Below are 144,179 nucleotides of genomic sequence, written 5' to 3'. Positions count from 1 at the left end.
ATGTCAAACTTTTCCAATAAACACATTTTGATTCTTATACAAGAATCACTGGACTACTAATGGTCAAAAAGGGAAGTGCGGGGAAGCTTTAAGAAATTTCAATGTGCCTAGTTCAGTCATTCTTTTTTCATGTCGGCAAAGTGAGCAATATAAATAAAGACAAACGAGACGGTGGTAGGGTAGATTGCAGGTTTACCGTAATATGATAACAAAGAAGGTCCTTGAATTAAAATGGTAAAAACTGAGACAACCAACTTCTTGTGCAGCCATGGTGGGCTCACCTACAAGTTGGGTATTTAAGGAAAAATGGCTAACAAAGCTCACCTGCTTGATAGCCAGGTTTAAGAGGACTCTGATTACCGTGTCTGGTTATATTCGTGTCTGGCTAATGTATTTGATACCGGTAATCTGTAACTCACGCACTCTTACATTCTTTCTTGCCCTAGCGTGATAATAAGCGCGAACAGTACAGGGGAGCATTAACTTTGTGCTGGGCTTTTAATCATAAAATGCTTTTAGATCGCGTTGTCGGCGACCTTCAAGTGACCTTGATCCAAAAGCCAAAGCCGTTATCCGGGCACTCACACCAGGGCATCGTTGCGAGAACAAAACGAGATCATCCGGGCAACCAGTCAAATGTTCAGGAAATGCGGTCTCTGGCACCCAACCTTTGTACAGGACCGCACAACATACGCTAGGTACTGTCCAAACAAGTTACAAAAGATATTTCTTCCGAGTTTTTCCTAATGTTTGTTCACAATGTCACTCAAGCTGTAACTTCTAGTACGCTGAACATTTATTTGTCATTTCCTATAGCGATGTTCAAAAGGCAGATACAGGGCACCATACACTTGATCCTCTTCTTTTGGCGCTGAGGCAGGGTTGCCTGTGCTCTTTTAAACGCCAACGGTCCGGGAGTTCTTCGGCTCGAATTCTGCGCCACCTCCTTCGAGAGATAGCACCACACTGCGTGACCAGGCGGGCAGCGTCTGATGCACCGCGGATGATTCTGTGGTGTTGTGTGGTGCGGTGTTGTGAGGTGTGCCCTTGCGAACATGCACTATACCCATTTTAAGATTGTGGCTTGTATCATCTCCAACCAATCTGCTTTGCCGGTAGCCATTCCATGCTTGCATCTACTCTCGATTACGGGAGAGCCTGCATTTTTTCCTCCCAGAAGGAGGCATTCAAAAAGCGTCTTTTAGATAGAAGGACAAAAAGAGAGAAGGCGGGGATGTTAACGAGAAAAAAAACGTGTGGTTCGCTAGCCTACATAGGGGGACGGGAAAAGGGGAAACTGTATGCTTCTGGCAGACGATATGCAAGACCTGCAAGTGCGCTTCTCCACACACCTTTTTTGACGCAACCAAGGTGGGGAATCTCGGGCTAGAATCGTAATTTATTTATTTATTCAGTTACCTCACAGGCTCCCGAAGGAGTATTTCGTGAGGGGAGGATACACGAAATTAGCAAAAAGAAAAAAGTACAAAGAAATTATACATTATTAGCGGGTAAAGATGAAAGAACAAATATCTAACAATATAAATAACGCGATAAATGAAACAAAACGACTGTGTGAAGTAGCAAAAAAGGAGTGCCAAGAAATTATACAAATGTTAGCTGGTGAAGATGAAAGAACAATGTTAACGCAATGCAAAAAATAAACTAACAAAAACAATAACACTTCGCTATAGGCAATTACTTAGGTGCGCAATAAGGTTACTTGTGATGAATTATGGAAATAATATGCATAAGCGTGCTTTGAAGGAATCAGGGTCAAGAATGTCAACTATGTCGTTTGGTAGGTTATTCCAATGCTGAATGGCACGTGGTAGCGCGGATGAATTGAAAGCATTAGTTCGGCCAAAGATATGCTGGAAACTGAGATGATTATGTAGACGCCGAGATGGACGAGATGGACGAGTGAGCGGCAGGGTGGACGGGCGCGTGCTATGGATTATTCGGTGAAACAAACAAAGCAATGCTATGGTTCTTCGCGATTCAAAAGATGAGAGAGATAAAGATGACTTAATGCTAGTCACCCTAGAGTCGCAGTGATAACCTCTGACAATGAAGCGGGCGGCGCGATTTTGGACTGACTCGAGAGTCGCGATTAGGTAAGCTTGATGAGGTGACCAGATACGGGCTGCGAATTCCAGTTGTGGCCTTACGAATGTCTGATAGGCGAGTTGTCTGGTGATGGCAGGAGCATCGCGCAGATTACGTTTAAGATAACCGAGCGTACGTGACGCTGTAGCAGTTATTTTTTCTATGTGCGCAGACCATGACAGGTTAGGTGTAAGGAGAATGCCGAGGTACTTGTATGAGTTGGTGCGAGTAACGGGGTTCTTATCCAGTAACTAATCGAAAGCGGAAAATGTCTTTTTGCGGGTGAATGTTATTAGTTTGCATTTATCAGTATTTAGGGTAATTTGCCAAGAAGAGCACCAGTTAGTAATACGGCCAAGATCTCGTTGAAGAGCGACGTGATCGGAAGGTGAGCAGATTTGACGATAGATAACACAATCATCTGCGAACAAGCGAATGGATGACGTTATTTCAGATGGCAGGTCGTTAATATAGATGAGAAAAAGTAATGGTCCGAGTACGCTTCCTTGTGGTACGCCAGATGTTACATCACTGATACTGGAAATATAGTTATCGACGACGATGAATTGCTCACGGAATGACAAGAAATTTCTTATCCAAGATACTGTTAGGGAATTGATGTTTAAGCATCAAAGTTTAGCTATGAGACGACAATGAGCAACGCGATCAAAAGCCTTAGCGAAATCTATGAAAATGGAATCTGTCTGTGGGCCGGAATCCATGTTAAGGAAAATATCTGTAGTCAATTCGATTAGTTGTGTTTCACATGATAATCCCTTTCTAAAACCATGTTGATGTTTAAAAAAGAACTTGTTAGTTTCCAAGTGATTTGCTACGTTTGAAAAGATTCTGCGTTCTAATAGCTTACCGGGAACGCTTGTTAGTGATATTGGCCGGTAATTGTTAACAGCGCTCTTATCGCCAGACTTAAAAAAAGGTATAACTTTGCCGACCTTCCAGTCACACGGAACTTCCCCTGTTGACAGGGACTGTTGAAACAAGTGAGAAAAGACGGTTCTTGAGGGTACTACTGTATATTTTAAGATTTTTTAGTTTATACCGTCCATGCCGGAAGAAGTTGAAATCTTAAGGTTGTTGATCAGCTCAGCAACGCCAGTAGTTGTTATATTGATAGGGGTCATGTATGGATATTCGAGTTCGATGGGTGTTGGTATTTTCGAATGGTCTTCCTTTGTAAATACGGCCGTGAAGTGATTGTTAAAGATAGATGCTGAAAGCTCTCGTGCAATCGGCAAGCCAGAACTATCAAGCAGTTGTGAAATGTCGGAATCTTTAGCGGGAGAGATCGTTTTCCAATTTTTTTTTTTTGGGGGGGGGGTTGTTTTGAAGCAGTGATTGCAGATCGCAAGAGAAATACTTTTGCTTAGCTTGACGTACGCAGGGCATTGCAGTAGGCTGCATCACGAGACTTATGTTCGCTCCAAGATTCAGGTGTGTCCACACGTTTGGCAGTCCTGTAGAGACGCTTCTTTTTATTTTTTAGAGTACGAAGAGCTTTACTGAACCATGGTTTCGATGAGTTCACGCGAAATGAAACCTTTGGTATATGCGCATGTGCTAATTCTATTAATTATTCTTTGTGCAGGCACCAATTCTCGTTCACTGTACGCTCCGAAAAAGTTGCCAAGAATGACGATGTGAAGCTTTCCAGACCATTGTTAATAGCGCTGACGTTTGCTCTTTTGTAATCAAATACTTGTTTAGTTTTCAGGTGACGTGAGCATGAAGGTGTATGAACTCTGGATTGTAATAACCGATGGTCACTGAACCCATCTGCAAAAGTGATAGTGTTTACCCTCTCGGGCGCGGACGATAGAACAAGATCTAAAATGTTATTGATACGAGTTGGTTGGTCGCCTAATTGCACAAGTGAAAAATGGAGTGTTAGTTGAACGAACTCACAAGATGCACGTGAATGGCCTCGCAAGTTCTGCTAGTCAATGTCTGGAAAGTTAAAGTCACCAAGAAGAAACATGTCAGCTTTGTTATATTTGGATCGAATAGAGGTAATGCTATCGTGAATTTGTAAATGAAATTGTAGGAGCTATCGGGTGGTCTGTAGCATATACCATAAATTGCATTCTATTGGGGAAATGATACGCAGACCCACAGAATTTCTAGACTCGAAGACATCGGCACAAGAAATGACGTGATATGTTTTCTTATGGCGAGCAATACCCCACCACCTCTTCTGTCTGCCCTATCTCTGCGATAGATAATGTAATCGTTAGAATCGGGTAGAACTTCACCATCCGTAATTTCAGAGCTGAGCCAAGTTTCCGTAAGTGCCAATATATCGCATTCACAATCATCTAAATACGATGAAATTTCGTTGCGTTCAGGAAGAATGTTACGAATGTTAGTTAATGATATGGATAGGTGCGAGGGCACGCTAGGCTCATGTGGTGAATTGGGTTTTTTCTTAGATGCACGTGTTCCCAGGCTAGGTCTTTGCTGTCGGGGTAGGGGAACTACAGTGGTGGATGCTGCATCGTATGTGTACACATTGTTATCGATTCTTAGTTTATCGAGGGTTAGCTTAAATTGTGCGTTTTTGGTTCTTGCGAATTCAATTAGTTTGCATCGAGCGATACGGGTATGCAAAGAAACGTCCTCACGAACATCACAATTAGTGTTCTTGAACTTGTAGCCTTTTTCTATTACGCGCTGCTTATCCTTGAAAAATGCGAACTTGACAATGACCGGTCTATTCTTCTCACCGTTGTATTGGCCAAGGCAGATGCGCGCGGGCTATTTGAGCTGGATCGATAGTGATACCAAGGTGTTGGTTGCATATGTCAATGACTTTTGATTTTGATGATGACCATGATTCGCTTTTGTCATCTGTGATTCCAAAGAATAGCAAGTTGCAGCGGCGAAGTCTATTTTCTGTGTCTTCACAGCGCGATTCTATTGTCTTTAGCTGTGTGGAAATGCCGTCAGCTATTGTCAGTGATTCAGGCGATGTATTGGTCACGGAACTTTTCATTGACACAATATCGACTTCTACAGCACGGAGCCTACTCGACAACTGCTTAAGCTCGACATCAACTGACGCCTGCCAATTCTTTAGTGCTCGCAGGTCATTTCGAATCTCGTCCTGGCCGGATTCAATACGTTTCAATGTTGCGAGAACGTTATCCAGCACATCCGGCCCGGGGTTTGATTCGATATCATCGGATAGAAGTAGGCGCAACCGACATATGCATAAAGAAGACAAGTTTTTCCAACGCTTCAGTAACGGCAGTAGCTCACTGGGGCACGACACCGCAACAAGACAGCGGTTGCTTTTAAACCGCAAAGCTGGCTGTAATTGAAGTGTCAAAATGCGGGTGTGGGACATCGTTACTGCCACCGTCATTCCCTGCACTGTCCATAGTTTCAGAATACGAGTATCAGCTTTAACAGCGTTATTGGAACAAAGGCATCTCGGTTAGGGAAAGTCATCTCTACATGTCGGAGAGCCTGCTTACGGATTTTTGCTCCGAAGGCGTAAACGCACCGCCATTGTCCTTATCATTGCTATCGCAACAAAAGCACAAATATGGCTCCAGAGCCTTCTGGGCCGATGACTGGTGTGGACGGTGTCCCAGCAGCACCTGCACAGACAGTAAAAGATCGTCTACTCGCCTGCTTTTAAAGCGCAAAGCTGGCTGTAATGCTTACGTGGTAGGCAATTGCGAAATGTGCTGCTGAAAAAGAAAAGAAAAACATAGCCCAATCACATTATGTCAGTCATTTGATTTAAATAAAATGCCATAAATTTTATTAAAGCAACGCGCAGGTCAGATTCAAAAAGCTTTGCGTGTTCATAAGAAAGTCAAGAAATGGGAGCTTTGCGTAAAGCGAAACACATGTGTAATGTAACACATTCGTCCGGAACTAAGAAAAGAAGGTCAACATTCGTGGTCGTGTTTTCTTACGCGTGTTCCAGTGTGCCAAGGCTTAGAGTGCTCGCATCATAAACACCCCGAACTGCTCAAACCTACGAGCTTTCGCAAGGGCTTGCACACGGCCACCGGGGCCGGCGCGAACCCTTGCGAAAGCACTTACTTTCTGAGCTGTTCTGAGTACTTCTGTTTGCAGGAAAGCACCGTTACATTCATCGTGGTAATAACGCCTTAATTTTCTTCGCGTACAGCTTCGTCGCTTCATAAACCAAGACCCCGAACACACCGAGGTATTAAAGAAAAACGTTTGAGTTAAAGGTAACTGCTCAAAACAAAACAACATTGAGGTGAAATGGCAAATAAGAAAGCGCTACAACTACGCCATAGCACGTCCTTAAAAGGAAGGCACTTATGACGCCGTCCTCAGAGAAAGTGGGCAAGAGTGAAGCTTCCAGCAGTTTCCCAGTAACGACCCCATTCGGGCGGCGTTATTGCACCTCGCTTGGGACTGCGAGGCGAGATCGGAGATCAAGAACATTTTCTGTCACCAAATCGGCGCACCTCCGCAGGAAAATATTCGGTATCGCAGAAAAGAGTCCCGTACAGCGTAGAAAACCTCTTTACTTCCTACATAGCTGGCGCCTATACCGGCTGGTGATTACCTTGAGCCCTTTGGCGAACCGTCAGCTGCTGGCGTTTTTGATCTCACCATTGCCAGTGGGCCGCGGGCGAAAGGAATGCTCCGTGTTGGGGGCCGCCGGGACATTACAGAGAATGGACCAACGGGGGCAAAACAGGTCCTTTAACTAATGGTCACTTGAAGGAAGCGAGCGTGTGCGCCAGCGCCGGCAGCGGGACACTTTCTAAATGCCGCTGGAGCAGCCTTTCGGTCTGGTTTATGGCGCCCGTAGAACTACAGCCACTCGGCACGCACCGATGGTCGTGATGATGCCGGCGCGAAGCCTACGTATACACATAGTGGAGATTTTCTTAGCGCCCCTTCGAATTCTGCACTAGCTGCCAACACTGTAGATTTATATGCGGCGCACGCAGTCTCGGAAACACCATGAACGCCGCAGTTTCGAAGCTTCGAATAGTGCATGCCGGCCGCGCAGTGCCGATGATAGCGGTAGAGTACTTAAAGTGCCGCATATTGTCTTCTGTAGGAGCACCAACCTGTTTTTTTTTTCTTTTTTTTTATCGTTGCTGGTTATACTCCACTTAACAGCTACACAATAGATGGAACGAAGGCATGTGTGTTATCTATGCGCACTTCTAGCTCTTAATGACGAGTTACTACATCCATAGAAAGAAACATCTAGCCCCTAAATTTTAATGAAATTACATACACGCTGGCTGCAACCTGTTTGCAAGCTCTTGTCGATCGTCGCACGAAGACTACTGCACTTTCATTCCATTTCCTATGGCAGACGCTGCAAGGCAGCTTATGAGAGTAGGCGTGCCCCTGGCACGCCTACTCTCATTAGAAGCATGGAACACATAACTGTATATACATATAAGGCGCACCAGACTATACCGACTAAACCTTTCGTTGCAACTCTCCGACCTCCACTCAAACTTCACCGACGTAAGGGATCGCGTCCGTGTCAATTGTGGTTATGCGTTCCCTTCACGTAGGCTTACATAGCACTAATTAGAATGACTAACAGTGCTTCCAGCGATGTCTGTGGCGGCGAAGAGAACATCTGCCACTCATTGTGCCCCAATTGCGATTTGCTTTACAGCACTCATTTTCCAAGACGTTGCGACAATTGGACGATCGACTTCTGGCTGTGAAAGCGCTCCTCGAACACCGTTACGATCATTCGTCGACTCACAAGGCAGTGAAGGCTCATATATGCTTTTATCGCGATAGCAATTATATGCGGACTCCAGGCGCATTTTTGGCGTCGGCGTCGTCGTGATGTTCCGTATGAAGTCCAAGGTCGATAACAGCGTCGCCGCGCGCCATACGCGGTATGTGTGGATGAAAGTATGTGAGGGGAGTCGACGATCGCGGCTCAATCTCGCAAACGCAAGGGAGTAAAGCAGGAAGGAAGCGCGCAGTCTTCCGTCGCGCGCTAGGTGCCGGGGGGAGGGGAGGGAAGGGGAGCGGCGTTGTACTCTCGCAGCAACTGCGTATTCCGCGGCCGCCCGTGCCACATCTTGAGAGCGATCTGCGTTGAGGGCATGGTCTAGGCACTTCGACGATTCATACTTTTGTGCTTGCTGCTGCGTTTTCGCCGCTCAGTTTGCGTTCAAGCGATAGACAACCCGATGGTCACCTCACTCGCTGCTGCGCGGCAGTCTAGGTGCGCCGGCCGCTCATACCTTTGTACATGCTGCGTTCTCGCCGCACAATTTGCGTCGAAGCGATAGGCAACACGATCACTTCGCTCACTGCAGTCACGCTTCCTCACGCCAGCGTTTTGACAATATGAATCCGCACTCATCAAGTGTGATGTGTTCATGTTTCCTCTGTGCGCTGATACCACGCTTGTTAATTTAGTAAGCGAACGGTAGCAAGTTTATACGGCCGATAAAACTACTCTCTTTACATTGTATAGCTCTCTACTGATTTAGTATCGCAATCGCTATCGATGCTTCGCTTTTCGGGCGAAAGTACGACTTTTTAGGTATACTTAAGTTATATATGCAAATGCCCTGCTATATGACATGCGGTATATGCGAGTTACATTTCCACATCATTCTATCTCTAAAGCATACCAAGTCTTACATACCTAAAAAAAATTTTATTATATGGTTTTTAGGAGATGTTGGCGCTTTAAGATCAAATGTAGTACCTAAAAAATTATTCCTCAGAATGACAGCCCACAAACAAATGTCATGAAACGAAACACCGACAGCGTACGTACTCTATTCGTGAGAAAATGTTCCATAACTCCGCCTCTACGGCTTGGCTGCATCAGCGATAGCTTAATGGGGATCTTTAGGTAACTAATCGGTGGCTCGAAACAAAAAAAAATTGCTAAATATGCTGATAAGGGCGTTTATGAAACTTCCTGTAGTCTTTCCGCTTGTGCAAAATATCTAGCTGCATCATTTTGATTCCTTTTTGTTCTCGCGAAATAAACTAAGCTTTGCTGTAGACGTGAAAAAGAAAGAATGGTAATACACAAGTATAAGGTACTACCAAAACTGCGAAAGCCGCACGATGAATATTTTGTTGTCGCGCTCTACTGTGCGTGAAATGAACTGCAAGTGGCACAAGTTAGAGAAATGCAAATCTTATGGTACGATATTGAATATTCAGATGAGTGCCACGTTTATTTTTGCCTGCACGTACCTCTTCCCACCATGCGCCACTTTTCTGATGCGCACGTCGCTTTGGTTTAGCGCTTTATGGCGATGTATTCACTTTAATCCGCCTCTTCCTACGTTGCTATTGGTCGCAGTGAATGAATTTTATTTCCCGTTTTCGTAACTTGCAGCCTCACTTTATCAATACGGAGATTACCTAGAAAGGCAGATTGAATTACTGGCTTTGCGAACATAGTAATTTACTGTTACCTTAACGTTCACGTTAAGGTAACAGTAAGCTACGTTAGGTAAAGTGAAGCAACATGCGTGAAACTGGTGCAGCCTTCTAGATCACGGTACTCAATTTCGGAGGTTGTATATAGAAGCAATAAAGGCCAACTCCAGTAAAAGTTACCTTGACGTAAAAAAAAATATTGCTGCAGTGGTAAAGAGGAGTTTGAGTATGGCATCTGTGTGCGAAACGTGAACAGGCGCGTCCAGAACAACCGGCAAACATTCATGTTTTTAATATGTAAGCTAAAGAAACGTTGCCGATACAGCTCGCTGGAAGTAATACAGAGCACAGCTTGACGCTTAACAAGCCCTCTCGACGGCTTACTCGGCGCTTAATAAACCCGCGATATCTTGCTCGGCACGTACGGAGTGCATCGGCTGTCACCTGGCTATGACTCGCCTTGAATGTGGAGACAGCGCCCCTTTGGGGGCGCACAAATTCAAGTTCGCACGATGAAAACTGTGCCGCTATTGTTTGCGTGCGGTTCGAGTTTTAAAACGCTTGCATACGTCTTAATGAAGAAAAAGCAAGCCGTTAAAACCACTAGAATGCCGAATTTTCAACAATGGCTGATGTTACGGATCGAGTGTGTACAGGTATGAACGGCGTGGTCGGTGCGGGCATGACGACAGCGACTGTGTGGGACGCTAATTGGACGTGTGTCCCTTCAGTGCTATCGATCTTGCCGATCTTGACTCCTTTCTTCCAAGCTATTGTCCGGCAGGAACTCGCCAACATAGGCACTGAGTCTGTATGCGCCGTCAAATTATTGTCACCAAACATTTACCAAACGCCAAACGAAACATTTAAAGACATTTACCCGTGGAACCCGAATAATATGACCCCACATTGCATTTGCGCAACCCAGCCGGAGATAGCTTCCAAAAACTTCAACAGAACGCCGTATTTAGTGGTGGATTATATGTTTAGCGTTATGTAAGGATGTCTCAAACACGCTCGCATAGACAGGATTTTACGCTTTCGGTTTGTTTGTTTTCTTTGTCTGCCTATATAAACGGATGGCCTTTCTATGCCTCATAAGCACATCGCTAACTAATGTTTTAACATCGGAGAAGTTTAAGCAGGAGGTTAGCCCGTATAGCGTAGACCAGAAACTGCGCCTGGCGATGACGTCACTGCGCGTTGCCTAGCAACCCCTTGGCACAGCTGCGCCTGGCTTCACCGCCGCTCCGCACCGCCGCGCCGAGCGGCTACGACCCCGCACCTGCTCCGTCTAGCCATGACGTCACGTCACGTCTCCTAGCAACCACACGTACCTCGCTTCGCCTAAACATGTCAACGCTTCGCCAGACCGCGTCGTTGCTTCGCCAAGCTTTGCTACCACCTAGTTGCATGCTTTGCAAAGCCGCGTTGACAGTTGGTGGATCGTGTGGAGGCGGAGCTTAGTCGTGACGTCACCGCGGAGATAAAGCTCGGAGCCGCCACGACGGCGGCCGAACTCTCGTCGACTCTGTGCCGAGTACATATATCCTTGACAATGGGACGACCAAAGAAGATCCAGACACCCGAAGAAGAAGCAGTTCATATTGAAGCGCATCGTGCGGCCAAGCGAGAATCTGCCCGCCTAAGGCTTGACTGCGTCCGACTAACGCCTGAATGAGCTATGTCGATCACGAGCTCCGCTGTTTGCTCCAGCCTTGCACCACTAGTGCAAGCTGTGCTCATTTTTTTATTACTTTAAGTCGTGCAGGAAAGTATAATGTTCAGTTTAATGAGTCGTATTAATTTGAATTCAGTCAATCACGCCATCCCTGACTCATGTTTCTACACTATACAAACGACGACGACTATACATGGAGGCAGCACGAAAAGACAGGACATGATTAAGCATCACGTGTGCAACACAAGATTAGACAACCTGCACTCATGTTGTGCAAACATGTCTGATTAATATGTACCCAACAAGCTCAGTTTTCAATCGTTCTGCATCGGTGACCAACACAACGTATATAGGCTGTAAATACTGCTGCGAAGACTAAGCAGGCCCTTGATATGATCCAAACCACAGAGGAGTCCTGAATATAACAAGTTTATCTGACATTCACGCTCGTATTCGCAATACACTCCAAAACATTTTGCGAGATCACCGTGCGCGCCTAAATTTCCACCTTGCGTCGTCACTTTCCTCCGTCTACTTCGCATTAATGCACCCGAGTCCACTCAAACACTTGGTCGATAACTCGCCCAGAAAACAACATAAAATTTTTTTAAATCCTCCAAATCGCTAACGCAGCGCTGCCCATCCTAATAATCTAGAATTTACGGGCATGACCTTAATAAAAGTTCAGAAAAAATGGGGAATTATTCCCTCATATTAAAAAAACATATAGAAACGTCTGAAAGCCAGTCTTCGTAGAAGTGTCCGGTTTCATCTGAGTTATCGCTCGAGGACTCAAATCATGTCCGTGGAGAACTCATTTATCGACGGCGATAATATTCATGAAGCTTACGGCACCAAGTTGGTAAGGTCACTTCGTTTTGCCGTCAAGAGTGGCTCTTCATTTCTCTATAGCATTACCGATGCGAGCCGAAGCGATCCCCATCCTTGAGGCGATGGCTTTCATTTTTTATTCTTTTTGCGTTTGTCTCTGTTGATTGTTGTATTATTAAGGTAGTTACCTGCGTTTGATGAGACGTTAAATACGCTTTCCTAAAGTTCTTCCTTTGCATTATTTACCTACAGGTAGACTAGTTTGTGCTCTCCCTTCATACTTTCCCGTCGCTTGTCCAAGTCGACTGATGGACCTTCCAAACTCACAGGAAAGCAAAAAAAATTACTCTCAGAATTGCTTCCTCCGGGCTAATGCAGAATGTCTGGCATTTTAGGTTAGCCCAAATACTCCCTGACGGTTGTCATCGCGTGCACGCGAAGTCACGTTAATGGGGACCTCTCTAGATGAGCATGACGTGACTTATGGTCGGGTACCCTGGTGAAGTGTTTTCGCAGAAGGGCGCTCCGCCGACACTGCTGATGCAAATAAAAGAAATACTGACCCTAACAAAACTCTGCAGTCATGTGCGACGTTTTTACTTAACGCTGACAGCATTAGTTTTCTGGTTTGCTTTGTCCCTGGGTGATTTCGAAATGCTTCGTATTGCAGTCACTCAACGAATTGGAACCTTTAAGTGCGTAAGCAGTGTTTTGAATATATGTATATTCCGATGGATTCAGCATTCGCAGTGATAGAGTCTTCACTTTTTCTTCACATGTGCAGCTATTTACAGTGAGGTAACATCACGCCTACATGACCGACACACATGGCCACATGTGTAATTCACCTTAAAAGTTTACCGACAGCGCTATCAGAGAGAAAAGCTTACTATTTCCGCAGCCTGAGCACACAGACTGATATCCGGATTTACAACCGCTAATACAGATGAGCCCGTATACAATGAACTCCTTCATTGCACCCCTCAAGGCTATCGATATTAAGCCGAACAAGAGGCAGAAGTGACTGCTTTACTTCACAAATGACACGCACTAGTCTGACTGGCAGAAACCGTGACTGGTGTCTGGTTTAGCCGTGTCGTAGAAATAGTGGTACTCTCAAAGTTTATCAAGCTGTCTGCAAGATGCTACAAGATATACAAGATGCCCTACAAGAGATATACAAGGTACCTTATGCTGCGCTGTGTCAATGCTACTGAAGGCGTAATTGGAGGCTGTCTAGTTTCTTCGCCTTCCTCGTCGTCACTGGAGGCCCCGACATACTGAAGCTGTCGCACCTGTCGAACAAGCGCATCATCAGAGATGCTCTTCGAGACATCGTTAGCAGCGACAATATCTTCCCATGTTCGCCCGCAGCTGGCATGTCTGCGTCATGCATGCGCGTTTCTGCAAGGCTCAGCCAGCCGTCAAATTTTGCCTACTTAAATGTGAGCTTGACTGTATAGGCGAGCAACGTACTGTTGTACCACTTGGTTGACTATACGAGTACGGTCATAAACTGCTCGGAAATTCCACGTTTTCTCATGTGCCACGGTTCGTAAACATTTGCAGTACGCTGTCCGTCCAAACGGCACGTTCACGTCATTCTTCGCTTAACGAAAACTGATTGGTTTACTGGCGGGTGTGGTATAGTCATCAGTGTTTCGTCACAGTTTCCGTTTGAAGTGTACTGACGGTGTTATGGGTGCGAGAAAAGTAGGCGGAATGACTACGGCGACATAGCCCTGTTAGTTGTCTATACGAGGCTTCGTTCGAGTGCCCTCAATTTACCCTATCTGCGGCAGCAAGGCGGCTATTAAATTCTGTGTTCTTTGTGCTTCAACGCATTTCTGTGTCGTTCAAGCACCGACGCAAGCATCGGGCTGTGACTCGCAGCGTTGCTTGAAGAGCCCAGTCAAACGCTCACCTCGTTTATCGGAGGTCAACTTTGTTTGTTTTGAAAACTAATAGTATTACCTGCCTGAACAGGTTTTAATGCGTCAGCATTCTTAGGGTGCATCACTTACTCTTCCGATATATCGAAGTATCTAAGCGTTTTCTCGCCAACCAGGGTTACTGGGATGTCCATGGTCGATAGGTAGCGCATGGAGCTGCTGTGCTATGGGGAACAGGGTTGAAAACCAACCGCTGGACCAACTTGGGTCAATGAGTATGTTTCAATGTGTACATATGTGCCCCTCTTCATCGAACCTCTCTGACGTCGACATGGGTAACTGTAGATGTGGTACTGCGTAGGTATCTCGGTTCGAAGAGACTCTTTGACGTCGACTTGGAGCACTGTGTAAGTGCCAGCTGCTCATGTGCTGGTCTGCGATGTATCTCTTTGATACCTAGTTGGGTCACTGGGTGTGTGCCAGTAGGTGTGTGCCGGTCGTCAGTGAACGTCTTCGACGCCAGCTTGGATATCTAGGTATGTGCCACTGGGAATGTGCCATTCTACAATGCCGAAAAAGATCATTTTTCCGATGCTGGATGTCATCGAACCCCACGTCACAAGCGTTCCTCAAAGACAACAACCCGGTGCTTTTGCAGGCTGTGCCACGAATGTTCTGGGTCGAAAATCGAGACGCCGTCCCCCGGAAGGTTAAAAGCGCCGCTAAAACGAATTCACAGCGAAGAAGGGCTGGCAGAGGGATGTCGTATGCTTGCCGAAAGGGCTCTCTCGACAACGTTATACTGCCACGCAAATATGTTTATCAAATGCAGAGAAATTCATTCTCTCCTGCAACTCCGAGTAGGCAGTTCGAGAACGATTGGCTGCCAGCCATCGTCTATTCCTTTCGGAACGGGGCCGTCCCCGGCTATTCTGAAAAAAAATTGTTTTGTTCGGCCTATTAGTGGTATCTGTAGCACGTACACGTCACCTTGACGTGGTCAGTTTTCGTGTTTTCGTGACGTCACGTGGTAGAATGGCGAAGTAGCCACAAGACGAAAAATTTTCCGCCATTGCGGAGAGCTGTTTGGGTTGATGATACATTTTATTAAATAAAATATAAAAAGTAGCAGTTGTGGAGATGGTCCCTTAGTCCAGAGTCCCAACGGGCACGCCTTTCATGGCTTCAACGATGAATTCCGCCAAGTACTGCTGAGCCTGCAGTGATGAATCGGAAATAATTACTTTACTTTGTTCGGTCTGATAGAGAGAGAGAAATAGAAGAGAGAAAAGGCAGGGAGGTTAACCCGACGCAATTGCGTTCGGTCTGATGATGCATAATAAGTGTGTACACGTCATACGAGATGGAGGTTCTCGCGGTTTTGTGACGTAGCGTAACAGGCGAACTGGCGATGGCCTGAAAGTTTTTTTTACAGTGAACAAAAGGAATAGAAACAGATTAGAATAGGTTCCCACTATAGCGCCTTGTCTACAGTCTTCAGCTGCTTACTGCTATGTGTGTATACTTATGACCGAAATAAATAAGGGGGACTCAGCTAACCAAATTTAATCATGGGGTTTTACGTGCCAAAACCAATACCTCATTATGAGGCACACCGTAGTAGGGGACTCCGGTTTGATTTAAATCCCATATAGAGTTCTTTAACGTGCACCAAATTCACGGTACACGGGCGTATGGTATGGTATGGAGAACTTTATTGAGTCCTGAAGGTCAACCCTGGGTTGACGCGGGCCGCTCCCACGTTGGGACTGTAAGGCCGAGCCCTTCAGCCACAACGCGGGCGTTCTGGACTGCCCGTAATTGGTCAGAGAGTGATTCACTTTGTAGCATTTGCCGCCACCATTCTTGTTCCTTGTCACAGTCTGTGAAGACCGCGGGGCACTGCCAAAGCATGTGGTCAAGAGTAATGATGCCATTGCACTTATCACAATTGGTTTGAATTTCCCTCTCCGGATAGATCCTGTTAATAAAATCTGGACTTGGGTATGTCCTTGTCTGTGGGGCGTTCTTCTCTTTTTCTTCTCTTTTTTTTCTGCAATCTCGTGCTTAGCAGCGCAACGCTACAGCCACTAAGCAACCACGGCGGGTACGGGGAATTCCATTTTAATTGATTTGGCATTCCTCGGGAACTAACCGCGATTTCTTGCGACTGTATGCGACCGTGAGCCGACCTTAAAGATAGTGCGTCTAACACACAACGGTAAACACCACGCCGTGATACCACCGGTGACTGCCCGCATGGTGGCAAGGTGGTAAGGAGAGCGTTCTCACATTCTTTCCTCTTAACAGCTTTGTTAAGGCTTGTTGGTGGGCTCGTTGGTTTGGATGATGATGATGATGATGATGATGATGATGATGAGTTGGTTAGATGCTCTGTGTGTCGCCTTCTTGTCCTCGTCATTTCGCACTGTTACTAGTTCACTTGCAACAGCTTCCGTTTTGAGACGCTGTCGTTTGAAACGCTGCGTGTCGCCGACCAGAGACGGTCGCTGACGTCGCAAGGGGTTCCGAACTGTTCTTTGAAGAAGTGACGTTTGAAGTGCTGATTGGCTCCCACGTACGGATAACGCACGGTGGTAAGGGAAGCGCCTCCCATAAGACATAGTGCAATATAATGCCCCAAATTTTAATCTCCCAAAGCATGATAAGTGCATTCTTGCATAGCAACTGGGGTTGGTTCTTCAACGACCACTCGATCAACACGCCGTGGTTCCACATAAAATTTTCGTACCACGGTTTAGATAGACGCGCCGACTGCACACAGAGTACGAAAGACACGCAGAGTACGGGCTTTACAGACAAGAATTTAGCCCCGTAGATGACAATAATTCCTGTAAAACTTGATATTTTCTAGCAATCTATACACTTAATCATGCGCATCATTCTCATCATCTTCATCATCACCTTAATCAGCCTATTTTGATGCCCACTGCAGGACGACGGCCTCTCCCAGTGATCTCCAAATTACCCCTGTTTTGCCCTCGCTGATTGCAACTTGCACCTGCAGATTTCCTCATTTTTCGACCCACATAGTTTTCTGTTTTCTACCGTCCTCGACGGCGCTTCCCTCCCTTGGCACGCATTCTGTAACTCTAATGGTCTACCGGTTATCTAATCTGCCCAGTGCCATTTTTTTCTCTTAAGGTCAACTAGAATATCGGTTATCCCCGTTTGCTCTCTGATCCACACCGCTTTCGTCTTGTCTCTTAAAGTTACGCCTAACTTTTTTCGTTCCATTGCTCTTTGCGTGGTCCTGAACTTGTTCTCTAGCTTCTTTGTTCGCGTCCAAGTTTCTGCTCCATATGTTAGCACGTTTCACATTTCGACGACAGCGGTAATAAGCTCCCAGTCACGTTTTGGTAATGCCTGCCGTATGCACTCCACCCCAAGTTTGTCCTTCTGTAAATTTCCTTCTCATGATAAGGGTCCCCTGTGAGTAATTGACCTAGATAAACGTACTCCTTTACAGACTCTAGACGCTGGCTGGCGATCATGAATGCTTGTTTCTTTGCAACGCTATATTGAAGATTACCTTTGTCTTCTGCATAATAATCTTCTGCCCTACTTTTACATTTTCTCGGTTAAGGTCCTCTATCATTTGTTGCAATTCGTCCCCCAGTGTAGCTAAACAGGACAATGCCATCTGCAAGGCGAAGGTTGATATATTCACTGTTCATCCTCACTCCTAAGCCTTCCAAGTATAATAGCTTGAATACTTATACTAAGCATGCAGTGAACAGGATGGGAGATATTGTGTCTCCTTGCCTGATACTTGATAGACAATTTTTTACTTTTCCTATGTAGCATTAAGGTAGCTGTGGAATCTTTGTAGGTATTTCGCAAGATATCCACGTATGCTTCTTGTACTCCTTGATTCCACAATACCTCCATCACGGCCAGTATCTCTACTGACCATGATGGAGGCCAGCATCTCATAATCATGCATATGTGTATTGCCTACATTTTTGAGCGCTTCAGTATTCCTAATAAAAAAGAAAATGTCAGAATGGACCACATTACCACCGGTGCGAACCGAGCCCACAACTTTCACATGACATGTGCGGTGCTCCAACTACTGATTTACGGCAAAAGGTGTTATTTGGGCATAAGGACACCTTAAGCTGAGTCATCCTTGTGAAATAAGGAATCGTGCTGCGCTCGTTGCATCAATTTTATATCTAGTACAAACAGGGCAGCAGGTTCGCTTTCTTTGGCGCAGTTTGGAAATCCTGTTGATGTGTTAACTAAATGTTTCTTTAGCTATCAATTTGCAATCTGACAGCGTGTTTGTAAACAGCAAATTTTTCATAAAACTCCTGCAGCAGCCAACAGAAAAAAAAACTCAGGAGCCATTCCGCTCTGTGAAGGCGGTTGACCAGCGACGCTGTAGCACATCACAGAGTGTTAGACAAGGCTAAATCTATTATTTTCACTATTTGGCAATGGTAGTGATGATATCTTTGTGATTACTGTGCTATACACCGATTGGTTCGGTTATAACCTTAGACAGAATGTTGTCCAAAGAAAGATCACTACACGACCGTTGTTGAGTAGTTGAGTGACTTGGATTGGTGAGGCACTTCAAACCAAACTCTTTTAGCACACACTCAGTGTACCGTTTCCGGTCTGGTTTTGAAATGTCCACATTGCAGTCTCCAACGACGATCGCAGGAGTAGTGTCATCACGGCTAACCCATGCAGTGTGCGTGGTGATGAAATTCTCGATATCACACTTGGGCGTGCCTGGAGATAAATTACACAGTGGGTATCACAATTTCGTCTTTCGTTTGTACGGTACAGACATCCCCACAGTCGGGGGAAATTGTCCTCTTGCCAGTCGAGGATGTATGGTTGTACATACATTCTGTACTTTACGTATATGGCAGTGCCTGCTGCTCGTGAGTGCACGTGCTGTTCACAAACAATTGCAGTATACCCATCGACTTGAAGCAATGCATTTTGATTGACTTATTTCGTTGATTATTGTTATTATGGGCGGAGTGCTTGAAGCCAGCTTCATCTCCGCCGTGGGTCCGCCCAGTATTGCACCACCTCCGGAATCGGCCCACATTTTTGCCCACGGACACGATAAATTCAGTAGTGGGTGGTAAAGGTGTACAGCTTAATTCGCTGTAAAAAATGTCAGTTTCGCAAGAAGAGTGAAGCATAGACAGCTATAGCAAGTTCTAGCATTGCGCTTGGATGCTTTCGGTTCGGGTTTCTACTCTGGGATTCAGCCACAGGGATGTTCTGTTAGTTCTGTACCTGTTCCTTTTGCGTGTGCGTGCATGTGTGTGTATGTTCTTTTCAATTCTTGATTATTAATTGTTCCTACTATTCTTTCTTTAATTTTAACATGTAATTTCAGCTTTCAACCGCACTTAATGTACAGCAGTCCTGAAAGTTTATTTGTGGCTATAACTTGGAATAATCCACCCATTTCTTGGCCATTCCTCATAGTGCGTATGAACCGCTAGTTGTATGGGCAACGCCAACAACGACTACTCGAACGGTGTTCAAATTTACGCGGCTGTGACATATGGACATGGCGCAGCACGCAAAGCAACTCCTTCAGGGCAGAAGGAACAGCGCACTGGCGGTTACGAAATGGCTCTTGCACGCGGGAAATCCTTGAGGATGCTTTATTCAACTGGCTGAGCCAACTGTCCAAGGCCTAAAGGTTAGTCTATTCGGCTTCTGGATTAGACGTCATTTGTCCGAATGCGGCCGTTAGACAATTTTATTTAGTTAGTTATACATCCGGAGCATCACGGCGACGGCGAATGGTGAAAATACGCATGGAGTGTCGAAATGATTGCTATCGCCATACAAAAGTTCTTAGAGGTTAACCTCGAAAAATGTTGGCTCACAGATGGCAAAAGTTAACATACTCGCGGTTTGTAATGACGACATAGTGTTCACGTTAAGTCACGACACAGACCATAAAGCAAGGTAGTCGCATGGTAACCCTGAAGTGACCTCATACTTGCCGGCTTCTGTCACCGATTCCTGCACGCGTTCCATGCCAGCGAGACATGTTTAATTACATATCTACATTCGTTTCTTATATTTGTAGGTGGCCACATCGAGAAATTTCCTTCATTGCACATTTCATGCAAAACCTCTCCGTCATGCTCATTCCGTGACAGGTGTTGACTGTCTTCAAGTAGTTGCCCTTATATGATGCTGCCAGAATTTTCTTTCGGGATTTACATTTTACCGTTAGTACTAAATGCTGGAACCCGAAATATCTAAAAATCCGACAAAGCAGCAGGCACTCAAGAGTACAAGATTTCGATAACGTAACCGTTCTATTGCAATTCCATTCCAATTCTTTTCCTTTTGGCACTTCGTTAGGTAGGCGAGCTACGTTTCGCCTGCGTTATCACCACGATCGGCCTATAGTGTAGGCGGCATATAGCATAGCAGGCGTGAAGCTCTTCTAACATATTTCACGTTTCTATAGGTTTTACAACGCTTAATGAACACCCGTTTGAGTTTGACAAATTGCGCCTACTGTGACAAAGTGAGCTCCCTCAAACGCCATAATTCCTGTTTGGATGGACAAACGCACTTCCGAGCTGTGCCTCTCTGAACACCAAGGCTGAGGCTAAATTTATCTCCGATTGCGTCATGCGCGGCGCAACAACGACGCCATCTGCGCACGCGACACATGTATACTCGAGTAATGACACTTTTCCTCGAGACAACCGTGGATTCTAAAGTAGAGTGCGTGGGTAGTACGGCTGCATATATATAAGCCATAATGCTACAATATGTTTTTGTTACTTTAGTTCCGGCAAACGACCCGCTTGACCCTTTTTGATCACGAAGAATATCTAGCGGTAGAAATACTTAATTATACCAGCCTAAGACATACGATTGCCACTTATTAGACTATGAAACCACAATCGTTCAGCTGCAAGCCTTTGTCACTTCGCTAAAGCGAAAGTAAAGTAAGCGGAAGCACACAATGTCACTGAACCAAGGGCTTCGACCGGTCCGAAACGAGCGAGGGCTGAGTAGAAAGGCCACTTGCCAAACAACAAACGAAAAACGCACAATTATATCCGCTCTAACATTCTAGCCGTAGCCACCTCGCGACATAAGAAGTGCAACGTGGTTGGGTGAGCTGAGATGAATCCCCTACTTTTTCTTTATTATATATTCAAAACCTCCACTCAATCATGCGGACGCATTGCCGAGACGCACTAGCGGAGAGCAAGAAGCCCGTTCAAATTGCGCGTTATGGGCTCGCACAACTCGAGGAAATGTCATCTCTAAGCAGCATGAGAAATGCCGTTCGCCTGGTGGATATTAGCGTGTATATACAAGAGACCACGGACCCGGCCATCAGTCGGCAGCGCGCAGCGCGCGCAGCGGTCGCATAAAAGTTTCATGCGAGAGCGTACGAAAGGCGACTGTACTACGTCTCCTCACCACGGATATATGGCAGGACCGAGTGGCTGTAAGCAAGCCCTGACGACTGATAAAGTATTCCGGCCCAGCTCCTTGCATTATTTCGGAAGTCGTGCCTCCGTTATCCGACATTTTCTTGCCTATATTCAAGGGAGACACCACCGTGGACTAGGTGACACCGACGGACTTTTCTCAGCGCCGTTGGACTTGGCATCCGCGAAATATGGAGGGCTACACGAGCAGCGTGGCTTTGGTTGCTTAAGGAAAAGATCACTTCGCGGCCTGTCCCACTATCCGCTCTCCAAAAGCTGTTAAGTTGTTTTGGTGTAGGGAATTTACCCTCTCATATGTATGTATGTATGTATGTATGTATGTATGTATGTATGTATGTATGTATGTATGTATGTATGTATGTATGTATGCATGCATGTATGTATGTATGTATGTATGTATGCATGCATGCATGCATGTATGTATGTATGTATGTATGTATGTATGTATGTATGTATGTATGTATGTATGTATGTATGTATGTATGTATCGTCAAGTCATGTGGCGTCTCTATACAAACCATGTGGTTAGTTGGCAATCGATGTTTTCCGACATAATTTGCAAGGACAATTGTCTGGCCTAAAAATTGAGTTACATTCCAAAATTCCAGAATTAACTTTGTGTGTGTGTGTGTGTGGAAAGTTATAACCCCAATGTTGAAGCAGTCCTTCTGAAGCAATTCGAAGTCTAGTGGAGAAGATGACCACATTCCTTGAGTTATCCATAACTATAAATATAGGTCATAAATATAGAACATTATTATAGATCATGTTGGAATCAATTCATTGATCAATGACTGAAAGCCATTTATTTATAAATGGACGAGACACTAGTGTGGGTCAGCGAAGGGTGTTTCTAGATTTCACTAAGTACATGGAATCCCACGATGTCCTCTTGGTCAGGGATTCTAGTCAGTTAACGTGGGGTTAGTTGTGCTGAGGCTCTACATGGTCCCGCTCTCTTGACCGAGACGATACTAGAATACTTGAAAGGAAGTGTACATAATACGTTGTCAAATACCAGATTACGCCTTCTGTGAGAAGCTAGACTCCTACCACCACTTTTTGCGTGTCCGAATAACTGCATAGAAATTAAATAAAGAATCCCTCTCTTATTCCATGTGAGGACGTCCAGTAGTCGTGCTGGACGTGCGGGACGCAGGAATTTTTATCTCCAGAGATGTGAATAGAAGTTAGTTAGTACGTCACAAAATCAATGCCCGGCATTTCGAATCCGCTCTACATTAAATAACAACTAATCATTCCAGATCCTTTATATGTCATGACAGGCATCAAAACACACGACTAAACGAAGGACCCGCCTCCACCGACACGTACTGTGCCGGAGTCATTAACCGATTTCCTAGCCCCCAAGATTCCCTCAGACGCGACACACGTGCTCTCGTCCTCCGATGTTCCCGTTCCGTTCCCTGCTACTTCACAAGGATGGAGCTATAGAGCAGGAAATGTAAAGGCGAAGGATCTTCCCTGGGGAGAATATGGGCTGGGGTAGCCCTCACTCCATGCGGTCACCTTCTAGAGGAAGAACTTCGCAAAGGACGCGTCGCCACCTGCGCCAGCTGTACGACCGTAGCACAAGACACTGATGGGTACCACCAATGTGTACCACCTGTTATGGAGTTGCCCAGCCACATGAGACATCCAGGAGCCCTTGCTCAGACTGTCTGGCCTAAGCAGTGACCGACATGATGACTTCAGCAAATGGAGTCAAGGTGACTGTTATTACAGAGCCTTAGTAGACCAGTGTTGCCATATGTAGTTTTGCGCGTGTCGCTAAACTGGGATAAACAAGTCATAAAATTCCGCAAAATTTTGCATCAAGGTTGTTAAAATGGTCGGTAACACTGTCGAGAAAATATTAAATATACCAGGCGTTTTGTAACGCTGTAACATTATTTAACGACGCGTGAATCATCCGCCAAAGCGTTTCCCCGTTTGTCTAGTGTTCGCGCTGGTGAGAAATAAACAGTAAATTTAGCGGCAAGATGTACAGGACTTTCAATTTACTAATATATCGGCACAACAACCGATGAACAACGCTGACATTTTACGTTTACCTTCAAATTTTCAGGTTACAAATCCAAGACAAAAGAACACTGGTAACATAGTTTATTTTTAGCACAGAAATTATAGCACTTCGACCACATTATCCCTGAAAACATTGTGGTTCTGTGCGCTCGTGAAACGAGCACAAAATTCGTCGACACGCGCTTAGCGCCTTATGATGTTAGCATGGCGATGACGATTGAGCGATCATAATTATGTACGTCAAATACTACGCCACTGCCCCTTCAACCACCTAAAAGCTTCGAGAAGTATTGATCTGTCCAAACGCTATGAGAAACAGAAGAGTGCTTTCAGATTCGAGGGAACAAGCTCAGCCACTTCCACATGTACGCCTACCTACAGTCGATTTGCCTTATTAAGCACCTGCTTCGTTCTAAATCTCCCTATACATTTTTTGCAATAAGTTTTCGTAAATGTTTTACTTCTACGGTTGCGAATGTCTACCAATCGAACGTATTTAGTGAAAATGCAGAAACTTCAGGGATAAACTTCATTCAAATAGGTCTTGTTTTAAAAAAAATCACATCTCACCCTACAGGCAATCATGGTGGGATGCGAAAGCATCGCAGGGAGTGCGCATCGAGTTTCCGTTTCGTTTCACTTGGCAACACAACCCAACGAAAGTTAGAGTGAGATAATGTATTGAGAAGAGAGGAGACGTTTGTACGGAGTTGTTGCGTCTTTATTTAGAGAATGTACGTGATTCCTAGCGTCGGTGCGCGCGGTATCTTGAAGACGATTCCGAAGTTCGGGGTCCGCTTGCCGACGCTGACGTTTACGTTCGCCTTACCGAGCCTTCCTCTGCTAGCTCCGCGGTGGTGGCGCTGCCGCTACAACTAGCGCCGACGTTGACGTTGTTCATGGCGTTTCGCACATCGTTGCACAAAGAGAGAATGACGGAAGCACAGCGAATGCGCGCTTTATACTGCGCCGCGACACTTGCGCCGCCTACCGGCGTACCCTTAGAGAGAGAGAGGGAGAGAGAGTGAGTTATATGAACGGTGTAAGCGCTGAGCCGTGCTCCCTCAAGGGCTGCAGAAGATAGCGTCAACATTTCCCCTTTCCACATGAACCACTTACTACTAAGAAGAGAGGTGCTCCGACGGCGCGCCCGCGCTGGGGCGAGAGAGCGGCCACTTCGTGTGACCGGAAGTGAGCGCCGCCGCTAGGGGCAGCACGTGTTCAGAAGGCCTTGGAGAAGCGGCACAACGGTGCATAAGTTACGACCTCCGTCAGCATTTAAACACCCATACCCAAAGATATGCAATTTTTCGTTATTTAGACGCCAAATCCTGAGCAGGTAGAAGGTTTCATGCCATTACAGTCAAAATACCATCATTTCGAACACAAAAGAGGCGCGTCGTCTGCTCGAGCAGACGGCGCGCTGCGCTTACCGTTGCTCGCCGCGTCGGAGTCAATCGGAATGTCGGCAGAAATATAAAAGGACGTTCCTCCAACCAAGTAGAATCGTTTTAAGCAGGCGAACGACATATATTCATCGAAATAAAGCACTTCTGCCGCGCGTGCCCATAAAAGCGCCAGCAAAGCGAGCGATAAAGTGGCCCCCAGAACAGGTGCTGCCCCTTGCGGCAGCGGGGTGCGTAGAGTCACACTAAGTGGCCGCGCCTCGCGCCGCCGTCGGATCACCTTCCTTTTTACACCGTGGTTATAAGCAATGATTTGCTGCGCCGCACCTGTGGCGGAGAGGGGGAGAGGGGAGGAGGAGAGGGCACACCTGCGTAGGAGAGGAGAATGAGGGAGAGTTGCGCATGCGCAGTCTGGGTGCGGACGCCGCAGAACGGACACTGCCCCGAGCATAAGATGATCTCGCATCTAAAAGGAAACGCATTTTGCGAGCACAATGTGAAGCCTGTTAGGACAAACCTGCTCTGAAGACAAGCACAATGTGAATAATGTGAGGTGGTGTTCACAGATAACCGTTGCTTCCTCGTGGTCACAGAGCCCACGCACCATACACTTACTTGTTTATTAATAACAAACTGCATCCATAAAACCTTCTTCGAAGCAACGTTTCTAACATCGAAGTCGCTAAATCGGCCTCAACTGTATTGTCATGTCGCTAAAGAAAAAGTCGTCGGTCGCTAAATACAAAATGTTTCACTAATGAGAGCAAAAAGTCCATAATTCTAGCGACAAAATCGCTAAAATGGCAACACTGTATTAGACATCCTGCATGATGGGGGCTTACCTTCTTATTTATAAGTTCTTTTCTATCATTTTTCGTTTACTATGACATTTGGTAGCCCTCTTTGAAATTAACCAAAAAATATTCCTGTAGCTACTTGCGTCAAACTGCACATTTACGCGATGTCTTGAAGTCAGCAAAAACACTCTGAATAATAATGTTGAGTAGCTCGCTGTGTTAAAAATGGTAAGTGTATTGTGTGTGTCTTATACTAGCATTACTATCAACAGTAATTACTATATACTTCTACCAAACCCAATTATTCTGATTGCTGACATGCAAGTTCTAGCAAGTTTAGCGACTCGATGAAAATCGTCTTTCGGGTCAGACTTCCTCATGCGCAGTTAGCCAGTATAAATATTATTCTCTCTTTTGTTTTTGCTAACACTGTGCCCCGGGTATTTTTCCTGTGGCACACCGCGAGATCTGGGGACGTGTCCCCAAAATGGGGACGCACACCGTTCTGAATTGCCCGTTCATATTAAAGCACAGAAAATCAATTTTACAACACTCAAACGATTACGCACGATAAATGAAGGCATAAAGCAAAATAAGAAATAGGATTGAATGTTCCAGACAACCAATTTGTTTTTAATAACCTCCTTAGTACCGAAGCCCGCTTAGGGGCATAATAACTTTTGAAGCCACTTCTTATTACCAACTGGTATATTATGAACGTGAAAACACAATTTCTCATTTGAATATCCCGGTTAGATGCTGGAGCCAGCATCTCCATGTAAATGAAGAAAGTAACCGTCTCCTGATGTCACGAAAACCATTATTATTGTGACACAGATGAAAATCTAACATCGCGTGGAACGTTGGCTCATAGATGCCGCCTCCTGTTTTTTTTTTTTTTTTTGTTTTTTTTTGCCACTCGCAGTAATCGAGAGGTACTTGATGGTGGCATTTTTCCGTCTGTGACGACACAACGGCCTAGGCCGAAATGGTAGGAATTCTCACAAAAGCTTACAGCAGTAATGTGCTGAAACCCCTTTCACTGTTCCACAGGCGTCAGACTTTAAATCGGAGTTGGATATTGTACTTAATGGCAGCTGAGCTAATCATGAAAAGGAATAAATGCAACGTACCCTATTGGTACTATGGGACCGAGGAGGAAAAGGGTGCCTTTTTTTAATCGCTCATTTCTAACTCGGGGAGACGCTTCGTATCCTAGCAGATTTTATCGCTACTTGCTTATTATCAGAATGTTCCCTGCCTCGCAGCGTTAGATTACGTTTGTTTCAAGCCTGATGACGCCATGAAGAAATACAAATCACTTGTTTTAGCAACAAACACTTCGCGAAAGCCTCTGTTTCAGTAAGTAGCCAGAATCATTCGGGGGCCTCCCACAGAACACCACAAAGATACGTAGGAAATTCGCGGAAGCTAACCAAAATGGTCCAGGTTAGTTTACCGCCGCGCCTGAAAAGGAAAGGCCCATCAAAAGAAATGCCATTATGTAGAGCTCATTTCTGCCACTCAAATCAAAACGCATCACGCAAATCTAAGCGGTACCCAGAAGCAGCCAGAGCTGCCGGCCGTTAATGACCATGTCCAGGTAATGAGGGAGCTTGCACTTTTTCTTGGCAGCCAGAGGAGGCAATCAGACGCTGAGTACACAATAAAAACTGATCATCAGTGAGAAACATCGCAGCCACTGGCGTGCTTCGAATCTTGAAGGCAAAGGCATTTTATCATTTGAAGCTGCTACCCGCCTCAAAGTGCAGAGAAAAAAAAAGCATGCCACGCGAATAAGATATGAACTTCACGTCAATAATGACCCAGGGACAAACAGGATGGTCTGTACAAGGTGTCGCCAAAATCTTGGTACTTAGCGTTAAGCGATGCAGGGGCGTAACAGACAGCTGGGGAGGCAGTAACGAACGACGCAGGGGCCGTCGTCGATTCGGAGCCCCCAAAGTAGTTTGGGGAGAGGCTAAAAGATAAATAAAATCAGAAGTTCGGGGATTGTTTCAAATAAGGGTGAGGGCAAAACGCATTTAGCATATAAGTTGGCCTGTAGAATAAAAATAAATATATTAGCAACACCGGCTGCCTTGTTTCTGACACCTGTGGCGAACTAGAAGAGATCCGCCGAAGGCGTTGACGCCGAAATGCGACAGGCGTTTGCAGAAGCAAACATTTCAGTCTGGTGGCTACTTAGCGGAGCAAATTAGCACCGGACCTCATGGCGTAATGTCGTTTCCTCTTTTTTTTTTTCGGGGGGGGGGGGGGGGGAGAGGGGGGAGCGTTTTTGTGCCCCACGTATTATTGCTGTTGGTTGAGCACCATAGAGATTAGACAAAAGTGAAGGGTACAACCGTCCCTGGAAAGAAGCACACACACACACCACCTACAAAAAAAAAGAGCTGTCCGCTCGTTCCACGTCGGCCTGGCTCGTTAGCAATTAGACAAGATCGTTACCAAACTGTCCTGCAGAGTTTTTCTCGCGTCTATGACCTGCATGTGTAGGCCTCGCGATTGTTATCAGAGGTCTCTAACCTTTCTATCGACGAAAAGCATATTATTTTTTGTATGTAATGTATTATATGTATATACATTATTCGATGTATATGGTTGGGATCTCACAGGCACCTTATCAGAATATTGCAAATGAGCATATCTGCCAATCGTTTCCTTGCCCTTCGTCCCGTCTATACAATACACCCAAGCGTCCTAAGTATGCACCATTTTAACTAATCATAATGTTAGTTGAAATTACAAGGATAGATGCTACAATACAACTGCTGTTCCGGAAAAGCGATTGATGCCGGTCATTACCGTTCACCGACACTTTTTGCAAATTCTCTTTATTTGCCCCAGTTGCAAAGGGGCATAATGTCCGAAATGAATCATGTGTCCTGTTTGACGCAAATACTGCAAGAGTGGCTTGCGAAACGCATTTTCTATGAGCTATCACTTATGGTCGTCTGGATAGTCTGTTATTAACGTTCCTCGGTGCAATTTCGTGGACCATCTTTCCCCTAGGGAAATGTCTAAAGCATAAGACAGACATCCCTTGCAGACGTAGAAGAAAACTTCGGATATTAAACATTTCCTTCATGTGGTTGACCTCAGGTACAAGTACGTTAAGGGTCGCGCTGACCAGAAACTTTTGATTGGAGGCTTCCTTCACCGAAAGAAAAGAAAGACTGGGGCGTGCAAGCAAGCATGCGCGGGCATGAGATCACGTGTATATCACCGTAGGAGTAATGAGTAATTTCTTGGTAAACGGTATGGAACGGGGACAGGGAAATAGGGAGGGGGGATTCGGTGGCGAGAGAAGATGAGCAATGCGGTTCACAAAGTTACCCAGTGGACTGTGTAGTTACCGCGTGAATGCTTCTTAACCTTATCAATCTGCTTACAAGCGTGCAACATTTTGTTTACTTGTTTAAGCTCTCTAACGGTACTGACGCCGTCGGTATATGGACGCATTTTAGGAACGTTGTACTCTTCCAAGGCGCTCAAGGTGCAAAGTAGTGGGCATCTATTTTTAACAGGCGTGACTTTCATGCAGCCAAAATGTATTGCACTAATCTGACGAGTATAGCGTCATAACGTATACCGACGTGCGATCAAGGCGTAACAAATGATGTAATGAAATTAATGACAGGAGAAACAAGTCCGAGGTAGCGCAAAAATATTGACGGTAGGCCGTTGTCTTGTTTCTTTCTTATTTCTGCCTCCAGGATTAGGCGCGAAACGTTGATGAAGAGCAAACACACGTAGGCTGGGCAAACTTTTCGCTTCACAAGGTGATTCGCAAAGCTAGGCAACTGGAACATTTGCAGCTTCTTTTCGCCCCACCCCTTCGCGATCAATATTGAATATCGATCGCCTTAACGCAAGCAGTTTGTACTCACTCTCACTCCGCCTCCACCCCCCCCCCCCCCCAACCAAACTTTATACCTTTGCTCGCTCTATGCATCTGCCTTTATTTTCATGATGTTCGATCCACGTTGAGAGAAAGCAGGTGCAGAGTCCCGAGAGCAACGACTGCAGTACGCGCTGGGAGTGCAGTTTGCACCGAGCTGAGGCCAGCCATGCGGGACTTGCCGATGTGGCTCGAAGCAACCGGGAAAGAGAAAAGCAGGCTACAGAATATCGCACAGAGAAGAAAAATGATCTAATGATGAAGGTTTTTACGGCGCCACTCCGTCAGAAATTGAATTAGCGCGTGCCGAATGTTTGACGCTGTGCTCTTCTACGCAGATATTGGCTGGGTAATCTCCTAACGTTTAGCTTGACTAAGGAATACCGTGCCTGTTCACCCCATAACTAGTCTATCGAAATAATTGCGTTCAGTGATGCCCTCTAAAGCCTGACATATGTACATTCATTTACATTCTTTAATGTTGAAGAGACTTCGCAACAGTTCAATGGAGTCCTCGCCAAGAAGATACAGCAGCAGTTAACAACAAAAATGTTAATAGACAAGCTTAATAAAGAACTTCCCGCACAAGGGATGAACTTAACACGCTTAAAAACTTGTCCAGGCTTCCTTGCCACTTCCCGCTAGCCGATTAACCATGGCGTCGGCGGAGCGCTAGCCTCACGCATGTGCGCTTGCCGCGATCCTTCTGGATCCTTTTTCCGCGTTGGCTCATGAAGGAGCGGCCACGCTTGCTCCGAGAAGGAGGAGGAAATAACGCGAGAAGGCAGGGGTGTTAATCAGAAATGTGTCTGGTTGGCAAGCCTACACTGAAAGAGGGAAAAATTGGAGGAAGCGGATACTCTGAAAGGTATCCCAGTGCGGACTGCCCTGCCTGTGGACTAACGGTAACATTTAACCATGTGTTGCGGGAGTGTGAAGCCATCGGTTCCGCCTTCAGCGAGGATAGGTGGGCTACGCTTTTGGGCAGCCCCGAACTCAACGACCAAACCCTGGCCGTCCAGAGTGCCCGCGATCGGGCCGTCAAGCTCGGCTCGGCCGTCCCTACGTGGGACTAGCCGGGTGGCGCGGGGTCTCCCCTGCGTCTTCTCTGGACCTCAATAAAGTTATTTCACTCACTGACGCTTACGCTGCGCCTTTAAGAGTGGAACGCGATAGGATTATTGGGCCCCTTTCGCATTGCCTTTTTCTTTATGAATAGGCTTCACTGCAACACACAACGTGGGAAAGCAGCATAAAAAGACCAAGCTTAAACTGATCCTTTAAAGTCGGCTTCACTTTTAAGCGCAAATGCCTTGCTGGGAAGACATTTTTCCGGCGGCAATATAAGTAGTTTTATATGAAAATATAAAGACCCTAGGACCTTTTAACAGCGAAGCTGGTTAAGCTCGAGGATGGTCCGCGAGGGTACGCCGCAAAACCTCCGCCTGGCAATGACGTCACCATGCGTTGCCTAGCAACGCTTTGCCCCAGCTGCTTGAGCCGTGACGTCATCGCGCGCGCCGCATCTCTTCGCTTTAGCTTTGCCAAGCATTGACGTCACCGCGCCGTGCGGAGTGGTTGCCGTGGCTGCGCAGAGGCGGAGCTAAGCCGTGATGTAACTGCGCCGACCCACGGTATATATAGCTCTGCGTCGCCACCGCGGCGACAGAAAAATCCCGCCGTCTCCGCACCGAGCACATCGCCACGAAGATGGCGCGGCCGAAGAAGAGCGTCACTCGCGAAGAAGAGGAACCGCGGCGATAAAGCCGCCACGCCGCCTACTCAAGAGCAAGTGAGACGACTTCGGGGTGAAGACGCGCTGGACGAAGATTTGCCCTGCTGCGACGAAAAGAATGACTACGACACTGGCACTGAATAAACATTGTACATACTTTAATGACCGAGTGTTTGGTGCTCCTCGGGCTCTCGATGATTACGGGGTGATCTTGCGCAAAACTTGACCGAGTCTCGAAGCATAACGTCGCAAACACTTCGCCGAACCGAGATAAAGCTAGGTGGGGACGCCAGCTTCGCTGTTCTAGGGAGCCTACATGCAACGGCGTTGCATGTAGGCTCTACGCTGTTCGCCCAGTCTTCGCACCACTAGTGTAAAACTTCCGCTAATTTTTTATTACTTTATTAATTGTTTGCTGTTGCCCCGAGGCGTTCCAGAGGAAATGTTGCGTTAGAGTTGCTTGCTTGAGCCGCGCACCATCATAATTGAAGGGCGCTTAAGCTTCGTCTTTAAGAGTGGAACGCGATAGCATTCAAAGATCCCTCGTTGCTTATCAGGCTTTTTCCTCGTGTATTCAAATTACAATCCGACGCTATCATGTCTGTAGGTTGTATTTAAGTCTTACTTTAAGATTTTTCTTACGGATTCAGGACCTTCATTAAAGTTCTTTGTCTGTCTGTGACGAATTTTACTTTGAGAAATTAAATTTTTGTTCACTAATTCATTGCGCCATATGGAGGGCCTGTGTGGTCGGGATGGTTCGGGATGAATTTCTCCCCCACGGATCACCCGGATGCCGATGCTTACGCCGACTCCGACGCCCGATTTTCTGCGACACGGGAGACTTAACGCTCTCGCGTTAAAAGGGAATCAGAAAGATGAGATAGAGAGAGGAGTGGGCGGAGTACCATCGACGCTGCATCGAGACGCGGTTGATAGTTCATAATTCCGTTAAGCAATCGGTGACATCTCGGCTACCCCGACAACGCAAATCCACGTATCATGCGATGCGGGCCGGTTAGCTTCAGATTCGGCAGTCATTACTTGCACTGTATGTCAACACTCTGTGGGGTCCTTTCGATGCGCCATGTCTAACCTTATTTCACAGGTTGGTCTATTCACTGCCCTAGGCACGTTGCTTCGGAGGTGCAGTCAGAGCAGACAAATATTTTAAATAACGTACAGGAGTATTAAGAGCGAAGGCGTCCCCATGTTTATTAGACAGTTTTAGTTTCACGTACGCAGCAACTTTGCGCACGCAAAGATGTGGAACTCTCACGTTCGTAGAACTCTTATGTTTGCGTGCGCAATGCTTCTGCGTACGTGAAGTTAAAACTGTCTATTGTCTTCGCTTCATGAGACGAACGTGGGCAGCGTGCAGTGGAAAGAATTTATCGACTGCCGCCAGAGATCAGTGCTGGGAAGAGACCAAGGTTTACCAGCACAAAAAATTGAGTCCATGAAAGTAGGGACGATAAAACACAGCTTATCGGCGACCATCAGCGCAGATGAGGAGGCGGAGGCGGTAAGACACCTTTTATTGACAAACCGACTCTGAGGCCAGGGAACACGTTTCGCAGAGTCATGCGCAACCTTAAGAAGGCAACAAACAATGAATACAAGAAAAATTTGTGTGGATATATATTAGCAGTTTTTATTCATTCATTCATCCATTCATTCATTCATTCATTCATTCATTCATTCATTCATTCATTCATTCATTCATTTATACAGCAGCCCTAATTTATAGGGCTGCAGTATACGTAACTCTTTACTATCAGTACACTATCCGTATATTCTTTACTATCTAAAGTGAGGGCCAAATTTGCCCTTACCTTCAAATTCCTTATTAACTAAGGCGGAATGCAAACACGCTCGTGTACCGTGTACCGCGTTATAGCACCCCAGGTGGTCAAAATTAAAACGAAGCTCTGTACTACGGCGTCCTTCATAACCAAATCTGCAGCTTAGTAACGTTAAAGCCCACATTTTTCAAGTGCAGCAGTAATGTTAAAATGCCACCATTTGCTCTTTGCTGTCTCCTGCTGACACCGTTGTGCCGACAAAGCTGCCCGTGAGGCGCATGAAGAATGTGGAAGAACCTCGATACCGTTGTCGATAACGGATGCAGCGCGGCACCTCTGCGGTATTGCGCGTATTATAACTCTAAGAAAAAATTGGAGGACGCTTAAGCTTCGCCTTTAAGAGTAGAACGCGATAGCGTTATCGGGACCCGTTCGCATCGCATCGTTCGCATACGGCAAGTAGGCTTCATTCACTGCAACATTTAACATGGGAACAAAGACCAAGCTTAAACCTATCCCCTTAAAGTTGGCTTCATTTTTAGACTCAAGTGCATTGCTGGAAAGACGTTTTCCAGGGACAATATAAGTGGTCCTATATTAAAATGTGGAGGCCCTAGCACCTTTTTTTATTATTTAATAATTGTTTGCTATTGCCTAGACGCGCATAGGTCTGGTAGAAATGCTGGAAAAGGGGTTTGTGTTTGAGTTTCCTCGTAGCAGAATGACGTTTTCTCGTACATTCAAATTGCAATCCGACGCCGATTGGTAAACAATCCGACGGCGAATCCGACGCCCAATGATAAAGCCGTACTTTACCATTTTTCTGACGGATTTCACTGTGAGAAATTAATTTTTGTTCACCAAAACCTTGCACCACGTGGAGGGCCTGCGCGATCGATATGGTTGGATTATTTTCTCCGCCACCATCGATCACACATCGGTTGCCGACGCTGGATTTTCTGCGACACGGGGCCCTAAACGCTATCGCGTTAAAATGGATACACCCGAGTTTACCGACCGGCGCCTATATGCCACGGACCCACATATGCAATTACAGCTTTTCCCGGTTTTTAACCGACGGGAAGAAACATTACTGCGCCACCTGCGAATATGAGTTTCTTTTACGAACGCCTATTCATTCCTAGTTGGAATGGCGGACAGTGGCAATTGCAGCACATGTGGTCTTGAGGAAACCACCAAACATCTCTTATGTGAATGCCCGAGATGTGAAGATGAGAGGAGTGCCCTTCGGGCAGCTTTGGGGCACATAGATGACAGGCCCTTCACAGAGGAGAATATCTTGAGCCCGTGGTCTTGTGCGTCTGCTGTGTGCAAGGCTTCAAAGGCGCTGCTGCGTTTTTGACATTCGCCAGCCTGTATGACCGTCTGTGATTAACTCAGCGATGAACGCCTGTGTGTGTAACAGTGCAAAGTGTAAACTTTTCTCCTCCTTCTCCTTTCAATCCTTGTTTTCCCTTCCCCAGTGCAGGGTAGCCTACCGGGCTCAGCCTGGTTAACCTGTTTGCCGCTCCCTTATAAATTATCTCTCTCCAACCCCCTCTGCAGAGACCACGTGATTCCGTTCTAATTGGCAAAAAAAAGAAAGAGAAAACAAAGGAAAAGCGAGCTGGTACAAAGCACGGCTCGGGAAGCGTTGCGCGTGTTGGAAGAGTTACAGCAGACCGGTATTCCAGCGATCCAGCTCAGATTTGATGATATAAAGTCTCAGCAGGATCTATCGAACAACCTTTCAACGTATCTTTCCAGACATCTGCACTTTCATCTGGCAATCATGAAAGTGAGTTTCGAAACAGATGGAATAAAAGATGACCGGTGGAGTAAACTGTATAAGTTTGTTTGTGCAGGCAAACAAAATAAAGTGCGCCAGTGGAAAAAAACATAGGGCCACAGTGCAGTGGCGGAAAAAACAACGCTTTAAAAAAAGTCGAAGGGAAACTCTTCGGTCAGCCCAGGGGGTGTACGTGAAGACAAATGATCCCACGGCGGACTCGACTAAATCTTGAGAGCTGTCTCCGTAGAAGCCACGAATGCTTTTCAGCGTCTGTTTCAATGATAGTGAAGACATTCCCATAAGAATGCAAGAATTTCCTGTAGATAAGCCAGGCAAATATTCTATGTTAAAAAGCTAATAGAAGTGTCTGTATATTTTTGTAAATGCTTCGGTGTTTGTAACGCGCAAGCCAAGAGAACTGAAGTTATGAGGTATCTTTCTCTGCGGCTTGCAGCATTCGAATGCCGCTTATGCTCTGTTAATTAAATTTGTACTTATCGTCACTGAAATATGTGCTTCTCCGCTGCGCAATAACAGCCTGTGGAATCAACAAATTGAGCCTCGTAGGCGATGGAAACGGCATTGCTTGATTTAAGATAACGGCACCTAAATACATTGCAGAGAACATATTCGGGGCATGATATATGCTATACATCGGCATATATAATGTTTTTTTTAATAATTGCACCAAATTTTTAAACATTCCCTGTGACAAATAGCCCAATTCTTACCCTTGATATAAATTACTCGATGAAGTGGTCATTACCTCTAGAAAAAATCAAAACGTACATTGAAAAATTAACCTAATTACGCGAATTGCCTTTTTAATTCATTAATTTATGGCACATAATTCAATCTACGAATTATAAGCCGGTGAGTTCGCAAGGTGTATCTACTTGGAAGGGATTCTCAGGACTGCACCAGTTTCGAGATATTAATTTTCAAAGTGTCTGATGAAATGCATTGCCGTTCCAGTTACCTTCTTAAGAAAACGCTGTTTTATGCATTCAAGCACAAATACAGGGTGTTTTTTTTTAGCTGCACCAAATTTTTTAAAATTAGTAAAATATAAATCTTGGCACGTTATGTCTTACCATTCAAGTGCACGGATAGGCGGCCTCTAGATACAGAGCAATTTCCGCACTTACGTGCCTAATTAGCGATGTTACGGTAATTAACTTTCTAATTATCAACAATGAGTGGCTACAGCAAATGAGTACGTTGGGGCCCGTCCTCGACACTGTCTGTCCCAACGATGAAATTTTGTATAGCGGAGTTCATGTGAGAGCTACGCGAACAATTAGTTCCCCTTGGCAGGCTGCTTGCAACCGAAACTGGATACAAAAAGAGCGTCTGTGTCGTTGATGTCGCCCCCCCCCCCCCCCCCCCCCCCCCCCCCCCCCCCCCCCCCCCCCCCCCCCCCCCCCCCCCCCCCCCCCCCGCCTTTCGTCACGTCTCTGAGGTCATCGCTGGTGCTGCCGTGCGAGCAGCTTGCGTTATCTCCTTGTATTTATCGAACACGCCTGCAACATGACACGCCTGCACCGCCTTTCATTACCCTATGACGTCGACGCGAATAACACGTTCTGCAGGCATGGAGAAAATAACTGTACAACTATATATTTTCCATAGTTATTATTACCGAGAACGTTTCTGCTGTCTCAATGCATGAGCATTCGAGAGGAAAATTACTAATTGTGCTGAAGAAAAGCGGTATTTACCCCAGCCAGATGACACCGAAGCAACGTAGAGGAAACGCTGAGCAGCAAAACACAGCGTTTCAAGAGCAATGTATAGAAACCAGAACTCTCAGGATAAACAATCAAGGGTGACGCAGGCAATAAGCTTTTTCAGGAGCAGGTTCCTTGATGTTTCGAGCTTATACTGCATATAAGAGGAAAGTAATGAAAGGCAAAGTGGCCGGCCTTACCTAATCAACTCGCGCATTGCCCGCAGAAGAAGACCCTTTGGTGGCTTTGCAGTGCCAGGGGAAATGAAAGTACCTAACAGCCGGACTACGGAAAAACACTGCACCGAAGCCGGCGCGGGAAAACGCTAAGGGCCAGCGTCTAAGGAGGTACACCGAAAGCAGAGCTGGCAGAGAAACGAAAACAGAGCCGCAGGAAAAGAAACGCGGAAATAAACACTGTCATGCAGGAACCCCGCGCCACACACTCGTCGAACACCAACGCACCAATGTATAGACGGGCCTGAATAAATAAAAGTGTAACAGGGACAAGATCAAGAATGAGGAAGAGGTTGGCGTCTGGCTTTGCCTCTTTACTGTCAACGACTACGATTCACTTCATCTCCTAAGACGGCGCCTTGCGAAGCCCATGTGTCCCAGCTCACGTGTTCTTCTCTCCCCCGCAGGAACATGCCGGGTGGTGTATTTAGAGCTATACTTTCTTTGTGCGCATGGTATTTAACGGTGATGTCGCAGTCAGAACACTACGTTACCCAGACGCCGATAGTGTTCGATATTGTTGTTGTTCTTTTATTATTATTATTATTATTATTATTATTATTATTATTATTATTATTATTATTATTATTATTATTATTATTATTATTATTATTATTATTATTATTATTTTTTTGAAACAAATATACTCTAGATAGGAAAGGGAAACCGAGGAGCAGGCTGGAAACTGTCACCGGAAGAGGCACAACGCCTGCCTACTCTTCAGAAAGGAGGAGACAGGAACATAGCAATGGAAGATAGTAATGGCAGATAGGAAGGGGAGAGAAGAGGAAAGAAAGAGAAAGTTGACAAATATCAAGGAATTAAGCAGAACACACTCAGTACAGGTCACACGCAGAGGTAGACTGAGCCTTTATTCACCAGAGGCAGAGCCGCAATGTCCGGATTGTGGCGAGTCGTACTGCTCGCTAGCGCACATGTTCTGGCAATGCTCCGCGTTAAGTGGCACTGTGTTCAGTAAAGAAGAAGACTGGGAGGACGCCCTGCGAATCGACGACCACCAGACCCAGCTCCGGGCCGTCCAGAGGGCTCACGAAAGGGCGGAGGCTCACGGGCTTCCCGTCCCAACGTGGTTGCGTCCCGCGACCTCTGCCGACCCCTAAACCGAGAGCGGGTGGGGAGGGGTTTCCTCAGGACTCAATAAAGTTATTTCCTCCTCCCAAGAATAACCTCTTGACCCCCACCCAAGCATCGAAAAAACTTTCACCGACAACATGCATCCCTACTAGTCTAACGTTCAGCGCCGCATGTTCACCTTTATTGCCGTTTTACTGCGTCTGGGTCGAAATAACTTGAGCTATAGGGAACAGCGCGAAAGATGAGGACGCAGAAGAGGCACACGACAACCACCCGTACCGCTGTGTGGTTGTTTCGTGCTGCTACAGTGGAAATCATTGGTTGAGAATGAACCTTCGAAGCAGACTCAAAGCGCCAATTTTTCACGTTTTTCATGTACTTTTTCTTTCGTAACATAGTCTAGAGGAAACTCATTAGCCGCTGCCATCAAACAATGTCGCGCGTGATCTTGATCTTCTTAACACTAATCCTACTAGATTTGCGTCAGATGGAAATTTTTTTACTACCTGTAATACGGACTATTTATGGTTGACATACCGCATATATTTCTGCCTTACCTATTTGGAACGCTCTACCAACTTATCTCAAAGACTGTTCATCATTTGGTACTTTTAAAAAAAGAATTGTTTTCTTACTTCCTGAATTATTAGGTTTACGTTCATCTCTTCAGAATAATGTTGATTGTTTAGAGTTTTCGTTTCGTATTTTTTATATTTATCTGCTTTTATTTTTCTGTTATGATTCAACTACATTTACTACTGTTATAATGCTCTTTTACTTTAGCCACTGCATTTGCAACCTTGGACAGGAAGGTCCCCTGTAGCCCAGTGCTCTCGGACCTCCTTCTGTATATTTATCTGTAGGTCGTTCTTTTTTTTTTCTCTATGAACTTAATAAACTTGATTCTTGATTCTTGAAGTCATTTTCATATCAACGTGGATTGTCGGATAGTTTATAACGTACGAATATGTTCTGCCAGAAAATGTTGAACGTAATGTCAAGCCTTGGTATTTTTACCATCTCGAGTTCTTAATGGCCTCGCTATTGTGTACAAATAACTGCGCATAGCTAGTGCTTATCACTCGACAATTACACCGGGAAAACCGCAAACTGGTTCATTTTTCGTTTCTTTGTATGGTTGGTCAGAATGCGTCAGTTTGCGACAATTTGACTGCTCGCGCACCAGAATGCTGGCGCATGATTTAGTTGTGGCCCACTTGTCCTTCAACTTCAGCGAAAAAAATCAAGAATCATGCTGTTCCCCGAAAGAAATAGGTCAAAGCAAAGGCACGTTTAAAGTTCGATTCTTTTATGCATTTCAGTGTGGAAGAGTGCAGTAACCAACTAGCGCACGCACACACGCCAATCGAATTTTATTGTTGCCCTCGCTTTTATTTTTCTCTTAGGCAGAAACCAGACCGCTGTTCATCGTTGGAACACGCTTCCTCATACAAGCTAGTTGTCGTTCTGCATTATTTTTCTTTTCTCTAATCTGTTTGATACCATACCGCCCAAAACCATATCATGGAACACGTTCTTTCCCGGATGCCTACACAGCAAGGTATTGAGTTTCCTGTCCGGTGTTTCCGATTGCCCGGCGGCCTTGCTCTTGTCGGACCTCTGCAGTGAAATTCAAATATTTTGTTTGCTTATTTTTACTTTTCTTTTACACTTACACGTATAATATTGCAGATAGAAGCCCGTTACCCATTATTTACGTTGTTACTTCTTTTTCTGAGACGTATTGGACGGATATTTTTCAATATTGGTACAGCTTTGTGTGCCAACCTATACTGCATCACTTTGTTATACCGCAATTCTTGCATTTGGAATCTCAATCTCAGCGCAGTTGAAAGGGCAGCTTGCCAAAAAACTTTCTGAAAGAAAAAGGAATGTAGTGACTTTCTCTTACTTAATAAAAGAAAAGGAAAGCCGAACAATTTAGGAAAAAGGTTCCAGAATGATGTTTCGCAGGGTGCCTTACGAAGATAAGAATTCAGATACAAAATCACGAAGTAAAGTCTCTTCGGGTAGTCCAGGTCGTATCTCTCTAGCCGAAATTGTTGGAGGCCTCAAACTCGCAAACGAAGAAAGCTATACGGAAGACACGGCGATGGCTTTAGTCTACACGATAGAGATGTATCTGTTTTGAACAGAACATACAAACGCGCCTACAAATCAAAGAAGTGGTAATAGTGCAGTCCGTCAGTGAGGTATCTCAATGGGCTGGCCAGTGATGTATCGGGAGGTCTATAGCCCTATGCCACAATTTGCTGACAGAATGCCTACACGTGAATTAAAGGAAATGCCGAACTTTGGTGGTCACTGAGACTTACTTCGTTGGTACGTGGAGCTCATTTGCACGCAGAAGTTGTTCTTTATTCTTGTTTTTAACAGATATATTGGGCAGGCGGGGTATTTCTTATCTCACTCTCTCTGCACAGCAACTCAAGTACAGCAGAACAGAACAAAAAGAAAGAAATTAAACTCCCATGCTAGATTCGTGGTGTGGGAGGTAATGACTATTCATATATGCACTCAATATGTGTGCTTAAAATTGTTGCAGGAAGAATGCCGTAGCAGTATTGTCGCGTTGTAGTGACGCTGAAGAATGGCACAGTGTCAAAACTGTGAGTAACAAATTTTACTCGTTATTGGGCGAACTTGTGCCGAGCAAAACAAGTAGCACTCAAGCACAATAATAGCGGCAAGTAAAGTCAGCGATCCTCGAAAATCTGATCAGCGGGTAGAGCGCGTAGGCTTTTATACACGACTCGACGAAGGTCCCTGCGTAATCACTGTGACTTCCACAAAGCACTCCACAATGCGCGTAACGCATATAATCACATGGTACATGGTTCGGTGACAACAGACAACGGATAGAACTATCGATAACAATCGAGAAGTTTCCGATACATGCAGGCGTGTCCAGCGCCGAGCGATTGTGTTTAACACTTCTTATCCGATGAAAAGTGGTCACCGGAGAAAGATAAACAAGTACACATGTCGATATAGTAAAAACCTTCGATTGAAGCTCCTTATAATTTTTCTGCATTTCACTTTGTCGATGCTGGTGTGGTACATATAGCGGTATTTTTTATTAGATTTAGCTAGCCTAGTCAAAACAAATTTAACAAGTCTAGTCGAAGTATAGTCAAAAAGAATTAAAATCTCAACTGCGTGATAAGTACTTGAGAACTTTACAGCTGTCTACTCCTTCGTCGCAGAAGTTTGCAGCTTCTACGCAGAAAAAAAAAGCCAGCACCCGAACACTAGTCACGCGTCCATGCTTGTGATACTGTCATCCGTGACATATTTACTGCTGCATCTTGAAAGTTATAAAAAGTTCAAGAAGTGAAGTCGAAGGAGGTTATGCCACCTTTAGTCATAAAGACTAATTATAATAGCTGTAGCGCTACTTGAGTATTCATGGCAGGAAGCGCAAACCAGAGGAGAACGTCAAATAACCAGACAATATAAAAACTATTGATGGAATTTGCAAAAAAGGAGGATGTTTCCTTAGCAGTTGGGATACTACAATAGCTTAGGAGAAGTAGATATTAAAATGCCCTGCTTCTTCTTTTTTTTTTTTCTTGTAGCAAGCGACACGAGAGGAATCATTTCAGGTAATGGTTCTTCTCACACAGCATATATATTTTGTTATCGACGACCAGTAAATGTTACAAAGCACTTACAATGCCCTTTTAATCTCTCTACCGGAAGACATTTTGAAAGATCCGTGTTTGAGGAATGCTTGAGGGATACCTCAGAAGTCATGAGGATATATTCGTCGGCATTGTGCAGTATGGCTTCCAGTAAAGGCACTCAGAAGTTTTCAAACGTTTACGCGTCCTTTCTGACGGAGTCACACATATGCTTACAGCATGTGCTTGACTCCGTCAAATTACGATCAGAAACAACTACGTTTTGGCACTGATGACCAAGAAAGTTGTGAGATAGAAAGAGGCGAGAGGATGACAACAAGAGGGGCAATGTTAGGTTAAGGTTTTTGGAACCCAAATTAAGCACAAGCTGTGCTATAGCCTGATTCACAGCTTAAGTTTCTAAATATGAGAGCGCAAAACACACAGGTAATAAACACACAACTGAACACTGCAGCGCTCGCTCTACTCTCGACGCCAATTTGTAGTTGCGCCAACCAGAAATGAAACTTTGGTTGTGCTCTATTTTAGTACAGAAAGGAAGTCAGATTGATAAAAAGAAATTGCATAATTTTCCCATACCATCATTTTTCTAGTGACACGCCTAAGGTGTACAGAGTAAGTGGCCTGAGTGTAGGTGCTCCTATGACACGTGTTTCATCAAGCCATGGACGTAATGCCGCAAGAAAAAAAAACTAAAACAAAAATAGAGCCACTCACAAATGGTCGCCAAAAAATGAGCATCACTTCTTTTTCATTTTGATGCAGGAGAAGCAGAAGCACCATCGTAAATGTAAGCGCCATGTCTACAGTTCTGAAAACTCTCGTATCGTCCTCACAACGTCGAACACAGCCTTCCGCCTTCCAACTCGATACGTCTTATAAAGTATATCGCGCCCTTTATGCGTTTGCAACGACCAAAAGTGAAGAAAAGTGGCAAACGGAAGCTTTTAAAGAAATTGAAGTTTTTTCCACAGAGATTGAGTGGAGTACACGCCTCATCCAACCCCCCCTCCTTTTTTTTTTCCTTTCTTTCTTTCTTTTTCTTTTTTTTCTTTTTATTCTTCTTTAGCAGAGGAAAGCCGGTTTACGAACAACACGTCTTCTCTGTTGCACTTAAATTCTTGCTGTCCGCATTAGTTGACGAAGATCGTCTTACCATGATTGACCGACATGGCCTATATAGTTACCAGATGTCAGATAAAAAACTAACCACTGGAGAGTTCGTGAAAGTTTCCGACAGTTTAGAGACACCATCAATGTTCCCTGGTTTTTTTTTTTTTTCCTCTTGCTTTTCCTTCTATCCCACTGAGAAATGAGTGCAACTGGAGTGCTCTGGCGATGTTGTTTCACTCATTTTTAGCAGGGATTGAATTATTTCGAAAAAACAATAAAAACCTACGTTTTCTTCATTTTCTGACATTCTTTAGTCGCTCACTTACTGATTGGGATAGCCCGCGCTTCGGTAGTCCATTTTTGCAGGATCTCATCGTTTAATAAACGACAATCAAAACACTTCCGAAAAAGCATTTGGGCGTCCTACAATTTGACGTAATTGCAACTGAAGTTGGCACCGTCAACCTAAACCAGAGGTGGAAAACAGTGTTTCCCCTTCGCTGCGGTGCTGCGGGAAGTAGTCGAAATAAATATACCGCGAAATAAAAAGTACAATGTCGTGATTAAGAACGTGTAGCATTGCGCGCAAAAAACGTGGACAAAAGAAGGAGCACGGTGTACACACACGAAGCGCGTAAGTTTGTAAACTGTGCTCCCTCTTTTGTCCATGTTTTTTCCACGCAATGCTACACGTTATTAATGGAAACCCTATTGAAGGTCATGATCCGACTGATGTCTGATCATAACCTTGTACTTGACCTTGCATGTATAGATAGATAGATAGATAGATAGATAGATAGATAGATAGATAGATAGATAGATAGATAGATAGATAGATAGATAGATAGATAGATAGATAGATAGATAGATAGATAGATAGATAGATAGATAGATAGATAGATAGATAGATAGATAGATAGATAGATAGATAGATAGATAGATAGATAGATTAGATAGATAGATAGATAGATAGATAGATAGATAGATAGATAGATAGATAGATAGATAGATAGATAGATAGATAGATAGATAGATAGATAGATAGATAGATAGATAGATAGATAGGGTGTCCCAACTATCATGGACCAAGATTTTAAAAAAGAGCACATGCGTTACTCCAAGAAAACCTAGTGCATATTGTTTCCAGTGCAGTGGAGTAGCCGCTAGTAATTTGTTTGTTACTGATATGTAATTGTGTAATTGTAAATAATTATCTAACTCGAGAAGTACTGCCCTAATTATCAAAGTGTCAATGAGAAAATTGTAAACCAACATGAAAAACTCCCGATACAGCTTTCCTGTTGCTCAATACTTGCTACATAAAAGTGTTTTTCGGAGCGTGAAAGAAGCCTGCGAGTACACGCAAAGTGCCTCGAGCAGCGAGTCTCGCTACAATTTTGCAGGTATTTGCGGGCTTATTTCACGCTCCGAAAAACACTTTTATGTAGCATGTATTGAGCAACAGAAAACTGTATCGGGAGTTTTTCATGTTGCTGTACAATTTTCTCACTGACACTTTGACAATTAGGGCAGTACTTCTCCAGTTAGATAATTAATTACAATGACGCAAATAAATCTCAGTAACGAACAAATTACTGGCGGCTACTCCACTGCACTGGAAACAATATGCACTAGGTTTTCTTGGAGTAACGCATTTGCTCTCTTTTTAAATCTTGGTCCATGATAATTGAGACACCATATATATATATATATATACGCGTCATCTTCGTTCAGCGCGTGGCTCAGCCGAATACAGGCGTGGAGACAACAGCTGTGTTGCTGCCTTACAATGTAGTGGAAGGAAACATTTGAGGAAAACGCTGTTTTATGCATTGAAGCACAAAGTTAGCTGGAATTCAAATGCATTTCGTTGGGCACTTTGAAAATAATATCTCGAAACTGCTTCCGTCCTCAGAATTCATTCCAAGTGGATACGCCTTGCGAACTCAGCGGCTATAATTCGTAGATTGAAAGATATGTGACATAAAATAATTAATTTAAAGTTATTTAGCATAACTATGTTAATTATTCAATTAGGCTTTTTGATTTCTCGTGGAAGTAATGACCGCCTCAACGAGCAGTTTAGATCAAGGATTGTACTTGTGCTATCTGTCACAGGTAATTTTCAAGCTAAGATGTAACACCCTGTATATATACTTGGATTATGGATACATTGTTCTTAATTATTCTTAGCACAGCAAGAACACAGTCGAGAAGAACAGGTCAGGTGCTACGCAAATGTCAGGATTGTCGTACCTCCTGTTTCTGTCTCTGCACTTCTTGCGATAACTTTTATTTTAAGGCATGTAACACCTTGCGCATCAGCGCACATTGAATGGCGTTTTCTTCGCTATGAGTTCACCACTTTCGTTAGGCGCGCTAAACTGTAACGACAATCTTAGTCTTCACGCGTTGTTCACACTTTGAGCGGCCCTTTGTGAAACGTTTGCACAGCGTCTATCTATCTCTGATCCATGGTATCTAACGTCCCGAAACAGCACTTAAAGCACGACAGACGCCTTATAAGTATAGTGAAGAATTCGGAATTCTTCAACCCTCCTGGTACATCGACAATTGAGGTGCTATAGAAACTGTTGATCGTACCCTAATTATAATATTCAGCTTATCGAGAACAAAAACATCTTGTGAAAGTGGAATGGACTAAAACTGTCGCTCACCATTAACACTCAAACGGACTCTATAGGCCCCATGACGAGACCCTCTAGGCAGCGTCAAGCTTTAAACTTGCTGTTTGCTCGTCTTCGCAACGCTGGTTTGCTTGACAAACTCGGTAAAATTGCTTTACACCCATTTTACTGACAGAACTTCAGTTTTATATCGAGTCACTAGCAAATATCAAGCCCACCTCTGTCGTCCTCTCATTTTTGTTCTCTTTTATTTTTATTAAATTTTCTATCTCCCCTAGGGCCTTTAAATCCCTCATCCCCTTTCTAGTACAGTGTATCAAGTTGGCGACTGAACACGCTGGCAGACCTCTCTGTGTTTTATTAAGAGTTCTCTCTCTCCCTCTCTAACCTGCTAGAAAAGTTATCCACCCCTCGGGCTCCAAAGTCAAGCGTTCACTTCTTCTCCGCGCCTTGCTCAACTTCGTTGACGACAAAGAGCCACCCCACCGAGCGACTCTAGATCCGTTCTCCCAAGCGTGCCCATCGTGCCGCGTCAGCTTCTTCGAAATTCTCCCCTCTTTAACGCTCCTTCCCCAGTGCAATGCGGCTGAGATGTCCTCGCTTAACGACAGTTGCATCACTGCCCATTTCCTCCTTTCCTTTCCCTAAATTTAAACATTCCTCCTGCCCCCCCCCCCCCCCCCCTTCTCAATGAAGGGCATATAAAATAGGTATGCAAGAGTTCGACTAAAGCTCTTTTTTTTGTGTGTGTGTATTCCAAGCATTTGGGTTAATGCAAAATTACCGGTCACTGACCAAGTCAACCTCAAAAGTTGTAGAATGACATAGCCACGTGGCCACAGCGGCAGGCGGTGCACTTGTAGACAATCTGCAAAACGTGACGTCTAAAAATACCCGACGGTGCTGCCTTCCGTATTATGTCTGCGCGAATAATATCGTTGTGTTAACAGCATCATGCGCGAACGTTACTGCGACGGGTTATTAGCAGATTGACGTTAGCATCTACTCATTTGAGAGTATCGCAGTCAGACAAAACGGAAAGCAAAGGGTATGTTTTGAGATTTTCCAAGCGATAGGTGCTGACTCTTGTGCACATCTCCTGAAACCAGGCAGATAGAATAGAATAAATGGAGGACGGGGTTGCATAGTGTTAAGTTTGCAGTACTTTCAAAGGTACTGCCACCATTTCTTCAGGCATTTAAGCTTTTTACAAAGCAATGATTGCTTCACCACTAGTCTTGTAGGCCCTTCGGGGCTAGCTGGCAAGCCTCTGCGTAGTATGCCCCACCGTGTGAAGTTACGCTGCCTTAAGAAAACTAGTAGTCATTCAGAAAAGGCCCGCACAGCCGCGTCACCAAAGGTTTTGTAAATTTGCATAAAAGTGACATTCATGCAGCATAGTTTAGCGAAGCCACTCCGCAAAGTGTGCCACATAGTCAGAAACTTCCTACAGAAAAACCATTCGCGGTACGCGGAGTACGGTTCTTCTTTGACTTGGAGGCACCGCACTGAGGCCAGTGCCATTAAATATGAGCCGTATCGGAAACATATATCCCCGTTGGCTATCACAATTACACTACGTTCGCTCTCAAAAGCCATGTTTCGTATAGTTTTCTTTGCAACCTTTGAACGATATTGGTTACGTTAGTCAGGCTTCGTACGTCAACTCAAACCATCAAAGAGCTTTTAACCGCTACCGCTTTGAGGCGAAAAACACACCAAAATTCAACTTAAGCAAAGTCTGCATTCCGCTAAGGAGAAGCTGCCGGGCCAATCCTTACGTTCTTTGAATTTTTCCATGCTCGAAGTCATCGCGAATCCCACGCGCGCACTGCAGCGCTTCGCTCACTAGAGTTTTATGCATACCTTTTTCTGGCAGTCGAGAGTTCGACGGAATGCCATCTGGTCAGGTAAAATCATGGTTAGGAGAAAACAAAGACAGGTCATTGACCTTATACTCAAAACTAAATGACATTTCGAGATCCTTACTCGAACGTCGCTTTGTTTTCACTATGGTCAATGACTCGCGTCTTCCCTAATATATTTCTATGCAATGCGTACAGTGGAAGCCGCCGAACAGGCGCCAGCAGACAGATATTTCATGCCAGAAAAAGAATCGGGAGAAGTAAGAGGCAAATGTGGAGTCGCGGTAGTGATCTGCACAATGAGAGAGGCGGCAACTTAGAAGGAAAACAATGGGAAAGGGTGCGGGGTGGGGAGGGGGGGTTATATTTAATTCACGACCCGAGAGAACACTCGCATCGCATCGCGCCCGTATACATATAATGCCAAGAAAAACTTGTGTCATGCGCAGAGGTGTAAGCCTGTCGACAGAGGTGATCGAAAGGTAGCAATTTTTGTAGTCAGCGCGAATCACGAAGAAGGTGGATGGAAAGATCCCCCCCACAAAATAGTCAAGTTCGTTCACTTGAACTCGATTTTATTTATACTTTGTTCTTCAAGGCGAAAATTAAAAAGACAATTGTGTTTATCAGCTCCCACCAATCGCTGCGAGAACGGTAGTCAAGAAAAGAAGTTTTTAGTAAAACTATCATAATGGAAGGAGCATTACGCGCATATATTTCACAATAATAAGCAGAAATAGTACGAGCAACGATTCTAAGCCAACTCTGAGAAAAAGTTGTCGCAGTTTCACCTGAAAGGCGAAGCATCAATTGCGATAGCAAATTGGTAGAGAGCTATACGGAGTAATGATATTCGCTTTATCAGCTGTATAAACTTGGACATGCAGCAGCACCGGCAACACGCAGAACTGTTGTCGACGCCGTCGGCGTTTTGCCCGCGTTCGCTCAAAATGCGTGCGGCGTTGGTGACTGTTGCCGGAGCCTCTGATATAAATAGGCACTTGGTGCCACAGCTAAACGTCGCCTCCCTTCCCTCCCCCTCCCCACCCCTCCTCCACGGCCTCTCGCGCATCGGAAGAAGGCGCGTTTGCTCTACATATATGGTGATTGTAAAGGAGGAAAGAGACGCCTACTTCTGCAGCCCTTAAGGGAGCACGGCGCAGAACGCGCGTTTGTTCTCCGCCGTGCGTTCACTCCCCGTGAAAGCGCGCGTCCCTCGCGCCCTTTCACTCGCACATACAGCGTTCGGCGCGCGGCGACGATTTAATCTTCATTGACGTCATATGGAACCTCACGGCGACGGCGACGGCGACGCCGACGGCAGAAATCTGCTTTTGAGTGTCCATATAATTTCTATCGCAATAAAAAAAGAAATAATTATTCATTCACAATTTTATTCTAACACATATAAGATCACAGTAGCAGCAATAACATTACGGAAGATTATTGCATTCAGAGGTTCCGTAAGAACAGAAAAATTTGAAATAGAATACTGCGGAAAAAATAACTTTGTTTTACGAGAATAAAGATTATTCTCCAGAACTCCGTAATTCATTCCTTTGTTGGTAATGTTTTGGAATGAATGAATGAGGAGGGTTGGAAGGAAATGTGGACACAAGTAAAGTAGAGCGTTTCACATGTGTCCACGTATTCTGTCTTCGTTGCCTTTTATTTTCTTCACTATCATAATAACTCGTACGCCTTTCTGGACTTCATCTTAAACATCTCTTTCATTTTATTGGGATAGCAATTATATGGACACTCCAAAGCAGATTTCTGCCGTCGGCGTCGCCGTCGTCGTCACCGTTGCCGTGAGGTTCCGTATGACGTCAGTGGAGATGAAATCGTCGCCGATGATAAGATGATGATGATAAGTGGTTCTTGAGGGAAAGGGAAAGGTTGGCGCTATCTTCTGTAGCCCTTGAGGGAGCACGGCTCAGCGCCAATCGTCGCCGCGCGCCGAACGCTGTATGTGCGAGTGAAAGGGTGCGAGGGACGCGCGCTTTCACGGGGAGTGAACGCACGGCGAAGAAAAAACGCGCGTTCTGCGCCGTGCTCCCTTAAGGTCTGCAGAAGTAGGCGTCTCTTTCCTCCTTTACAATCACCATATATGTAGAACAAACGCGCCTTCTTCCGACGCGCGAAAGGCCGTAGCGGGGAAGGGGGGAGTAGGGGGAGGGAAGGGAGGTGACGTTTAGCTGCGGCATCAAGTGCCTATTTATATCAGAGGCTCCGGCAACAGTCACCAACGCCGTACGCATTTTGTGCGAACGCGGGCAAAACGCCGACGGCGTCGACAACAGTTCTGCGTGTTGCCGGTGCTGCTGCATGTCCAAGGGTATACACCTGATAAAGCTACTATCATTACTCCGTATAGCTCTCTACAAATTTGCTATCGCAATTGATGCTTCGCCTTTCAGGTGAAACTGCGACAACTTTTTTATGCCATTGCACCATGTCACGGCACGGATAATTCTGTAAAAGATACACTTCGTGAAAAGTGCAAAATCCTGCATATCGCTCATTAATCGCAAATCATTATTAGTGTTTCTATAAACTTGTTGATCCAGAAAGAAGGTGACTTGTAGGCGTTATTACCGGGACTAACATTGTCTCACATTTCTTGTGTTCTGCTAAAGAGCTCACGAAAACATTTGCCAGTGAGTTCAATTTCACCGCTATCGTAAATTAAAACTTTCATCCGGAGCGCGCCCACAAATCCCGCGTGATTCGATCACACAGCCTTTAGCACGCGTGTGCAAGTCGAAGGCCGAAAACTTCGTTTCCTGTTTTGTGAGGTAAACTTAATTATTCAGTTTGTATACATTATAAAATAATCTCTTTTTCTTGTTTTCCCACCGAGAGTTTGCGCATCAACCTGCATAAGCACAGATATAAGGAGTTTCACATGAGACACATCGTAAAACTAGCCTGCCGAAAAAGAAACATTCACTGCTGCGCTTACAACATCAACCAGAGAATATAACAAGTTTTAAAAAATCGTGCCAGCTTCTCTAAAGAAACTTTGCGTTCATGTGAAAATAAGTGAGATGCACTTTTGCACCCCCTGCAAGCTCGGAAATGCAAACGGCCGGAGCTCGAAGTACCACACGTCGCTTCAGACAGCAACGCGCAAAGCTATTTGCTAAATTAAAGCCGACTCTGCGAGTTTCGAGTCAGGAAAACACGTTTTTTTTTATGCGTTAGGGTTTTCGCCGCTTCATTATGGACGTCAACATGACTGCCGCGTGCCTATTATGGTTGCCTGCATTGCGAGTACAGATTGCGCAATCCCTGTGCCGAGTTGTGTTCCGGCAACCATTCGCGTGTAAAGGCGCCGTTAGGCGCTAATAAATGCGCGCAGAAAATGTTCCTTGTCTGCGTGCCACTGGCGCCTTTTTCACCATCCTTCAACTCTTCCCAGCCGCCTCTTCTCATTTGCATTCTTTCACCCTGTACTTAGCGCAAACGACCTTCTTTTGTATTGAAACAGTTCTTCCGCGGTCCATTTTCCGTCCTCGGTGTAAGTTTGCCAGCGCTTTCTTAGTCGTCATTATTCATGCAGATGCAGAAAGAAAGTTTTCCCATGTTCATTTTACCTCTGTCAAATTTTTTTCGTTCTTTGCCCGACTTACAATGCGGTTTCTCCCGCTGCAGTGCTTCGGAGACGTCCTTGTGCAAAGAACTGTGCTTTTCACTGTTCCTGGAGATAGCTGAACGAATCGGACTAAGGGACTAACTATATTACTAACTCATAGTTTAGTCAAATGAGCCGGGTCTAAGACGGGGCACAAGACACCAGGTCACGTCAGGACCGCACTTTAGCTGAGTAAGAATTGCTTTAACACGGGAGCTAGTATTGTTCTTCGAAGATGGGCGTCAAGTTAGCACACCTAACTCCATATGCTTTTCTTGCCATGACGCAGCGGTCGCATTCAGACGGGCGTGGGATACAAAAAAATTATTCAAACCAATCCATAAAGTGGATCTAATTCAACCCAAACCAATCCTTAAAGAAAACCGAAAGTATACAAACCAAATCCCAAAATTAACCTAAAGGATCCAAACCATCATTTAAAGCAGTTCCACTCAACGTGAAAGCTGTCGGAAGTGCGGAGCAATATTACGCCCTGTGTTTTCCGTGTGTTGTGCTTTTGTTTATCTTGTGTTTATGCTTGCTTTGATTTTGTTTGTGTTGTGTTTATCTTTGTCTCGCTTGTCTTTATCTGTGTTTTGAATGTCCTTGTCGTTACAGATTTTGTTGTCCTCCAGTTGGCTTAAGCGGCTCTAATCAATCTTGATCTTTACGTCGCGATATAACGTAGAATTTTCCACTTGTTTCAACCATGCGTGGATGTTCTGTGTCTTCACGAGTCCTTATTTGTACGATGGTTTGCTAAGCAGTTTACGTTGTATGGGCACGTCGATCGCTACTTCGTCGGCAATGTTTCGCGGTAGGCACTGCACCGTCTTTTGCACATCGATAGAGACATCAACCACATGACCTTTGATTCCATATTGGACACTGTCATGCGTTAATCGCCGGATGCTCATGGAGGGTAAGCGAGGTGCAATCAATCTTTCCTCCACTGGGTTTAGCCCAGGCAGGCCGAGCGGATGCGGCACGTAAGTGTAGCCATATGTCACACTCATCGCTGACATTCGCCCGGCTATTAGCGAATCTTTACAAGTTGAGAAAAGTTGGTACTCACTGAAATTCGTCTTCGATGTTGCCGAGAATTCTCGCTCGAGTACTCCGAGCGCATTCGCTCTTGATACAGGGTTCCGAATGTTGCCGATCTTCATCAACGCGTTATGGAACCACAGCCTATCACACACCTTACAACTATGGCCAAAGGATCGATCTAAGAAGTCCCGCTTGCATCGGGCTTCCGCTCCGCCACTCTCGGGTAGCTGCCACTGCTGCCGTCTCACATCCGCTACGCGTTGCCGAACCTGGGGATTAGCTGCTCTCCTCTGACGTTTCCCTTGTGTGTTGCGAACTTGAAATTGGGGATTCGCTTGCCTCCACTTGCTTTCAGCTTGAGCTTGCTTGACTTTAACCGCAGGATTCGCTTGCCTTCGCTGCCGTTGGGCCTTGACTGCTGCCTGACGAAGCTGGGGATTTTTCTTTCTTCTTTGACGCTTTGATTGTGCCTAACGTTGTCGCACAGCCGAGTCCGCCCTCCGGCGCCGCTGTCTTTCGCTGAGCAAGCGCCCGCTGTAGCTCCATGCGTGCCACCTGTTAGGCGTCCATGGCGAGAAAGAGCGCTTCTTTGTTTGCAGGGTCTAAAGGCTAAACTACAAGTACGTACTACACGTACACGCGTCCTTGTGTTGTGCGTGACACTCACCGACGAGGGACGACATCCCGGGCCCCTAAAGTGCTTCGCACTCAAAACGCTGGGGTACCAAGCTTTTCGCGCACGCTAACATTCTCCAGGTGATGAAAACCAAGCTGAAGTTGTGGCTTTGGCACTAGAAACCACATCAGTTTTGATATCTATGTTTCCCCTTTCCTAATGTGGAACTCGTTGAATTGCACTCATAACACAAAAAAGACACACGGGGAAAAAATCATGGCTGGCTTCGTATAGAATAAAAAAATAGTATCTAAAAATTTCACCAACGATTACGATACTCCCTAATGCGAAATTTGAGCGCATCTGTATACGTGTTTTCATTTCGCGATATACTGGCTCGCACGGACAATCTGTCTCGTGCAGCACGTTGCAAACGAAGCGAAATGTCAGAGAGAACGCCGGCGTGGTGTCAGAAAATAGGACTGTCTCCCTCAGAACATTACTTGTTAGAATGCCCAGAATTCGGGGCAGAGCGCAAGACTGTACTTGGTGGACTGAAAGGTAAGCGTCTCCGTGAGCTACCTGAAGAACTTGATCGTCCCGCATGGAAACTGGATTTTCAAGAGAAAGAGATGATTTGCCTTTTCCTGGAGCATGTTTATATAAACTGTCCTGTTCAACAAGTGGTGAAGTCTACCAAGTAGTGATAAATTTTACCAATTGCATAGTGCAGTTGGTAGCCTCATTGGATACGGAGTGAACTGCACGCTGCGGTGAAGTGCTTATTGCCTCTTAACACCGCATTGTATATAAGGAGACGCTCGTGAGGAGCAAGTTCCGCATGGTTCTGCAAGGCTAGATACACCCGTAGCTTGCATCATCGCCATTGCCACCAATACATGGAGAATCGGTGGAGATTGGCTGACACTCTAGCCTGTCTCTCCAGTCAAGCCTTTTCCAAGAACGTTATATTGAGTCTTCGGCGTGACCGTAGTTCATGTTTTCAGGTCTTTCAGACTTGACTAGATATTTTAAAAAGTACGGCTCTGGACTCTAGTATATGAGTAGACATGTTGCCCATGCGCTTCTCCTTTCTCATCAGTTCTGATCGCCACCCATTATGTTACTTTCTCTCTTTTCCCTGTCTCTCAGCATAGAGTAGATGGCATGAGGCATGTGCCTCAGGCCAACCTTCAGCCTTTCATACTACACAACTTCTCTCTGCGAATTGCTTAAGGACACACACTGGTATGAGAGAAAAACCTAGTCCTAAACAATGCTATTTACTATATAAGTTGGTATCGTCTCAAGTCCTGCTTAGCCCCGCCTGTCACCGGTCATACAAGAAGAAGACTAGCACATAAGAACTTGAAAGCCAGAGAAACGAATGTAGTCCGTGTGGCTGCTCAACACACGTATACATTTTTGCCAGGCTTCCTCCGGTCCCGTCGACAAGAATTCACAACAAATCGCGCACGGTACACGCGTTGACCAGATCGTTATGCAGGAACGGCCAACCGAAGCTATAGTCGCTGTAGGAGGCACGCGCTTGCACAGCGGGAACGGCACGACCTGACGGTGCAGCTCAGGCCCAAGCCGATAGCAACTCGATTCCTGGCTTCTTCGAGCCGTCGTCGAGTTGCCTTTCGGTTCTTGTTAGTCCGCTGCGCACACCTGCTACCAAATCGCGTTGCGGACCAGGCGGGAAACGCAAGCCTTATGGCGAAGGGCGGTGGCGTCGAGCCCACGTTGCCCACTTCGCTGCTACGCGTTCTGCCTGACGCAACTTTTGCGATTGCGACCTGAACAAGGAGGATCACGTCCTCACGAATCTTCCTTCTTTTGGATGATGAGAGAACGACCTTGCGCGCCCCTTTAAGCCGAATGAAAGACAAAACACTCACGTACGAAAGCATATTGGGACCACATGCTCGAGCGTAATCCACGCAGAAAGCTACCAGAGCGACAACGACTGGGCTCCATGACCTCCTTTGTTGCGTGGTGAACGCTCGAGTGCGCCAACCCGCATCACTTGCTCTTCATTTTCCTTTTCATTTCGATCTTCCTTTTTCTTCCTGGCTTCGCCTTTCCCCGACGTAGGGTAGCAAACCAGCTGCAACTGGATTAACCTCGCTTTCTTTTTTCTTTCTTTCGTGCTCTCTTACGCGATCGCCGCTCCACCGTATCCTCTGCAGTCGGACGAGCATGCTGGTTACGGTTTCCCACAATGGCACAAACGCACCTGAGTTCTCACTTCAACGGCTCGTATGAAGGCTAGCGGTTGCAAAGTAGCACGCCATGTTAAACAAGCGGACTTCGTGGTTTCCCCTCCGGCAGCACAACCCTTAACGCAGAACAACTTCGGTTACTCAACAGAAGTAATAGTGAACTGATCGAACGCGTCCTAACACAAATTTAATCTTTTTTTCTCCAAGCCCGGGTGCGTAGAGAACCTTCCATGGACGCAAACCTAGCAAGCACAAGTAAAAAATAAAAAAATATATTTTTGTGGCTACAGCCGAATTATCGTCGTCCACAGTGATTCCCCGTATCCCAATTTTCCTTGGAACAGCAAATGGTGCTCCACTAGAAAACTCGAAATATCGATTACAACACTACGTGCCGAGTACCCCCATGGAAATTTTACTTTCACAGGTCTTACTTTGAACAAAGCATGCGAGCACGACGGGCGATGCGGGCCACTCTTGGCTGGCAGCACCCGTCGTCAAATTTTTATAGTATTTGCTCTAGGTGGTGCGCGCTCCTTCCTCGACGTGGCGCGCAGATCAACATATATATATATATATATATATATATATAATCGTCTTTTTTCTTCTTGGCTCCTTTTTTTTTTCTTCTTTAACAGAACATACCGCTGGCGGTCTCATTCCGTGCATCTACGCAGCAGGTTTGCCTGTGCCTTTGACTTGTCAAGCAGGCGACACCTGTCTGGACGGTATCGATGTCTAATTATATTCACGGCACGGCTGGTGAACCCCAGTTGCCCAACAGCGTGGGCAGTGAGAGAAAATGCTGACATTCGTCCCGTGGACAAGCGCCATCCGAAGAGCGGTGTAACGCAGGTTTGCACACGGTACGCATCTCTGTGTCGTTGCTCTTTAGCGGACAAACTCGGGGGTCTAACGGCCTCCGTTACTCCAAAATTTGGTAATTTTTGCCTTAGACTGTTTCACCATTGTCTCCTTCGTCCAACGAAAGTGAATCTCTGCAACGCTTCTTTTTAGCAGGCTTACGGTTCAATATTCAAAGGGAAATATTTTTAGAAGAACCCTTCCGAAACCTTGACTTGAATTTCACTCTTCCGGTCATCCTTTCGTTTGGGGTTACCGTATGGGGCTATAGCCACAGAAGAGTTTCTGATGCCCTCTGCGATTTTCTGCGCGAGACAAAAAGAACTGGATGCCATAATTGTTAGTTTTCCTCTTTATGCTCACATAATTTTTATTGGAATGTTTACATATTTTAGCCTTCATATCTTTAACAGATGACAATTTATATCATTTATACAATTTACTAATTTCATTTGAGCTTATTTTTCTTAAAAAAGAATGAAACAATAATAGTCGTTTCGCCACCCGATTTATAGCTGATTCGCCAGAGTAGGTTGGGTCCTTTCACTAGAACAACAGCAACAACAGTTTAAACACGCAATATACATCGTAATAGACAGGTCAACATACGTAATGGCTTAATAACTTGCATCTCAAGCACTGTCCTAGTACCTTGCTTCTCCGCCGCTAGATACTCCGTTTAACCACGTCTGCAGGTAATTGAAATGCATAGGGAAAATTTTTCCCGGAGATATTATCTGTGCTTTGTTTTCTTACCTATATGTACAGTCTCACACTTGTGTGCCCTGTTTACCTATTATTTGTGTTCCCTTTTTTTATCTAATGCAGCTTTTTCACAATATTATAAACACGGTAGTTGAGAGCTGTTTTCGTGCTTGAAAGCAGCTCCAATACCCTCAACACGTCATCAAAAAATCGATCGAACGCGAACCCGCGAAAGAAGCCACACGGCAGTTTCCGGTGACACATGGGGCCGTAATCTGGACGTTCACTCTGTAGACGACAGAGAAGCGGTGAGGCTCGTAAATCAGAACCACTCTCCTAGCCAAGAATAACGACCACTTTACAGCCTCCGAAATGCGCCAAGTTTTCTGTAGTGGTTTCAGACATCACTGTCAAAAAAGCGCGAAAACAAAAATATTTCGTTGCGCGCTGTGTCTCTTTTATGCGCTCGCGCATTTCAAAGCAGTCGTTAAGGTGGTTTCATGGCATTTGTTGCCCTATTGCGCTGTCGGGTGTCCTCTTGGAGGAACTGCCGGGCAGAGGAAGTCAACCGCATCTCGCACGCTTCCTTTCACTCATTTGATAGTCGCTCAGATCTAAGCTTGTTTTGCCGATCTGACAAATCATTTACTACCTACGCATTTATTGCAGAACTTATTGTCTGCACGCGAGAGAAGCGATATTTCAAATACATATAGTGAGGAGTACAAAATACCACGAACACTGAAAACGGAATCAATGTAAAGAAACAACGCAATTACAAGGCCCTGCAGCAAGAGCCCGGGCGCCCATTTCTATTCCTTTGGCTTAATGGGAAGTTGAAGCATTTGCTTCAACTTCCCAAGTGAGCAGCAAGTGCTGTCCACTATCGATACTCTAGGAAACTTTAGGTACGCTGATAAAGAAAAAAAAATTGAGAACCTGCTGCAATAAAGTACCATAGCAAAATTGTATTTGAGCGTGTCCAGTCTCTTCGATTCTCGATGTGTATTCTTAACTAAAAGAATGTAATCTCAATTTATCAACCATATTTAGTATTACTCACGCCTAATCAAGCAAATAATTAAGAGCAAGTTAAAGTAGTTCCTAACTATACCAGAAGGAGCGACTGCAAATGGACTCCAATAGGACGCTTTTGTCTTCATTGCCGAGACTGTTTTCGTCATCGATAAAAGCGTTATTTTTTTTTTTTTTTGCCAAATGGCCTGCAACGTGTTCTTGGAGACTTCAGGGAAGGTCACCTCAAAGGAGGCGAAGTAGTGGTAGTTAAATATTTAACAAATAAAAGTGGTATAGATGGTGCTTCGCTTGAGCATACATTGTAGCTTGAGCGCGAAAGCCGAAGCGAAAGGAAAAGTACCCACAAACAAGCGCTGAATTCAAACGAAAAGCTACAGCAAGCGATTTCTGGTTTCCCACAAATATATAGACAGTGCACAACATTTGGCCCAAAGCATCAACACAATCGATATGAAACACAAAAAAAAATTGGTATCTCTAGCTTGCAATCGACTCCTCCTGCATTCGTGATAAGATAGTTTACAAAAACGCTGCCTGCGCTCGCTCATAATAAACGGTAAAAAAAAGTAGAAAGGAAAAATACAGTTGCAGGGGATGAGTAGCACAACCTGCTTATCACGAACACTTACTACAATGGCGAAAAAAGCTCATTAAAAAGGCTAATGAAACTTGCTGGTAAGGGAAATATGGTGGCTATGGGTAAGAATACAAAGTTTAGCAGCAAAGCAAATGCTGCAAAGCTTGTTCAAAAAACAGTGCCTTCGCTTATAAAATGGCATTATCTGGCGGGAAATTCTATCGAGTAAATATTGCAGTAATGAAAAAAACATCGCCCAAGCACTCCGTACAGATGGTTAACCAGCGAAGCTGAAACGTGCGGCCCCTGTGTTTACCAGTGGGTTAATCCCGACGCTATATTGAAGCGTTTCTCAATTATTGGTTACACGTTTGTATTTCTAGTCGAACGAAAGCGCCAATGGCGGACGGATGCTACTAACCACGACACCGAGCTAACTCCAGATATCGAACGCATGCGACAACGGCGAGCCGAGGAGGCGGCGTTGCGGGTAGAGCAGCGTCAACGTGGAAATGGCGGGAACGCGTTCGCCGGGGCCAACGCCCGCTTTCGGCGGGAGTTTCTCGAGCGGCACTTGGCACGCGTGCTTGGATGCGACACAGAGAACGACGTCACTAACGGCGCTGCCAATGGCACGCGCGCCTGGGTGCGACGTAGAGAACGACGTAACTGACGGCGCAGCCAATGAAGATCTTTTTCGAAACATGTGGCAAACGGTTTTTCGTTTCGCGTAGCCATATACAGCTTTCGCTGTCAAATTCTCGCTCAATCCTTTGTCGACGAGACATGTGAAATGAGGAGGTTCTGTACATAGTTAATTAGAAACAATTATCTATAGCTGTGTGTCATTTCTCACACTTTTAGGAGTATTTCAGTGCACTGGCAGTTGCATGTCCTACTAAAGGATAAGCCTTGCGGGCAACACCGACATTCCGACACTCTAATATGAAAACAATAAAAAGTGGTTTGGGTCAGCACGTGCTAAAGTGAAGACCACATTACGTCACCTCCCTCTTCTTCAGGCTTCTGTAAGGCCTACAAGTTCGAAAGAGATTGCGACAGGAATGCACAGTGCAGTCCCTCCTGTCCTGCCCTCGTCCTTTTTTTTTTCCGCTGACGCGATCCTCATGCGATCGCTGCTCCTCATGCGATCGCCAGCGCACTATCTGATCACACATTGGATAAACCCCATCCGTGATTTCCCCTGTGGCAGTCACAATAACTCTGCAAGCTGAGGCATGCAACCTCACAAAAACGCAGGGAACTCTTCCCGGAATATGAAATAAAAAAAAATTTGCTCTCAGAGTGGAAATTCCATTTCTCCTGAAACTGCCCTATCATAGTCGCATTGAGAACATTTTATCCGCAGTTACGCGTACTGGGTTGCCTGACGTCGATACCCTTTTTACTGCTCTCGTACGGAATTTCAGCCGCACTTCGCGTGGTTGTGTGAATCGATTAGTTTCCTTTAGGTTTGTCAACGCTTTTCTTTTGCACGAGAGAGAAAGATCCGCATAAACTAAACCCGGAAACATCGCGAACTGCTGATCATATTGAAGAAAGCTTCAAGCTTCACCACGTGGCTTCATACTTGGAGGATGAGATTTTAGTTTACGGCTAGGCTTCCTATTGTCACCAGCTTTTTTTTTCTCTCTCTCTTTTTTAATTTGCAGCAGGATTTACAGCGCAGTGTGGCAGCTTTTCATCACCGTCACGTTCTTGCCTCACGTATGCCAAGATGTAATTAAGGACAACGAAAGCGAGCAAGGGACCAGCAAAATGCGTGGGCGCAAGGTCGCTATATTGTATTTCGGCTTCCACTGAGGTCAGACATCTTGTTTGTAAATCGAGTTCTTTCAGCTTTACAACGTGTTTTTGCGTACCGAGAAATATGCGCCTTTGGTCCCGAGGAAAGTGCACGCCTGACGAGACTTCTGCAAGCCATGTCGCTTCCTCTACTGATCCTCGCAAGCCTGGAAGTAATCTCCGTAACCTAGGAAACCAGATGTCTCTTGCGTTTTAAAGGCCACCTGCAACGACATCTTCCTTTTGCAATGGTGGTTATTAAGTAAGTAGTAAATACTAGGGAAGCAATCTTTGCAAATACTCAGGGTCGGAGACTGTCTAGTTTTCTCGTTTGCAGCCTTTCAATAGCACCTAAGCAGACGACTCGTGCTGCTGGTGGTTAGTGGATATGACGTAAATCCCAGCGCGTCGCCTCTGAAATTTTTACATGCATCTAGGTCGACGCCTAATATCGCAGGTCATGCCGTAGAGCGATCGAGTCGTCATTCGTCACTTCCTTTGAGCGCTAATGGCGGCGTTTTGATTCGTTTTATTTTGTTTTGTTTTACGTTTATGTATCAAAGACGTCTACTTTTGCGAGTTTTTCGAGGCACATTCACTCGTACTTCAAACGTGAAATTTCGCAGAGGCTGCTTTATCTCTACACTACCTGAAACTATTCTTCTTACATGGTTCAAAGTTTCGTTGCAGTTCAAAGATACAGAACGCAATGGTAATTCTAAGCACCAGCTGGTCTCCTTCTGGTCACTGAACATCTTTAGGCTACATACATGAAACAGTATAACATTGAATGTGTGATGAAAAGAATGGTGAGCGCGACTGGAACGAACAAATAAATTTGGTTGAGAAGGTGAGCTACAAATTTTATTTAACCCGACATGCGAGAATGCTAAGTTCGTGAGAACCCTCATCAAATCTATCGATAGCTTCTGGAATCCGTGCGCCTATCAAGGGCTATTAATTATGTCAAAATGATTATCGCTAAAGAAAATTATAAGACCTCCAAAAGTATACAAAGGGTCAAGCGACGTCACAACACCGTTCACTTCAGAAAACCTTCATGTGAGGGTACCTCGTGGCAGATAACTTGCCACTCGCGGCAGCATCACCTATATTAAACAAAAGTCACGTGCAATCTCTCTTTTCTTGTCGTTTTTTTTTTCTTTTGTAATAGCGACAGCAGGAATGATAAATGCTAGGCGGCTTCAAGAAAAATCTTACAACAGGCGTAAGGCATTGAAGTAAAGCGCTGCACCGCTATACTTTCACTTGTCCCTTCAAGTCAAGCTTATTTAAACTAATTAGTGCTGACTCAGTACCACAGCGGCCCGCGCTAAGCCGTGCTGTCACTTGCAGTGGCGCTGCGCCTATGTCCTGATCTTCCGCTTAAAACATCAGTAGTTTCCGAGTTATCGAATGTACTGTTTCCTAAATGCCCAAAAGATGTATAGGCGACAGGCCCAGCGCTTCAGAGGCAACAATGCAGTTTCCGATACTTAGGTGAAAATTGCGCTAAGTAACTCATCAGCCGTATGACGTCATCAATAACAGAGTTGTGTGCCCTCTTTAATGCGCTGTCATGCAAAGCATTGTGTAATTAGACCTAAACATGAGGCAGAGCAGCTACTGATTGCGAATGTTATTTTTCTATTCCTAAGTGTTACTCGGTTACTCGTGCGTAATTATGTGCGCTTTTACAATTATACTTTCTGCATACCGTCGCGAAGCCTAACCCACTTCGTATACTTTTGGCATGTAGCAAAACTCGTGTTGTATCTGTCACCGCATTTAGACCATGCAAGAAAATGGCTCTAGTTTAGAAGACATGTGACAACGGAGTCCCTGCAGAAAACATAAAAACTACGGATGATCACAGCTATTACCATCTGCAACATCCATCTTATCTACAGACGATCTTATGTTCCTTTAAAACCTCTTCAAACCGACCCACCTCTCGTCGAACACTTTGTGCACGCCGCCCGTTTTCCATCCTTCTGTCGACTGCCACACATGCCCCGAAAGGTGATTTATGGTCCAAGAACGAAATTTTAATGCGGCGCATTACGAATGTTCCTCGGCTTACTTTTCGAACTTCGATACGCCCATGTTAGTATTTTCAGGCCTTATAAGCGACTGCGTCTCGGTTGGGCAACTAGAGGACATGTCCAGTGTCAGTGTCAGGTGAACCGTCAGCCTCCCAAACGTGGTCCCCGAATAGATCTGTTGTTTCGTTATCAACAACCAGGCAGCCGGAGTGCGTAATGATTTTTTTTCGACGTGTTTGAGAATTTGAACTTTTCAATTGTAAAAAGGTATCATCAGTTCCAGCGTGACAACCGCCTTTCAAGGTCACCATAATGACGACAACGCATACAGCACGTTACTATGGAAAATAAAAAAAAAGGTTGATACTTCTTAACGGGAATAACCGCAAACTTGCGAAACTTGTGCTCATCGATAAGACTAGCCTGATGCCGTTTGTGGCGCTCCGCTTTACTGAGCGGCCTGGGCGCAACGCTAAATTTCCTCGGCCGTGCCACTTTTGTTTCCGCACAATCAATCTATCCATTGGAACGGGAAACTTGCTCATAGCCTGCCTCATGCAGTATATTTTATCTATTAGGCACTTTTTAGTGGCTCTGAGCATGCTTGAGTGGTCATTTTGAGGCTGACCAAAAAACGACCCCCTGATCGACCCCGGTCTGAGTAGCCGTATAATGCATTAAAAACAAAACACGACAGAAACATAACTTGCACTACCTTTAGGTGAGCCTTTCTATGTCTTCGTTATAATACCTTCATAATTAGCATCAACTAACTCGCCGAAGTTTTCATCTTAAGACGACACTCATGCAATTGAAAGGATGAAGTAGCCATTTCGGTTGATCTAGAGCTAAGTGAACGCAACACTACGGTCTGTATCCAAATCTAAAAGAAGAAACGGTGAAGGCACAAGCGGCTTAAATGTGAAGGAAAACAGCCATCACGAATGTGATTTGAAATTGTGTTCAAAGAATAAGCAATGATTAGATTTGCCATATTAGGTGTCCCTGTGCTTCCAACTATATCGTTTAATTCTGCCTGGCTCTGCTAGCCGCCTCTTTAGTGCAGCTGTTGGAGCGAACGCCCCGGAAAGGCGTTTTGATCTCGACTTTGATTCTCGGGCGACAGATTTTTCTTAATTTCAAAGCTCTCTTTCTCAAAAACCTATGTGAGTTTTCTTTTATCTTCGTGCTACTTTATGGTAAATGGCAAATTTCTCTTTCATAAGAAAGTAATGCGAAACTGTATACACTCAACAACACTCAAAGCAGAGCAATGACAAAAATATTTAATTTAAAACCAGTGCGGCTTGTGGAATAACAGGTAGAACAGAACAGTAAGATTAATAATAACGACATGAAATCATTTTAAGCATAGCTTTATTGGCTCACTTGTGTCAGGGTTGGTGTACGTGGAAAACTACCATCATCAGCATTAGCTGGCCAGTCGTCCTCTTCTTCCACAGCTGGCTCGTTGGTGTCCCTCGGGTTGCGCTCGAGCTCGTGCCCGGCACGCGCTCGTGCCACTGCTCCCGCGTTCGTCGTCGTCTTCTTCTTCTACAGTTGGCTGCGTTGCCGCTCATCATCCCAGCGTATAATTTCCCTTCTCTCCTGTCGTCGTAATGGGGAGGCCGCGTTTACGGGGGTATGAGCCATTGCTTAAGGGAGTATGAACCATTCGTTGTCTTACGTGACGGACAGATTTTGTTTTGAAGCAATTTAATTTCGAAGAATCACAAGCGGCCGGGATTAGATGCCGCATCTTCTGGAACTAGCAGCGCAATGTCATTGCCGCTAAGCCACCATGGCAGGGGAGCGCTGATGAACGCATTAGATGTAGAAATCTAGATTGATACCTCATAATATTCTTCGCACATTATGTGTAGGAGCGTACTGTATGGTTAACAAAACCAGCTAACCAGCTACCACGTGCGAACATTCTGTCACAATACACAACAATCACTCGAAGCAGCAAAAACAAAATATTTCAGATGAAGAAGCTCCGGTTCCTCGCCTGCTTATCATATTTAGTAATACTGATTGCACTATTTGATTTGGCAGGCTTAATGACCCAAGTAACCTTTGAAATTTTGGCCGAATATGCTTTGGGGATGCACTACAGATGCTTCGCCTGGCTTCCCTCACACTACCTCGCCTTCCTTCATACGGCTAGTCACGTTCTGGATTGAGCGGTAATACTGGTGCTCATTATGCAACTCTACCGTCGGACTTCACGCCTGCAGCAAGACCATGTTTAGCAATGTGCTGCCTACACTGCCTCCAGGCCCTCCTTAAATTACCATTCCTGGCATCAAAAAGAAAACCGAGTAGTCATCTTTAGTCCTGCAACGAGCCACACCACTATTCCTGCATGAGAAACAAAGCGGACGCCTTCACGTGTACACGGATGGTTCTGTTTCCTCAGCAAGCTCAGCAGGTACAGTGTTTATTCACGCGAGACCCATCGCCATCAAATGCAAGATGTCTCATTTGACATCATCGATCGACGACTGCAGAACTCACCGCCCTCCGCTCCGTGCTGCTGTGGAGTTGGTAATTCAACAACCATCACAGGAATGATCCATCTTCTCTCACTTGAGGTGGCAGCTCTCCAGTGTCTCATGTCATCGTTTTTATCATAGGAGGCCTAATCGCTGACGTAAGGCTAAGGAGGTTTAGTCGCTGACGTAAAACTACTCCATCACCATGCAATCGACAAAGGACACAACATCGCATAACAATGGCTACCAGGCCATTACATCATCTGTGGTAATGACCATGCGGATGAGGACGACTAATCGGACCATGATAGTATATGTTGCGTAGCAAAACCACTGTCGTGCACCAACGCAGCTACAAGGCTTCGCTCGCTAGCATGCTAGCTGACATTGTCACAATGAAACTCGGTGTAATTCGCAAACACTCGTCTCCATAGTTTGAATCCGCATCTACAGCTCCGTCTTCCACCAGGGATATGGCGAGCTAAAGAAACGCTTTTGTGCCGCCTTTGGCTCAGCGTGGCCTTCACAAAGACTTTTCATTCCGCACCGGAATGACCAACGACCCATATGCGACAACTGTGGCTGCGAAGACACAATAGCCCATGTTCTTTTTGATTGTCCTCGTTTCAACCCGCCTAGGATTGAACTTGCAGCCGCATTAGACAGACGGAACAATCGCCATTTGTCGAAAACCAGAGTCATCGGACACTGGTCAAGAGCGTCCTCTGAAAAGAAGGCGTTGAATGCGTTGTTGCGCTTTTTGATGACAAGGGGATTTAGTGATAGACCTTGAGAAGTGTCGCGCGCCACATCACAATCATGAACCGTTTCTCTTATTTTATTGGGTTTACCCCCCCTCGTATCTCTTTCTATCATCTTCAAGTCCGCTTACCTTTCACGCTAGCACCAGCTGGTCTACACTGGCTAACCTAGATACATAACCAACAAAGTTGCATAACCATGCACGGGAGCTTGAGTACGTGAACTACTTATACGTTCCATCCCACATAAGTCAGTCGCCGTGGCCGGCTGTTGAACACTTGATCTCGCGCTTATCAGCAGATGGTCCGTGTTGATTCAGCTACCCTGGGGGTAGATACGTAATATGTGTAGTGCCTAAGAATATAGAAAGAGAGACAAATAGCTTTTGCAATTATCTCGGTGGAGTGTTAATGCCGCAGACGCTCGCAGTTCTGTGAGAACTCATCTCTCACTTCTGCTGAGCATGCAGTGGCTACGCGTGTAAGCAGGTTAGCGTCGCGTGCAGTGCAGGGCTGGACTGCAGCACATTCATTTTAGGGGTAAACGGCAGGCTCACGCTTTTTATGGGGTCATTCATTTTTACGCATCCGTGAGTCAGCGGAATTTCTCAGCGAACTCTGTGTGTCTGCAGTGTGTGCAGAAAACATATGCGCCGCATTGCCGCCTTAACCCTTCTTGCCGAGAGCTACCAAGCACTGCATGTAATTCCACCTCCGTGACTGTACCGCTTGCCGCGGGCTTCGCGCGGCTCGGGCGAGTGGGTAATTTGGCGCGCTTAGCGGGAAATTCTGAATGAATATTATAGTGCCTATGAAGCTGAAAGCATTTATTCGACGGGACTGACAATTGACACCTACCTTGTAGTTGAAAGTCATTGGTCGACGAAGCAGCAGCCCAAAATCAAATTGAAAGCTGGAAAGTGAAGCGACAAATACTGGTTATGAATGTAAATAGTTTGCTACTAACCCATCTGGAGGGTTAGCACACTATGCGCCCACGACATTTGTATACCTTGATGGTACGCTACGCGCCATAATAAAATTGCATACCCTAAAAAAACAGCCTGAACGTGTCCTGCTAATTCTGTTAAGGCAAAAGGGCACGATATAGTTATAAAATTATCGCCAACCCTCTTTAGGCGTCGCATGCAGACGTCTTACCTTCACAAGCTACAGTGAAATCTGATGGAATTTAAGATCTCCGAAAACAAATACCCATTAGCATTGCTGAGTGTGCTGAAGGCACGCTTTAAGAACGCTTTTCACCAAGGTTACGTTCCTTCCACGGACATCGCAAACGTATTCAATTCTGAAGGCACCACTCGGAATGAAAAGCTCTATAAGCCTCGTTCTCTGCAACTTCGAATGTAAAACGCCACTGTTTTACGTTTTGGCATATCGCTCATGGTGTGAAACATTCTCCACACGAACGTGAATATACGATAACATCTATGAATTCCTGCTGAAAATCATCGCACGTCATTACGCCAAGCTGTCACGTGCGCAAGGTTCGTCTATAAGGAGCTATCCTAGACGTAGTCTTTCCTTGCTACTCGCTTTTTTTGTAACATAATAAAAATGCAAGCTGATATTGTGTTCATTAAAATAAAAGTAAGGGGCGAGATGTGCAAGTCAGGGTGGCAATACGTCAACAATATGAGTATATTGTTGGAATGAACTCTTCATTCTCGTTGTCTTCGTTATGCTCATCCTTCTATAGCGTGTACGCGTTAAATTCTAGAAAAAAGAAAGGAAAAGAAAAGAAGCTCAAAAGTAGAAAATCGTTGGAGCAAAGCAAAATAACATTAACACGACTAAAATGGTACGACGAAGTCACGATGACACCTGCCTCAGAGAGATCTAGCGACAAACGTTGATTCACGTCCTGCGTATTCACATATAGCGTCAACTAGCAACATGAACAAGAACATTACTTCTTGCAGCGCCCTCGACTCGTTACAGAACACAATTCTTCGTTTGAGGCGCTTGAATGTCGAGACGCCTCTCATGCTAATGTAGACAATATATTACCGCGAGGACACTCACATTCAGGCGGGAAGTTTCCCTAATCCCACTGAAGTTCTTAGGCGACGTGTACTCAGATTGTGATTGGTAACGCTTAGCAGACTCATTTCGGGGCGTTTGTGTCTGTCGTGAGGGTGGGCGGGCTGGCACGGCGTCATGCACTGGGTGACTTGTCACAAGCTGCGGCTTGTGTTGTTTTCCGCATCACTGACCGCATAGCCCTGTTTTCCGATCACGCGATGCTCTTTGAAAATGAGGGATGCACTAAACGACGTACCTATAGATTTACTTTCTGAAACTCTGCTGGAAGGCGGCGCTGGCGCGGTGCGGGCAATTCCAGGAAGACTAGATCTGCCTGCAGCCAACAGTATCCTCCTCCTCAACCGGATGCATAAATTACCTTTTTTTATCTTTCATTTTTTGTGCTGGCCTTGCACCTAACGGCAAACCGTTCTTTGCAGCTTTTTTTTTAATTATGGGGTTTTACATGCCGAAACCACCATCTGATTATGAGGCACGGCGTAGTGGGGGGCTCCGGATTAATTTGTACCACCTGGGGTTCTTTAACGTGCACCTAAATCTAATCACATGGGTGTTTTCTGCATTTCACCCCCATCGAAATGCGGCCGCCGAGGCCATTCGTTGCAGCTTTACTTTTCCGTTAAAGTTGGACAGCGATTTCTCTTAAGAACCACAACGTGTGCCCTATTACTGCTTTCGTCTTCTCCCACGAGGCTGTTTCTCGAGGTATTAGATGATTTAAGAAAAAAGAAAACGATGTTTTATCATGCAGTGAACTTTGCGCCAATCTCAGTCGACAGAACCCAGGTCTGGTTCCAGTTGTTGTGTCCCTATTTCGTATCAACAACGACGCTTAACTATTATCAAGGTTTTCATAGCAAGATTTGTAAGTTATTTGCTGCCATCTGCGAAATTCTCGGGTAATCACGGAAGCGCACTTCACCGCATAAAGTCGCACATTGTGAAAAAGCCAGCTGTCAAGTTGTCTGCTTAAACTATCTAGTCAGTTGCAACAGAAACCGCACACGCACGGAGAAAGAAATAAAGTCAGACTTTCTTGCTTTTTCATCCCTTCAGCTTGCACTGCTTTCGTTCAACCTTACCACGTACCAACTATAAACCAACAGCAAACCCACTCCTTTTAGGATTGCGTACGCAGCCTGCGGCCTTTGGAACTCTCAAGCACCGACGAAAAACAGAAACACCTTAAATCCTGCCTTTAGCAAACACCTTAACCAGCCAAACAACCAGAAACACCTTACAGTTAGCCTCTACAAAGAAGGTGGGAAAAGACAGGCTTACACAGAAAAAGGCACGCAGCGGAAAAGGCACTGCTGAGAAAGGATGATAAAGATGCGCTGGATATTTTTATTCTTTCCTCTGGCGCAAGCGTTCTCGAAAACCTTGGAAGCATTTATGGCTTCACTCTAGTGTCCAACAAGTACCACAAACTCCTGAACGCACGTGTGTATAAACACACCTAGCCGAAGAAAAGAAGCACTACGAAGAATTTATTTACTACGGTGTCTAGAGACCACTGCTGGCCCTTACACAAGCAGTGACATAAACACGTCCCGGAAGAAACAAAGCAGCGAACGTTTCTGGGCGATAACTCATAAAGAATGTAAACAAGTAAAAACAAGACGAAACCCAGCAATGAAAGGAACACTCCTGGCAGGCCACGCCGTCTGCCTCTTGCAACTATTGAAGTAGCCAACAGACAAAATCTTTCAGCTGTAAACAACCCCCGGGGAAGCAAATGCAGCGCCCAAACTGTACCATCTGGCAACGTCAGTTGTTTTGAGAGCGGTCGTGTGCTAGGAGCCCTCAGAAACGGTCGACGTGCCCGCGGCAAGCAAGGCTGGAGCTCGAGCTTGAACAACCTGCTACACACAAATAAAAACGGCCGTGGAATCTGCGGCTGGTGGTTCGGGCTTCGCTAGCCACAGTTCGCATAACGAGCGACCAAACCGGGCAGCGTTCGCCACGTCGACGCGGCACGTATGGACGGAAATGTAGCCGAAGCTTCGCAACAGTGAACCACGCGCTACGGCGTTGAATAGCCTAAATATACGAAAAAAGGAACATGGCCCAGCGGCTAACAGCGCAAAACGCATAAAGCAGTCCATAGGTCCTCAAAATGGCCGCTACAAACTGTGCTCGAAAGCTCAAATCTACTGCTAGCTCGTTCGCCTGGAAGCAACATGATGTGTTTGTACGCTCCGACCAAGCTGCGCAGGAGAAATCAAAGCAGTTGATGTAGAACTTCCGCTTTTGCCGCAGAGAAGGCAGCTGCGTCGAGCAGTCTTCACAAAGTTGAAAGCACTGGATCGCAAACGAGTCGATGTTACGCATTTTATTTCTGCTTACGTTTTGAGTGTATGTACGCGTGACCGCAATGGTGCAGTGAGGTGCAGTGAAGACTGGAAGTGACAGCAGAGTTGTGTTGAGGGGGAAATTTTTATGCGAGATTTTCAAGCGAAGGTTTCTTCGCGAACCATTCCGAATTTTCCTGACCGTGGCTGCTGGATGCTGCTAAGTGATGTTGCTGTCTTGCCCGATAGCTCGTATTTAAAAATAAAAATTGAATTTTGTGCTGATTGTGGCATCTAATATCAGTGCATCGACCCATTAGGTCAGAACAGCATGTATACTTTTATCGTGCCAGAGCCTACTAGTTCGGATCACTGCGTGTGTCACATTACGTAGGATGAGTTCGTGAAAGCGCATGCAGACGTGCCACTTTCCTTTACACCAACTACGTAAGAATGAAATGGGCAAATGTATTGCATTTTATTAACCGCTTCACGAAAGCTTCGCCTCACATAGATTCCAAGGTGTGCGTTGGATCTGCATCATTTTTATTGTTATCTCCAGACCCTGTACACATCGGCCAATAAAAAACCGAAATATCGCTCAATGTATTCAACTCTGTCATTCTATTCGTGTACTGAATGTTCTGATACATACAGGCGTGTCTCTTGTATTACTTATATTTTTTCAGCACCAGCAGTTGGGTAGGCGACCCTGTTTCTTAATTTTGCCAACTATGAACCCACAAGGACATGAAGTTATTTGTCACTGCATAATGAATTGCAAAATTCACGTTAGGATCTTATGCCGGTATAGTCTGTTTTCGACAACTCTCACAGTATCAAAGGCAGTCTTAATATTTTCATAGAACCTATAAAGCAGTTCACAACTGTTATTCGTGGAAGACAGAGCAGATAACCAGCCAAGCACTACCCTCGTCGTTTCACCATTATTTTCCTGAGGCCAGTCACTCAAGCATGTTAGTCGAAAGAAAGCGAAATCGGGTGTTGCGTGAGGCCTGTCATAAAGAAAGCCTTCACAACGTAGCGACGACGCGTAATGATGCCGTGTCACGATGAAAAATCTGCCCCAAATGCAGTAACGTAGCTGGATGTCCCCCGAGGCTCAAGTGTCACCACATACGAGTACTAGCTGTCTTGCCTTAAGCTTCAGATGTGTCTCAAAGCCGATTATTTAGAAACACTTCGGTGTTATGGGTTTTCGCTACTTAGCATACTGGATAGTAATTTTCCTGTCGAGGCATATAAAAATTAATTACATCCTAAGTCTGACGAGGCCTTTCAGTTCACTTTCTGGACGTTCTCCTTTACACTGTGTCTGAACTTGGGCTCCGTAAGAAGAAAAAAGGAAACAGAAGAAACTTCGCCGCACAAGACGCTGTGTTGGTGTGAGATATCAAAAGCATGATTAGCAAGGGTGTAATATGGAGCCTCAGAAAACTCCGTGGTAACCGTCTAAACAAAAACCACGACCCCGGCCATCCTTTACGAGACATCATGCTCAGTCCGCCAGAAACGACGTTCATCACAGGCCGCTGCCAGCAGCTTCTTCTTGATGCGATTTTAATCTTCAACGTCAATCAAAGCGCAGTGAAAGGTGGGGCCCTGGTTACCCGCGAAATCATCTCCTAGTCGGATGGGCTGCCGTCTTCGGTTTTCACCAAATAAGCTCTTCGTTCTCTCGGCCATCCATCCAGCATTATCGGGGCGAAAGCGCCTAAACAATCAGAAGGCCTGCCTGGCCTGTTTACAAACACCCCGGAGTCACTAAGTATGGGCTTTCTATGGAAATATTTGTTTGAGCTAGTTGATTTATATATGACGCACATGCTAACACGGTGCAACAGGATGAGGACATCGTGGAGGCCAACGAAACTGGTATACATAATCCTTATAGGGTTGGGAGCCAGTGACTGCCTGTGTCAAGCTGTGTGCCTCTGCGTCGGCGACATCTTGTTCAGCTGTCCTGAAGTTGATGTTTCCTGCGCACAAGGAAGCCTTGTTTTTCGCCACTGCGGTTGAAGAGTCCATGACCGCACTGGCTACTTTATCCGGAGGCGAGACTGGGATAGTGTCTGCTATGGGTGATTAATACCGTAATCAGATGTGTCCGTTCCTTCGTATTGAGGAATGTCTCGCGTCAAGGTATTCCGTAAACTTCCTGTGCCCCAGAGAGGTCACCTCCAACGTAAAGTACTGGTGTCGAAATAAATGCTTGAAGGCTGGTAACAGTACCTGGGACGACTGTGCGGAAACCAGACAATGATCAATGCTTCGCAAACACACGCCCGGTCCACGTATACTTATACCACCTGCCTTTTTTTGGCGAACACATATTTTTTTATGTGCCTGTGAGGGATAGAACTGTGCCCCCCCCCCCCCCCTCCTCCCCACCCCGGTCGCAGTGAACGACCAAGTTGGGCCATATAGGAATGTATATATAGAACTTCAACTAGAAGTAGCAATGTAATAGAATTTCTTTCGAATGGTACATTTCGTTCGGATGCTAGTTTCGTCGTATTCTCAATCTGCACTTTACCGCTGCAATCGCAAGAGAACTGATAACTTTAGGTCTTGCGCCTTAGGAGTTCGTAAACCTTAGCGATCATCTCCAGCCATATCTCCATGATCATTCAGTTAGACTAATCTCTTTCAAATGCAGCGTTCTTGAACGGTAACTCGCTACGGCGATTTTCTCCTCGTGTACCTCAACGTCCTTCTTAAATGTCATACTCTATAGTGAGGATCTCGACTTCCACGTTGCGCAGCTTCTCTACCTCTACTGTAAGCGGATGCAACGAAGATACAACGAAAAACCAACGCACAAAACTAGAACGAGGTTACCGCCTTCGATTTTCTTTCGCTCCGTCCACTTACACTACTATTGCAAACAGGGACATGCTGCAAGCGCATTCTTCGAAGGTAATCATACTTGAACGCTCGACCGAGATCCGCGTGCAACAGACGCTATGTTCTTTCGTTGTTGCCGCTCCCCAAAGAAATCTCCGCAGCAGAGCACTCTCGTGTTCGCTTTGGTGTGTTGTGTTCGTCTTCACTCAACTTTTTTTTTTGTCTCACTAATATGCCGTCCGAAAGCTTGTGTCGCTGGTAACGGTGCCAGATCTTCCATGTCTTTTCCACCGCACCTTTTCTGACATCGCACTCTTAAAAGGAACGTGGCAGGTTGTGACTCCCTAAACGAACTCGGCTAGCGACTCGCGTCCCGTGCTTTTCGCGCTACGAGTTCGCTTTACTCCTTAACGCACTGTGACAGCCAGGCAGCGGGAGTGATGGCGCCACTGAGAGAAATGGTCTGTCGCGAAAGTGACTGCGCTAGCAGTAACTTAAGCACTGGGTTAAAGGGCACGCCTGTCTAGTTATATTGTCGCAAAAAAGTGCGCGTTACAAAAGCCTGAAGCTTAGGCACTAAATTTTCTTTTTCTATCAACCGTGGCAGGTGCGTACCTCTACGTACTTCTACTCGAACTGCTAAGCAGGGTAGCGTCACCGTTAAGCACAAATCATTAAAGTGCTGAATGTCGCTGCTGAAGAGTACTAAGCAGACATAGCAGGGGCTTTCGAAACATACAATGAAAATCCTGACTGGTAAATGTTACGTGGCAATCCCACTTATAAACTTCACAATGAAAAAAAAGGTGTACGTAATCCGATGCTGATAAACCCTTGAAATTGCGACGGAACACAGACAAGTGAAAAGAGATGATGAAAATAGACAGGACATAAGCTGTGCAGAAGTTGGGAAACACTTGCCCCCTTGTAAGTCAAAGAATCTAAGTAGGCTAAAAAAAACGTAACAACTTCACCCTAAAACAAAACACGTGAAGAAGCATGATTGTTGCGAACAATGTGTAGGGTAGGTGATTTTCCTATCTTGTGGCAAGGTATGCGTTGGACAGAGTGGGTGATGCATCAAAATCTGCTTGCGAATGAATCCATCATTCCCTCTCATATTCTGAATTACCTCATCTGGCCGTTCATTGTCGCACATGTGATTGTAGCCCAGTACCAAAATTACGCACTCATCCTAACATATCATCATAACAAAGAAACAAAAAAGAAATAATTGAAGTCTTTCATAAGAACCAATTACGAGAAAAAATGTTAAGTGAGGCTTCTGTGACGCTCGCAGCCAAAGAAGTCCCATTCCGTAAATGGCAAGTGAGTAAGTTAGATTAAAGTTATCAACGGCTTTTTTTTTTCTCAGCTATGCCGTACCTTGTCGTTGATTTACTATTGCATGTACTTACTTTAGTATGTTCTGCTATTAACAGAAAACAAATTTAATGTGAGTACAAGAAAATATTCGTTGTGAGTACAGCTTATGTCCTGTCTATTTTACATGTCTGTCTTGTTTTCTCTATGTCCGGTCACGCTGCACAGGTAAAGCTATGAATTCGCACCAATTTGCCGGCCTTTCGGTCAATCGATAAATGAAGCCTCCGTGAGTGCACGATCGACCGTCTTTATCAATAAATCAAAGGAAAAAAAAGAAATAGGAGGAAATGAATTAAAGAATGGGAAAATAAATTTACACTACGAAAGTTTTATTGGACTAATACAGCCAACTCTAGTTACACACGTTGCAATTTCTTAGAATGATTGCTTCATGGCGCCGTCGTAACATACAGGCCTTCTTCCAGCATCCAGTAGCTCCTAGAAAACGGAGGAGAGCACAGGCGAACAAAAGGCAGCGTACGGCACTGAATAGAAACGCTACGACAGGATGAAGGATGTTTCGAACGGCTGTTGTCTACTACGTGTTCGTTCTTTCGCAGGGTGTGTGGGTAAAACAAATTACCCGTTTTCGAAACTGCCGAAACTTTCGTGTTCTACGTTTTACTTGTTTCTAATTTTTAACAATATGTCGTCCATGTACGTTGCGTCAGTGCGCGTTCGCCTACATCATTCAGCTAAAATCTTTCGAGAGACGAATTTTTTCCAAATTTTTGATTAAATACATAAACTAGATAAAATCGGGGGAGCGCAGCGTGTTTAGGCTAGGCTGTATGTATACAAGCACAAGAAGTGTTACGAGAGATGTCGATTGCCCACGAGAGCCCCATCATAGACGAATTATAAGGAACTTAAATATCAAGAAAAGTTCTTCAATAGATTCACAATGAGTGGCTACCATTATGAAACTATCCTCTGGCAACCGGGAGACAGCATTAGCTTCCGAAATTCTACCTTGCAATAGTGAAGTAAGGTGCGTTTTTTGTCTTCTAGCTACGTCATTTTCTCGCAGGCAGTTACCGAAAATATCGAATGTTTCGTCTTTCTGTATACTATAATTGAACTTCACCTACTGCTGTGTGTGCACGTAGGCTTTTTGTTTTTTTCTGTGCTAGAAAGTTCTGTGTTCTAATTGCTGTTTTGTCATGCCATTCCGGGGTATTGAACCCAGTGATACCACAGGCCAGATATTCCGCATTCTATGAGCTGTTCGTAGCTCCGCGCATCGTGTTTTTCCTCAATGTGCCCTCAAATAATAGAGAGATAAACAACCTTTAATGGCAGCTGGAGAAGTTTTATTGGCACGTACGGGCCATAGCATGCTACTTTAAATACGAGGATGGCCTATGAAATGACGCATTCTTACCTATGCACGCGCACAGAACATGCACACACATCCACAATAACAAGTATACACCCAGAGCGCGTGGTCCAGGCCAATGACTTTGAGGAAGACTAGGAGAGTCTTGCACACAAAGCATTACGAGCACTAGGGCGCTGTAACTTAAAATGATTCCAAATTGTTTTGATTCCATTTTCTGCAATCAGCCTCCGCGATTGGTCAAAACATTTTCGGGCCACTCCCAACTTCGCCTGTCTGTCACGCGACGTCACGAAAACTGCGATAGCTCCCCATCTGATATAACGTGTACACACTGATTATGCATGATTAAAACGCACAAAAGAAAAATAATCATTCCTGATTCGACGCCTTTTCACCATTAGCCCTCTGCTATTGGTCCAATGTTTTGTGGCTACGCCCACTTCGCCTGTCTGTCACGCGACCTCACAAAACCGCGAAAACTCAGCACGTCAAAGTGGCGTGTACGCGAAAAAAATGCATTAATATGCATGAACAAAACTGACAGTTTTTCTGAATAGCCACAGACTGCCCCGTTCCGAAAGGAATAGAAGATGGCTGCCCGCCGATCGCTCAGGCCCTCGCTGCTCGCACCTACCGGCGAGCATGTATTTATTTGCGCATGATAAACCTTTTTGCGTGGCAGTAAAACGTTATCGAGCCCTTTCGGCATGCATGCGACATCCCTCTGCCAACTCTTCCTTGCTGAGGATGCGTTTTAGCGGCATTCTTATCCTTCCATTGCACGCCACCGCGATTTCGACCAGCCACCGCAAGCTAAGTAAGGCGAAGCGGACCAATCGGAGAAGCCGGCACCACCCGGTTATCTATTTCACTGTGCTGGCACGGCCCCATCGAAACCCTATCCACTAGAGGGTGCTCTTCTCCTCTTGTCAGCCAATTAGATAAAAAAAAAACGCTGAGTGTAGACAATGTTATTGGTTTTCAAAGCAAACAAAGGTGACCTCCTATAAACGAGGAGAGTTGTTTAGACAACGCTGCGGGTCACCGCCCCGTGCTTGCGTCGGTGGTTACGTAAATTTGACGTCAGGAGTTTGGAATCAAAACAGTTTGGAATCATTTTACGTTATAGCGCCCCTGAGCGTAAATTTAAAGCAGGCTATAAAATATTCCTGGAGGCTACATAGCACCGACAGACGCATGAAATATTAGTTAAGTCAGGGTACTCATTGCACTCACTGCATTTCGGCGAGTGCATCAAGTGCAGTTTGTACAAGTAGTTGGTGTATAGGCCACGATAGCCAATTTATATAAGACATCACGTTCCCTTGTATGCCTCTTTTTCTTTGTGTCGTCGTCCATCTTTCTACTACCACAATAATAAAATCGAGGGTTCGACGGAAGCCCGTCTGGTCGGGATGAAACATGAATGCGGCAGCATCAGAACGATGTCGAGAAGAAACGAATAGTTTCGAATGCCCTTGCCGAACATACGGATGCAACAGGCCACAAGATTGACTGGGAAAAGTAAGAATTATCGGCCAAGAAAGAAACTTGAAATCACGTCTCTGTCTAGAGTCGTTGGAGACACAAAAAAATGTTGCAGTGGCTTAGCTCGGCTATGCCAGGATATACGTAGCGTTAGCAAAGGTTCAGCTGATTATTCTTAGCTTTCCTGGTTGTCTCCTACGCTCAACCGCTAATTGCCAGGCAACTACTTCGGGATCCGATGAGTCAAGCTTCTCCGTTCTTCTGCGCTGTTGAGCAGCATTTGCGCTCTCCTTCTCCGGGGCTATACCACACTGGCAAACGCCAGTCAGAAGCGCAGCGGCTCCAGCGCAGTGTCAGACGGCGACTCCACAGCGAGCGCGCGCCGGCGCCAGTGCGTCTACCACGGCTACGACGTCACTCCTCTGGAATGCGCAGACCGGCGGCGGTGAGTCGCGCGCGGCAGCGGCGGAGTGCGCGAGAGGTGCCGGCTCCGGTGGCTCCGGTGCGCAAGCCGTGTGACATCACTGATCCTTGCGCATGCGCAGCACGGCTCTTGATGTGCCGCGCGAAACGGGCTTGGCTAGGCCAGTGTAGCTAACGCTACAAAACACGTCACACGCTCAGTCGAAGTGAGGGAACCCTCCCCCAGTCGTACACACGCTGTTTGCGTCACGTGCTCAAGAGTACATAAGCTGCAACGAATTTTCCTTCACCCCATTGTGAACAAGGCTTCTGTAGCGAAGCCGAAACGTCTTTTACTCAGTTTTTATTATTTGTTAGCTTTTATTTTGGTCGGTGTCTCTTGTTTTGTTGCTTCACCACAATAATGAATATCAGCCAACTGGCCAAAGTAAGCGCCTTACTGCAATACTCGTGAGGACGGCCCAGAGGGACGTGGGCAAGTTGCAGCAGCAAATCTATGAGCTGATTTCTGTTTAATATTAGGCCAAGTAGGGTATTCTTCATTGTACGTTCTTATATTGGGGTGCAAGACATATTTTTCGTGGTGCATTTTCTTTTCTTTTCTACGCAGATAACATTGCAATTGTGTTCTAGCTTGTCAACTGGTAGTTCTTGTGTCATGACTTGTGAACTGCCCTCGGGAACTTGTTTTTTTTTTTAATCCTTTTGCGTTGCTATGGTTTTTCATCCCAATAGTGCTTATCTCTTCAATGCACGTCGGAGCAGAGAAGCGCCAAATTATCCTTACATACATTTAATAAATTAAAATAAAAACGCAGAGTCAAGGAAGATGTCATTATTAGAGAGCCTCAAAATGCTTTTATGTGTATCTGGAAAAAAGCACATCATTATGAAATGCTTATCAGCATATCGATCTCAATGAGCTACATGTTCGCGGGTTATTTCAGAAGGAACGAGCAGCGACACAAATCGATAGCCGTGAGCTGATGCAGTGGTTGAAACTCTTTTGTTCACGGTTCCTTCATGTCATTACGGCACCGAAGTCCCATTATATATATATATATTATACTAAGCCAACCAACAGACACCAAGGACAAAATATGGGAAATTACTTGTACTTACTGATTGAATAAAATACATGATAGAATAATGGAAATGACAGTGGACGATAAAACTACTTGCCGCAGGTGGGACACGATTCCACGTCTTCGCATTACGCGTGCGATGTTCTTACCAGTTGAGCTACCGCGGCACCGTCTTGCCATCCACTTTCTCAGGTATTTATGTTTTACTCCAGGAACTAACCCCGGGATTGTTAGACAGCGCCGCGGTAGCTCAATTGGTAAGAGGTATCGCACGCGTAATGCGAAGACATGGGATCGTTCTCCCCCTGCGGCAACTTGTTTTTTCATCCGCTTTCATTTCCATTAATCCATAATTTCGTTCATTAAATAAGCGAGTACAAGTAATTTCCCCTATATGTTGTCCTTGGTGTCTTTGTTTGTTGGAACTTTTATGATATGATTAATAGAAATCGATCCCCTCGGTTGCCTTTTTTCTCGTTCATTATATATATATATATATATATATATATATATATATATAATAAGCGCTCTGGCACAGCTAAGCAAACTTGGCTGTATATATCTGCTTTCTTTCCCTTAATCCGAATTGCTGCTGAGCTCGTCACCGCTTCGTCATCAATAAAAATGCAATTCCGAGCACATGCTGGTGTATTACCTTTCTTTTACTCAAAAAGGTGTTCACCAAGAGTAAACAGTGCTCCTGTGTTTACAGTTTATTAGTTTTGTGCGCCATCTTTTGGAATAGCTATATAGAAAAGGAAAAAACAATAGTTTTTGTTCACTAAATATCTCAACAAGGACTGAAGCTTATAAATGCACGGCATTGGCTCTTAAAGTATACTTATCGCCCCGCTGGAATACTTCCATTACAATAAAACCTCAAAACAAATAAGTCAACTTTAGTTCCCCAATGGAAGTTACAGAACTGACAAAAAAAAACTTGGAGCACGCTTAAGCTTCGCCTTTAAGATTAGAACGTTATAGCCTTATTGGACGCCGTTGAGCCGACACCGACACCGTATTTTCTGCGACATGCGGTCCGATCAAAATTTAGAAATGCTCGGTTTTCAACATTCCCCGCAATGTTGCCTAGAACCAAAGTACAGCGAAACACGATCAGAATTGGAGGGCGCTTAAGCTTCGCCTTTAAGAGTGGAACGCGATAGCATTCAAAGATCTCTGGCTGCTTCTCACGCTTCCTGACAACTGCAGCTTAAGCAACCATAATTGTTTTGTGATGGTTATGGACAACCATAACCATCACCATCACAACCATAAACGAATTTTACTTTGAAAAATTCCATTTTTGTTCACTAACGCCTTGCGCCATGTGAAGGGCCCGCCCGGTCGGGGTGGTTTATGATGATGTGGTTTGGCATTATTTCCGCCAGACGCCGATGCTTACGCCGACACCGAATTTACTGCGACACGGGGCCCTTAACGCCATAGCGTTAAAACTCATTACTTGTTGACCCTGCACTTGGCCTCTGTAGGTGGTCTAGCAGAGCCTTCGCCGCTTCGCAGCCACAGAGATTAGCAGGATGCTTACTTTTCACATATAGCTTCAGTGTTATATATAGAGCGCAATAGATCATTTAGTTACTACGAATATCAGCTTTGAGAAAGTCGGCCTGTGTAAGAGACGCTGGAATCACGAGCAATGCAGTCTTCTCTATCTCTCTTTCTTTAGTTTACCGTTTAGAAAACAGTGTGCGTGCTGTTTAAATTCGGCTTAAATGTCTGTGAGTAGGCTTAAATGTTACACATGCCCCGCTGGCCTTTCACGCACGCAGCTTTACGATAATGCTGATATATGGTGCGCATGCTCGCTCGGGAGCCGGCGAGCAGGGCGTCGCTTTGCTCGAAAAGCGTACGCGTTCGTAATTCTGTTGCCTGAAAGCTTACATTCTCTAACACATTCAAGCCCAGACAAGGATATTTAGTCAGCCGACGTCGCCAGCGGCAAGTGTTGTGTAAATGTGATTTTACTTGTTATATTGCCAGATTATACAAGGTGCTACAAAGCCAGCTGTGTGGCTTAAAAAATTATACTCATAACCCATTCTGTGAACGCTATGCAAAATAGCATAGAAACATTAGTCCTTTGTTCCTGAGGCGCTATTACAAATTGTGTCTGCGTACTGCATAAGTCTCTGCAAACTGTGTCAATCGTTTGCACTGCCAAAAGAATAAATGAATTCGTTGTAGTTACTTTTATGTTAGCATGGAGTAAGCCTTTTTGTGCTGAATAACCAGTAGGCGCACCTGAGGTATTACTGGACATTTCATAAACTAGTTTCTTACCGCAGCGTAGAGGACATGACTAAGCCTAGTTCAGTTTGTTTTCAATGTTTTGTTGCTGGAATATTGATACTCGTTCGGTAAAAGTCACTACCACGTTAGCCACGTGGTACACCTGCAGTCTACTTAAAATGTGGACTCGTGGACTCGCAGAGAAAATGGAAAATGGTAAACGAAAACGTTTAGAATGCTTTGAATGGGTCCGCACACAGAACTAAGAAAAAACCTGTAACAAGTCATTTGTTTTCGGGCTCCACGCTGCGCACAATTTTCTGCGCACGGCACATGGCAAATAATGCCGCGTGGCATGCGTGTGACTTTCGCATGAAATGCGCATTGCATGTGAGAAATGTACCGTGTAAGCTATGTATCGCCCAAAAGCTATATACTGTAATGTAGGTACAACAACAAGACGACATTGCAGAAAACTTTTTGTCAATGTTCTGCTCCTTGGGAGACTGCATTCGCTTATCATCAGTGTCGGGATATATGCATCATCATATCATCATCGTGATGCATACGAGAATGGTTGAAACGCTGATTGTTAAGTTTTACCTACAGAACAGTGAGGCAGAACAATGAGAACGCGTGCGCCAGATGACAGTAAACGCACGTATCTGCATGGAAAGCAGTGCGACCTCGCTGTTACTTAAATTTTTATTAAGATTGCAAGCTATCTAGGAGCCTAAATATATGTTACTGTAAGTAAATAACTGCGAGCTGTGTGCTTTCCTTATTGAAACATTTTTGAGGCTGCTTGGAGAAAGCCTTCCTGGTAACTCTAATATCGATCACAGGCCTTTGGCTCGGGGCACGCATGGCCTGATAAATTGCCTTCAGCTCTACAGCCTATACCACTGTTCGTAAGATTTTCTGTTGACGCGTTAATTCCATTGTGTGTTAGCTTCGGGCAGTTCTTTTTTTTTCTTTTTTCTGTCAACAGTAGTCTGGGTTAGACAGTAATCCCCAGAGCTCGGGTCGGCGCACGCTCCGTAATCCTATTGTCTCTGAGTGTTGGACGGATGTCCGAGACATTAATCCGTGTTTGGATTAGAACACAAAGCAATGAAGCGACGCATGGTCACTGCACAATGCGAAAGGACATTAAACTTGCCCAACTTACCATATTAAACTTACCCAAACATACCCAGACACACCCGAATATATTCAGGCCTCACCGCTATACGCGGCTAACCTGCGCACCTATCCTTCGTCCAGAACGCCGCCAAATTTCACGCAGCCAAATTATTCTGAATGCTTGACTGCATAATTTTACGCTTTTGTTTTTAGCAGCAATACTTCAACTGATAACTGATGTAACTTCAAATCTACTTGTTAGAATGCAGGCCTGCATGCGCCGTTTGCATATACCCTACTTACTTGCGCGCGGGTCGGCCTTGTGTGTAACAAACTGAAGCTGCAAAACTTACAGAAAAAAAATTTACGAATGGGAACTCACATCATTGTGTTTACCAGGGCAGGCTAACTTCAGCGAAGGCGGTGAAAAACTCGAAATAAACGATTTTCTTTTGAGTAGGTGATCCATAGTTACGTTTTCTGTCGAGCACTCGTGTGACAGTACCTCTCGTCAGCAGTAGTTACCCGTCAGGTCGCTGGCTACTGAAGTTCATTTCGTCTTCAGCTTAGGTAGTAAAGCTTGGCGCCGTCTTGGGTTCCATTTTTTCAAGCAGAGGTGGACACTCATGAATCCTCACCTTGAGTGCCACCAAACATGGTTATCAACTGGGTCGTTTAGACACCGTGGAGCGAAATCTGACCGCACTCCCATGTATTGAACACCATACACGATATCGTGGCTGGAGCAGTTTTGCACTTTCAGCCCGAGTATAATGCTAAGTTATGAGTCATATTGTTTAAATTTATTGTGTGCAAGGACCTTTGTCGGAGATTGAAGTATCGCCTTCTTTTTTTACTTGATTGTATACTGTACAGATCCGGACAATATCCGTTTTTAAATATATTGAGCACAATATACCAATCGCTGTACTTTTCTAGACAGTGACGAATAATAAAATACGTCTTTCAAATATGCAGGGAAACGTAATGATAGAAGGCTGTGGGGAAAAAATCAAGAAGTGGTAAACACCTATGTTAGTCAGACAGGCGTATGAACTTTAGTATTCGCACTACAACAACATCAGTAAAACAATTTCCTCAAGTCATGTTGCCGGTCACTGTATGGGCTGTGGGCATTCTCGAACGTTTTCTATAAGACATGAAAGCTGACGTAAACAACAGATAATATTACCATGACCACTATCAAAGCCCTAGGAGTGGTTAACAGAAGCGGTGATAAATATGTGTATGCCCCATCACTCAATCTGTGGTAGAAAAAAGTACTTTCTGGTTCTTTCTCTCGACCATCGCGCAGCCATATATAGCGCCGATTTCGTTGGTTGGACAATTCCCAGTGAAATTATGCAACTCGGTCCGGCGTATCGGCGGAGAATCAGGAGGCAGAAGAATTGCGTTTCATTTTCAGCGCCAAATGAAGAAAAAAAAACGGGCAGAAGAAAAAAAAATGGTTCTAAGAGCGAATAGAAAACGAATGACGCCGGTAGACAGACCCCTTCAACTTTATCTTCTTCGACATCACGTGTTAGGGAAAGACGCGCTGCTACGAACAGGTACATGAAATCACTATTTCCTCGCGCCTAAATCCTAAATAGTAAACTAACTGCGATGTAATAGGAATGGGCGTGTGAAACGCGTGTACCGGGACAAAAAATTTAAGAAAGAACGACTCGACGAAAACAAACGCCGTTTCTCGGCTAGTGTATATGCAAGAGACATGCCAAATCCATCGGAAGCATTGGAATATGTTCAGCTTAAATAGAGAGAGAAAATATCAGCCCACGAAGAAAGGAGGGCCAAGTCGGTGTACCCTTCAAAAGAGGCCGTTGCAGCGCAGTGCTGGATACTCTGTTGACTACGAATGGAAAGTGCCTCGTGTCCGGTCGATCGACTATATAGTCTCAGTGGCTGTGTTGAAAAACGGCAAGCCGAGCCACTGCTTCCCGAAGACGGACCACCCTATTGGTCCCCTTCTGCACATCTCTTGTTTAGCAGTCTACGTATTCCTCAGTGTTGTGACTACCGCGGTGAAAGAAAGAGAAAGTGGAAGATCTAAAATAAAAAGAGCACCACAGAGAAATGGGATGGCCATCGAGCGTCGTTTCCCAGAAGGGACGGCAATGAGAACGTGTATCGAGTGACCCTTCGAGGGAATAAATCATGGCTTAGGAAGAGAGTCTCTACAGCTAGGCCAGTCATAGGAGTCTTTGAGCTTACTGGCGAGTGGATAAAGGAAGGGAATTCCCGCAGGGGATCTCGGGAAGACGTCGGCACCCTCTTTGGCTTGACGATGTTGTTGTTTCGAAAGGCCTCGCGATTATACGAGCATGCGTGCGTCGGCTCAACTCTATGGAAGCTTTTTGTGCGGCGAGAGTAAAGAACCCATCGGTGGAGTGCTAGGGATAACCGCTAGAAATCACCGACGACGAAAAAATACAGCGTGGAAAGGAGGAAATAAAAGGGAATTGATGTTGACTGTTGCGTCGCATGCTGTGAAAGACCAGTGATGTCACTCGGTTTCACGTGACCCTTTTGCTCTTACATAAGGTCTATGATAAGTGCCCGATTAAATTGGGATGACGCCTCGTTAAATGTCACCACAGCACCACCGCAATAACTCTACGTAAATATTTGAAGCACCAAACAAACTCGTCGAACTCGCCGGACAACCTCCACCGCAATTGATTCCTGGTTTAGTCGGCCCAAATATGAACGGTTCAATGAGAACAGCGGAGGAGTGGTTCGAAGTGGCAAGGAAATATGAACTGCGGAACGGCCGCATTCGAAGAAGCGGGAAAATCGCAGACATCGTAGGCAACATTAAAGATGAGAAGCGGAGATACTTTAGCCGCATTAGTAACGACACAACGATGGCTCACTTTAATGTCAAAAAAAAGGAAGGCCGACCTAAAAGAAGTCATGAGAACGAATGGTTTATTTAACATATGGCGATGAAAATGCTGATGAAAGAGAGGGAAACTCAGAACACAAATTCAACGAAGTTAAACAAAACGTCGGCTGATTTATAAATATAGCCTAATCAAGGTATAAGCAAAAAACGTGAATGCTACGAAGTTTATACACTTAACTCGCCATACACTCAATAAAAGAGGCCATACACTTCAGTAAAACAGGACCATTGCAGTTTAGTATTTTAAGAAGCCATGCCGCGCTGATGTGCACTTGTTTGCTCTGTGGAGGTTGAAGAACGGCAAACAGCCTTCGCGTGGGCTGTGGAAGGAAGCTGGAGGTGCGTTAAAATTTTCGTATTGAACTTTGTGTGGAAAAACACGGAAGGGTCATTCCACTCGCACCGTCTTAATTGGATCTTAATTGCAGCGCAGTGTGAAAATATACACCAAAGGCCCAGCGTGCCAAACATAGTGGGGCGAACCCATTTAGCCGAATGGATCCAATCTGTTTATTGAAATTAAAAATACACTACAATATCAGGCCACCGTTGGAGACGTAGTTAATACAGATATAACACAGTTTTTCGCTAATTCTTGCTGGGTTCAAGATATTGTGATTATAGTACAATAAGATGCTAACTGTTGCTTCTGAATTCCTATTCAGAACATTGTTCAGCAATCTTAGAATTAGAATGTTGGGTACGTGCAACGTTTGTCACAAAATAAAAATCGCGCTCCACCACTACACTGTTCTGCACGCTGAACACAAATGACAATTCCAACTTTAATTTTGCATCTGACCAACACCTAATTGCAAGAAATGTGCCGACGCGAAATCCAGAGTTCTTATCAAAGCGGTAAGCGCTCGCTTCAATTCAAACTGGCTGCCGTGCTAGCTGTGTGTCCTGCGCTCGCAAGTAATAAGTGATGAAAGAGACTGTCACGCCTTATGTTTCCTATAAAAACGTTCAAAAAAACACACAAACTTGTTGCAAAGTTGCAAAATTATACTTACTTTGCCGTTGAAATCAACTAAGACTGAGGTTTCGTCTCAGACAAGCTATAAATAAAAAATACAACTGCATACTTTACGGCTCCTTAAATTATATAAAGAATTCACATTAACTCACTTGACGTGATTGAAGATGTAGTATTCTTGCCAAAAACCTTATTTTGGAGACCGCGTGAGAACGCAGTCACTACTGGTGTATTTCTTAAAATATATTCGATGCGTTGCTGTGTTTCGCTAATACCCGTCCCTATGGTTAAGATAATTTATAAACGTTAGGACAATTTAGTGTCCCTAAAATGACGTTATATTCGCTGTTCGTATACTGAAAAATTTTGAAGCTCTACAAGCAAGACAAATGGATAAGAGGAAGATGAAGATATCGATTGCAGGAGGAGGATAAAAACATTTATTAAGAAAAAAAACAAGCAGACATCTTCCTGCTAGTATTGGGAGGGGCCCTCAGTCCAGGGCTCGTGCGGCTCTTGCTGTCTCCCGGGCCCGCCGCACCAGTTGTTACTGGTCACGAGGGTCCGAGCTAGTCAGCACGGCCTCCCACTGCTCGGGTAACAATTGGATAACTGTCTATCAACAAGGAAATCTTCATCTGGAATCCTCCGAACTGAGGCTCTTGTTATTTGCCCACAGCTGGTCAGTAAGAGCGTACAGTTTTACAAAGACGGACATGAAGATCGTTCTTAGTTCCCCCCACTGTTATTCCTTACTGTCGCCTTTGCTTGTTCACTGCTAGCCTAGCGTGTGTGTCGTTTCATGATGGTTCTCGCGCAGAATATGAGGTGCGTACGCATAGCAGGGTCAGGTGGTCGATAATGCTTTACGGCTCTCTCGGATTTGTCCTTTCTCAGCTCCTTGCCACTTTGGCAAGGAGCTGAGAAAGGATTCTTTGGCTTCCTCTACTCGTTTGAAGAAAATACGTGGGGAAATCTTTGTGCTGTAAGAGTTCGTCGGTTGGAACTTCTAATGTCATCAGCACCGTCAGGCACCGCGCTAACTTAATGGCCTAAAGATAAATGAAAAAATACCGTAGAACCTCGTTTTGTTCCGAATTGAAACACAGAGAGGTGTAACGCGCGCTATACCGCAGCAGGAAAGCTACGAATAAGTTCGGTCAAAGCCGTATGGTATTAGAACAGAACATCCCCACGACGGTGCTAACTGAAAGTCGTTGAAACTCGGCCGATCTTTTGAAATACCATTGTTTTAATGCTGGCCATTGAGTTATGCTGGTAAACTGCGGTGATGTTCAACAGCTGGCAGAAGGGAGCAATGTCGCTGATTCCGGGAGATGTGCTGCACAAAAAAGAAATATCTATCAAACCTTTACCTACTTGAGTCTTTTCCACCTCTTTTTAAGGACCGCTTTCTGAATAGAAGCCAGGTGTCACAAAAATATCTTCCAGATCCAGCCTTTCTACTGAAAAAAAACGGTCACTTAGAACTTGCTCTGTGGTTCCGCTTGAGAGGGCTGAAGTGCAAGAACACTCGTGTACTGTGCATTTGGGCAAACGTTAAAGAACCCCAGTGGGTCAAACTTCATCCGGATGTCCGCCACTACGGCGTGCCTCATAATCAAATCGTGCTTTCGGCACGTAAAACTCAACAATTAAAACAAGAACTTCGTGAATTTCGTCCCTAATTTTAAGCAGCTGACATCGCCCAACATGGCCGATGGTCTTTGCTCAATGGTTCTTCACGTGCTCAAGAAGATGTTAGGCAAACACTGCGAGAACATTATGTCACGACCTTCAGTAGAAACCCTGTGTGAACATATGACACCAAACATGATGGGCAAAAAAAAACCGTTCCTCGATCATCTTGCGTCCTCAATATGGCGATGCACTCGAAGGCCCTTACGAGATTTATTTCCTTTCGATGCTTGGTGAATTTTATCACTGCTGGCGCAGTGAATGATAGAGCCTTATTTCTCAATATTACTATCCATTCTCTACCATATTGAGGCACTTCGAGTGAGTTACTACTTTTCTCGCATGTAAGTAAACGTATTTTCTGATCTGGGATGGAAAAGATAAGGCAGAGCAAAAAAAAAAGCTGCTATCTAAAATATTCGATCGAATAACAAAAAATACCAGACATGAAAGTACTTTGAGGACTGATACTTGCTGGAATTGGAAAAGAGGGAAGAAGATGATGCTGGGCGTAGTGAAAAAGTCCAATCTGGATTCCTTGCTCCGACTCAAAGCAACTCGTTTCGAGCAGCGTATTCGTGTTCGAGGAGATACGCCATATACTCCATTCGCGGCCGCCTCCCGCCTTCCATATACAACCATCAGCCTGTTCTCTCCGAAGGAACCAGAAGCCAAGTTATTCCAGCGTCGGGGAGCTGGCCTCTTCTCGAAGAAGCTATTGACTTCGCTTATCCTGCAAAGAGCGGAGCCTGAGCGGGGGCTGATAAGAGCGCTGTGAGAGACTGACAGAGCTGTGGGTGCCGGCTCCGGGCACGCATATATCACGCTGCTTTGGACCCGGGACGTACGTATACACGTCTGCCTTCACGCCGGGCTTTCTCGCGTTTGTCTTTCTTACTTCCTTCTTCAGCTGTGCTTGCCCGCCGCGGCAGCTCAGTAGCGATGACATTCTCTTGCACAGCGCGAGGTCGTGAATCCTATTCCATGGCGCTGCAGACGCATTACGGTGAGAGCTGAACTCAAGGGAGGTTGTCCGAGGAGATTTAGGCTGATATTCAAGTTCAATGGAGTGTCTGTGCTTCAGAATGCTTTTGACTACGGCTTCGCTATTTTCTTTTAATTTATGTCTATACCAGTCGATCTCTGCCTAGTTTCTGACGCCGACGCAAGTAGACAAGCCCGCGCCTCCGCCAAAGATGGCGGCGTCAGCGGCAGGCTGCCTCCAGGAAGCGTAGTGGCCTCCGGAACGACGCGGATGGCGAGGACACTAGTGTCTACTCACTCAGCAGCGAGAAGCATTTCCGATGACGACTATGAGCTTGTGCGCAGCCCCAAGGTGAAGCGAAGAAACACTAGGGCCTAACTGTCTTCAAGCTCGTCGACTGTATACGACCAAATCGAAATACCGGAGCCGATACATTTCTATCGATACATTTCGATACATTACCAGAGCTAGCTACTGACAACCTGAGACAACTCAACAGACACTCTGTCTCGGTGCTCCTTGAAGTGGTGGCGCCAAATGATGTCATGGACGTCAGAGTTTACCTCCGAAAGAATATCCTGGCTATTGACGTTTCGCATGAGACTGCGCTGTGCACTTTGGGCAAACTTACGAAAGTTGGAGGCATGAAAATCCGCTCGTATATCCCTCTGGACTGTGGTTCTACTACTGGTGTCACTTGCATTGTAGACGCCTCCATCTCCAGCGCACGACGTGCTGATTCTTTTGAAGCCAGATTTTGATGGCGATACCATAATTCCCGTGTCTCGCCTCGGCACATCCCGCTGTGGGAATATAATATTCAAGATGAATCTCATCCCTCTCACGTCAAGGTGGTCCCCTTTAGACACACCGTAATACCATTTATCCCAAGAGCATTCCAATAATGCAATTGCCACACCGCAATTGAGAACCATTGCGGAAGCAATGGTTCTCAAACGTGCCAATTGCTTTGGTTCCCATGACGCTACCGTCCGTCGAAATATTGCCCCGAGATATTGAAGGAAAGGTCAGTTTTGAAGCAGATGTCGAGATACTATTCAATCGTCTCTTCGGGAATCTGTTGCTGCCGTTAGAAAGAGACTCTCCCAACGCCGTTGGACTTCAAAGAAGGCCGATACCTCTGTGAAGAGTACACCTCCTCCTCTACCTCCTACGCCACGTGCATTGGAGTCAGACTCTGAGGACAAGGACGCAGCGGAGAGTATATACTGAAGCATGAGCTGTACAGCCAAAGCTAGAGTCAAGACACAACGACTTCAAGAGAGACAGCACGTTTCGGTAGAATAGACACAACTTCGGTTCCTGAAAAATTGCCTGAAGAAGATCGGCAAGTATTAGCGGTTCTTCGGCCTCTTACGGATATCATTCGCATGCTCTTGAGTAAACTGCAGTCTCCGTCAGCCCACAGTGCTCTGCTATTGCTGGATGCTCTTAATCCAGTGCTCGCAAGCATTCAGCAAACGCCTTTGCTTGCCCACTGCCCTCTTTTCGCACTGATGTCAGAAAGGTTGCGATCTTCTAGTAGAATGCCAGAGGGCTGAAATACCATATATAAGAGTTCCACCAATTTGCTTTCACAAATCGTCTATTCATACTGTTATTTTGGGGAAAAAACGCATCAGCTTTGATCAGACTGTGCGGAAATGAATCGTTTGTGTCGTCCACATTCGGGAGTCGTCGTCTGCATTCGTACAGATTTTACACTCGTCGCACATGCTGCAGAGCCTCATGAGGACAACCAGTACGTCTGCTTCCATGTAAAGCAGAACAATGTGTTCTCCTCACTTATCGGTGCCTACGTAAATCCAGCAGGTGGCTTTGACTGCAAATGGGTTGAAAACATACTCACAAGAATCACTGGTCCTTCGGTAATTAGAGGTGACTTCAACGCCCATCACCACCTGTGGGGGCATCATCAAAACTGGTTCTAAAGGCAGGAAACTTACGTTTCCCTCAAATCATGATTTGTGCTTTGTGAATGACGGCAGCCGTACATATCTGCCAGGTTTGAAATATAGCAGCGGCCTTAACTGGACTTTGGTGTCGCGGCGCTTCATTCTTGTACAGTGGTTTACAGGCACATGCATAGAAACGCACAGAAGCAACCATATACCATAGAGTTGACGGATCCTAGTTCGCTGTATGGCCTACAGTTGGTTGGTCACAGTATAAGACACATAACGACGACGCATGTAGAGACCTTTCGCGCAATTTAGAAAGTACAATTGCAGAGGCAATGAAAAGTTTTATGTGCTCGCCCACAATGGCATCAAGCGGAACAGACTTTGATACAGAATTGGAAAGGCTGCGTGTGGCTCATCGTCAGGTGGAAAGAAAGTATTGGCACGCGAAGTGCATCCTGGAACCCAGGGCTGCACGACGTATACAAGAGAAATTTCAGCGTCACATGGATAAACTGCAAGACCAGCGCTGAAAATCATTCTGCCAGTCGCTCGACCTTCGGAAACCGCTGTTGCAACTATGTCGGACAGTGAGGGGTCTTCGTTTATGCCCACGTCAAAGGCATCTCTTCTCTGCTTTTGCACTACGCAAACTTTACTCGGAACTTAATGCTTCGGAAGATTTCGGCGCACGAGCTACAAGTGCTATGCTCACCATCATGTAGCTCTTAGAGTTGTCGCTGAGGCATAGTTACCAAAATGAACGTGCATTTTTCATCCAAGGAACTTGACACTGCACTGGTGACCTGTAGGCGTTTGTTGTCACTGGGACCAGATGGCATCACGTACACGGCCATATGCCACCTGGCACAAGTGGCACGTGGTGAGCTGCTGAGTTACTACAATCAATCTTGGCACGACGGTGTTGTTCCTCAACGATGGAAACTAAAGCGCTGGATCCCAGTGCTAAAATATGGTAAGTCACCGCTCGACTTATCGTCCTATTATGCGATCACACTTCCTAGCTGCCTAGGCAAAGTGATAGAAATGATTATTCTTACTCACCTGGTATGGCATCTCGAACGCTTCAACATATGTTCTCACGCCATGGCAGGCTCTCGGTGAAGGCGCCCTTTCACTGACAACTTCATCGATCTTGTTACCTGTTTCCAAGAGCACGAATGCTGACTCACCTATCAGTAGCGCTTTTTCTGAATGTCAAAGGTGCATACAACAACGTTGCCCATTAAACTATTCTTAGCGCACGGAGGCCGCGGGGCTTGCAGGTCGCATTTATAGATGGATACGTGACTATTTAACTGAGAGGCATTGTTCCCTGGAAACTGAGGATGGCCCAACTTCGGTACACTACATCCACCAAGGAGTCCCGCAGGGGGCAGTGTTGTACCCCATAATCCATATTGTCCATCCTCGCCATCTTAGGACTTGCTGAATGCTTACCGCGGACAGCTCACCTATGCATACAAGTACGCCGATGACGTTCGGATCTGGACCTCTGCGGTCACTCGACCTTAGGTGCGGGCAAGGCTCCACCTGGCGGCAATCCTCACGGTGTATAATCTCCGAGCACAAGGCCTTAATGTGCCCATTGAAAAGTGCGTTTTAGTCGTATTTACAAGGAAGTCTGCATCCTCATATCCGGTTTCTTTCAACGGCCAAGCTGTGTCTTATGTTAAACGCACCGCTTCCTCGCGTCGTCATTAACCGCTCATGGAGTCTCCACTGCGTTTGTTTGAAAAAGATTTCTGGTATTGCTCAGATGGTTGCAATTTTTTTATGGGAAAACTTTAGGTGGCACCCGTACGCTCTATGTTGCAGCTGTACAAAGCACTGGGTTTGGGACTCTTCCGTTACAGTCTGCTAGCTTTATCAAGCACATGCAATAGCAACGTTCGCGCTCTTGGAAGCACACAAGGTCAAACGCAACGCACGTGTTTGGGTTTACTTCAATGTGCTTTAACATCAGCAAAAATCACCATCGTTAGAGATAATCTGCTTCCAGCTCACGTAGCAGTCCACTCGCTCAGGTTGCGCATTCGCCATCTTTCAAGGATTCCCGACAATCACTTTGCTTCCCTGCCGGCACAACAACCTCGAACTATTTATTCGCGGCTGATCAACGCTCACCATCAACGCTCACCAACGCATTCCATCAGCTTATACACCACCGGCGAGACATTCATCGCCCCCTTTCTTGTCTTCAGCAGATTTAAATGCACCCGTCTGTTCCAGGAATTACCAAGAAACCCAATCATTCTTCAGTGGCTTTGATGCAGATGCTGCTGCTCTTATTGTATGAAAGATACGAAGACCACGTGCATATGATAGTTCGACCTCGCATACGAGCTCAGCGACCGCTGTTGTCATTCCATCGAAACGGGTCACAATGAAATTCAATGTGTCCAACATAACGACATCTACGGCGGCCGAACATGCGGCCCTCGGTCCAGCTGTCGACTATGTCATTGACCAACAAGCAGAGAAATGGGTCGTGCCTTGTGACTGAAACGTAGCTCTTCAGAGCGTCAAATCTGCTCTATGTAACGGTACATATAGGCCGATGATATCTGAAATAAGGGAAAGTAAGCATCACGCTCCGGAAAAAGGGTACAATGTCCTCTTTCAATGGCAGCCGGGTGATTCTGGCATTGTCGGTAACGACCTCGCTGAAAAGGACACCCAATTTGTCCACGAAGGCACTCTAACTATTTCAGTTCCACTGGCTAGGACTGACGCTGCCATAGAAGTTCATTTGATGGCTTGCACAACAACACAGGCTTTCAGGATCTCTCCAAGCATATCTATTTGCCACCTACGAGCACTGAACCTTTTGTCCCGGCCCCCAGTGCCAACTAGTCTCTCCCACAAGAATGCAACGCGCTCTACTGCCTATGGTTTGGTGTAGCATTTACGAACGCTTATTTTTTTCAATCTTGGAATGGCTGGCCGATACACCAATGTACGTTCTTTTGAAACCATGGAACACATGTTGTGCACTTGCTCTCAATATGGTGTCCCAGGCACAACTTTACAGGCCACTCTACGCTGACTGGACTCCAGCAGAATGTTTTCCGAAACAAGAATTCTTGGACCCTGGCCACACCCGTAGATGGCGCAGAAAGCTATTCATTTGTCACTGCTGTTTTATTGCGATAGCAATTATATGGACATTCAAAGCAGATTTCTGCCGTCGGCGTCGCCGTCGCTGTCGCCGTCGCCGTCGCTGTGAGGTTCCGTATGACGTCAAACGGCGATGAAATCCTCGCCGCGCACCGTATGCTTTATGTGCGAGTGAAAGCGCGCGAGGGACGCGCGCTATCACGGGAAGCGAACGCACGGCGGAGACCAAACGCGCGTTCTGCGCCGTGCTCCCTGAAGGGCTGCAGAATTAAGCGTCCCTTTCCTCCTTTACAACCACCATACTATATATATATATATATATATATATATATATATATATATATATATATATATATATATATATATATATATATATAGAGAGAGAGAGAGAGAGAGAGAGAGAGAGAGCAAACGCGACTTCTTCAGTCGCGCGAGAGGCCGTGGGTGGACGGGAAGAAGGGGAGGCGACGTTTAGCTGCGGCACCAAATGTGTATTTATATATAAAAACGTTGCGAAGCGAGAAGGTGGTAAACACTTTGGACTCTGCTCGACGAGTGTCCCGTTCTGATCTCGTAGAAAACCTCCGAGCCGTCCACAGAGGCACCGCCAACAGACGGCGTCGACAACAGTTCTCCGCGTTGCTGGTGCTGCTGCATGTTCAAGTTTATACAGCTGATAAAACTACTATCCTTACTCCGTATAGCTCTCTACTAATTTGCTATCGCAATTGATGCTTCGCGTTTCGGGTGAAACTGCGACATTTTTTTTTTTTTTTTTGAGGAACATCGGCCTCAATGACCGATTCTAGCACTGCTGTGCGTCCTGCTGTGTGCGCGCAGCGCTGATTCTCTCTTTGTCTCCCTCTTTTCCTCTTTTCAAGCGAAGCTTGTATTGCCTCACTCGTGTCAGCATTGTTGGTGTTGGCGTAAAAAAGATTGAGAGCCCTTGCACTACTGTGAAGATGCAAGCCAGCGAAGCTGTCACTATGGTGGGTCTGATGTAGTGAATATTGCTGTAGTGAATTTATATATTATCATTATTGATTATACTGAGCGTCTTCGGCATGTTCGTCAAAGAGCAAGGACACCGGCGTTTTGTTTTCGCCCGGCACGATGGCCAAGTAGCGCGTTTGCTGCGCCAAGTCTGCCCCATCGTCATAGACTATAGCGTATGAGCCACAGCGTTCATAACCGCGGCACACTGCGCTGCATCGTCAGGATCCTGACGTCAGGATGCTCGAAGATGTGGTTAAACGAGCGTCCGTCCCATAGCGAGTCCAAAGGGCAACTGCTGATAACAGCTGTAGCGCGATCTCTACGTCACGAGACAAAGGGGCACAACGACTGGTGAAACGTGCCGCCGCCGAGTATCGCGACACTTGTGAAAAAGGCATCGGCGGTGGCGAGGGGTATAACAATGGGTCATCCATCATCTGTTTTGACACCTGTGCTGTGTGTGTGCGTGTGCGAGCGCATATATGTACATACACGGTTCCTCGCGTGTGTGGAGAAACAAGTTCACGCAAACCCTGTCAGAATGAGCTACCTCACATCTATTTCTTCGTGAATCGATCGCGTTGCGTTCTGTGACGGTCTTCTTACCTGAGTAACCACGTACGGGCTCTTCTGCACACATCTGTACCCGAAAAGACCCGCTTATATTTACGTTGTAACGGAGGCGTCTGAGCAATCTTTCTCTATGTGCGAGGATCCAATCCCTTTTCCGTTTGTCTGCGGGGATCAGTGACGATGTGCAATCCGCTCATTTCTGGCTAGAGAAATCTGCGTAAACACTTGAAGAGCCGCGATTCATGTAAAAAATTAACCAGCCAACAAGTACAGGCATCTGCGGTGTTCAGTTGCTCAGATGGTACCATGTACGTCCGTCTACATCGAGCACGCCACAGCACACGACTTCATCTTTTCCTCTCCGAGAGCTTGTCACGCAGCGTCAAATGGCGTGCAAGAAGTTTGCCCATTTACAAGAGGCTAAGCATTACCGTGCAACAATCAGCCCATGAGGATGCATCCGAATGGATCGAGCGCTCCCCTCTATGGTGCAAGTGCAGGTCACGCAACCTGCACGCAACCGCAACCTGCAACTGATTACGTAACTGATATTTCCCAGCACGTACAGAGGCTTCAGGGCAGATTAAAGCCAAGACGATTTCCTCATACGCGTGCCCACCAGTTAGCCTCTTCGGAACGACCGCGAATACAGCGCAAGGGGGGTGTCGCGCTTACTGCTCAGATTTCTGCGAGAGGCTAAATTGATGAGATCATGGTAACACGTCTCCGTGACACGGAAAGAGAAGCTCGGGCGGAGCAACTCTCGGCCATTTCTGCCAACCTGTCCCCGTCTGTAGCAACACCACCAGAGCCGTGAATAAAGGGAACGGGTTACATCGAGTCGCTCTTGCAGAGCCCAAGACAGGCATCAGTTCTCCATGTCAGTACGTTTTATTAATACTTTATTAATAATATATGTTATTAAAACGGCAAGTCGAATCCCAATTCAAATTCTAAGAGAGTGAGAATTGCATTGCTGAGATGTAAATTTGAAAATTCTAGCAAATATTGAAATTTAGTTATTATAATGACATGGTAATAATTACCGCGCTAATAATTATAGATGCTTTAGAATACCACTGACTTTCATCTGTTTGTTTTAACTGACTACAACAGCTATTCTTAAGGTTATGTGCAGAGATTGTATACGAAACAGTTTACTCCACTTAGCTATGCACGGCAATTAGAAGGAGATACGTGATAAGGTAAAGGCGGTGAGGTTAACCAGGCTGAGAGCAGTTCGTTACTCTGCACATGGAAAAGGCAGAAAGGGTCGGTTTTTGTTTACAACTAACGAAATGAGTCTGTGACCACTCTATACCGGCACCTTTACGTGCGATGTGGGTAAATTTCACACCATTTTAACATTGTAACAAGATGTTTCTGCGCTTTAAAGTTACAGATTAGTAAGTCGCAATGCACCTTCTTTGTCCGTCTGGGCGAATTCCGACCAGCGCTATCTGCTGTCGGTTCTCGGAAACATAATGGTATTTCTAATAATGCATGTCATTATTCAGTTCAAGAACAGTAGCAAAATATTATCTAGACAACGTACACGTGCGCGATAGTTGAGGGATTTGGGGATGTGTTGTCCTGTCTTCCCGGCTGTCTCTTTGATACGCAGGACAACAACACGGGAGGGGTCTTATTCTTGCATATTCTGTCTGTCCCCACAGCTGCTAAAAGACACACAGTTTAGATCAGTGTGGTACAGCGAGTACTGTAAAAGTAATGCAGCTTATAACGATGAGTAATAGACGCGAAAGAGAGTTTGTAGCTTTATATCCTCCTGATACCCCAACATAAGTATGGGACATATTCGCTCTTCAAGGTGGGTTTTATTCTCTACTGGTATGTTATGAGCTTGAAGAAACAATTTTAAAAATTTAAATACCTCGGTTAGATGCCGAAAGCTGCGTCCCCATGTCTCCACTATCTCCATCATCTCCTCATCTTCGCTACGGTAAAAACTGTATTCAATTGCACAAACGCAGGGATGAAGATGGAACTGCATGTAGAACATTGCCATGCTGCTGCCACGTGCGGTATTTTTGAGCAATCTCAATTATATTGAAACACACCTCAAGGTTTCTTTCGGCGTCTGGGATGACATAGAGGTAGAGATCAATTTAGTGTCAAATGTCTCGATAGTGGACGACAAGAATTCGAGTAAATCACTTCTTTACGGTTACACATGCACTGTACTTCATGCCCAAAATAATATATTGTGTAATTACTTCTGAGTGAATTTCTAAAAAAAAAGTGGAAGACAATGTGAAATGTATTGAACAAGGGGCCTTAGGAGGATATGTTCCCATTTTATCAACCACATTTATTCGGTTGCAACGAAATGCGCTTCATTCCTTGTCTGTAATTGTAGGAAATAATAAAGCGAACCTTCGAAAACGCCGCTACTATGTCATGGCAGCTACAACGAGTAAATACGGGAGACCACTCATTTTGCCTTGTTGTGCCTTTGTGCTGATGCTTAACCAAAAGCGCACTACGACCTACAAAGCGATGGTTTTCACAATTCAAGCAATGGTTTATCCTTACAGTGAAGTGTCCAAAAGGATAAAGGCATCACTGATTGTTTGTATGAAATGACTTTATGTGATTTTCTCTCTTTTAGAAGCAGATCTATGCTTCTCTGCGCGTCAATTAATGAACAGCACAGGCCGATGCAGCACGCCCCGTTTAGTAAGTCATTAAAATGTACATAACTACACCCACAACTATCTTTTCAGCCATGGCCGTAAAACAGCGTCATATTACATGTATACACTAGGCAAAGGCAAGTTTAAACAGCACCTTGCTAAAAGGAGACGTCATTTGGTTTGCGCATATTTAAGGATTTCTCAGGTAAGTGTTTTACAAGTAAACATGGTGAACAAAACATATTAATGGCAACAGCCTCATGCCATTATACTTTGTGGTATCCACGTGCAACAGGCGCCCTCATTTAAAAATTAAATTCAGAGGTTTTACGTGCCAAAACCACGATATTATTATGCGGCACGCCGTAGTGGGGGACTGCGTATTAATTTCGACCACCTGGGGTTCTTTAACGTGCACCCAATTAACAGTATACACAGGTGTTCTTGCATGTCGCTCCCATCGAAATGCGGCCGCCGCGCCCGGGATTCGATCCCGCGACCTTGTACCTATAGCAGCGCAACACCATAATAGCCGCTACGCGACCAGGGTGGGGGCGTCCTCATTTGCATTTCAGTTTTACGGCTATGAGATCGCATGGTAGCGAACCGTAAACTTTCATCTGATTAACCTCCCGGTCTTTCCTCTCCTCGCTATCTACGGCTATGAAGCGTAACGATTCCTTGTGAACTCGGAGAGCTATCAAAGGAATTCAAGCATTTTCTGTTGAATCGTAGCCTCATTTTCCTGCAGGCCTTCTATAGCTTGTTGTAAACATTCCTATTTTACTTAAGTTTCCTTTCCTCCATTACACACCGCAAACAAGCGCTATTCAACTTCTCTTGGAATGCAAGCACTTATATACGTCACATTCGAATGCTATGTAATCCCATACGATCGTATACAGCAGTTTATTTTAAGCAGATGTACTCCTCGGGGAGATAATAATTGCAACCTAACGCGTGGGTCCGTCCGCAAAACAGTAGTGCGACACGACACCAGAGTTGTGCACTTCATGGACTGCGGCGCGCCTTTATTCGTAATCCCTTTCAACCCACGCTCTTGCGCCCTTCTCCACAGAAGAATGCGCGTACGTAGGCTTTGCGTGGGCACCGTCTCGACTTGGAAGCCGGCTGGGCGAGCAGACGAGGAACAGCTCATTACAGAGGCTTGCTCACTAGACAGAAATGAGGGTTCGTAAAATAAGGGACACCGAAGTTAGCGAGAAGGTTACGACGACGTGCGGCAGTGAAATTTCTCCGTGTAATGAACGGTTAGGGAACTCCGTTCTCCCTATCACTTCGGAACAGAAGGCGTAGGCTCCCCGCGGAGACTGCTTTAGGATAAATCAAGGATGCAGGCGCCCATTTCGGCGAGAACTTAACGCCAAGAGCTGCTGTGCTGCTGAGTTGGTGCTGCCAGCCATGTCATACGAGACGTGCGTTACTCTGAGTGGTCTAAAGGATTCAACGAAAAAAAAAACATTTTCATTGTAGAAAGCCGCAATAAGCAGAAAATCAGGAAGACGCTAATAAAGGGCCGTGCGTGTTTGTTGAAGTCATTGATTCGGCGTAGCGTTCGTGACAAAAAAAAATAATAGGATGCAAAACGATCTTTGATATTGCATACTAACGTTTTGGCTATTATACTCAGAAATAAGTTCGCAATTGGTAAATAGTGAGTTGAATATACTTTCAGCGTCAGCCAGGAAGTCTTGGATAGGATAGGACAGGAATAAACTTTATTCGTCCAACGGTTATGGCTGTTGGAGCCCGGGTCTATAGGCTGCCAGGGGTTCATCGCTGGAGGAGAATCTTCCGAGGTCCCCGGCAATGGCCCTGACCCGCTGGCCGGCCCACTCCTGGTCTTCGGGTGACTCGGTGAGGAGGGTCGCTTGCCATCTATCAGCGAGGTGCCCCGCCCTACTGTTGTTGGTAACCAGGGTTACACACAAATAGAATGCAAAGAACAAAACGATACCGAGCTTTATAAAATCGCGGTACCATCACAACATGTCTTTTTATTACAGTATGTCTGTTACAGTCCGGTCCCAAATTGTTCAATTGGGCTTTTTTTTTCCTATTTTGTCAGCCTATGACACATCCACGCCACTCAGTATAATGACGTACCTACCTTTCAAGTTAAAACTGCTTTCAGTTTCACGAATGTCTGATGACAAACGTTGCTTGTTATCTCTAAGCTAATTACTTTCTACGCAGAAACCCGAATACACTACAGAGATAGTAAGCGGTGCAGCTGTACAACAAACTCCGCGATACTGAATATATTATATATTCTCCCACAATTGTGGGAAATGCTTAACTTAGGGATTTACATTTTGATTGGAATGATAAACCCTGAAACAGCCAGTATAAACATGACCTGGGTGCCGGTGAGGTGATGGCTCTCGAGAGGGAAATTTCCTAATTTCATGCGAATAATTCCTACGTCTCATTTATCTGAAGCTCACTTCTTGTACCAGTGACAGTGTGCAGCTAAGGGCTCGCAAGTGAGTTTTCCTCATCCGTTGGTCCATTGCGTTAGGCTGACGACGACCGTTGCCGTTATCGGCATTATTTTTTCGTCGGGCCGCCTCGCCCCCACACATACACTGTACTTCAAAAATGGTGTAAGGAAACTTCATATTCGAAAGTATGCACTTGGACGCGTTCTCCTACTATATGATTGAACAAGAAACAATGACTCTTATCTACGACATCTAGAAACATTTTACAAAGGCCATAAGGCCTTTGATGATAACGCACGTAACGATCTCACAGACAAAAAAAAAAGAAAGGCGTCTGCTTGAGCTATAGATGCAAAGCGTTTCCTGTTCCAGAACGCATTTGGAGGGTTGAAATTCGTGCGGCTAAGAAAAGAAGTCTCCGACAAAAGACGTACTCAGACAAAAAAATTTTATTCTGTAGCTGCGCTGCGCCAATCTCCATGTAGCAATTCTCGAGTAAGACATCTCGGCTTAATTTCTTGAGTGCAGGAGCATCGTTACAAGCCGTTAAAAAATTGTATGACATGACTAGAAAAATGGCACGAGACAAAAACATGAGTCCGTGAAACAGAGCAGAGGTTAAGCGCCGTTCGATTCTTATTGTGAGGTGAGTTATAAGGAAGTGCGCACGCTAATGAAATGTATAAAAAAGATGAGGATCGGACTAAAGTTTTGCCCGTGGCACTTTAGTCGAAGTTGCCGCTTTTGATGGCGCACGTTACGAGTCTCCTTTCTTTTTTTTTATTTCTTTTAGTCGCCTTCAGGGTTGCAGCCACAGATACTCTCTCTTTTCTTTATATCTGGAACGAGGTAACTGCTATCTCGCTATGTCGGCTCAAAGGGGGTTTATGATCATTTCGGTAACAAATGATCGGCCACATCAGCGGCATTTTTCGGTGGCTCAGAGAGTTGTTATATCTGTCTCTCTATTTGCTTTTTTTCTTGTGACGATCTCGCTGTAGTAGAAGCTCTGAAAAATTGCGACATATGAAGCAACAACAAAGTAATCAAAAGAGCTTGTAGCAATTGATTCCGCAACGAAATTTGTCGGTTGCAGGAGGGGAACTGTGGGAGAAGGTGAAGCATTAAAAGATACGTTCCCTTCGATCGCCGCACCGGAAGTTGGCTCCCGCCGGAAGCGCGTACTATCGGCGCCTTATAAACGAGCTATAGCTCTCCTTCTTACGTGCATGACTGAACCCTGGTTCTGGTAACGACCGCGAGGAATTTTCTCTCCGTTGGAAGTTTGGGCCCACCGCCAAATGCTCGTATAATGTGCACTGAACACTGGAAGCAATCAGTCTGCGTTCGGAGATTACTGCTTCTTGTTACGGCTCATTTCACCTTAATATGGATGTTTCGTAACATGCGTTTATTTCATCAAGAGACGGAGTGAGTGAATGACTTTGTTTGGAGCAAAAGCTTAGTCCGGGGTGATAGTCGTACTTCAGGAACTTACGGGTGTTAAATGACTAACTATAGAAAGCCTCGATTGCTTTTCGAGGTGCCTGTTTTTCGTGTTTTATTTATTTTTTATTTTTTATTTTTTTTTTTGCATTGGGCGCGAGAGTGATGCTGATTTCGCCGCGTTCATGACCTAATTTGGCCATTTCGTCTCTAAGGTCATTCCCGGAACTCGCATTGTGGCTGAGTACCGCGAAGTGTTAACTTGAAGGTTTCCCGAAAACCCGAAAATGAAGCAGGAAACACTAACCATATACGAAAACATTTCATTAGTCATGCCGGGACACTCTGGCCGGTACCATTTCGGTGGTGTCTCTGATGGCGGTGCCTCTGACGGCGCTGCCTGTGATGGCCTTGGAAGAGGCAGCCGTGCTTTCATGAGTTCATGCAGAGCATGAACATGAAAGCACGGCTGCCTCTTCTAAAGCCATCACAGGCACTAAATGGCCAAATTGGGTCATGAAAGCGGCGAAATCAGCATCATGAACATCAACGCTTAATGTGCTCTACGCTCGCACGCTCGTATGGCTTTAGGAGCGACGACTCGCTGCTTGGCAACAACCTGACCATTATAGGCCGAGCAAAATGCACATTTAAAGTACTCTTATATGTACCTAGGCTGTATAAAGCGTGTATCTTGCGAACTTTGCCTCGTCTTTGAAATAATATTTTATAGTGTTTGGCAATATATGGAATACTCGTCGGTCAGGCGCGCTTTGTGTTACGCACCATAATGACAAATATGACACAGAAAAGAAGTTTCTCAGATATCATTCTCCTTTATTTTACGTGAAACGTCTAAAAGAGGTCTTAAAACCATCTTTAAATATGTTGTTTACCTTTGTGCCCAAGCACCCTCTGTAAAACAAGCGCGCCCACTACAATAGGGGGTCAGCACGATTGCAAAATAACAAGATGGCCACTACAGATATATATATATATGTATATATATATAAGCAACGGAAACACAGGTAGATTAACCTGACGATATATCTGGTTGCCTACAATATACCGGGGAAGGGGAAAAGTTGTGCGAAACAAGAAAGAAAAAGAAGAAAAGAAAAAAAAACAGTAACCGCGATCCCATGTCGAGGAAATGGGGGTAAGCGAAACTTGTGTATTCCTTCGGTGTTCCTCCGAACGAATTGCACTGACGAATACCACGTTGTGGTCGAACCGCAAAAAGGTCACACGCACTACAGCTGGCTCCGAAGTTCCGGTTGAGAAACTCGCGTTGAAACCTGGCCGTCGCACCGGGGATGTTGGCGCTAGCGTTGCCGAGGCGTGCATCACCGTTGTCGGGTTACTGGAGGGCTAGACGACGCTGATGTTTGGCCTCAACATCGTGCTCCCACATCTCGGAGTCGCCGGCTCTTCGCTGACGTTTGGCCTCGACATCGCGCTCCCGCAGCTCGGAGTCCCCGTCTCTTCGCTGACGTTTCGCCTGGGCTTCGGAAACCATCACGCTAGAATCGTCACGTCGACGACTAGCCCCTTCCAGAGCACGTTCGCGGTGCCGTTGCTCAAACGCAGCCTGCTCCTCGGCGGAGCGCACCACGCGCGGCCTTCTCATGCAGTCGCCTGAAACTGATCTGAGGCGAGGGAAGCCCGGCGGCGCGCCCACCAACTCCCGTTCCTGTCCTTTCCCTTCCTGCGACACAGCAAACGACCCTGATTGGTGGCGCGCGTCACGTGATCCGGCCCCGGCGGACATTTCCCCACACATTCTCTTTCTTTCATCCTTTCTTTCTTTATTCCTTTTTTCCTTCTTCTTTCTTTCTTTCTTCTTTCTTTCTTTCTTTCTTTCATTCTTGTGCCTGGCTGATACCTGCATATGCAATGCGGGTATGCGCCACACATGAGTTTTTGCGTGACTACAACGCCACTGAAACTTGTGAGCCAATACAAGCTTCGCTTGAAAAACAATATAGCTGTAACAAAAGATACGCATGTAACTTTTTTAATGCGCCAATAAATGTAACTTGTGTATTTGGTTCAGTTCTGTACCCTAGAGCTATACACCGTCTACACCACGCCCAAAGCCTTTCGCGTTTCCCATTGCGACTGCGACTCTGATACACCCTACTCGATTTTTCTTTCTGTTCCTCAAGCTTATGGTCATTTTCGTCATATTCAGTTTTTATGGACGGGAACTAACAACGAATCTAAAGACCTGTTCCAGCTGGGCAGCCAATTAGCCGAGTACACATTGAAATTAATCCGGATAATTCATCCGGACAATATTCGAGAGAAACGTTCGAAGGTCACGCTTCCTATCTCAAAAATAGGTTTCGGATGGGGAATAAAGTAAGCTGCTCCAGGCAAAAGGTTCCTTAAAATTTATCAAGTGTTCATGTTTTGGTGCTAGAAAGTTTTGGTGCTAGAAAAACCTTCTTGCCTTCGTAATAAAATTACCGGGGGTTTTATTGTTTCGTCTTCGAATATGAAATTTTTAATATGAATACCCGAAGGAATCCAATTACGGAGCAAAACGTGCGCCCCTTAATATTATTCACCAAATCCATAGTTAAAAAAATTAGGGTAGTGGGATCCTCTTTCTCAGCCCAGAAACGGTACAATGGTTGCACTCTCGGAGATTTGATGAAGCAACTGCGCTGTGCAGAAGTCACGGCAGAGTGACGCTAGAAATAATAGAGGCAAGATAAATAGCTGGACTTGGATATATGTAGATGCGTCTGTGTTGCGTCCATTGCCCTGTCACAAAAGGAACTTTAATTTCTTTCCTAGGCACCTTTAATGTATTCTGCAAGACTCGACGCAAAAAAAGAACATGTGTTTTTCTATGTCCTCCTTTACCTCTGGGAGTACGGCTTATGCGTATATTCTGCAGAGTCCAACGTTAAACATGACTTGATAGTCAGCGTTCCGTTTTGTCTTGTCTATTTTGTTGTTGTTCCATTTCTGCGGTGTAAAATTTTCCTGAGAACTAAAGTAACACGAACGATTAAAACAAAACCGTGAAAGAACGTGGATATATCTGAGATGACTCTGAAGACTCCCAAAAAATGATGCATGCAAAAAAAAGCGTACAAATAATATCATTGACGCGCGCTTTTCTTTCCGTGATTAAACATAAGGACCAACTCCCCTACGCCGCATGTAACAGTGTTCATATATGCATAACGGGTTCGCTGTCCCACACAAATCGTTTCGAACCTTACTATGAGAGACTCTGCGATGGAGAACTTCGAATTAGTATTGATCATTTGCGTGTTTTCACGTGCACCGAAATCCCGGTCAACAAGCGTTTTTTCACACCCGAATGCGGCCGTCACTGCCGGGAATTGAACCCACGACCTCGAGCAATAAAAACCAGACGCCATAGCCACTGCGCAGCCACGACTGTTAGAAGAAGCGTTCTTCCCTGCTCACTGTTGCTCAAATGCGGACACGAGAGGCTCCAACTCTATGCTACTGCGTCTAACGAGAGGGAAACTCCGGTCTAGGGGATTTATTTCCCTCAACCGGCATCTCACATTGAGGTTTCACAAAGTAAGAACATTTCTTTCTCCCTCGGCAGCGATCGTCATGCGCTGATCTGTATACGCCGCTTTCCTTCACCGCGAAGCTGAAGTTAAATTCGGCGTGAAAAGGCAATGCGTCGTCTCCTCCATTCGAAAGCCATTTTCTTTTTTTACACACCGAACACTGGGGCTGCAGGAGCCCCGCAATCTCCGCGAGACAGTGCCTGGTGAGGCGCCGCGCAGCCAGAAGCCGATTACAGAACAAGTGCCTCCTGCTAGGCCGCGACTGGTGAAAGGTAACAGCCGAGCCAAGCAGCGACGCGAAAAGGAAGACTGCAAATTCGACTTTTTTTGGGGGGTTCCACTGTGCTTCCTTCCAGTAAGCGATCGATACAAATGCGCTCGCACTTCCGTCTGTTTGGATGAGCCGCGTTCTATGGTTACGTGTACGGACAAGTACATGATCTCACGACATTGTATCGCTCTTACGGTGGACTTAGAAAATTAGTTCAAATTCAAGATATGTTTTGTTTATGCATGCAAATTTTAACGCTTTTCAATACGGGCATCAGTGTCTCATTCTAAATGTCTTGATATAATATATATATATATATATATATATATATATATATATTATCAAAGAATATCGTAAAAGAATAAAAACGACGTACGTAGAAACACGTTCTTTTTTACTGTTGAACGTTTCGGCTGGTGGGCCAGCCTTCGTCAATGACCACCAATGACCAGGGGTCATTGACGAGGGCTGGTCCGCCAGCCGAAGCGTCTGAGAGTAAAAAAAATTGCCGCATATCTGCTTGCTTCGCAGCAAATACCGGTGAATTATACCGGTGAATTCGTATTTGCTCATAAATATCAGGCATGGGAAGTAAATTCAGTTTCTTGACAAGTGGGCGCGTATGTGTGTGGTGGGGAACATCCAGAATACTACGGACAGCCTTTTTTTATTATTATTCTGCGTAATGTGGTGATATTGGAAAGTGTCGTAGTACCCCAAACAAGATGGCAATAGTTCATTTGACTGAGAAGCAAGGACTTGTATAGGAGAAGCTTGCTTTTAGGGAAAAGATATCTTAACCTGCCCAAAATTCTGCTCACACGGGATATTTTAGCAGCGACTAAGTTCACATGCATGTTCTACGACATATGTTGTTCGAATAGAACCCCAAGACAGTTAACAGTAGGCACAATCAGAATAATATAATTATTAATTGTGTAATGTTAAGTCTGTAGCTGCATTACGATTTCTCGGTCTGAACAGAACAGCTGTTGTTTTCTTACTATTTATACCAAATGAATTTGCGGCAGACCACGAGGACAGTTTTATTAGCGCCTCATTTGCGATACCGTTAGCCTCTGTGGAACTCGGTGCGGTAACCAGAATAGCTGTCTCCTCCGCGTACATAATAAATGTTACATTCTTATCAATAGTAACTAAGTCAGTATTATAAACACAAAAAAGCAGGGGCCCCAGGATACTTCCTTGTGTCACTCCCGCGTGAACTGGCTTTAAATTCGACACGTATCTCACATATGATCACTTGTTGCGTACGATGTTGAAGATACGATTGTTTCAGTTCAAGAAATACTCCACGAAAACCATAATGTTCTAGTTTGTTGAGTAGTGTGGGATGATTTATGAAATCGAACGCCTTCGAATAATCTACGAAGATACCCAGAGTACATAATTGCCGTTCAAACGACTGCAGTATAATTTCATTTTGAGTAAGTCAGGCAGTTTCTGTCGACTGCCCTTTCACAAAGCAATACTGCATACTAGTGATCAGGTCGTGTTTGATTAGAAACGATGTCATTTCTTTATTACGTCATTATTCAACAAATTATGCAAATACTGTCTCTTCTCTCTGCGCAAACGACTATTTGTTTTGTTCGTTTGTGCCTTAAATTAATGCAAAGCTTTTGCAGTCCTGGTGTCAATGAAGGTTTTGTAGAGGCGGTATTTGGCACGAATTTCACGGATACAGTTTTTATTTATCCATGGTTCTTGGCCTTTACATGTCGGTTTAACTACTTCGTATATGAAGCATTTATCATAGGTATCCTTAAACCTAACGCAAAAGCATTCATAAGCAGTTTCTGAATCACTGGTACGCATCAGTTCTGACTAATCTATTAGCGATATTGAGTGAGTGACATAACTTTATTTGAAATCCGGCGATTGGGAGGCCCGGGCCTGGAGCCGCCTAGATGGCCACTGGGAGCTGTTGCTCCCGCACGGCATCCATGGCTCGCTGGATGGCCCAAAGTTGGTCTAGGAGTTCTGAGCGATATTGCCTCACTAAAATTGGTCAGGCTTTGCATATCGATATCACGAACCATTTGTGGGAAACGGTGTTTGCATGTTGAAGATGAACACTGGGTCATGAAAAGAAATATTGGAAGGTGATCACTTATATGAGCACTCACAACACCAGATAAAATGTTAGAAAGGTGGATATTGGTTATGAAGACGTCAGTTAATGTCGATGTATCTGTTGAAACACGAGTCGGACTATTTATAACATTTGCAAAACCATTTCATTCGATTGTCTTGCTATGTTCTTCTCGAGAAGTAGAAACCTTTAAAAAATCAATGTTTAGGTCGCCTGCCAGAATTAACTTGTAACCATTATCATTCATCCAGCACAAGCCCTTTACCATAAAAGACAAAGTTCTGCGTGCTTGCTCCTGGTGGTCGATATAGGACACAGAAAACATCATTGCACTGAACAGTAAGCACTTCATAATCCAACGTAACAAGGGAAAAATATGCAACAATGTTGCAACGGAGTGTGCTTTTTGCCATTAACATAACGCCACCGCCTCTTCGACAACACCGATTCATTAAAAATGTTGCGTAGCCGGGCAACTTAAGAACTTCTGATTCGAATTTATACCATGTTTCTGTCACCATCAGTATGTCAGGAGCAACGCCAAACGTAGCGATGAGGGCAATAATCAGGGGCCAGATTCAGTAAGCTTTTCTTTCTTGAGTTCGCTTTGTCATTGGCTGGCCGCCTTCACTATTGATATCACTAAAATTCTTTCTTACAAAAAATTCTAGCGTAAGTGTTTGTGAATTCCGGCCCTGTTGTTCTTTATTTCGGGCAGACTGCGCATTAAGGGGGATAAAAGATAGGCAGTTCTTATTTTTGCCATACAGGCTGGCAACTTCATATGGTGCAAAATATGATGCGTGCATAGCGCTTCCAGACATGACGTCATCATTAGTAGGCATGAAACCTTGATTAGTCAATTTTTTCTAGGTCAGAGACATGCATTATTTGCAACGACCGGGAGGATTCACTTTTAGAAGCAAAAATCTTGCCGTTCCCCGTCCAAGCGAAACGTCAATTCTTTTCCCCTTTTTTTTTTCAATTCAGAGCACAGGTGTTCATTGACATACACAGCACAAGACTGTGTGTAGTCAAGATCAGTGGCCGACAGTCGCGTCTTTCGAGTTTTGTTGAGGACTGCGTCGCGTTTTGACCGGCTGCGGAGCTGTACCACAATGTTGGACTGCCCAGAATCCCTCGTCGGAACTCTGCGACAGATCTCAACATCATTTTCACCAATAGGCTCACCTACAAATTCTCCGACTTTTTCAGAATGGTAGAAAGGTTTTCGTCCTGTGAAGCTGGAACACCTTTGATTTCCAGATTCTTATGTTTGGAATATTGGTCTAGTTGTACAATCCTTAGCTCAGCTTCCAGTACACGCTTATTCAGTAGTGCGCACTCAGAAGTGAGGCAGGCGTTCTCGGCCTTGATTTCAGCGTTTTCTTTCTGAATATCTTTCATGGTGGTACACATTTCCTTAAAACATTTTTTCATATGATCCGGGGTATTCTTAATCTCTCTATTATTCCTTCCTAAATTCTTTCTCCAGAGATGCGCGCATATCACGAATTTCGTGTTTCAAATCTTTCAGCATTTTTTGCTCTTCAGGGGAGATTGTAGCAAAAACAAATAAGCCAGAGAAGAAAAAGACTTGGGCAGTAGCAACAGCAGTAATTAAGCGTCGTGAATAATTCAGTCGGACATAGTGCCTAACCTTCGAAGCATAGAAGAGGAGACACAGCGTAAGCCGTGCTGTCCCGCTGCTGCAGCCGCTGCCAAGTCAATACTAGGCAATGTTATGCCTAATTTCGAATTCCTCATCCCTCTGTTATATCTTTTCACGCTCGCGCTATTTTCAAACAGCACGCGACGGGCCAGGATGTGTGCCAGTCAGATTTATTCATTCATTCAAACGCTATAGACTGATTTCATCTTTCAGCTGCTCCGCGTTATTCTAATTCTTCGGCGGCCATTTGGGACGCTAACCCAAACTCGCCCCCTTTATCTCTTACTTTTTGTCTTTCTTTATTTCTTTTTCTTCTATATTTTTGTGTTATATCAGCAGCAAAAAAAAAACATAACGACGGTACAGCTGCAGAATAGCACACACGTTAGCATTCAATTTCGCAAATGGGCTCCGGAAGCCATAAGGGAAGAAAATCTGCTAAATAAGTTGCAGGCTGCGTTGCAGTAATAATGAACGCAGACGCGCGAACGCGCGAATGCGGTAACGAGGGGGGGGGGGGGGGGGGGGGGGGCGTAAGAACGCTTCTCCACGAAAAACCAATAACCGCGAAATGCCCAGCCGAGGCATTTATAAACTTTCCCTGAACGTTCTTTTCCCGCAGGCAAGGAAATAGAAGCGTGTTCCCATAACTTCATTGTTTTACATTGAAGGCACACTAAGCATTGTTTGCGCTAAGGAAATTATTCTGTGTGCTGAACAAAGTCGAGAAATCGCAGACGGCCAACATTTTATTTTTATGTTTATGAGGAAGACTCGATTGCGTGCGAAATCTTTCCCGGTGCCTTGAATTCGGAGAATGCAAAGTGTACTTTCCGATATTGCTGATTCCGAGCGCGACGCTGTTCGTAATCGACTGCTTTTTATTTCTGTTATGTTAAAGTGTGTTGTCATGGTGTTCTGCCAGGCTAAATTGGTCGATGTAAAATGCAGGCAACATTTCAGTGCGTTTCCTGTATTCGAATTGTTTTTGTTTTTCTGTGCACGCACACGCGTGTGTGCGTGCGTGCGTGCGTGTGTGTGTGTGTGTGTGTGTGTGTGTGTGTGTGTGTGTGTGTGTGTGTGTGTGTGCGTGCGTGCGTGCGTGCGTGCGTGCGTGCGTGCGTGCGTGCGTGCGTGCGTGCGTGCGTGCGTGCGTGTGTGTGTGTGTGTGTGTGTGTGTGTGTGTGTGTGTGTGTGTGTGTGTGTTTGTGTGTGTGTTTGTGTGTGTGTGTGTGTGCGTGTGCGTGTGCGTGTGTGTGTGTGTGTGTGTGTGTGTGTGTGTGTGTGTGTGTGTGTGTGTGTGTGTGTGTGTGTGTGTGTGTGTGTGTGTGTGTGTGTTAATAACACACACACAATTAATAACATTCGCTATGGCTGTTTTAACTCAGCGTCCAACGTGTTGTGGAACAGCTGCCGCTAAGAAGATCTGCAAGAATCGAAGTAAGTCTGCCCAACAAAGCAGACACTCTTCCATTAGGTTTTTCAATGGCTCCCCGTTCACAAGCATTTTGTTTTACTCATTTCCCAGGGCCACCTTTCGGATTTCGGTTTAACTTGAACCATCGACGGCAATAGATCCTTTGTCTATTCTTGCAAACTTTGTAAACTTGTAAACATACTGGATGATACGCGGGAAATAAGAACCGTAGGCTCTTATAGGACCATGCAACAGAAAGATAGGCAAGGTGGTCGTTCGAGTAGTATGACTGAGAACACGTGCATATGTGTTATGCATTATATAACACGTGCATTGTATGTGCAATCATATGCCCACTTGCTATGGTCTCGATATGAGACTGGCTGTATCGAAAATAAAAAATAACACGTCCCATATATCTACATTTTGCTCATGTGCCTATCATAATTTGAATTTCAGTATCCTATAAAGTACTTAAGCCATATGCTCGCCTTCGTCGCAATTTATACATGAGCGCATAAGTTGCGGTATTGGTTGTTACATCCAAAGTAACGGGCAGGAATCCCGTCATGCTTGTCTTGCGAAGATATCGTTTTTTTGTTGTTGTTGTTTTTTTTTTCGTAGATAGATGCTAACACAGAAACACGTCCGAACAACAAATGCATGAAAGAAAAGATATCTAGGGATGAATAACTTAGGTTTTGATAATCTTATGCTTACCGTACTACATTTTCTTTTCATTCTATTATATGTTTTGCATTTGCGGGAATGGTCCAGTCGACCCGCCGCGGTTTCCCAGTGGCTGTGGCTTCGCACTGCTGAGCTCGATAGCACGGGTTCGATATTGGCCGCGGCGTTCCTGCTGGGGCAGGAACGCAAAAACGATCGTGTATATTTATTTAGGTGCACGTTCCTGGCTATTTGGATTTTTATGACACAACATCTATACTGTGCCAAGGAAAGTAAATGGCTGACTCTTTGATGGTGTGGTGCTGTGGACGGAATAGGTGTTCAATAGTGAACTGTGATGGGGCTCTAAATGGGCCTATAACGGGGTTAATGGACTTATAACATACATGTACAGAATAAAACTGTGATGTACAGTCGCAACAAAAAGTGTGGGGATCACAGGTGCCACGAAAAAAAAATCAAGGCCCCTTTCTTAAAGAAAGATGGTTGAGCGCGAAGCTTTCTCCCATGCAAACTGAATCAAAGTCAAAGTCAAAGCCAACGACCACGCAATGAATCCAAGAAATGCTGAGCGACCCGATGCGATGTATATGTGAGTTTATTGCTTGTTTAGGATTGTATTTCGTGAACGTTGAAGTTGAATGAAGACGCATTTCGTTAAGTCGCATAGCCTTTATTTTAGATCATGTAGCCGTTGATTACACGCACACACTCACACTTTCACGGACGACTGTACACTTGCACAGTATTGCCTTGTGATCGCTGTGGTAGACGGTCAGAAGCTCTGCGGTTGCCGACACACGGCATCGGCCTTACGGGCACGATCGCGCTCGCGCTTACGTTCGCGTGCGGCAGCCTCTTCTACCGTGCGCTGCACCCGCGACCTACCCATGGTGACGGCCGGGAATGCATTGCGTCACGCACGTAATGCAATGCAGATATATGCAAATCGTCTGGGTAGCCTGGCATTGTAGTTCCCATTGTTCTTATCGATACAACTGCGAATGTAAACTGTAGTGTTCTACGATACGTATGTCGTGCGCCGTTGTTCTATTGCGTGCGCAGAGCCGCAGAGAGTTTCATTGTGTAAGTTATCTTTCCTGCAGTGCGTTTTCAGCGCTCACGGATAAATCAGTGAGACATAGAAAGCTTTGCTTTAATAATCATTTCTCTTTGCAGCCTAAGCATGAAGGCTGAAATAAAGTGGGAAAGCTTACGTGCGCCTGTACGACGAATATAATGCATTGAGACAATTTCACGTTGCACGGATGTAGCAGAAAAAAAATGAAAATTGTTTGCTCATAACGTGGTCTCTAGACTCCTTCGATTTAGAGCGTACATATGGTCAGGTGTTACATGCATTTGTTGTTGAGATATGATAAAAGCAGCAAGCACTTAAAGCGATCGCACTGGACAGAAATTTCTGCGTTTATTTTGTATATCACGTGATACCAGATGCTTTCTTTGTTTTGTTTTGTTTTTTTTTTCATCATGTTTATTTGCACTGGCAGCTCTCACGATCCACGTCCATTAAACATACACAAGCCCATACAAGCCATCAATGCATGTCGGTGCTATAGAAAGAAAAAAAACTACGGACAACGATAAGGAAACTTTGAGAAGGGGGAAGGAAGGAAAGGACCTGAAACGAAAGGCGTCCGTGCTGCCGGAAACAATTACTTTTCAGGTCCGCGACGTACACTGCTGCTCTTTCCCTCGCGTGCCTTTCATCCTTACCCCGTCCACGTAAGTACAACTGCGTACGCCACCCCGAAGAGCACGAATCACGATCGTCAAAGCAAGTCAGTGGTAATTGTTGGGGGCAGCGCCGAGTCACACAGATCCTCGCGCAAATATCTGGTACTCTGCGGCATTTTCGAGGAGTGCACTGAGCCTGATCCGTAGGCGTTTCAAATAATTCGCAGAAGTCGCACGAATTGGAAATATGACGCAACAAGGGTTATCCCTCGAGCCTCAACGTATACGAACTGGCATTCAGTGATGATATTAGGGCAAAGTTCGAAACGGAGATACCACTAACCTTTAAGGAAAGCAGCGCTATAACAAGCGACTGTCATAGAAGGGCATACACGTGGACTCTGGATACCATTCGATAGTATTTAATATGTATTCGCAATAAACATCAAGGCTACTAACACCACTATAGAAAAAGGCGCAAACGAAACCATACCCGTCAGAACAGACACAGGGACAACATGCAGCCTGATACCCCGAACTCGCTTCTTTGCTTGCTTTATCGCAGTTAATCGGGGACAGTATGGCTGTTTCTTACAGAACATGCACTTCTAATTGTTTGCAGGAAGATTATCACTTTGGTTCAGTTTTGAATTTCGCGTAATGCGTCGTATCCTGTCATGTTTTCAGTGGTCGGTATTCAAGATAAAATGGGTAACTTAGAAACCTTATATAGCGAGATTGCGACCCAGGTAGCAACGTTCTCACCTCAACTTCTCTTTTCCTAGTGTCGTTAGTTAACTTCAGCAAGCTTCTGACCAGTGCCCTATATAATATTTAACCTACCACCCCTTGTTGAGGTTGAACATACGTTATATTACCTGCGGTTTGTGCTTCGAAATGCCTCAAATATCCAATTTCGCTTTTCGCACGAAGGCCGTATTCACCGAAGGCTATGAGTTCTGCGTCGGGGAATTCACTCGACCAGGTCAGAAAATGCAAGGGGCCCAGAATAAGTATACGTGCTCGCTTCCTAGCGGTAGCATCAGCAGAAGTAGATTTCGAGATCGTCGGAAACTTCCTTCCCGCTCACCCATGCTTATGCTACCCTCGTATTGCACGTAACTCTGCACGCGAGCAAGGCTGGACTGTTCCTTAGCTCCCCTTTCGATCTCCCCGCCCCACGGGAGTGCGCAGGGCCTCACCAATTATGCAGCGGCTAGCGAGCCGGCATGTCGGCCGGAAGAAGCTGTGCTGCCCGGCCACGTCTGCGTCTATTGTTTGCGAGGCTATCAAGATGTTCCAGACTCCATTTTTTTTTCTGCCTTTCTTATACAGCCGGGCAGTGGCCCGTTCCCTCTTGTGCAATTCGTATGATCATCAGCAGAGAGCACTGTTTTACCTTACCAGCCGGCTGAGACCGCGGGAACTGAGACGCAGGTGCTCAAACTTCCTAACCGGCTGAACGGCGGCCGCCACGGTAAGGCTTGGTGCGCCGAATACGGCACAAAGGGTCCCTTCTTCCGTTTTCTTGGGCGTTTCCCGCTGCAAGATTCGGCAGTGAAATCGCGTATTCGTGGGCTTTTATTCAAGCGCCTCGGTCCATTCCTGTTGTTTCATGCTGCTGAATGCTGGCGAAATGTGAGCGATGTCTTTCTTTTTTTTTTTCTGCTCGTGTGGCTAGCGCATTGGATTTTCTTTGAAAGGAAATATCTGGTATTTTTATTCCTCTCTCTCCCTCTTTCTCGTCTCTGTTTCTCTCTCGACATTCTTCCTCCAGTTGGATGACCAGCTGCCTTTGCTGGGGGAAATATCTCCTTTCGTGAAGCTCCTTATTTCACCAAGCACTTTGTCTCATTTTCGCGTGTCTTCTCGTTTCACTCTGCATTACATAACGTACGTATATAGCAGAAAACGGTGTTTTATTTTCCAGCAGTGTTTTATGCATACTTGCATAAACGCCTGCTTATTCTTTCCTCCCTTTCTTGTGCTCAGTCGGCGCGTACTTGGTTTTGCTGCGCATTCTTTTGCAACAAACAACCGGAAGCAGCGGGCAATACTCAGAAAACGCCGGCAGAAATGGGGAAAGCACTGGAAAACGAGCAAATGAAGCTGGACGCGACACTCGCAAAACTTTGTGTTCGTAGGTGCGCCTTTGTTAACCAGTTTTATCGTCTGCAGTATGTTACGTTCTCGTGAGTGACAGTTGTAAATTTCTAATTCTTGTGATACCGTCATGCCGCGGTTTTATGAATCGCTGCTGAAGCCCCGTATATGATCCGCCATAAAATAAATTAAATTGTGGAGTTTATTGTCCAGAAACTTCGCAGTCGGTTATGAGATACGCCGTAGAGGAGGGCCCTGGGCCCGTTTTGACCGCCAGGGGTTCTTTAATGTGCACCCCATCCACAGCTCACGAGTGTTTGTTTGCATTCAGCCCCCACCGGAATGCGGCCGCCGCGGTCGGGATCTAAACCGCGACTTCGTCATCGGCAGCGCAACGTAACAACCACCGAGATACCACGGCAGGTAAGCTGCGAAAAGCCTAAACGGATGTTTTCAGAAGAAATATGAGTGACGCAGGAAATGTCGAGCAATGCATTTCAATAGTTTTGCCTACAGCTCGACAATAGCTCGGTTCCTTCACTTCTTTGCCGTCGTTTCTAAATGTTCACAAACTGTCATCAACGTCCGGTCGACCTTCGCAAGAATGAATTTCAATAGCAAGAACCATTTTCATAGAAATCTTACAAGGTTCCCTGCCTTCTTGCCGGTACGTGTCGATTCATTTATTTTGATTTGAATACTTGCATCTAAGGCTTTTACACAATAGACTTGTCCTTCGGCTACAGAAAGTAAAAGCGATTTTCAAACAATACTCTTTTACCAGTAGTTTTTCAAATATCCATATGTGGCCATTGAGCTTCTGAATAGGCTATTCGCAAAATTTCTATAGACGTTACTGAAAAAAAAGATATAAGGCCACAGTTTAATTATAGAACCCGTCGTGCGCGATGTGACCATGGAAGGTAAACCATAAACCACATCTTGCGTGACTGCCCTTCATACAAAGATGAGAGGCTTGCCATTAAAACAGCTTTAGGGCAATTAGATTATAGGCCCGTTACAGAACAAAAGATCCGGGGACCCTGGTATCAAGCGTTTTCTACGTGCAAAGCTACAAAAGCACTGCTGTGTTTGTTGAGGCAAAACCGCTTGTTATTAACTGAAGGATAAATGCCTAATTATAGTAGTCAAGAGTTCGACGAAAGTTCGCCTGGTCTGGTAACATGATGATGAAGAAATGCTTAATAATATGTGCGTATGTATCCGTGCATGCTGTGAGCTTTTCACCTTGTTACCTCTTCGTCCCTTTCGCAGTGCAGGGTAGTAAACGGGGCTCATCCTCGTGAACCTCCCTGCTCTTTCTTCATCCCTCCTGTTGCTCTCTCCGTAGTGGGCGCGGTGTTCACTTTCTCCATCTTTTCCTCTACCTATACTTCCTCTCCCCCAGTGAAAGGTACCAAACCGGGAGCTCGCCCGGTTGACATCTGTGCATTTCATATCTCTCCATGCAGCATGTGGGCGTCCATACTCCGTATAGCGCAGAGAAAACTCGATCTATAGACGCACGCGGAACTTCAATACTGGGTCATCACAAGCGCTAACTAAACCAAACAAGTATATTGCGCACCGAATTCGCCTTGGCGTCGCGTTCACCAGGCGTTATAATTCACACCTCGCAGGTTGCAGTGACCCTGGGTCAAATTGCGCAAACTGTCATGTGCCAGAAACACTTGCACGCGTGTTTCCGTTTGTCCGGTATACACGCGAGAACTATATGTACAGATGCTGGTCTCTTCGACTACACGCGCCGACAGCAGACAACTATCCGATGACTTCGTTTTGTGTTCTTGGCCTGGGCGCAGCCGTGATATTGTAAGGTCGTCCATAGCATTCTCACAAGCCATTGTGCTAGGCACAAGGCTTTAGAAATGCCTCAACTAGGACAACGTGTATACTATAAATTTGCCTTCATCACCATCACTCATCACTCCTTTCCTTCCCAAGCCCCTTGTCCGATCTGTAGAGTAGTAGGCCAGAGTAAACTATACCTCTGGCAGACTTTCTTTGCCTGTGAATGAATTACTCTTTCTTACATTTAAACACTACTGAAGACATTCTAAAGACTTTCGCAAACAAATGTTTGTTGAGGATAGATGGACCATGCCCGACTGTTGCGAGAAATTGCGTCAAGTAAAGCGAGGCGCATTATTCACAGTATTACCACCTGCGGCGCATATACATATACTTCAAGAATGTCCAAATATTGTCAGAAAAGGTTTCCTTTTGCAATTTTCATTTCACTGACAGAGTTAGTCATTAGCTTTTACTATTCCATGTCGTTTTATTTGTTCTCTGTATTCAGGTGGTCGCTCCGCTGTGTGGTGCAAATGATAACGGCTATAAGACTAGCTTGCTGCTTCCTGTTTTAGCACTGATGCTCGCGGCGTCGTCGCTCGCGTAAACAGTATGTATACACACGCACTGGCGCCTCATTACCATAATTTATTGCTACAGTGATTATAACAACGTCGAGGTGCTCTGCATGCGACATTTCCTGGAATGAGTACAGTAAAGAATATTTCAGACACGGAGCGGGAATTGCCTGTTCAACCCATGTGCACCAATTTAGGAGTGAACAAGAATCCTTGTTACATTTTCTTTATTTTTACCTTATTAATATTCACAAAGCAGGGCGGAGTGTGCTATGTTGCTTTCGGACAGCATTAGTGCGCACTTTCTCTCAAGGTTGTTGCATCGTTAGCACAGACAGCGTCGGCAAGCTCATAATTTCACGGGCTGAATTACTGCGCGGACATGTACACGGCTACCATGTACAACAGTTGCTCAAATGTTCAGGCATACCTGTTGCATCCCTGTTTCCCTGTCTGAGATAATGACGTGCTTCCTGTTACCGGGGCTTCTAGTGTCTACGCTTTACCGCAGAGGCCACCGTCGAGGCCTTATTGTCGCTTAACGTAACTTTGAAATATCGTGTGGCTCTGTCGGTCGGCACCGGAGTTCAACACCTCGTACGCGCTGACAAACGCGTCGGCTCACATCAACTAAATATGGCCTAGTAAGGTAGGCGTTTGAACCAAAGCAGAAGTTATTGAGGCTGCCAAAATGGCACGATGTGGTAATATCTGTGTAATTGCGTGATCGATACAATCAACAAGATATAACTCAGTAAGGTAAGCGTTTGAACCAGAACAGAAATAATTGAGGCCGTCAAGATGGCACGATGGGGCAATATCCGTCTAATCGTGCCATCCATTGCCCTCAACAATAAAGATCGAGTTAGATATATTTGAACAAGGCAGGTACATTTGATATGGCGTGCAAGTAACGGTGACTCCATGCATGTGGTGTGATTAGGTGAAAGTGGTGCTTCTGACCTTTTCATTCTTGTGCTTTCATGGCATAGTCCTATATAAGTATTGTTTCCCTGAATAAGATTAGTTGGAAGTCAGCGCTGGCCATGTTGTTTTTCTTCTCTGTCTTTGTTTAGCCTTGCAATGTAAGCTTATTCAAGCTCATCAGGATCCAAGTTATGCTAAAAAAAAACATATTATTTTTACTTCTCATTGATTGCCCTTCTCAGCTTGGTCTACGACAGTTGTAGAAGTGTAAAAAGATAGAATAAGGCGGGTAAAAACAGGAACAAGCAACAATCCTGACAAAATTCAGCCACTCGCCGTCTCCTTGCGCATAAGACAAGCAGGTTAAAAGCCTCACAAAAACCCACAAAACACTTCTGCCACCTTTGCACTAGAACCGGGACGTTGTTGATCGCATAGGACTTTTGTTAACACAACTATAAGCCTGGTCCGAAGGAATGCAGAGCAGGAAAGGACCGAGATCAGGTGTACCAGAACTCAGTATATTGATACAGTTTATACAAAACACCAACCGCCCCTCACTCGTACAATTGCACGCACCCAGCTGCCGATGGGCAGCGGCCGAATGCAGACTCAAATAAAGAAAAAAGAAAATTCGGCGGATCCAACGCACTTTCTGGAAGCAGCGTTAAGCGAAGCCTTCCTAAAACGATTTAGCGTGGAAGCTTCGGCGTGTTGGTCATTTCTTCTGCTTAACGAGAAAGTTATTGCACGTTGTACAAACCCGCGCCACGGTTTCACCCCACTCAGGCAGCGCCACTAAACTCAACGTTTCACGCATCGCACTACTTACCGGCGTCAAGTCTTTCATGTGCCACAGTGTTTCACACACGTCGCACACATATTCAAACGGATTGTTTACAAAGTCCATCTCGAATGTCCGAGTTGCACTGGCGCTTTCGCTAAGTTTCACCGTATAGTCAGTGAATCGGCGAGCCTTGACGTCATCGACGGCGTCTTGTTGTTGCTGCTGCTGAGATGGTCGGGCACGTCACTCAACCTCCTGGCGACGCCGCTTTGCTAGACGTTCCTCTCTTTGCTCCGATGTCTCCGCAGCACGTTTATCCTTCTTCTGTTCGTTCTTCTTACGCTCAACCGCTAATTGCCAGGCAACTACTTCGGGATCCGATGAGTTAAGCTTCTCCATTGTTCTGCACCGCTGAGCAGAAATTTCGCTCTCCTTCTCCGTGGCTATACCACACTGGCAAACGCCCAGCGCAAACTCCCTGCGCAAACGCTGCGCAAACGCTGGGCAAACGACCGGCGCGCCAGCTGTGCGCCGTGTAACGTCACTGCTCCTCGCACATGCGCAGTACGGCTCTCCAGGAGCCACGCGAAACTGGTCAACCTCGGCCGTTGGAGCTCACGCTACAAAAACACAGCGCAAAAACGACAGGGATACGAGAGAGTGACACGCATACAGCGCTGCAACAGTTTTTTCATGAGGACATGAAGGAATAAATATATATGGCACTACCATGCGCAACATGTGGATACTTAGCAAAACACTGGAGCATCATTTTCAATGCTGATAATGATAGCCACGCGCTGACAATGCACACTGGCTGTTTGTCATTCAAGTGTTGTTAAGATATGCGATTTCCCGAGAAGAAAGTGCAATCGAAGGAGAACTTCCAGAAACGTTTCAATGAAATTCTATGCAGAGACACACGATGCATGCAAATTATGCGGATCGAAGCACATATTTGGATCTATGTGAAGCGAAACGTTCGTGACGCGGTAATTAATTACTATATAGCTTAATTCGGTGAGTACAATTGTCTTTATTTTAGTGTAATACAACGTTTATACTCATGCAATATTTTGCTTACACACCGCAAAGAGCACCAACTTTATTCTCGTGTAATGTTTATGTTTTAAGACTTAGAGATTGACTCCAACCAAATAAGAAAATTTACTAGCCCGACGTTTCGAAACCAATTCGGCTCCTTCTTCAGGGGGTATTCTTCGGAGGTGGCGGTGTGCGGCTTTTAAAAGGTCCATCGTAAGAAAGGAGAGGAAGGGGGACAAAGCGTAAGGCGGGGAGTGGCACCGAAACGTCGCGCTAGTAAATTACTTATTTAGTTGGAGTCAATCTCTAAGTCTTAATCAATTTTCCCAACCAACAGATAATTCTGTCGAAATGTTTAGCTTCAAATGTTTATGTTTTGCACTACACCTTCATAAGCTTCTTGACCGGGTGCACAATGTGAGACGTTGATACGGGAATGTCGCGAGGACGAAGATGTTTGATGTTCGTCGAAAGAAGAACACCGAGGACTGGTGCAAGCAGGGAGAAGTGCAAAAAATTTGTAAACACACTTGTGACTTCTATGGCCACTTCTGTCTCAGTGGCACATACCCAGAGGCCTAAGGCGAGGCGAAATATAAGAAATATGCGAAAATGAAAGAAGCCGCTGAGAATCGTGCGTGGTTTCATGAAAATGTATGTGCGCTTTAGAGATGCATGCCTATGAGCCGGATTATACTCACAGGTTTTATGTAGCAGTTTAGTGTTCGCAAATGAAGAACACAGGCACGCTTTCCGGCATTGCCGTTTGGCTCAAGTTCTATGCTACATAAGCCGGAACATCCGTTGGCACTTACACTGTCTCTAAGAATGGGGCAGCCCAAATTAAGAAAATCAATTAGGCGTTTCAATATCATGCGCTTCTTCTTCTTCTTTCTGGTATTTTACGTGTCAAAACCAGCTCTGATTATCAGGCACGCCGTAGTGGAGGGCTCCGGATTAATTTTGGTCACCTGGGGTTCGTTAACGTGCACTACAACGCAAGCACATGGGCGTTTTCGCATTTCGCCTCCATCAAAATGATGCAGCCGCGGCCGGGATTCAATCCCGCAACCTCGTGCTCAGCAGCGCAATGCCTTAGCCACTGAGCCACTGCGGCGGTTATATATCATGCGCTATTCCTTAGCATGCAGTCCGCTTCATCTTACATAATAAAGACTTGCTGTATCGTCTGGATGATGCAGTCGTCTTTGTGTACGATAATTTGGACAATATTATGCTCGCATCCACTACCGAACAGCCTGTTCTTCTTGGGACAGTGTGCAATCATTACAGAGACAAAGAAGCGGGAATATCGTGCATTCTAAGCACGCAATACGACAAGCATCAAGCGGGGGGGGGGAAATACAAGAGATGAGCAAAGTTCTCGCCAGTTTTGCATTCAATCATAATTTTGAGTTGAGATTGACGTCGACCAGAACTGGTGTCTTCCTGACTTTGCCCGATCCCCGTCATCTTGCAAAATTTCGGTGTTCGCTCCGAGAATTACATCGGCGACAAGAAACCGCTGCAGCCTTGAAATCAAGCGGGGACCCATGTCTCCATAACATTGTGTTCCTATCGCATCTCACGCTGCCATTTATCATCATCCCTCAATTTAGACAGGAACGAATGTACAAAAAGGCCCCGTTTCTGAGAGACATAATTGCAACACAGCTCTCAACCGCCCACGCACTCCGGTGATCCAATCGGAAGTTTCTGCCGGAACCTCAGCCGGAAACAGAAAGAAAAGAAAATGGAAGAAAGGAGGCTAAGAAGACGCTGTTCTACGCCCTGTAATTTGCAAACATACCGCGAGAAAATGAAAAAGCTAGGAAGCGGAGAAAAATAACGTTAAAAAAATAGTAAAAACAACTAACCATGGCAGGCGAACACAGGCGCAGACCACTATGTGTCTCAGCTAGAAAAAGTTGTGCACATTACGACATGACTGCTGCAAAAGTGGCGTGATTGGTTCCATGGATAGCGCCGTGATATATTTTCCTTCATGTCGTGGGATTCCTGTGCTGCGCATTTGTTGGCGGCTTCAGCAGTGGCTGCCGTCAGCTCAGCGTGAGGCTGACACCACCATCTGCGCGAAGCTGTCAATTTGATTCTTCAGACGCTGTAGAAACCCCTTTGGTTTCGAAACACATGACTTTCTTATTATGCTACTCAATGGCATTCAGCAATTTATAAACGCTGTTAGTGTATGAAAAAAAAAATTCAATGTGCCACGGAAGTTGCCTAAGCAACCAACCGGTCGAGGCAGCGAGATGTCGGTATTACAGGACGTGCAGATAGTTCGAAGTGAAATTTTGCTGACGCGTAGCTCAGAGACTATCGTAATTGTTTATGAGTTTGGAAATGCTTGCTTAACAGCTTTCATTGAGTCATTGTGCAATTTCAAGCTCATTGCCGAAGCAGAAGTAGCAGAAGTAGCCGTGGGACATTCACGCTATACCGCGGCAAGCGTCGGCGGCCATGGGGAAAGGCAGAAAGAAAAAGTTTCTTTCCTACGTGATCGGAGAAGCCGTACAGAGAAGAGCGGGAGATTGGGATAATTTGTGTTCGTTCATCATTCAATGCGCTGAGTACAACTGAGTAAAACCAATAATACCATAGGGCACACTCCTGAGAACTTCAGGGCACTTTCAGGGGACTTTCTATCTATAGATAACCATTTTCCCTCCAACTTGGGTTACTGGTAGGCTATGGTCACTGCACTGGGATGATGTGCTGAGGCAAACCAACCGTCGGCGGACCAACTTGGGTCGCGGGATATGTGGCAATGGGTATGGGCCGCTCTTCAATGACAAAAAAAAAAAGAATCATTAAACAATCCTAAGGTGCAGGGTGGAATCGAACCTGCGTCGTATATATTCTAACAATGTTGTCTGAATATATACACACACGCGCCACATGGAGACTTCGTGGCACTGCCGCCGCTAGATGCGCAGCATGTTCATTCATCGTGAGATTGTTCCTGCCACAATTTTTTTAATGTGGATTTCCATGGCTGGGTACTCCTTCCACAAGTTGTGTTCACTAGAGAGATAGGTTCCGCACAGTTTACAACACTCGTAAAAGCTGTCCAGCGACAGGGCTCCCGGCGCTATCGTAGCGCACCTTGCAGATCGCGCCCCGAAATGAAAATTTAGGCGAAAGAAAATGACGTACATAGTTTCACTGTGTATTGGGTTGTGAATCTGTAAGGTCGCACAGTTCTGGCGATATCTTTTCTCTCCCGTAAAAGTCCGCTGCTTAGGAATTGTGCATCACATAATATTGATTGATTGATTGATTCCCTTTATTAAATATAATGATGGCGCTGTAGTTTTACAGAGAGACAAGGGAAAAGAAAACACATAGACACACAATGGGCGGTCCACTGCAGCAGAACGCGCAAACAGACCCAAGGACAGGAGCTGCACGTATACCTTTCCTCGGGTGATCCAGTATTGTAAATTAAGGAGTTGAAGTGCTCGGCTCTTTTGTGTTGTAGGCAATTGCTGAGTATGTATACTTGCAAAATGTAGTACCTACAGGACAAAGAAAGGACTCCCCTGCCCCCTTCTGAAAGATACAAATGGCTGACTGCGACGAAACATCACAGAGGATAGAAAAGCAAAATTTGTGTACAAATGCCACCGACTGACGCGCGTTCGCACAAGCGACGCACGCAGCCAGAAAAAAATACTGCGTTTCCTAGAGTCAGCTTAGCGGGTGACTTTGTATATAGGAAGCAGACCGGAAATGTAGCGTGCCTCAGCCAAATTTGTCCTAGCGTGGGGAAAGTACTGGAGTTTCCGCCCCTACTTCCGCTTGATTACAGTGACTGGCGCGTGAAAAATATGACGCACCTTTTGCTGAGGCAGGCGCCCGTGCCTCGACAGAAGAAATGCACGGCATTGAGGGAGAGAGAGATTCAAGACAACGATTTTTCCTCTCGAGAACGAACGCGTAAACTTCACCGTTCACGCCAGTTCCCTTTAGTTCTAGCTGGGAAAGCATATACAACAAAGGGCTTTGAAAGATCCTAAAGGACGTGAGGGAACGCTGGCAAATTTTTTACGTCTGCTGGGTGTCATTTTTTTTTTTTTTTGTGAAGTACTCTTGAAGCCAGCTGTCGATACAGAAACGTGGAAAGCATGTTCTTATTTTTTTTCTGTGCGTGCTTGTTTGCTTTCTTTTTCTGTTCCTGCTAAAACGGAGATACTTCGTGAAAACATGTTGTAATGTCAACAAAAATGCATGCCACGGACGAGAACCGGCGAGTCAAGAAAAACCACTTTGTTTGGTGCTGTACGCAACTTCTATTAAACTGATAGCCTTTCTTAGCTCGTTGTTCAGTTTGATGCCGTTGGCGCCCTTCGCAAGCGAAGACCTTCGCAGCGCGCCAGAAAGTGCTTCAATCGGTTGAAGCGCAACATTTACAGAGGAGTGTTCGGTGGCGTGACGCAAATCTCGGTACCAGTTTAACCCCACGAGGGGGTTTTGTTCTCTACGCGTCGCTAGGGTACCTCGATGCCAGCGCCTCTCTGATTTTGAGGCACCCTATGCATCACGGCGCACGGAGGTGTATCATCGCCGCTTTGACGAGTCCCTTGACGATATGAGTGTGCGGTGCATGTCATGTATAGGGCATGCGAGCAAGGCGAAGAGACCATTGCGCTCATCATGCGCCCTCGTCGAACCGATGGCGCTACAGGGGGCAGCGGAGACAACACAGCGGAAGTCACGAATGCTCAGGGCTGATGGTCGCACGTAGCGGTCCCGTTCAACGCACTAGCGGCATGTATACGCGCGTACTGTTTGGCACCGTGCAACGGCTTTCAGAGAACTTTCATTCCGTCACACTACACTTACCGTGGGCAGAGTGCACCTCCAGCCGCAGTCAGTATATCTAACGCATTCTCTTCTGCTGGCGCGATGTGGCTACAGCTACACCTCTGTGGTTTGCGGCCGCCAGAAACTTCTTCAGTAAAGCAAATTTGTTCCTCAAGCCACGACCAGCACACGTGCAAGTTTGTTCTCGTAAACTGCATATGGGCTGGCCATAGTTTTATGTGCCGTGATGTACGTTAAGTGTGCTGCTGGTCATCACCTGTGCATTCTTGCAGTGCAGTGACAGAGAGAGAGAAACTTTAATGAATAAAACAAAATTTGAGGTCCCGTGGTTGGGGCCCCTAGTCCAGGGCTCCACTGGCACGAGCGACTCGCTGGGCTTGGTCCAGGAGAGCCAGTTGGCTGTCCTGATCCTCGTCTGCCAGCCGCGCCTCCCACTGCCTGTTAAAATCTTCTGTTTTTAGTTTTGTGGAGCTTAAATGCATCGGTCTGTTAAGGCATATCCACGTGATGTGCGGTAACGTTGGCGTGTCCCCGCACCACGGGCATTCGTCAGTGTATCGTGTTTGGTGAATACGGCTAAGTGTATGTAGGTTTGGGTATGTGTGTGTTTGAATTCGGTGCCAATTCCTCGCCTGATGACTGTTTAACTTTGGGTGAGGGCGTCTATATTGCCTCCGCTGCTGTCTTTGGTGTTCGAGGATGTCGCGCGGTGCAGAGGGAAGCTCGTCACTGGGTCGGTCCACAGCTCGAATGCTTAGTGCGCGAGCTAGCCGGTCCGCCCTTGTGTTGCCCTCCACGCCCTCGTGTGCGGGGCACCAAATGAGGTTGGGGAATCCGATAATTTGACTCCCTAGAATTTTTAGTACTAAGCGCGGCGCCGTCCCGGAGAGACACAGGCGACAGGTGATTTGTGAGTGTGGCCGCAGATAAACTTTGTTCAAACGTGAGCACAAGTATAATCACCATACTACACACGAGTGTGGTTGAGTGTGGCACCCCAGGCGTAAACTTGTGCGAATTAATTACGTGACACCTTGATAATAAGTAAGCGGCACCCTATGTGTTACCCTACACGCACACAGCGAAAGCTTCTCTTATTTCAGGTCCCCCCGCGCAAACGGGCATAGAGCGAAAGAGCGCCAGCGTTGGACCGTTTATGAAAGAGTACTTTCACGATAAGAATAAAGTAGCACTTCATACGAGCGTATATAAACAAGCGAGTCAGTTTGTTGCACAACGGATACAATAACGCCAGTGATGAGCGGCCGACTGGTCATTAGTTCCCTCAGCTGACAAAGCAGAAACCAAACGCGCGCAGCGTGAAATTCAAGAAGTGGTCGCGCTCTAAGCCACTGCCATTATTCATTCGCGCAATTAATTATACGTGACGTCACTATATTATGGCAACATTGCTGCTAAACAATGTAAACTGAAAGAGGCCATGACCGGTTAACTTCCTGTTCCAAACGCTCTGCGGCCAAAATAAAGCTGAAGAATCGGGCAGTGTGTAAGAGGCAAAGGTATTCGCGCAGTCAATTGTAAATTTTGGATGATTCATGTTAGCTTTATTATGGAAAACTTTAGATGTTTTTAATAATGCAATAGATAATGCAATCATCTGCGAACAATGTCACCTTAACATTTGCGTCGATATCTTCACCACAATTACTCGTGTAAGTAAATAAGATGATGAAAAAAAAAAAAACATCGAGGGTTCTGCAGACGAGACGCTTAAACGTATCAATGTAAAAATACGTAGAAGCACAAAACTACATAGCTTCATACAAAAACCTCAAATTTGCACAACATACATGACCCGTTGTATTTAAATAATTGTTATACCATGCTCAATCAAAATTTTATTACCAACCCAAAGTTCAGGGAAAGCGCGTAAAGATAGAAATGCTCGTTTCTTTAGCCCCGCTCTTGGCATGGGCCAAGTACAGAGTAATAATATGGCACCACAAAAGTATATTTACTTACTTAAGTGAAGGGGATTGGGGAAGAAAAGCTGCATAACAGCCTCTTCACCAGCCCCACCTTACCTATATACCAGGCAACTACACGATAATGTACACACAATACAAAATACGGGATTACATAATATAATTGCCAACTTCAAGAATAGTCACACAAGAGAAAAGCAGTCGGCTCCCAAGAACCTCATACTAAAGCGTATATTCATATATGGCGTAAACCTTCGTCTGGTGAATGGTCGATTGTCTAATAACATTAATTCTGTCATCAGCGTTTGCAATGCAAATGCTTAGTTACTCGTTGCAGCGGCTCAGTACATCTGTGGAGTTCGTAATAAATATCGGAGAGAATCTGTCTGTGGATACCGTCGCCCGTGGACATTGTCGGCAACGAAAAGGTGGGCCGACTGGCCTCTCGAACAAATGACTGTGGCGTCCGTACGGTGGTTTCCCGCTAACTCGATGATGCTCGTCTGCTGATGAGCCACCTCCAGCTTGGACAGCACCCTGATGAGCGAGTTTAAGTTGCGAGATGATTTCATTCTCGTGTTCGTGGGCGCGGTTTACTTCGCTGCCGAAGAGCTACGTTACTGAAGCTTCGTGTAGGATATGTCATGGTGGATGAACGCTTGCACAAGGGCGGGAACTCAGTGGCTCCTGTGCGGACCTACGGTGCTGCAGAAACACTTAGTCGTTTATTATTTGTATGTCCCTCCTATATACAGTACGCAGCGGACCTGCACTTTACAGAGACTACCACTCAAACCATACCTAGAGGTGTCAAACGACAGCGCTCGTTTTCTCTTGAGTCTCTTCCTTTAAAGCCAGCCGCCCCCGACAAGAGCACGTGATGTCACCCTACCAACCTGTTAAAGCTAACCTGCCGAGGACGACAAGGCCGCCTTTGACGAAGAATGGTCCACCTATCGAAACGTAGACCAGCCTTTCTGAGACACCTTATCCCTCCTGTTTGTAACTTTTATACCACTTGGCTTATTACGTGCGACAATAGATGACATTTTATTTACCGCTGGAGGTACGTCCAAACGTGATCAAGCACACAGAGGCCTTCAATCAGTTTTGAAGGAGATAAATCTATACTCCCGATTACAGCCTGCCATATTGCTTTAAATGTGTGCTCATTTTAAGATTATTTGTAGGACGCTAAGTTCCGTCCGCGATGAGTGCGTGACACCCATGCACATGTTATGATTTTGTTGTTTTCCACCTTTTTTTATTGTTATCTCCTCCTCCTTCACTCACCCTACTCCTCCTTTTACAGCGAAGCTGTCTGTGGCTAGGTCCGCGCGAAAAAAAACTATCATCATCAGCAAAGGCTCGAGCGTCGTCGTTAGGGAGCCTACATGCAAGCGTTGCGCTTGCATGTAGGCTCCCTAGTCGTCGTCTTGTTCCACAGCTGGCTCATTGGCGCCCCTCGGCCCAACTGCGCGAACGCGCTCGTGCCACTGCTCACGCGTTCGTCGTTGTCGTTGTTTTGTTGCAAAGGTGGCTCGCTTGCCGCACATCATTAAAGCGTAGAATTTCACTTTTCTGTCGTCGTAACGTGGAGGCCGCGTTAACGGGGGTATGAGCCATTGCTTAAGGAGATATAAGGCTTTCGTTGTCTTACGTGACGGACAGATTTAGTAACAGAGGTGATACGCGAATGCTATCATCATCAGCAAAGGCTGATGGTCGTCGTCTTCGTTCACAGCTGGCTCGTTGGCGCCCCTCGCCGCGAACGTGCTCGTGCCTCTGCTCACGCGTTCGTCATCGTCTTCTTCCACAGCTGGCTTGGTTGCCGTTCATCATTCCAGCGTAGAATTTCACTTCTAGTCTGTCGTCCTAATGGGGAGGCCGCGTTTACGGAGGTATGAGCCATTGCTTAAGTGTGTATGAGACATTCATCGTCTTACGTGACGGACATATTTAATAAAATAGCTGATACGCGATTGTGCGTGCGTATCGTGACGATGACCACCGATCAGGACAATAAATATGTTCGTACCTTTGTTCAAAATTCTGTCACCTCTGTAATGCGCTAAACAGCTTCGCTGGCCATCCACTTTCACAGAGTGGAATGGCTCATGATTTTTTATTGCGATAGCAATTATATGGACACTCAAAGCAGATTTCTGCCATCGGCGTCGCCATCGCCTTGTGGTTCCGTATGACGTCAACGGCTATGAAAGTGTCGCCGCGCGCCGGACGATGTATGTGCGAGTGAAAGGGCGCGAGGGACGCACGCTTTCACGGGGAGCGAACGCACGGCGGAGAACAAACGAACGTTCTGCGCCGTGCACCCTGAAGGGCTGCAGAATTAAACGTCTCTTTCCTCCTTTACAATAGAGCAAACGAGCAAACAATAGAGCAATAGAGCAAACGCGACTTCTTCCGTCGCGCGAAAGGCCGTGGGGGGACGGGAGGGACGGGTGGAGGGAGGGAGGGGAGGAAACGTTTAGATGCGGCGCCAAATGCGTATTTATATAAAAAAGTTGTCATAGTTTCACCTGAAAGGCGAAGCATCAATTGCGATAGCAAACTTGTAGAGAGCTATACGGAGTAATGATATTAGCTTTATCAGCTGTATAAACTTGGACATGCAGCAGCATCGGCAACACGCAGAACTGTTGTCGACGCCATCGGCGTTTTGCCCGCGTTCGCTCAAAATGCGTGCGGCGTTGGTGACTGTTGCCGGAGCCTCTGATATAAATAGGCACTTCATGCCGCAGCTAAACGTCGCCTCCCTTCCCTCCCCCTCCCCCACGGCCTCTCGCGCTTCGGAAGAAGGCACGTTTGCTCTACATATATGGTGATTGTAAAGGAGAAAAGAGACGCCTACTTCTGCAGCCCTTAAGCGAGCACGGCGCAGAACGCGCGTTTGTTCTCCGCCGTGCGTTCACTCCCCGTGAAAGACGCGCCCCTCGCGCCCTTTCACTCGCACATACAGCGTTCGGCGCGCGGCTGAGCCGTGCTCCCTCAAGGGCTGCAGAAGATAGCGCCAACCTTTCCCTTTCCCTCAAGAACCACTTACCACCGGCAACGATTTCTTCTCCAAATGACGTCATACGGAACCTCACGGCGACGGCGACGGCAGAAATCTGCTTTTGAGTGCCCATATAATTGCTATCGCAATAAAACGTTGCGAGGCGAGAAGGTGGGCGAGATTTCCGACGCTCCTCGACAAGTGTCCCATTCTGATCTCGTCGAAAACCTCCGAGCCACCCCGCGAGGCACCGGCAACCGTCACCAACGCCGCGCGCGTTCGGTGCGAACGCGGGCAAAACGCCGATGGCATCGACAACAGTTCTGCGCGTTGCTGGTTCTGCTGCATGTCCAGAGAGAGAAACACTTTATTTTCATGTTGGGTGGGGTGGTGAAAAAGCCCTCAGTCCAGAGCCTCGCTTGCGGCATTCTTCAGTGCAGCACCGATAAACGCCGCAAGGTACCGTTGGTCGTCGGTGCTGGTGGCTTCTGTCAGCCACCCGGCATGGGGTTTAAGGGAAATATTTGTAGGGGCAGGCAGGGGAGGTGGGGGCGGTCCACAGGACCAGAGGATATGGGATGTGTTCGGGTGTTCGCCACAGTGTCGGCAGGGTGGGGGATCCTCAGGTAATAGCCCGCGGAGGAGGTGCATTCGAGCTGGCGTAGGGAGTGTTTCACTCTGGGCCTGACGGATGAGTACACCCTGATCACGGGTGAGCTCTTTGCTAAGCTTAGGAAACTTTCGCCTTGCATCTTGATAAGGCCGCAGAAGCAGAGGAGCCCACCTTGTCGTCTGGGCTGGTTGCGGAATGTCGGGCGCCTGGTTCAGAGTCTCGCAGGCGAGCTGATTAGCTCTTTCATTTCCCGGCATCCCGTCGTGACCAGGTATCCAGATGATTTCTAAAGGCTCCTGTAGGTGCTCTTGCATAAGTGCGGAAATGTGCGCCGGGGCTGCATGTCCAAGTTTATACAGCTGATAAAACTACTATCCTTACTCCGTATAGTTCTCTACTAATTTGCTATCGCAATTGGTGCTTCGCCATTCGGGTGAAACTGCGACAAATTTTTTTCTCTTCTAGAGCCGGCAGGCGTTGTACCCCTCCTAGATGGCAGTTTGTCAGCTAGCTCTCTTTCTACTCTTTGTGATTGTTTGATGTCTGCAAAGATGATGATGATGATCATCATATCATGATAATCATGATGATGACGATGATGATCGTAGTATGTAACTGTAGCATTGCTCTGGTGAGCACGATGTTGCGGTCCGTTTCAAGACCGCGGTGGAGACATTCCGATGGACGCGTAATGCAAAAGGCTCGTATGTCATGCTTTGTGTACAGATTAAAAAACGCCAGCTAGTCAAAATTAACCAGGAGTCCTCGACCAGGGTGTTCCTCATAACTCTATGTGCCGTTTCGGTACTCTATGTGCCGTTTCCGTACACACAGCTAAAGTAATTTAAATTTTTAGTTTGCTCTGCTTAGTGAATACCGTTAAGTTCGGCGTCCTTGGGTAAGATTTTCCTGCTCTGCCATCACGCAGGGCGCCACGACGTTTCTAACGCTTTAGCAAACTCCCCCCATGTTTCGTTCTCGCGAAACTACATCTGCGAGCGCAACACAACTCGACATGGGCTCCGGCAGTCACTTTTCGACGTGGAGTCGAGCTGTTTATATTTACACCTCCGCTAGATTTTGCTACCACGCTTTGAAAACTTTGGACTCCAGAAAACATTTTATGCGTTTCGGGGGCGTTTTACCAGGTGGAGGGGAATAAAAGGTGTGTCCAGAACTATAAAATACCGCTTGTAAATTCTGCTTCGTGCACGGCTTCCTTCGCAAATGGTTTTTCTGCGTGTAAAGGTTCTTGATTTCAATCCACCCCCTTTTTTCTATACTTTGAAAACGTTTACGCAGACTTTCAGCTTCAAAAACATACTGCTGCATTCGTGACGCGTGGCTGCGCAAGTAGAACGAGCTTCTTTGCTTGAATTTGAATGCGTTGGCTGTCGGGTTATTCGTTATTCGTGAAAACAAAATTAGCACAGCTTGCACTAGTGGCGCAAGACAAAAGAAACAGCGGAGCTGATCGACACCTAGCTGCTCCTGGCCTTGCGTGTTATGCTTTTCCGGAATTTATTGATTATTGATCGATTATCAATTAGCTATTGATAGGCTATCGATTGACTATCGCAAGGTGCTGGTCACGTATGTGGGCTAGGCTAATCACTACGAAGACATCCCCAGCATTTTCCGGAATTTATTTATTATTCATCGATTATTGATTAGCTATTGATTGGCTATCAATTGGCTATCGCAAGGTATTGACCCCGTATTTGGGCTAGGTTAAGCACTACCAAGTCATCCCCAGCATTTTAGGGAATTTATTGATTATTGATTGATTATCGATTAGCTATTGATTGGCTATCGACTAGCTATCACTAGGTGAAGCGAGGCATTGACGTCATCGCTAGGCGAGCTTTTGCGAGCGCTATGCGGGGAAAGAAAAGCCTAATAAACAGCTCCGCTGTTAAAAATATGTCATCGCCTTGATTTTTCCATTCGGAACACTGGTTGTTAATCCTAAGTCCTTCACGGGCTACCGTTCTGGAACGCTTGTTGTTGTTGTTGTTGTTGTTGTTGTTGTTGTTGTTGTTGTTGTTGTTGTTGTTGTTGTTGTTGTTGTTGTTGTTGTTGTTGTTGTTGTTGTTGTTGTTGTTGTTGTTGTTGTTGTTGTTGTTGTTGTTGAAATATGGGAAGGAAGGCTAAGTTAGAGCGCGCTATCCAAAAAATTCAGAGCCCTTCCACTACTGTGAAGATGGAAGCCAGCGAAGCTGTGACTATGGTGGGTCTGCTGTAGTGAATATTGCTATAGTGAATTCATATATTATCATTATAACCTATATTGATCGTATTCGGCATGTTCATCAAACACCAAGGACACTGGTGTCTTGTTTTCGTCCGGCGCCATGGCCAAGCAGTGCGTTTGCTGCGCCAAGCCTGCCCCATCGTCATAGACTAGCGTATGAGCCACAGCGTTCATTACCGCGGCACACTGCACTGCAGTGTCAGGATCCTGTGAGATCTCTCTCGCCCCTGCTCTCGGCGGCTCATCCCCACACATCCAACCGGGTATGAGCCACACGTGATTTCTTTCTTACCTTCCTTCTTTCTTTCGTTCTTTCTTTTCTTCCTTCCTTCCTTCCTTGCCTTCCTTCCTTCCTTCCTTCCTTCCTTCCTTCCTTCCTTCCTACATTTCTCTTTCTTTTTTGTCCCTGGCTCATACTCGCATATCCCTGGCTCACATGATTTTATTATCGTTAATCATGACGTAACTGACGAGCATGTGATGTTAGTGATGTCATGACCTATCAGTCATGTTAGTCATCCGTTTTGACACCTGTGCTAAGACACAGCTGGTGGGAAACCGCATATGGAGCCAAACCACCATGCACATGGAGCAGAAATTGTTGTCAACGCCGCTCGATCTACGGTCGCGATCTGCGCGTGCCGAGCACGCGCTGTGCTCGGCACGCGCAGATCGAGCGGCGATCGCAGATCGAGCGGCGCAGATCGAGCGGCGCACGCGCGTTGCGCGCACGCGCAACGAGCCAGCTGCGAAAGAAGACGACGACGCTCAAGCCAATGCTGATGATGATAGTTTTCTTCTACACGCGGACTTGATCCTGGGGAAGCTAGCCCTTAACAGCTTCGCTGTAAAATTCGAAATTCGTTACTCAAACAAGAATAAGAAAGAAAAATCAAGAAGAAAATATCACATAGAACACACACACGAACACAGTCACACAAAGAATGCCGCTATGGACATCAACACCAAAAGCACAATTCAGTACCTTTAAGACGATCACCCACCATAGTGTGTAATGAAATTGTTCGCACAAGTTTTTTGATGTATACGATACACAAGGGCAACACGGCCGCGACATCAGCCTGTTAAAAAAAGAAGCCCGATGTGGAGAATACAAAACACGTAATGTCACTTATAGGCAGTCCACAAGATCAGCGTCTAATAAAATATCGCGAAGGGCACGCCTCTGCTTATCAGGGCATGACCAAGGTCCACCAAGCACATTGCTCGTTGCGACAGGACGTCTGTCAAGAATGTTCAAGCGGTCACGCTGTTTGTGATAACATTCTGCGATAATATGCTGCACTGAAACGCCTGAGTTGTCACATTAACTGCAACGTGGGGACGTTCTTCTTGTGATGCGAGACTCTTTATCACTCTTGATTTTTTTTTCTAATTTGTCCCGGAATGACGCCGGAATCAACCGGCCATCATGCTATCGCCAATCGGCGGGCTCGTATAATTAAACTTGATCCTGCGAGATAGCTTAGCATGCTATAATATCTCGGTATTCAAACTAGTGGCCTCAAACAGGCGGCACAAACAACTCTAGTGCAGTGCGACTGGCGTGGCCTCGGCGCATTTTTCGATCAAACAGTGCAGTAACTATACCATTAACGGCAAAGTTCACACGGGCTTGATACAGTCACAGTGAAGGCTTAGAGGTCGAAAGTAAACATGCCAAGAACTGCTCGTAGCATCGTTCTTTTCTTTTCTTTTTTTCGCAGTGCATGGAAAAAAGAAAGAAGACAAAAATGCACGTAGAACGTAGGAGAACGTCGGGCAAAGTTTATTTACATTCGATGTTCATGGCCTGCAGTGCATGCGGCCTAGTTCATAGTTCGGGAGGTTCTGCGGGTCATTTCGTTTACAGTCACGATCATCGGCCGTGCCCTTTATGGGACCTTCTTTAAGAATCTGAAACCTCCCTCGGAACATTTCTGGGGGAGAGCCTATCTCTCTGGCCACGATCCAGGCCACATATTGGATGTCCGTTATTTTTTTTTTCCTTTATGTGTGCATTTTTATTCTATCCATACACCATCATCGCGTCCTCTGTTCTATAAAGCCTCCCAAAGCCTCGAAGCGGCTCTTCTATCGTAACCAGCGATTTCTTCGCCTCTTCTCTTGTACTTGTTTCCGGCTATACCCGCACTCACAGTTCGTCCAGCTTAGCTTTCAGAGAGATATTTCACTTTCCAAAACGATGGCTTCAAAGACCCGCGGTCACGTTTTACAGCCGCCATACAATAGCCGCACGTCGGCAGAATGCGTTTTTGATAGGAAGCTGTTTCAGTACGTGGGAAATAAGAAATAAAAGAAGGGAGAAGCTGAATATTTGTTGTCAAGTAGGCTGAGCGGGATCTTATCCTAGTGTTGAAGAACATATGAACGAAAATAGAGACAAAAACATATTTATTGTGCGGGAGAGATGAGGTAAGCTTTTTAATGTGATAGCATTGTAGGCAGACTTCGCCCACTTTAGAGGCAGCACGTTCTTCTGACAAAAAAAATATGGGCCGATTCCGAAGGCAGTGCAGTATAATACAGCGCCTCGAATCCCTAGCTGTCACTAGGGAAGAATATAAGAAAATGGCACGTGACGCGCGCATTAGACATTTCAAATAGCAACTTTAGTAAGGGAGAAGCATGTCTCAGATCGTGGCCTCAGTCAATAGATGAAACGAAAACATCCTTTTGCCGAAACTACGTTCTAACTGGCAAGGTTTTAGTGTGTAATTTGTAAAGAAAAACGTTTTTGTGGTAGAGGAACTTGGCATTTTGTAAACTATTGCAAGCACACCACGTCCTGGTAATGCGATGTACTATTGGCGATGCTAGACGACATATGGTGGCGTCATCTAACGGAAGCGCGCAGGGTGACATATTAGGAAGGATAATATGGTGCGTTCCGCGTTGCTTGGCTGCCGACATTCAATTAAAACCGCGCACAGGCGCCCTCCTGAACCTTTCTATTAGTGCTGTCAAAGTGAGAAAAGTTCCCTACACCAAAGTATTGTCCCGGGCAAAGAATGCAGAGAACGCTTTGCAGACGCTGTTTCTCCACGATATACAATAAACGGTCCCTTTGTGCCTATGCCGCAACGCGGTCTGCCGAACAGCATTCAGAGCTGTGGCACGATGCCCTCCGCGACGGACCTCCCGAGGTCCTCCGAGCCATGATACAACCGGCTCGAAACATCGCCGGAAGCAGCTTAGGGACCCCGGACTGAGGGTTCCTTCCACGCTCCTCTCTCCGTTCAAATATTATTAATAAAGATGTTTTACTCTCCCTCCCTCTCTCTCTCTCTCTCCTCTCTCTCTCTCTCTCTCTCTCTTGCGCGAAAGAGGCAGTTGTATCGAAAGAGGATAAGATGTGAAATAAGCTCATGGCTGTATGTTGTCTGTACAACCTATGCCGATGATGACTCAATCCAGCGATTGCGCAGACTCGTCGCGAGCGACCACGTATGTGTCTGCTTACGTAAGGCAGCGTGCGAAGTTTCTATTTCGCTGTTGCGGGTACTGGCTGCGTGCTTGCTCGCTTCTTTCTATCTGTTTTCTTTCTTTTTGTTGTTGCGAACGAGTTTATAAGACGTGGGAAATATACTGCAATTCGGCCTGTTCATGTGCAGTACATGAAGAGGCACACATTACGTTCACGACAAATTAGTTTCCCGGTAACTAATTAAAATAATTCACTGATAAAGTTTTATTATTATTTACTTGTTGAAATCGCAAAATTTCAACCCAGTACTGTTTCAGTCGTATCTGCTATCGTATCATCATTTTCGAGATAATTGTTCCCAAGATGTGGTAAAAAATGCATTAGCACTGAAGTAACATTCCGGACTCTGAAAGGGAGATTTTAACAAAACAAGGTAAGAGGAATGCCAATATATCTTTCGTACCTCAATTTGGAGATAGATATTACGCAAGTGCCGCTAGTTTTGATATTTCTGCTAAGCAGGAATGACTTCACTGCTGTTCAATTTCACAGTTTCAACTCTAGACATAAATTGAATATTAAAAAATTTAATTAGTCGATATTGTTAATTAGCTCCCTGTAAAAAGTCATTTGTTGTGAAAGTAATGCCAGAATGTTCGATAATCAACTTACAGCCGCAGAATAGAGTTTTCAGAAGCAATTTGAAAGAAAAATTAAACTTCTTTATCCTAAAAATATACATAAAACATGGTATATTTCAGAAACACCTTGAATTGCATATCGCTGTCGATATGAAATTCAATTCACCTGTGTATGTACTAATTATGTATGCACTTCTCTGTAAAACTGACATCGTTGATGAATAAACTTGAACTTGAACTTCTTGCCGGAAAATTAGCCACGAAAGCGGCTAAATAAAGAGCTGACACAGGTACAGTTCTGTTCGCTCTTGTCCCGTATTCTCCGCTGTTTTTTTCTTTCTTTCTTTCTTTTTTAGGTGCGAAGCACCTTATGCACCCGGGCTACAGTGTACTAGAATGTTTCATTCTAGTTCACTATATCGGTGTCTCCTGTCGTAATCGTCGTCGTCGTCATCGTCGTAGTCGTCGTAGTCACGGTAAGCAAGCGGCTCGTGCTCGCGCTTGGCACGCGCTCGTGCCACTGCTCCCGCGATCGTCGTCGTCGTCTTCCACAGCTAGCTGCGTTGCCGCTCATCATTCCAGCGTAGAATTTCACTTCTCTTCTGTCGTCGTAATTGGGAGGCCGCGTTTACGGGGTTATGAGCCATTGCTTTAGGTAGTATGAATCCATTAGCGGTGAATCGTTGCATGCTTCGCACCTCACCAGGTTTCACGTTAGTGGAGCTGCATTTCGCTCAATGGGTCATTCGAGCACCGAGTTTTGTTCTTTTTTTTTTCGTAATGAACGTGTAGTATTATGCGTATTTACACCGTGCTGCGTGCTTTAGGGGGCATGGTATCAGCATTTAACCGTACATATGCAAGCATCATTTAGCGGAAGCTTCCGGTGGTTGTTCGAAAATACTTTCGTTATGCTGCTATGAGAACTTCGTCGTGCAAGGGTGTATGCAACAGCCCTTTGCAACGACCCTATAGTTTTCGGAATCCTTCGATGCCTCATTATTTATCGTAGTTGCGCGGCGTACCACAGCGCGGCTAAGACTCCACACGGCGTGATTAAAAACATTAATTTTCAGTTCCGCTCCTGTACTCCCGACGCCGCCGACGCGCCCAGCGCGGCAGCTCTGTTCACGTGATCTCTTATGCAACGTCACGCCTATATGGCCGCGGCAGCTGTTCCAGTGGTTGAGCTGGCCTACAATATCGTCTTTGTAACGTACCTGAAACTATTGAACACACACTCCTTTATGAACTGTAAATAAGCCATTTTGTTCAGGGATGTTCTACATAGAAGTGTGAGGAAAGAATTCATTCTAATTTTTCACAGTATCCCTTATCGTGTACTCTGTTACGACGTACCATTTGATTTTTTTTTACTGATAGGCCTGAATAGCCTATTGAAAACTCGTATGCAAGACCGAAATGCAGAAAGAAAAGTTTCCTCAAGGGTACACGTCAGTAAGATGATTATGCGCCTGAAGCATATTTACGATCAAAAGCAATATCATCCTGATTGGTACACACTTTTCATTTGAACTTTAGCTTCACCTTTCTAGCTTTCTTGTGTGATGAAGACTGTTACATTGTATGACGTTTAATTTTCTTTGTATATATAAATAATTGTCATCTTATCTCTTATAACCATCTGGTGCTCACAATACTGTAAATAGTTCCGGTGCATCCACAATTTTATTCACTGTAGTAATTAACGATAAAAGAAAATAAAGTGGCAGCTTCACCCGAAGGCCAAAGCATTGACAGCGATAGCAAGTTTTAGCGTCAATGCTGCAATGATGATAGCAAGTTTTGGCGTCAACGTCACTATCATCACATTCCAAGTATGCTGTCCTATGCTTAGGGAATTTGTGGTGCTACGTTCTGACCTAGTTCTTGCAGCTCATGTATAGAATAGGGCTTGGCCAAACGGCTTGTCATACGTCGCAAACGGTTTTAATCTTGCACATAATTGGAACCTAGAAAAGAATAGAAAACAGCGTGTTTAATGTTAGGCCCCAAAAGGGAGGAATTCAGCCTACTTGTTGCTGTAAAGGTCAGTTACTTTTTCAAGAGTGTAATATCTAATCACAGCTTGTTTAATTTCATCCACAACCCTGAGGAGCAACAGCGCAGGAATACGACGAAGACAAAATGAGGCACGTACTTGCACAGTATAGGGTGAGTAGTCTTCTTCATGCCTTACTTGGTCTTCTCCTTCCTCCTGCGCTATTCCCCCACTAGCGGTAAGAAACCAGCAAGCCCAATTCCAAACGCCCCTCAACCATAATATGTTCTCTTTTATCTCTGAGCAGCTAAAATCACAGTTTCAGCACCTTTCTTTTTTTTTCCGGGAGTTTGTTGAACGGCATAGCAATTTAATGCAATACAGATGCAGGCTTGTTTTAAAAATATACGAGAGTGGGGCTGGGAAGTATATGGTCCACGATGTACAAGAAATCAATATATACAGAGATTTGTATCGATAAAAACACGGAGGCGCCTCCCCAGGTATAGCTCAGTATTGATCGCGATGTGCTGTGGAGCACAAAATCGCGTGTTCGATTCTAGAAAGATGTGGTTGTGTTCCGAAAGGGGTGGAATACAAAAACGCTCACGTATATATTGTGCTTCACGTTCAGGTTACGGGAACCGAGGTAGTTGAAATTGACTAGTGGCCACCCACTACGGCGACTCCCCTAACCAATGAGTTGCTTAACGCGGTTGCTTGAGTAACAGAAAATATATAGGCCACAGGACAAAGTAACAACACACGACGAGGACCCATTTCAACGTGTGTCCTCGCTGTGTGTTACTTTGTCCTGCGCCTTACATTTACGTTGTGACCCAAGCCCAATTTAAAGTCACTAGCTAGTCCTAATCATGAGCAGAAAACAGTGCAAAAGGACAAGATTAAAGAAAGAGACAAACTACAGGGCAGAGCCGTTGTCTGTCATTTCCTTACGTCGTGCTCCTGTTCTCTTTAGGTATGCTTATGCAGTCCCAATCTGTCACGCTTCTATGTTGCTTAACCAGTTACACGGAAGATCATTCTCACTGAACAAGATCTTGACATTATGGTTTCGCATATCACAGCTGCAGAAGTCCTCAAAAGCGCTGCTGTGATTTCTGAAGTCAACAGGACTGAGCGATCGGCTGTGACGCAGCTCTGAGAGTTCCAATACGTCGGCTACTGCACTGCACATCAACTCTTGACTCTCTCTCCGGTAAATATTTTCTTCTCCCTGAAAGGCACTCAGCCGGACCCAGTCGCGGTTAACCTCCCTGCTTTTTCATTTATCATTTTCCCCCTTATGGGACGTTGAACACCATGAACAGAGAAGAAAGACGCAAAGCTTCTTGTAGTTATATAACGACTGCTACATTTGAAGTTCACCTGTTTATTTTCACAAGGTCACCTGTTCGATCCCGGCCATGGCGGCCGCATTCCGATGGGGGCGGAATGCAGCAAATTCTCGTGTACCATGCATTGGGTGCACGTCAAAGAACCCCAGGTGGTCAGAATTAATATGCCACAGGATAAAACTAACCTATGGCGACGCGCAGGTTCATATGAATTACAGCGGTTCGAACCCCCAGATGTACAACAATGACTACTCCAATGGCTGCACATTGTTTGAACAGTACAATGCCAAGGGGAGAAACAACCTGCAAACAACGAGAGAGATTATAGAAGCTGAAGAAATCACCGGGCTGGGTGACACGCGTGTTAGCGCGCTTTCGATTGAGCTAGCGGACAAGCAGCACAGTTTTAATGTGATCAGCATTCTTACAGTACTTCACCCACTTTTATGGGACTATCGAGCTGTCGGACTGTCGGGCAGGGTCTCTAACAGTTTTACCTGCAACTTGGGTGAATGGATAACTTGGTCTCATGGTCTCATGGTAACGACGCAGCGCATATCTGTTGCCTAAAGAATTTTGTTTACAAGCTTATGCCGATAAATTTACAACTGAGTTCGATTACTCGTACAAATCCTTCATTATGTCCATCCTTTATAACCAGCCTGCAACGACGCTGAAGATGGCATGCAGTAAGGATGGCCGACCTTCGCTTTACCTTTTGGCTTCGTTCGCAGAAACTTCACTGCTACTGCCCAGTTTCTTTTTTATTGCGATAGCAATTATATGGACACTCAAAAGCAGATTTCTGCCGTCGGCGTCGCCGTCGCCGTCGCCGTGAGGTTCCGTATGACGTCAATGGAGATGAAATCGTCGCCGCGTGCCGAACGCTGTATGTGCGAGTGAAAGGGCGCGAGGGACGCGCGCTTTCACGGGGAGTGAACGCACGGCGGAGAACAAACGCGCGTTCTGCGCCGTGCTCCTTAAGGGCTGCAGAAGTAGGCGTCTCTTTCCTTCTTTACAATCACCATATATGTAGAGCAAACGCGCCTTCTTCCGACGCGCGAAAGGCCGTGGGGGAGGGGGGAGGGGGAGGGAAGGGAGGTGACGTTTAGCTGCGGCACCAAGTGCCTATTTATATCAGAGGCTCCGGCAACAGTCACCAACGCTGCACGCATTTTGAGCGAACGCGGGCAAAACGCCGATGGCGTCGACAACAGTTCTGCGTGTTGCCGGTGCTGCTGCATGTCCAAGTTTATGCAGCTGATAAAGCTACTATCATTACTCCGTATAGCTCTCTACAAATTTTCTATCGCAATTGATGCTTCGCCTTTCAGGTGAAACTGCGACAACTTTTTTTAAAGACGATAGTCTTTCTTGGGGAACTTAAACGCTGAAAATTTGGTCTGTCTGTCTGTCTGTCTGTCTGTCTGTCTGTCACCCGATTCAGCCACCCGGCCAAAGTTGGACCACTTGCTTACCGCCCACACTACTTAAACTGGTACGGCTGTTCATACTTGTGAACGTTATCGATCACAAAGTAAATATTACGCATATCTGAGGCGCAGCATCACTAGGTAAGTATTAGGAGGTGTGTTCCTTTAATAGAAAATACATAGATACGTAACTCTAAAGACCCTAGTTTCTTAAGCTGCGCTGAAAATGCCATGCTATGCGCGCCGACGAACGACGTTCCCCGACTGCGCGCCGACGAGCGCCCTCTGCCATGGAGGAAGGAAACCCTCTGCACAAGCTCATGTTTCCCGATGTATTGCCAGATGGCGTCCATGTCTCACGCAGCGCCTCCTCAATTTTATCAATGCCAACCAGATGCGGCCGATTCAACATAAAGGAAGCGCTGTCTGAGGCAGGGCAAAACATAAATGGCCGCTTGATGAAATAATGCGGTAAAATGAAATCTGTTCAAACAAACCTTCATGCCAGGACGGAAATGGTACGAGAACAGCATCACGGGTGGCCGCGGATCAGACCAGCACTCATGTAGTACGGCCGGCAGAAGACTATCGTCTTTCGACGACATTTGCAGCGAAGCACGCAGATACGCGGCAAATTTTTTTCCTTCTTCTTTCTTCGAAAACCTCCATTTGCCTCTGGATTCTCCCTACAAGGAAAGCGCGATTTCCTCGGGGTGGCGAAAACTTTTTATATCATGTAAACAAAGTGATCTGACTGCAGAGGATGGCACCAACACGCCGCCGTGGCAAGTTTCGCTCTTAAGCCTCGCACTCGCGCATTTTCATATTTGCATGCTGTTTCTTATTTTATTTTTTGCTCTAAAGACTGAAATTACTCAGAATGCTATATTGCGGTCAGAATCTATGTCGAAGTGTGTGCAAAGTGTAAAATTATCCCGCACATAGCTAGCGTGGGTACTGAGAGACGAGATGTCAACAACACAGCACGTAAAGAATATTTGGTCGTTCCTTCTGAACATTAATTATATATGTTTGCTACTAACGCCAAGGCAAGTCAACCAGGTCGATTTGCTAATTCATTTCTCAACATTTTCGAACGTACTTTGACGCATATCAGTCCAATGACTCTTCAATATCCTCCCATCTTTCGGCCAGCAATTAATTTGGCGTCAAGGCGTTTTCTCTTCTCTGTAGTGAAACAAGGCGCACATACACTTTCTTTTTCTGGTATTCGCTAAAATCAAAACATTTATACGTTGCTAAATGAAAGAATGGTCATAGTTTCCTACGACACTTCGCACCACATATTGTTCAATTTAATACTGTTTAATTCCTACTGCGCCTCCAGGTCGCTGAGCAAAGCAACAAATTCATCTGCACAAACAAATCTGAGCAGCAGCTATTGCGGGCTGGCTATTGCGGACTGGCTAAAATGTGGCATTTTGAGATCAAGAAGCAGCTTCATCATTCACCAGCTTTCCCAGGCACACTCCGCATGGTGATCAACAATCGCCCTATTCTGCGGCCTGCGCATTCACGACTTTGACTGATGAAGGCGATGTAACTTCGACGTGCACTTATCGGCGCACGCCATGACCTACAACTATTTGAGATGAACAAGCTGCCACTTCTGGTTTGATTGATTGAGCCAATAACAGAGGCCCATGGCTGACGCGTTAGGAGAGAGGGAGAGAAAAATATGTAAAAAAAAGGTGAACGGGGCGACAAGGTGAGCGCGTGAATCTGCTAGGCGGCTATTACTCAAGAAGTTTCAGGAACAAAAAAATGGTAGCAACGTGAGGGGCAGCTGCAGCAAGGAAATAAGTGGTCACACCGTGAACGCCGACGAAGAGCCGGTACAACAACTGACCTTCGATCAATGAGCCACCATCTGGAGCAGAGCTCCCTATTTCGGCCCTGTTCCCTCAGAAAGTTTGATGCTGCAGCTGTCACTTACGTGCTGCGTGTGACCTTGGATTAAAACGTTCTCAACTCGAGTGGTATGGCGTGTCCGGAAGGTGACGTGAATTTGGTCTTACGCTGGATTGAAGAACCAAGAAAAAAAACTAATTTTCAAAGAAATGGGCTCGTATTGACCAAAAAATTTCGGGGACTCAACTGTAGTGGAATTCTGCGTAATGCGAAGCATTCATGATTTGTAGATAACGGTCGTATGAATAATGAAACTGTTGTGTAGCGAATGGCTTTCGGGAGATTGTAGGCTATCGTGTCCATATGTATAATAAGCAAGACAGAATGTCTGGAAGGACAAGATACAGGATTGAACCGCAAACCCGTAACTCAGTGGCACATACCTGCATTTCCCCCAGGGGCCACATCCATAGGGCGCATATACTCAGTCGCCCCTGTGGCACATAATTTAGGCTGCACTGTCAGCGGGATCGGCCCACGAAAGGTAGGCTCGCCCGCTATAAAGTGGCTGGACTCGGAGGAGAATGCTTCACTCAAGAAAAAATGTTTTTACACTAAAACTGTTCGTGTAAGAGCACATATCAGCCAATCACACTGTCAGACATATATTCATGGCGACGGCAACCGCCCAATGTCAAACAGCGCTTACGAACGAAAAGCTTTGTGAATTTTCTAAATGCAGCGTTTATTCGTTTCCTTAATTGCCACCATGAACTTACGAAACGTAGAAAGCTTAGTAAGCTAGTGACACAGCAAGCTTAGTAAAAGTATCACGACTTTCCCTGTTTT

This window comes from Dermacentor silvarum, chromosome 4, assembly GCF_013339745.2.
Source record: "Dermacentor silvarum isolate Dsil-2018 chromosome 4, BIME_Dsil_1.4, whole genome shotgun sequence".
In the NCBI taxonomy this organism is placed as follows: Eukaryota; Metazoa; Arthropoda; class Arachnida; order Ixodida; family Ixodidae; genus Dermacentor; species Dermacentor silvarum.
Note: the sequence above shows the minus strand (reverse complement) of the source record.